Genomic DNA, 144,179 nt, shown 5'->3' on the forward strand with positions numbered 1-144,179 from the left:
TAAGGAAAGATGCAAATATCTCTTCGCCTTTATTTAAAACTTTCCGAAAACACGTCCATAATCTAATTGCAACACTTGACACATAAGTGCATCACCCAAAATAAAATAAGCATTAAATAAACGAGTCGTGAACTCATGATCAATGTCATTCTTGCGGTCACATGGAGCATAGGAATGGCGATGAATAACTCCTTCAACTCCTACTTCAAATTCTACTCCTCCTACTCCAATTTCTACTCATCCTTCTCCTAATTCTACTTCTATTACAATTCCTCCTAATTTTACAACTTCTACTCTTACATTAACTTCTAATCTCATCCTCATACAAACTCTTACTGCAAATTCTATTCCTTCTACTTCAACTTCCATACCTATTACAACTTCTACTCCTCCTCCTATTCCTACTCCTCTTACTTTCACTCCTCATACTCCTACTTCAACTTCGACTCCTCATACTCCTACTTAACTTCCACTCCTCATACTCCTACTTCAACTTCTACTCCTCATGCGCCTACTTAACTCCCACTCCTCCTCCTATTCCTACTCCTCTTACTTCCACTCCTCATACTCCTACTTCAACTTCTACTCCTCACACTCCTACTTAACTTCCACTCCTCCTCCTATTCCTACACCTCTTACTTCCACTCCTCATACTCCTACTTCAACTTCTATTCCTCATACTCCTACTTAACTTCCACTCCTCCTCCTATTCCTACTCCTGTTACTTCCACTCCTCATACTCCTACTTCAACTTCTACTCCTCATACTCCTACTTAACTTCCACTCCTCCTCCTATTCCTACTCCTCTTACTTCCACTCCTCATACTCCTACTTCATCTTCTACTCCTCATACTCCTACTTCAACTTCTACTCCTCACACTCCTACTTAACTTCCACTCCTCCTCCTATTCCTACTCCTCTTACTTCCACTCTTCATACTCCTACTTCAACTTCTACTCCTCATACTCCTACTTAACTTCCACTCCTCCTCCTATTCCTACTCCTCTTACTTCCACTCCTCATACTCCTACTTCATCTTCTACTCCTCATACTCCTTCAACTTCTACTCCTCATACTCCTACTTCAACTTCTACTCCTCATACTCCTACTTCAACTTCTACTCCTCCTCCTATTCCTACTCCTCTTACTTCCACCCCTCATACTCCTACTTCAACTTCTACTCCTCACACTCCTACTTAACTTCCATTCCTCCTCCTATTCCTACTCCTCTTACTTCCACTCCTCATACTCCTACTTCAACTTCTACTCCTCATACTCCTACTTAACTTCCACTCCTCCTATTCCTACTCCTCTTACTTCCACTCCTCATACTCCTACTTCATCTTCTACTCCTCATACTCCTACTTCAACTTCTACTCCTCATACTCCTACTTAACTTCTACTCCTCCTCCTATTCCTACTCCTCTTACTTCCACTCTTCATACTCCTACTTCAACTTCTACTCCTCACACTCCTACTTAACTTTCACTCCTCCTCCTTTTCCTACTCCTCTTACTTCCACTCTTCATAATCCTACTTCAACTTCTACTCCTCATACTCCTACTTAACTTCCACTCCTTCTCCTATTCCTACTCCTCTTACTTCCACTCCTCATACTCCTACTTCATCTTCTACTCCTCATACTCCTACTTCAACGTCTACTCCTCATACTCCTACTTCAACGTCTACTCCTCATACTCCTACTTCAACTTCTACTCCTCCTCCTATTCCTACTCCTCTTACTTCCACTCCTCATACTCCGACTTCAACTTCTACTCCTCATACTCCTACTTAACTTCCACTCCTCCTCCTATTCCTAATCCTCTTACTTCCACTCCTCATACTCCTACTTCATCTTCTACTCCTCATACTCCTACTTCAACTTCTACTCCTCATACTCCTACTTCAACTTCTACTCCTCCACCTTTTCCTACTCCTCTTACTTCCACTCCTCATACTCCTACTTCAACTTCTACTCCTCATACTCCTACTTAACTTCCACTCCTCCTCCTATTCGTACTCCTCTTACTTCCACTCCTCATACGCCTAATTCATCTTCTACTCCTCATACTCCTACTTCAACTTCTACTCCTCATACTCCTACTTCAACTTCTACTCCTCCTCCTATTCCTACTCCTCTTACTTCCACTCTTCATACTCCTACTCTAACTTCTACTCCTCATACTCCTACGTAACTTCCACTCCTCCTCCTATTCCTACTCCTCTTACTTCCACTCCTCATACTCCTACTTCATCTTCTGCTCCTCATACTCCTACTTCATCTTCTGCTCCTCATACTCCTACTTCAACTTCTACTCCTCCTCCTATTCCTACTCCTCTTACTTCTACTCATACTCCTACTTCAACTTCTACTCCTCATACTCCTACTTCAACTTCTACTCCTCATACTCCTACTTCAACTTCTAGCCCTCTTCCTATTTCTTGATGTCAGAAAGGATGTGCTAAATATGTATTACTCTCTTACAGGCAGCATTTAAAAAACTGCGACTGTTATTATTTTCATTATTAATAAAATTTATTCTTAACAGATAAGCCATCTGTTAGTATGGATGCTGAATATTCTGAACACGGGTTCAAATTCCATCCCTAAAGAATTGGTCAACTGTAATATTTAATTTTCTTTATCCATTTGTTATTGTTACAACTTTCATTAATTTAATGGTGTCCCTATAGCTCAATAACGCGGTTATTTTCTAATAATAGTTATTATTTGATCAATATTGTGTGTTTATTCATAATATGACATTGAGTGTAACTTTAATAAATTCCATGGTGTTGACATTAACACATGTGGATCATATGCGGAGACTAAGAGGAAGGCAGAAAATAGAAAAGACTGGTGAATGCTGGGTTTGCAGTGAAAGACCTGCCCATGGGCAGAACACGTATGTATGTATGTATGTATGTATGTATGTATGTATGTATGTATGTATGTATGTATGTATGTTTTATTTTAGTAGGTTATTTTACGACGCTTTATCAACATCTTAGGTTATTTAGCGTCTGAATGAGATGAAGGTGATAATGCCGGTGAAATCAGTCCGGAGTCCAACACCGAAAGTTACCCAGCATTTGCTCATATTGGATTGAGGGAAAACCCCGGAAAAAACCTCAACCAGGTAACTTGCCCCGACCGGGAATCGAACCCGGGCCACCTGGGTTCGCGGCTAGACGTAGGCCTACTAACCGTTACTCCACAGGTGTGGACATGTATGTATGTATGTATGTATGTATGTATGTATGCATGTATGTATGTATGTATGTATGTATGTATGTAATTCGTATTAATATATAGCATTTAAAAATAAATGTCATAATCACTTTGTTCATAATTCAACCTTTTTTTACTGATTTTCTACATTTCATAATATTCTGATTGTATAAAACTGTTTATGCTCGACCATGCCGAAATGTAGTAATTATACACCTGGTAGCAGACCTTTAATGCATGTCATTAAAGTACACCTAATCATTAAAGGTCAGGTCTTTCAGCCAATGACGACTCAGGTTACAACTGTTCAGCCAATGACAGGTCAGCTTTCTACCGTTATAAAACCGCAAGTATCGATTATTCTCGGATATGCAATCGAAAGAGAATTAGCGAAAAGTCACGGAGGCTGGAAATCCAATACTGTCGCAGAAGGTTATGTTCTGTTACTAGCGTTAATTGTAAATAATATTCAAATAAATTCAATTTGTCATCTCGTTTTTCAATGTCGAATTCAATAATCAAGGTTATAATATTATAATATTATCAAGTTTAACGGGATTATATCAAGGTCAATGACATTATTGTTCCTCGGAAAAAATCAATACTTTCGCGTCTGCGCACATCTCACAATTTACGACCTAGAACAAGGTCACTTCCGATCTTGTCAGATACAAATAAAATGTATACATCTGAATACCGGTAATTGCAAGTTAGAAATATGGTCGAGCATAAAAAGTCGTATGAAACTCGCCTATAATGGTAATTAAGAAGCGCGTATGAAAATTATGAAACTCGCTTGCGCTCGTTTCATAAATATCCATACTCGCTTCTTAATTACCTTCATTATAGGCTCGTTGCATAATGTACTATTATTGTCTGTATTCCCCACTAGCATATCTGTGGAGTTAAAAATGTTACAAATTTCTATGATGTGTAATATGACTTTCAATAACATACAACCGTATACTTCGCTTAGTGTACAAAACATATTGATGGAATAACGGTCTATGTTGCCCGTCCGATAGTAAATTTATGAGCGGAATTACGATGTAACATTTTTGTTCCTCCTGCACAGTTAGCAGATTGTAACATAGACCGTTATTCGTCCCAACGCTTCAATTATTATGTCTTCACTGGTTAGGAAATAGAGCTCGACAACATGGAGTTGCAATGACTACCGATAAGCAAAAACATTGCAGAATGTAATTAAAATTACAAAGCAGTCTCTAATTTATGGAGGAGCAGAAAGACTTTCCACTTTTCAAAAGTAGGTGAAAAGTGAAATGTTACGAAGTTGCAAAGTTTAATGGTGAAATAGGTCCCAGGCAATTAGGCCTAACCCAGACCTGCAGAACTGTAGCTCCTGAGAGCGACTGCCTTCTTACCCCCTTCTACCGCTCTCAAATAAGCCCGCCATCAGTCCCTATCCTGAGCAGAGTAATCCAGTCTCTACCATCATATCCCACCTCCCTTAAATCCATTTTTATATTATCCTCCTATCTACATCTCGGCCTCCCCAAAGGTCTTCTTCCCTCCGGTCTCCCAACTAACACTCTATATGCATTTCTGGTTTCGCCCATACGTGCTACATGCCCTCTCCATCTCAAACGTCTGGATTTAATGTTCCCAATTATTATGTCAGATGAAGACTACAATGCGTGCAGTTCGGCGTTGTGTAACTTTCTCCATTCTCCTGTAACTTCATCCCTCTTAACCCCAAATATTTTCCTAAGCACCTTATTCTCAAACACCCTTAACCTTTCTTCCTCTCTCAAAGTCCAAGTTTCACAACCATACAGAACAACCGTAATATAACTGTTTTATAATGTCTAACTTTCAGCTTTTTGAGAGCAGACTGGATGACAGACGCTTTTCAGCCGAATAATAACAGGCATTTCCTATATTTATTCTGCGTTTACTTTCCTCCCGAGTATCGTTTATATTTGTTACAGTTGCTCCAAGATATTTGAATTTTTCCACCTTTTCAAAGGATAAATTTCCAATTTTTATATTTCCGTTTCGTACAATGTTCTGGTTATGAGACATCTTCATATATACTTTATCTTTTCGGCATTTACTTCCAAACCTATCTCTTGTATATTGATTATTTATTTATGTATTGTTAAATTAAGGACATCACTCGTTGTGTTCATTGTGTATTGAAATGAATAGTGACACTTATATTAACTTTCAAGGTTCATTACTTAAGTGCTACAAATTTATGTTTCCGTAGGTGATGAAAGGAGGAAAGTTTTGGAAAATCTAAAGCAGGCTAGGTGCAAAGAAATCTCAAAGAAACTACCGACAGAAAATCTAGCATAATCGTAAACCTTGAAACGACATAACGCATTATAAATACAATGACTTTATTACAATCTTTTTCTTTAATTACAATGCCGCCACTGATAAACTTTCCAACATGCAAAGAATGTCAACAACTACGTATAAGTCAATCATCCTTAATAGAAGTGGAGTGAGGCTGACTTAATAATAATAATAATAATAATAATAATAATAATTTATTTTAGTTGGCAGAGTTAAGGCCGTAAGACCTTCTCTTCCACTCAACCAGCAAAAAGTATATATACATACGCATGAACTTACAAAGAATTCAACAATTTGATTTAGATGAGAGTTACATGTATACAAGAGTTATTTACGAATTAAACAACAAAATACTATGAACTATTAATTAAACACTGAAATAAACTGTGTAGCAGAATTAAGCTAAAATACATAGAATGTTAATATATATTTCAAATAATATTAGATAATAGAAAGAGATTATTATGAGACAATTTTGAAAATACAGCACTATCAGGATGATGTCTAAAGAAAGAAGTAACAATGTAGTCATTTATAGCTTAAATCAGTATGATTGGAGTGAAATGCTAATAAGGTTATCTTTTAAGCTGTTTTTAAAGGTGCTTATTGTCTTGCAGCCCCTAATACTTTGTGACAAGAAATTCCATTGACGCGAGGTGGATATTGTAAAAGATTATGAATAACAAGATGTTCTATGAAGAGGTATACTGAGCGTGCCACAGATAAGTGATCTGGTATTTACGTCGTGGTTAGAGTATAGATAAGAGAAAAGAGACGAAAGGTAATTTGGTGTTGAGGTGTGCAGAATTCGAAAGAGTAAAGACAAAGAGTGTAAAGTTCTGCGTTCTTTAAGTCGGAGCCACGAAAGACTTGCGAAGGACGGTGATATGTGATCATATCGTCGGATGTTGCACACGTATCTGACGCACATATTCTGAGCTCGCTGTAACTTGACTGACAGTTCAGAACTTTGGTCACTTAACAAAACGTTACAATAATCGAAGTGCGGCATTACTAGAGTCTGTACTAGGGTAAGGTTTAGTTGCTGGGGCAAGAAGTTTCTCAAGCGACTCAAACAGTGAATGGAGGAACAGATTTTTTTTTTTTTTTTTTTTTGTTTCTTTAACTTGAAAATTCCAACTTAGATTATTATCAAAAAAGAAGCCAAGATTTTTTACGAATTAGCCCAACTGAGATTCGAACCCACCCCGGACAACAGCCTCGGAACAGGAGACCAGCTCCCTATCAAAACCCAGCTAAGCCGGTGGTATTCTAAACAGATAATAAAGACATCCTAGTCAACAGCGGATAAGCATGTATTAAGAGGCTTGATGTTGACCATAGTGTGTGTAATTTGCTATAAGCGGCAGTTGGAGGGGAAAGCGAAGAGACGGTAGTGGGAGGGACCGTTTCATTTATCTGGCACCACACTAGACAGTAGGCTAAGCAATCCTCCAGTCAATAAGCGTTCGTCGCCTAGGAGCGAGCGGGCGATCTCGGTGGACTCGGAAGGTGCGTGCGATAAGGAAAATCGGTGGCGTGTGAAACTTTACAGTTTTTAGGATTCTAGAATTATAAATGAACACTGACATTTTAAGTTCTTACAGCGGGAAGTCTGAGAAATAATACGAGCTCAGAAAAGTTTCACCAAACTTGAAAGGCGCTCTAATTTGTATTCGTTCCTGAAGAGAAGATTTGACAGTGTTTCTCGGAGACACTAAGGATCAAATGTAACGTTCTTCATATTTCACAAAACATTTCTTATTCTACGCGATTATATTAATATTTCTGATAAATTCATTAATTTTACGTAACTGGAAATAATTAAAATTTATTAGAGACTGTGAAAACTTGGTGACTGTTGCATCAGCTGCATCATTTACTTCGAGTGGCGGCAGTAAAAATACACATAAATACACAAAGAACAGTGGGTTTTGTTGCCAAGACTGTGTGGTGTTTGTGCAGGCTGTAGATTGACATTTGAATGCGGTGTGAGTACTGCAGACAGACCATCCAGCAGCAGGTTGTAAGTATGATTTCCTTTAGCAAATACCGGCAGAAGTCTGTCTTGGAGTTAATCTTGACCTCTAAGCCCATTACGGCGTAACCAAGATATGGGAGTGTTGATTAAAATATTTTGCTATGTTGACACTTAATAGCTTTGCGGAGGACTTTGTAATACATTAGAAATTTATGCTATGTTGTATACAGGTTGTCACAAAATTTGCGTACTAATATAGTATAGTATTCAAAAAACTAAAATTAAGTTGAAACTGGAGAACAAATATGATTCTCTAAAAGTAGATGTTGCCAATCATAATAATCATTAGGTTTGGGCGTTTTTATAGTCTACCTATGCTGAAAAGTGAACTATGAAATTATCTCAGTGTCATTTAAAACTGCCTGTAATTTACAAAACATTATCTAAAATGAGTGAATTTTCAATCCCGTTACACACAATACATGGGAAAAGAAAGTAGTTGAATAATTGAAAATAATCTGTATATTGTAGTAAACTACTCTATAAATTTATTCTAAAGACAAGATGTAATCGCTGCCAAAGCTATAAACTCACCCAACCCGTCCCAAATATCTCCGATTCTTATAAGGAATATCCAACTGATGATTTTCTCAGATATTTTCACACGGAATCATCACGTAATCAAGTAATATCCAGGAGTGCAGTCGTAAATAAAATAGTACCAGAGCGCATCGCGAAAAATTTATTATTATTATTATTATTATTATTATTATTATTATTAGTAGTAGTAGTAGTAGTAGTAGTAGTAGTAGTAGTAGTAGTAGTCCGAATTGCTGTAGGGCGGATCAGCATCTATGATAAATTACGCCCTTGAGTTAAAGTTGGTAAAAACAAAAATAACATGCGTGAAATAGCAATACACATTAAAAATGTATATAGGCCTATGTATTTATTCACACTGCAAATGGATATATACCCGATGGCAATGGTAAATAATTACACTCAATGATGACAATTAATAATAAACACAATTAATAAAAAATACAATTAATAGTAAATTAATAATAATAATAATAATAATAATAATAATAATAATAATAATAATAATAATAATAATAACAGGGAGCATCCTCAATTAAATGGAGCACGATCACTTAAAATAACATTTAAAGTAAATCTAATTTGTATCTTAACCCTAAGTTCGAACTGAAACCCACGAGTATGATATGTTCATACGCGCACAAGTATCTTTCAGCACTACACTCATTTTGCTGACAACTCACTCACTGCACTGGAACTACGACGCATTTGACTGATTCTATCCTGATTTCACTAACACTTTAAAAACATTTCGCTGTTTGAAATACTTTGCACTGCCACTATAAACTATAAAACTTCACTGACAGAAACACACTTCACTTACACAACACACTTCACTGACACAACATACTTCTTCACTGATGCAACACTTCAAATAACAAAACATCAATTACACCCTTTAAATAGTGTGTATAATATACTACCGTCTATTAGTAAAGTCCTTAAGCCTATTTTTAAATACATTTTTGGTTATTGGTATCAGATTAATCAATATACCTCAGTTTTGGCTTCTTTGATAGCATTTCTAACAGAGTTCGTCCTCGATACTTTCGATACCACGATACTTGAGAATATTGAGAACAATCGATACTTTTGAGAAGAGGACTCGATACTCTTTTAGTTTACACGAGTATTCTCCTTTCTTTCTTATTTTTCTCTTTCTTTCTTCTTTTTCGTTTCAACGGTACACTAGATTTCTAGTAATTATATCACAGTTTATAGGATCGTGTGATATATCCATCTCAATTCCGTAGCAATGTGATGTTTTTTTACAACATTCAAGGACAGCAGCTTGTAAACAACCTATTTCTAATAAATAAAAATGTTCAATAGCCCCAATTGTGGGGCTGGGAAACCCTCAGTAACGGTGAGTAGAAGAAATTCATAGGGAAAAAGACATAATAAAAGTTTAGTATCATCTCCTTCCGCTCGTAATAGTTCTGTTAGACATCTGTGTCTAACTACATTTGGCAAGTTCCTATATCATCCAGAAAAATAATGCATTTAAATCTAATGATTCCTTAAATAAGGAGTGATCAATGAGACGAAGATATGTGAGTGAATTGTAAAAATTTGCAGTGCTCTTTCAATTTTTTGTTGCGTTTTGCTTTTAGTTTTCACTTTTAAGATGTCATATCGATTATCAAGTAACGATGTTTTAAAACAAATATCCGCATACAGTATCGAGTATCCCATATTAACATAAAGGCTATAGCAGTGACATCACGCAAGGGAACTAGTCACAGTGCTGTTCTCAAACCAGGAGATAAACCGTGAAAGGAATGTGTTTACTATTGCGTCATCTATTGGAGCGAAGTAGATGGATGATATTAGAGTTATAACGTAAGTTTAAAAACATGCGCTCTCCTGCGTATGTTATTTCCTGTATGGAGGGATTAAAAGACCAGGGGCCGTATTCATAGACATTTTTAGCGCGGGCTTTCGGTGGATTATCAGCGTTTTTCGTATTCCTAAACCAGTGTTAGCGATAGGATATGATTTGAATTCTGTACTAGTAACCAGTGGATAGCCGGGGCTAGCTTAGTACGCTCGTAGCGCGTGCTGCGAAATGTCTATGAATAGCACCCTAGAGATTAACCGTGATCTAATTCTGTAACTAGGGTAGTATAAAAATGTGTATATCAGTGTTATCGTTTGCGCTGTGAGAGGTAGCCAATAGAGATACGAGTACCCACGTGTGTGACCTTATGACATCAACATTCATTCACAGCATAACCCTCTCCCTCTCATTCCCTGGAGACTTTCTCGTGGTTGGAGTACAGTAGGCCTACAATCCCTTTCCGTAGGCTACAATGTCGTCACTTATTGTTCATCGACCACAGGTCCTTCATTTACATTCATCACACATATACATCGGAATCATAGTGCAATATAAATGCCATTAAATTAAGTCTAATTATATCGAAACAAGAAACTCGCAGTCCCATAATAGCATTGTACAGGAGTTCGGAACCCAGTACTTTTGGACTAATGGTAGTCTACAAAAAAATTACGTAAGCTATCTGCGTTATTAAAGATTGGGAGAAGCAGACGACGCTTCATACAACACCGCACAGATTAAAGAAAGACCGAAAGAAGACAGAAAGGTATGTCCTCAACGACTTCAGTTCCAAGCAGTCAATCGGAAATTCGATCAAGATGTCACAAGTTAATGCGTGCTGATACACCCTTTGAAAACAGCAAAATATTTTGTATTACAGCTTTCGTGGAAATTTACAGGAAAGTACTCGAGAAGCAACTTTGCGAAAATAATATTTATTAACTTGCTATGAAAAAGTGCTGAGTAAAACATGAGAAACAGTAGTAGATAAAAAGAAATGGGATATTAATAGAGTAAAGTAAAGATTCTGGTAATAGGTTCAATGTTGTCGGGATAAGAGCACTTCATTCTGCAAACAAAAACTTTGTTAGCTTCAATATAAATGAGTGCATATTGTAAATTATATTCTAATATTATAATTATTTGATAATAAAAAACCGAATTGAACAAAGTAAAAAAAAAATTATAATAAGTTTAAATTCTATATGGTGGGATAAACATCTTTGGAAGGATACCAAAAAATATATCTGTATTAAACTATGGAAGTGAAATATGAGTAACGAATGCATATTATATAAAAACAATTTTGGCCGTAGAAATGGATTATTTGAGACGAAGTGCTAGAGTCTCCCGCTTCGACCACATTAAAAATGAAGAAATAGGCATAGAATGGATGCTGAAGAGACAGTGTTAAATAGAATAGAAAGTAAGAGTTTGAAGTGGTCTGGTCATCTGATGAGAATGGGCGAAGATAGATGGCCTAAACAAATTTACCAGTGGAAACCTCCAGGAAGAAGAGGAAGAGGTAGACCAAAAAGAACTTGGGACAACGAAGTAATGGAGGTCATGCCGTGTCTCAAAGCTACATTTTCAGCTGAAGTGAACTAGATTGTTGACTAAATAGCCGGATGTGACGTCAGAAGTCATGATCCAAAGCTGCATAGTGCATAGCAATAAAGTCAGTAGTAGCTAGTCAACGAAAATGCTTGCTTGATTGATGACTTGTTCACTAAACAAACATGGATACCTCATCTGCAAATGGGGTTATGAAATCTGAAAATGCTTTGGAAGTGAAATAATGCAAATACAGGGACATCATTTTATTTTTACTTCAATTTTTATTGTACCTGAGTTTTTGAATGTACTTCACTCCCACCCCTTCTACTAGTAAACTTCCAACCGTTCACGACACAGAGCCGAGGGCGCGTAAGCAGTACTGAGTTACTGAGTATAGTACGTTTCAGAAATATGTTCGCGATTTCCAGTGACGAAAGAGCTTTCAATATTGAATCATATTTTCGTACGGGTACTGTCGTCCGTTTCCCTATGTCGCATCCCGGTTTCCCCCACCTGCTTCTGTTCGCCCCTTTGTGAAGTCTAGTAGCTGGGCTATCTTAGCTCTTTTCTGAAAACATTAATTTCTGTTAGGAATTGGACGTCTACGTAATATTACCCAAGTGTTTAAAATAACTTAAATAAAAGGGCCTCCTTAAGTAATTAACTGTCACGTGATTCCCCCCCCCCTTTCTACAACCCTGCGACAAAACCACTTGAACGGACAGTAGATAGCATTTCTGAGTGATTTTATCTTTTCGGATCGGGCAGAAGTGAAGATTGAATTTACAGTACGTAAGGTACTCTTTTATAGAGTAGGTACAAAATTATTTCAACATGAGTTACTCGTACGAAGGACGAAACTGGTAATTGGAATTAGGTACAATAGTCTATAGTGCGATAATATGCACAAAAGAACTGAAGCCTATATCGAAATAAACAGCCACCATTTTCTAAAATGTGTTTAAATATCCATATTATAATTATTTTTCAATTTAACTTCATTCTCTATATAGTACGCTAATGTGCTGTAACAGTACAATATACACTGCATAATTAATACTTCCGAATGGATAGCTCAATTCGTGTGTAAAACACTAAGTGTTAATACAGTACTGTATTTTGATTAAACAAAAACCTAATGAAAATTATCAAACTCAAAATTGCGATATTTCCTAGTTTACATAAATGGATGAACCACTTTTCTTCCCTCCTATACTTAGTAAAGTGATTTGTTTCTATTTTACGCCAGTATCATCGAACTCCGTCGTGGAAAGGGTAGCAAACGGTGTTTCCTGTTTCAATCGTTAATAGAAAGGTATAGCCAGGTTAATATTAAAAATGTTAGTAAAAATAAAATGATGTCCCTGTATAATGTAGAATAACACGTTAACTTTCAACACTGACATTGTTAGTACCTTCTGTACAATGTTTTAAACATTACTGTACTATATTAAGCCCTTATCTTTTCCACATAATTAATCATGAAACTGCATTAGGACACTCCCTTCTTAATTCAGTGCTGCACCGTGATGTCATGGTTCTTAGAAAAATAGTCTATGAAGAAGGCCATGTTTCAAGCATACATTTTCAAAGCTTCCTAGTGTATAGTTTACAAGTCACCTAGTTGCTAGTCACTAGTGTGTAGTATGGACTTGAGCTTTGATACACAGCCTAAACCTAAAATCTACTGCGCTTACTTCGTTCTACATCAAAACGAACGTATATTTTCGCGTTGCATTTGTTTGTCTTTGGGCACTTTTATATTTGCGGGTTTCATTTCTTTGTTTTTCAGTGTTGTTAGGTTAAAATCTTACAAAATATAAAATAAAATGTATAAATGATTATATCCCACTGTGAGTTTGAAGTATTGATAGACTTAATTATTAGATTTAAATAAATAATATAAAAAATATGGAATATCAATAAAGGAAAAGGATGAAGATTAGTAAACATGTGTTTACAATCCAGGGCCCCAATTATACCAGGGAACTTGCAATATCCTAAGATCCATCCATAACCATCAAGGGCTGCCGAACATTGAATTCTTTCAAATCCAAGTTAGAAAATTATCTTATGACGAGTTGCCAAACTAACTTACTATTATGACAAGTGTTGTATTGCATGTTTCCACGTATTCACATTTTTTTTATGTTCTAATGATATTCAACTTATTTTATATTTTTGTTTTCATATTTTCCGATAATGTTATATCTCTAATGTGATAAGTTGAGCTATATATAATCTTAATTTTCCTTATTGTGTGTACTTAGAAATATTGTATTCACTGTATACTTTGTACTGCACTATTTTATTACTACTATTAGTATTATTATTATTATTATTATTATTATTATTATTATTATCATAATTATTACTATTATTATTATTATTATTATTATTATTATTATTATTATTATGAATAATTGTCTTTTTTTTGTATGCCTCATTTATTTTGATCTGCTGTTCACATATTATTATGCTTTTTTCTTTCTTTCTGTATGTTATATATTATGTCTGATTTCTTCTTATTTGTTGTTTATTTTTTATTATTATTATTATTATTATTATTATTATCTTATTCAGTTTTGTGTGTAAAATTGTAGTGTAATTTGTAAATTTGTAGTGTTTTTGTAACGCAGTCTTTACTCCTGGTTGAGTGTTAGAGAAGGCCGTATGGCCTTAACTCTGCCAGGTTAAATAAATCATTATTATTATTATTATTATTATTATTATTATTATTATTATTATTAACCTCTCTTCGTTCAGCCTGAGACGAAGGAAAAGAGATACTCGAGTATGCCCTCTTGAAATACTGAAAATATCAGTTGCATAGACTGTAATATAAGCAGCTGATTCATAGAAAAAATAGGATTGTTTCTGGGTTATTCCAAGTTATCCATTTATTGCGGCGGCAAGAACACGTTAGATTTTGATAACGAAATCCCTCCTTAATTTTCTGTCACCTAATTCCTTGAAAGAATTCTCACCTTCCACTAATATATTTCTACAGTAGCCCTATCCAAGCAATTCAAGCACAACAGTAATCGTCTTCGAAATAATCAGCTGTGGAGCTGCCGCCATTTTGTTTTATTAGGTTTACTAATCACTGGTTATCTCCTTTAACCCCTCGAATGTGGCCGATTAGAGATTACCGTGGTTAACCTCCTGTTTAAGTTCTAACCGAGGTCGATGTGCCCTAAAAATGCTTAACCAAGGGTTAGGTGCAAGTTTAACCGGTAGTCATACTAACCGACGTTGATGCACGTGGCCAGTCAACTTGGAACAAGTTTCTTTAGAGAGTTGTAAACATTATAGAACCAATAAGGAAAAGTATTGACTAAGGACTTTGAATTCAGAGTTGCATACTAATGTTTATGTAAGCTCAAATACGTATTTGTATGCACAATATATTGTCTTAAACAAGTTAGCTTTTGCATAGGCAAAGGTGATTGAAGTACTTTTCTGTTGAGAATATAAACATTGATATGGACAATTGGTATTTATTCAGTGTTCCTATTCAAATACAAAGGCTATTCAGGAAAGATGAGATGATGATACGAAAATAATGGAGCAATGGTGAAATGAAGTAGTCTCACATGGTTTTATTTTTCTTAACTGCACAGTTTCTTCATGTGCCTAATTGGGTTAATGAACGGAACAGATGGAGCGTCGAAGTCCAGACTGCTTCCCGCTCATATTTTGTCTCAAATCTGCAGAATATTCCCACAAATGTCTAAGGAAACAATTGCTATGTTTTCTGCAGAAGAAGGATTGATGTGAATCCTTCTAGATGGAGAAGAATATTCGTGCTTCCATAATGATGATAGCTGTCTCGTTTTAAGGTCAAAATGTCTCACCTAATTCTCATCACACGTGAATATGCTATTGAGAAAATCTTAATCAATCCGTAAATTGTGCTTCATGATGACAGATTTCTACTCATTTTCTTTTCTAATCTTCAGTAAGATCATGTGACGCCCAACATGCAAAACACGACTTCTTATTTTAAGACATTTATTTACAATATACAGGGTGTAAACGATATAAACTGCCAAAAAATACTGGTGATAGAGTATAAATTACTGAACAAAAAAGCTTAACAACATTTTTCTCTAACTTTCGTGGTTTCCTACAAAAAAATGTTATCTGTGATTCTAATGTATTTGGAAATTTACCTCCCACATAGCAGAAAGAACGGCAGCAGCAATAAGATCTATGCACGACATAAAAAAGATCCGCCTAATGTCACTCGACACGGCCATGAAACTGTTTAAGGCCTAAGTACTCCCCGTAATAACATACGGGCTAGAACTGATAGCGGAATACCTAACAAAGAAGCAGTGGGCAGACATAGAGAACATCAAAGCGAGGTACCTGAAAAGAATACTTGGGCTCTCGAAATACACCGCCTCGAGATTAGTATACGTCATGACAAAGGAAACCTTTCTACTTGAGGAAATCAGGCTACAACTAGCGATACAAATGACAGCCCAGCTGAAGGCAGCCATCGACGAGAGGAAAGAAAAAGAGAAGGAGATATGGGAAGAATTCTTCACCACAGATGCAATAACCAACGATGACTGGAAGGGACCAAACTTCGAGCTCCGCCATCTAGTGACGAGACTAGCGGTACACGGCTTCCACAACAAGATCTGCAGCAACAATCGATACCACGACCCCAGCGACAACTGTGTGTGTTCGTTATGTGCAAAAATGTGTGAACGATACAATATCCTTCGATGTGAGAAAAGGAAGAAGACAATATAGCAAAGACTAAATAACTAAATACCCATTGGGTGCTCTTTCTCTTTATCATTATTATTATTATTATTATTATTATTATTATTATTATTATTATTATTATTATTATTATTAATGTATTTGGAAATGATAGTTAACAGTCATTATTTACTTCGGTCCGTCACATACATTGCAAATTTGGTGATATCCTTGTTTACAAATCAGGGTACTCTGTTGTCTCTCTATTATGGTGGTGTTAGCGTGTGTTGGACAGAAGGCCATTGGCAATGACGTTCACATTTACTGGAACAGCAAATATTATACTATCAGTCCTAAAAACATGATATTTTAGGAATCAAAAACAAAAATAGAAGAAAAAACAAAATTTCTCTACACATCATGTTTAGTAGACCGAGATGTACAGTATGCATAATTTTGGAAGTTTATATCGTTTTACACCCTGTATGTACTACGTCCTCTCTTCTTATATTACTCTCAAGGATCAGACAAATCCCATAGCGACAATCTTACGTCTTTAATTGATAACTCTTGTCTCCACACATTTCAATGTGTACTGCTAAACTAAGTCCACCGGTACGTCCTTCACAGTTCGTTTGTTTGATATAATGTTTCCACTATATGATAACGGCAGTATTTTTTCACAGAATTTTCACTTAGATCTGATTAGTGAGATGAAGAGTTTAACAACTTCTCTGAAGCAAGATAAGGATTCAATAGGGCAACGTTATCTCTTCACACTAACGAAATATGTAGGTCTAACTGCATCGTCATTTTAGAATGGTTATATTTAAATGGCAATAGTTCAACTTTACCAAAAGAAAGACAATAATATAACATTAACAATGTAAATGTACGTACTACTATATTTCAAAGATAATTAGCTTTTGAATTTTGTTTTTGTTTCCTTTCGTTTTTTTAAGACACCAGACGTACGTATGTAACTTGCTTACATTATCTGAAATCGTTCGGCATCCAGGACGATACGTCTACAACAGTACGTCCTTTAGACAATTTGTCCATTATCTCACGTCCACAGCTATTTTGCCCAAGGAAATTAGTCCAGCAAATATTTTGTTCACCAAAAAATTTATCCATTAATATTTCGGTCAAAAATTATTGTGTCCATAATTTTTTACCAATTTTTCTTTGTCCACTAGTTTCTGTGCCAACTAAATATTTTGTTCATTTTTGGGTAACAAGTACTTCCAATATACTACTTACTAACTGGCTTTTAAAGAACCCGGAGGTTCATTGCCGCCCTCACATAAGCCCGCCATTGGTCCCTATCCTGAGCAAGATTAATCCAGTCTCCACCATCATATCACACCTCCCACAAATCCATTTTAATATTATCTTCCCATCTACGTCTCGGCCTGCCCAAAGGTCTTTTTCCCTCCGGCCTCACAACTAACACTCTATATGCATTTCTGGATTCGCCTATACGTGCTACATGCCCTGCCCATCTCAAACGTCTGGATTTAATGTTCCTAATTATGTCAGGTGAAGAATACAATGCGTGCAGTTCTGTGTTGTGTAACTTTCTCAATTCTCCTGTAACTTCATCCCTCTTAGCCCCAAATATTTTCCTAAGAACCTTATTCTCAAACACCCTTAACCTATGTTCCTCTCTCAAAGTGAGAGTCCAAGTTTCACAACCATAAAGAACAACCGGTAATATAACTGTTTTATAAATTCTAACTTTCAGATTTTTTGACACCAGACTGGATGATATAAGCTTCTCAACCGAATAATAACAGGCATTTCCCATATTTATTCTGTGTTTAATATCCTCCCGAGTATCATTATATTTTTTACTGTTGCTCCCAGGTATTTGAATTTTTCCACCTCTTCAAAGGATAAATTTCCAATTTTTCTACTTCCATTTCGTACAATATTCTCGTCACGAGACATAATCATATACTTTGTCTCTTCGGGATTTATTTCCAAACCTATCTCCTTACTTCCAATATGCAATTTAAAAAAGAAGGGTTGCTATGGAAATTATTTAATTATTTTGTAGCATAATAATGTTCATTTCTATGGAAATATGTAGTTCATTGGTTCAGTATTAAATTTTGAAGTGAAAACATTTAAAATGGCTTATATGATGATAACAGTAAAAGGGCGGGACATGCTAGTCAACAACAATTATACTTACCACTTTCATTCGCATTATTATTATTATTGTTATTACTGATTCGGTTAAATTGGAAAATATTCAAAGAAAATTTATTTCCTTATGTGCTTTTCGATTTATACCCAATTCCTCTGACTTTAACTATGAGATTACCTGTAAATATTTTAACTGTTGTAACCTTTATTCTAGACGTCAAAATCTTGATTATCAATCTTTTGCAAAGTTATCAATGGTGATATTGATTGTGAGTCTATCATAAATAATATCAGCCTTCGTATTCCTACGAAAGATTTAAGATTTCAAAAAAATTTTTATAACAGAAATTCAAAATCATGTTCTCCAGTCTGTAGATTCATAAAATATGCCAATCTGCATGGGCACAATTTAGATCCTTTTAAGGTATAGTTTCGTTTTGATTAGTAGTATTTACTGTTCTTGTTCTCAATTTTATTTATGTATGTTTTTGTTTATTTAAGATATTATTTATTTGTTTTTGCACCTTTTTATCTTCTGTTTGTCTATTGTGCTGAACTATAATTGGCCTCTGGCTGTTGTTCAACACACAAATATTAATAATAAATAAATATTAAATAAATAAACATTATTACAGTAGTGGTAGTGGTATAGTAGTAATAGTGTATTAGTTTTAAACAATTTATGCAAATGGACAATCAGAAATATTGGACACAGTGTACTGGACGAGACAATACAATGGACAACTTATAAAGATAATAAAGGTAAATGTAGGACATAATAAAATGTGGACCAAACTTTCAGAGGACAAAATAGCACAATGGACATTTAAACTGTGGACGAAATAATAGTGGACATAAAACACCAGAGGACGAAAAAATATAGTGGACAGAATATCAAATGGACGTACGAAACAGTGGACGAAATATCCGTGGACATACAGGATGTGTACAGATAAAGAAATAACATTTGGAGCTCCCTTATTGCATGTTTCGCTTACAACACACTGCGCATGTGCAGTAAACAAGAGCCCCCTCTATATATGCTACTTGTGGACAGTCGTGCGAAATGTTTGCCTACATAGCCTACAGGTGGACTCCCAGCAAGACTCGCTCCAAATTTTAATTCGTGTCTGTACAACAATAAATGCTGAGAAGGAAGGCGCGGCCGTTGCGTTGGTTCCAATCCTGCTTAATAATAATAATAATAATAATAATAATAATAATAATAATAATAATAATAATAATAATAATAATAATAATAATCCGTCACTGTATTTTTGGTAAAGAAAATTCAAGTTAAATTTTTATCCGGATTATGAAATTTTAAAATTATGTTTTATTTAAAGACGCTGCCAACTGCTGAGGTTATATCAGCGTCGCCTGTGTACCTGAATTTTGTCCCGCAGGAGTTATTTTACATGCTAGTAAATCTACTGACATGAGCCTGTCGCATTTAAGCACACTTAAATGCCATCGACCTGGGTCAGGCTCGAACTCACAACCACTCTCTCACTTTACTCTTCAATATTCTTCAAACTTCTAACCCTAGCTACCTAGCTTCTCCTTTTCAACATTTGTCCTCATATCACGAAATAGATACTCGCTCACAACACCATATTACTCTCTCCATTCCTAAACACAGAACATCCTTCTACTCATCATCTTTCACCGTCTCTGCAGCTCATCTCTGGAGCTCTCTACCACAACATGTCAGAGACTGTCGGACATTGTCTAGTTTCAAAAATACATTAAAATTGCACTTTTTGAATTAGATTCCTTTCGGTTATAAGCCCTTTTCTCTGCCATAGTTTTGTAAAAATATAGGCTGAATATTTCTTTTTCCTTCCTTTCCCCTTTTTGTTCTATTTATCAGGCGATGAATTTTATTATCATAGCCTTTTTATCGTGAATTTTATTTAATTTTCGTATTTCTTTTCTTTATTATTATTAGTATTATTATTATTAATTATTATTATTATTATTATTATTATTATTATTATTATTATTATTATTGAATAATTTCGAGGGAAAAATTGTTCCGGGGCCGGGTATCGAACCCGGGACCTTTTGTTTAACGTACCAACGCTCTACCAACTGAGCTACCCGGGAACTCTACCCGACACCGATCCAATTTTTCCTTCTATAGCCACAGACCTCAAAGTGGGCTGACAACCGTCAAGCAATCAACTTCGTGCCGTATACATTTTTCCTTCCAACATTCCTTTCCTCGACTCGCGTGTCTTCAAATTGCAGTTAATTCAACAAGTCCTACTCTAGGCTTCCATTCAATTAACAAAACTATTGCTGCAACCAATTTGCTCATCCTTCTACACGTTAAGACAGACGTCAAGCATCTGAGGCAAGCGTCATCATCATGTTAGTGTCTAATGACAATGTGATTGGTTCCTAATATAATACTAGGCCTAATATATTCAACTTCCCTAAAAAAAAAAACTGCTTGTCTGGCGTGTAAAAAATTCCATTTCTAAGGCGGGTAGCCTTCAAGATTGAATTCAATAAATGCGATATCCTCAACGATAAGATAACAGATGAAGATGACTATCAGATCGCTGAACGTGAATCTTCACGGAACCCAAAGTCGTCCAAGTCTGTGTCTTCCTTTTGCAAATTTCGATGTTAAAACAATCATGATGGTAAAAGATATAGAATTATGTTCTACAGCAAGTTCCAGCGAACCTTTCTAGTGTATCTGTAGATCGATTAAAACATACAGACTTATATTATCATTCAACGTGTTAGCTGTCACAGCAGTGTTGCAAACTTAGCTATTTTGGCTAGATCTGTTGTTGTTTTTTTATATCTACTTAGCTACTACAATTTCTATATTTTATTTTACAAACATAGTGCTTAGCTGTATTTTCCGATTAATTTAGCTACTAAAATTAAACTATTTAGCATTGTTTGTATGGAGTTTAGCTATAGGCTACTTCAAATTATGGTGGGCTACTTTTTCACTAATTCACCAGTATTGTTATTTCATTTGTATTGTTGTATTCATCTGTTTTTTATATTTTATGTCAAATATTATTTTATTTTATGTCTATTTTATTTTATGGTATAACCATTCGACGTTGTTATTTCCGGCGTGACTCCTCCTCTTTACTTACGTCTTAGGAAGTCAAGGCTCTATAAAGTCTAGGTAGGTAGTATCGTTCGCAATTTTTGTTCTTTCGTTGCCGAGCTACCAGACGAGGGATCTATTTGCCACACCGTTAAACATTATCATGTAGTAGCTCCTATGATAATAAATCAAACGCACTGTAATTCAGGAAATAATTGAGCGGCAAATAACGTCCTCGTGTGCTTTCTGCGAACGCCAACGAAAGAGCCAAAATGGCGGGCGATTTTATTAAGTATTTATCCAGCCTTAGGAAATGCTTAACATCTTCATCAGCGAATCACAAGACGCACATGCTTAAATGTAGCCGACCTGCAACGCGATTGGCTGCCGGAAATTAGAGCGACGGGACTAATATACATTCCGTGAAGTCACTTTCATTGTAGCGGTTATAGAAATGAATTAAAATATACCTGTAGGTAATTTTTAATAATAAATTAATTAATAATAGATAAATAATCAAATAAAGGCTGAAAAAGCATTTATTTTGTAAATTAGGCATTTATATTAAAAAAGGCAGAAAAAGGCAACATAAAAATGTGACGTTTCAATCTCAAAGGTATAATTCGTACACATTTACTTTCAAAATGAAGATAGATTTAACACATTTAAAAAGGCATTCTGCCAAAGTTCCGGTCTCTGGTTACCACCCTAAAACAGAAATTCATCACTATAATACAAGGTACAATTATTAGTCTTTCAGAACCTAGAGTTAGATTAAGTAAGTCCAAAAAATGGTTCAATTCTATTGATATAACATTGTTTAATGAGTTACCACAAAAGGCGCACGATGCAAGTTATATACAGTTTAAATCTGTTTTGTATAACTGGTTAATCAACCATCCAGTCTATAGTATTAGTGAATTTCTTGACTCCACTGTAAATATATTCTAAACTAGCCGTACCCGTGCGCTCCGCTGCACCCGTTAGAAATAAATATAAAGTAATTACATAATTAAAATAGGACATTTGATCCAGGGAACATTCGTGTTTGATAGAAGGATAAATCGTTTAATATGTTACTTAATTTAAATTGCACCCAAATATTTAAAATGCGATCATTTTGGTCCAGAGACACTCATTTGGTGCAATGACAATTCCTTTAACATGTTTCTTAATTTTTATTACATGCAACCATAGTTTAATGAAGATTGACATCATTTAGATTTATTGTGTATATTTTATTTTACTTGTTATAGGTTTCCATTGAATTATGGTAATAACTTAATTTTAACCCTTGTTTTCTACGTATTCAGTAAATGGCGCTCGGCCCACTATGGTTCTGAACCCTTCAAATAACTTAAATTATATTATATAATATTACATTACATTTTATATTAAATTATATTATATTATATCAGAAGTTACTGTAATAACATTAAAGCATTATGTCCATCTAGAGAAACTACACTTTCCAATGGTGAAATAATTAATTATACAAATCGGTTAATTTAGCTTCCGATATTACTTCATACTTCTTTTTATCCTCTCAGCTTCATACAAACGCAGAAACATTCTCTGTACTAGTAGGCTACCTTTCATAGCTTTCGTTCGATTGTTGCTGTCCAAGGCCCCTTATACAGTAGACGAAGTCATTTGTTTTTTAATTCATTACACGACCTTAGATGGCAGTTATTTTAATTTTAAAACTCATTTATCTCATTAAATATCAGTCCTATCAAAATTTTTCAAGGAATAAATCTTATCGCAAATTATTTTTAAAGAAACTTTTGTTATGTAACATTTTTCACAAAAATCAATAATAAGCGAGATATTTCGATTTATTTAATTCAGGCCCCCTTATAACCCCCCTTTTATATAATTATTTTGAATGTCATATAGCCTAAAATCTAAGTTACAACGAACTTAATTTATATTCCAATTTTCATCGAAATCCGTTCAGCCATTATCGCGCGAAAAGGTAACAAACATACAGACAGACAGACAGACATACAAACAAAAAATTTCAAAAAAGCGATTTTCGGTTTCAGGGTGGTTAATTATATATGTTAGGACCAATTATTTTTGGAAAATCGAAAATTACCAGAAAAATTTCGGCTACAGATTTATTATTAGTATAGATTTATAAGCTGCATTTGCTCTTCATTATTACGATTATTATTAGTATTGGTTATTGTTGTTATTATTATTACTAGTATTGTTATTTCATTTGTATTGTTGCATTCATCTGCATTTTATATTTTTATGTCAAATATTATTTTATTTTATGTCTATTGCAACAAACTGTTGCTCATGACATTAATAAACGATTAATTGATCGATTGATTGATTGATTGATTGATTGATTGATAAGTTCAAATAATCATTCCAGCTCCTCAAATTCGTCGCGAAGCTGAGTAGACACCGGTTTCATATAAAGGTCTGCGCACACCGACGCGGGACGCGGGAGCGAATGCGAAACCGACGCGAATTATTGTGACTACAGCGGGATATGGATCCATTCACACCGCAGCGACACAATCCCGCCTAAGTGGCGGGACTGCAGCGTTCTACTCGCAGTCCGCTGCAAGCAGCGTTTTCCCGCGTCCCGCATTCATTTTGGCAATGGCGACTGAACAGTTAATAGAGTGCGTTAGGAGCGTTATTACACTTTCTGCCGCTAGATTCGCCTTGCAATGATGACTAGTTCCATTGCTAAATACTGTGGAACGTGAAAATTATTTAATTAATTTTGCATTACTCGTCGAGTACGAAGATTATAAACATGCCAAGCATATTTCAGTTTTATTTGAGATTTATTGATGACTTGTTAAAAATAATAGTATGCAGATTTTCAGTGTGATTTAATTAAATTTACAATTTTGTTTCTCGTAAGTCTGGATTTGTTAAACTAAAAATGTTGCTTTCAAACTACATTCTTCATATGGTTCATTTACTTTGGAAAATTTATTGTTTTCAGTTACATGTTTTTCCTTCAGATTTCGTTCTCTCTAATTCGTTTTAATTGTGAAAGTGAACTACCGGTGTCTTCTACTTTCAGATATTATTATTATTATTATTATTATTATTATTATTATTATTATTATTATTATTATTATTATTATTGGCGGCCGGGTAGCTCAGTTGGTAGAGCAGCTGGCTACGGACTGAAAGGTCCGGGGTTCGATCCCAGGTGGTGACAGGATTTTTTCTCGTTGCCAAACTTTCAGAACGGCCCCGAGGTTCACTCAGCCTCCTATAAAATTGAGTACCGGGTCTTTCCCGGGGGTAAAAGGCGGTCAGAGCGTGGTGCCGACCACACCACCGTACGAACTCTAATTTCCTCATCCAGTCCCGAAAATTAAATGAAGAGTTCGAATTCTCCCCTGATTTGAGAGGTCGAGCCGCTAGGAGCGCCACATGCAATATGTCTCCCTATTATATCACTCGAAACACTTAAGATGTCCGTCTTGTTAGTATAAAGTTTTTGGTGAAAGCCACAGAGGGCGCAGTAATGAATGAGAACATTTTGTATTACAAAAAGAATGTCTGTTCTCTTAACCGGAGTTTCGTTTAACAATGGTTCTGCTGTGATAGCAAGAGTGTAGTACTATATGAACGAACCTATGATCATCTTCGGCAACTACAAGAAGCATCCTATTCGCGACTGCATCCCGCTTTGGTGTGAAGACAACGATGAATTTCGCAGCGATCGCGGGATTACAAGTTTCACTGTCGCTCCCGCGTCCCGCGTTGGTGTGCGTAGACCTTAATGGCCGAAATTTCATCAGAAACATTTGTGTTATTGGAGTCTGCGCTTATTCAGCAGCCCTGGTATCAGACATGACGCCTGAAACCACGCAGCTATGGCGCAGAAACACGGAAATATAAATCAGTGGAACAAAACAAAGAATTTACTGAATTTCTAGGTCATGAATAGTGTACCGTAACAAGATAGATCTCCATATCACGCTATACTCTTGACACTAATACTCAAATAGTTGTCAAACGGCAAAACTGCTGTGATAAGCATCGTCGTGAGATAGTGGAGGCGGCGCAGACAAACGATTTGTGCAATATGACGACAAGCACGTCCAGCCGTCAAGGCCTTGTGTGGTCGCCAATCCGATTCCCATGCACTCGTGTTACGTAACAATGGCGTCGCAGGTAGAGACAACTGTTTGTTTTACACTATGCGTGCCACGTCCTAACTAATCGTAATATTTGATCAGCGTTGCCAACTCTACGGAATTTTGTCAGCATCTACGGATAGATGGATTTTTTAACTGGATCTATGGATTTTTTTAGATCTGATTTTATTTCGATTTTTAATTGGGGTGGAGTAGCATCATCTGTACTTAATCCATTAACTTTATTAACACAGAAGATTAATAAAAATTTGTCTGACCAAAAATATGGATTACCCAACAAATTTAATTTATACAGATTTTAATGTATTAACTACTGAAGAAATTTATAAATATAGTTTACTAACTTATTACCACAGAAATCAAATAAAACATAAATATAATCGACATTAATGTCGTACTCGAAGACAAAAGTCTACTTTCCCATTAATTGAACCTAAAATGTCATACAAGGGCAGTTCTTAAACATGGTGCTAGTTTCGGCCCAAGACTTTATAATAAAATTACAAACCATTTTCCAAATTTGAAATATTTTAAAATTGAAGCTTTTATAAAAGAAATTTGTAAAATTATCCATGATGCATAATATTAACAAATGTATTTTTTTTTAGCTTTTATTTCTGTCGACTATATTCATGTTTTTATTGAATATCACTGGCTTCTGTCGGATTGTCAATTTAGGCCTATATTAAATGTGTCTTTTTCTCTCTTTTTCTCTTTCTTCTTTATTCTTGCTCTTGTGTTGTATTTATTGGTTTGTATTTAGTAAACGTTATTGTAATTTTATGTTATATTATTGACTAAGACTACACCGTACACGAGCCTGGCTCTTACGGTAGTGGCTAGAAACATTTTTGTTTTATAAATTTAATTTTTACTCACTAGCTAGCTAGTTAAATAAATAAATAAATTGAGAAATGGATAATGTTCTTTTGTCATTTCACTTTAGTAGTTTTTTTTTTTCAGCGGACTGTACTATAGTTTACTCTAGACAATGATAACGATAATAACAAAACGGTATATGTACGTGAAAGACCACAAGTATTATCAGAAAATGCAGGTTCTAGATTTCTAAAATGTTGTAAGATAATGAATTCACAATCGGACAAAAATTACAAGGTAGGCCTACCACAAGACTTGTTAGAACTTAAATATCTGATAAAAGTATAAAAAAAGGTTACTAATAATATTTTTCAAACCAGTTTCATCAGAGTAGTTTAAAAAAAAAAAGAATTATGCAGTTACGTCATTTGGTAACCATAACGTTGTTATGGTCTCTCTGACATCTTTAATATTTTTATGCTCGACCATGACGAAATGTAGTAATTATACACCTGGTAGCAGTCCTTTAATGCATGTCATTAAAGTACACCTACTCATTAAAGTATAGGTATTTTCAACCAATGACAACTCAGCTTACAGGTGTTCAGCCAATGAAAAGTCAGCTTTGTACCGTTATAAAACCGCAAGTATTGATTATTCTCGGATATGCAATCGAAAGAGAATTAGCGAAAAGTCACGGAGGCTGGAAATCCAATACTGTCGCAGAAGGTTATGTTCTGTTACTATAATAATTAGCGTTAATTGTAAATAATATTCAAATAAATTCAATTTGTCATCTCGTGTTTCAATGTCGAATTCAATAATCAAGGTTATACCAAGTTTAACGGGATTACATCAAGGTCAATGACATTATTGTTCCTCGGAAAAAATCAATACTTTCGCGTCTGCGCACATCTCACAATTCACGACCTAGAATAAGGTCACTTCCGATCTTGTCAGATACAAATGTAAAATGTATACATCTTGCGTTCGTTTCATAAACATCCATACTCGCTTCTTAATTACTATCATTATAGGCTAGTTGCATAGTGTACTATTCCTGCATGTAATAAACACTTATTTCTGAAAAGTAGACTACTCTCAGAAGTGTAGAGTTGTTGATTTTAATACAATTAATTTTTTATTTGTCCTATATAAAATATATTAAAATTCACATAATGTTTTGTGACTTAATTTTTCTGTCTTCAAAGAAATGGGCATTATTGTGGTCTACTTTTTGCATAAATGGATGTTAAATTAGTGTACAAAACTTCATAATACTATCTCTCATGGTTGTGGAGTTATGAAATAATGTGTGAAAATTGTCAACTTTTGTAAAATTTAATTTAAAGTAAAAAGTGAATTTCTTAAAAATATTATTAGTAACCTTTTTATACTTGTATCAGATATTTTAGTTCTAACCAGTATTGTTGTGGTATCTTGTAATTTTTGTCCAATTGTGAGTTCATTTTCATATAAGATTAAAAAAATTTAGAGCCTGCATTTTCTGATACATAAGGTGGAAAATTTAAATGAGGAATCGCCAATCTAGTAGAGATGGGAAAATTTGTTATTTTCTTGTAACAATTACAACTGTTTCAGCTCCTTGCAAATACTAAAGTCCCGTCGCTCTAATTTCCGGCAGCCAATCGCGTTGCAGGTCGGCTACATTTAAACGTGTGCCTCTTGTGATTCGCTGATGAAGACTTTATTCATTTCTTCTTAAGGCTCGATGAATACTTAATATAATCGCCCGCCATTTTGGCTCTTTCGTTGGCGTTCGCAGAAAGCACACGAAGACGTTATTTGCCGCTCAATTATTTGCTGAATTACAGTGCGTTTGATTTATTATCATAGGAGCTACGACATGACAATGTTTAACGGTGTGGCAAATAGATTCCTCGTATGGTAGCTCGGCAACGAAAGAACAAAAATGGCGAACGATACACCTACCTAGACTTTATAGAGCCTTTACTTCCTAAGACGTAAGAAAAGATGAGAAGTCACGCCGGGAATAACAGCGTCGCGACTATAGAATATTTGTGCTGAAGCAGTTTAGGAGTCTGTTTTCTCCCGTTCATGACAAAAAGTATGGACATCCTTCAGTCTTGCTTCTCGATAGCAAGACGTAATGCAATTCCCAGGGTCACGATGCTTCTTATAGAGTAGCAATTGACTTGATTTCTAACCCCCATTCAAACATAAAGGTCATCTTACGACAAGGAAGTGTTTTTCTTGCAACAAATATAATTTCATAGCAGGTCTGTGTGATAAGCTGACCATAAAGCCTTTTTTATTTATACATGTGATGCAACACGTAGTGGGATCTTAACTGTGTCTGGCGCTCTCACGCGGATTCCTCGATGCATCATAATTTAACTATTTGTACGGACCTCACTTCACTGTTGAAAGCAGATACGCTCAAAATCAGGCTTAAGAGAGATTATGATAAAAGGTACTACCAACTATAATGCGATTCAATATTAGGTCCCCTACTTTTTCTAGTGTTTATAAATGATCTTGCCCCCCTTATAAAAGATGTAGGTCATCCCATATTATTTGCAGATGACACAAGTATAGTAATTACAGCCAATAACTCCAACACATTCCAATCTTCAACAGAGGAAATTCTCTTCAAAATATGTAACTGGTTCTCAGTCAATAAATTAGTATTAAATTGTAACAAAACTAACATAATCCTGTCCAAATTCAACGTGCAAATTTCTAGCGCAATAATTAACAATAGATCCCCATTAGAAACAACAACGTTAGCAGACTACCGCCTTCCGAATTGCCGTCGACTCTAGTAGGGCAGAAAAGGTGTCTTATACAGGCGTTGGTAAATAAATCTCCAGGGGATAAAAGTCAGTGAGACAATATCACGGCAATAATGGAGCTATCGTGGAATGAGAAATGTAGAGGAAATCGAAGTACTTGTGAAAACCTGCATCATAACCGTTTTTCCCACCACATATCTTAAAGTATCTGCGTGGGATCGAACTACAGCTTTTCTGATGAAAAACCGTCACCTAACTGAGAGACCTGTGACTGTGGGTGTTTAGAAACGCCGCGTCATCAAATAGTTAGGCTAAGTGATTTATTAGCGACTTACGCTCGTAATTCACGCTTCAAGCTTCTGGCACAGATCATCTGTTGCTGTACACAAGACACTTACTGCGTAAAGGCTAATTCACACGGGGATAGTTTACAGGAGTCAAGTGCTTGGAGCAAGTCGACTTTCCTTCAACTTTCCCCGTGTGATATGGTCGAGACAGTCAAGTTGTGACTTGGCGGTCAAGCAGAATTTGAGTTGACGACCCGTCAACTTTTGTGTCCACTTTCCCGTCACGTGACCAACTTGACTCCACCACTTCCCGCGTATGAATGCGAACTTGTAGCAACTTGGCAAGTACAAAGTTTGTAGTTTTAGGCCTATTGTCGAAGTAAATTAATAATTATTAATAATGAGCGCCCCTAAGTGGAATTCCAACGATATCATAATTTTTTTGGAAGTGTGTGAGAAGTATGAACTTGTATGGAATATACGTGACAAAGAATACCTCAATAAAAACAAGCGGGAATTATTATTCCAGAAACTAGTCAGTGAACTCATGAAACAAGATTCCGAAAACATAGACGTAAAAGTGGTTCGAAAAAAGTTAAAAACCCTTCAAACAGGACTCATTCTGAGATGTTTCCTGTATTCTGCAGGATCTTCTTCAGCTAATTCTTTCAACAAGGTATTAGATGCACCGTGCATAATTCTTCTACGAATCCATTTCTTAACCCATGTTCTCTTTTCCTTTTCTTCAAGAATATTTTGTAATTCATACAATAACAAGGCGCCAATTAGCTGCACACATGCTTGAATATGTGCTGGTGGCATCTTCAGTTTCACAAAAATAAAAAGGCCAGTTCACTATTGATTTTTATTAACTATAACAGAATACAAGAATTCAAACACCACTACGAATACAACATTCAGCGCTCGCTTTTTTTCAAGCATGGTCTCCGTGTGATTACAAATATAGCATCAAGTTTAGAGGCTTCAAGCACTTGACTCCTGTAAACTATCCCCGTGTGACTCGGGTTTAAGTATCCTAACCGCATTGTGACCTCCCAGTCACGAAATGAGTGATATCTGTCTGTCTGCGAAATCACCGATTTCTAGTATCTTGAAGTAGGCCTACTGAATGTTGTTCGATAGTAAAACATTCGCTTCACTGCCAGCGATTTAGCCTTGATCTTGCTCTATGCTCATATGTCCGATTTTAGACTATTTTTTTCGGAGGAAGGAGATTAAACAGCGGAGGGGAGGTCTGGATGATTGATGTATAGGTCATGAGATATTTTCTCCTTTGACATTGTTTTGTACTTCAACATAGATATTATTATTATTATTATTACTATTATTATTATTATTATTATTATTATTATTATTATTATTATTATTATTATTATTAGGACGACATGCTCAACCGGATCACTAACAAGAGACACCTACTTCCCAACAATTCACGACCGACTCAAAAGCCATCACTTCAAACCTACTTTCGTAACAACGCAGTTTCTTTCTGGACATGGGAAATTTGGTACTTACTTCGACAGATTCAACATTCCAGCAGACATCGACTCTCCATGCTCCTGCCGCGAAGACCTTCACAGTGTGAAACACCTTCTATTTGACTGTCCTATTATTGAAGCAAAGAGATTTCAAATAAAGACACATCTTCTGGACTGCGACACCGAATACAGGACTCCACTATGTGAAGTTATCAAAAAACCTTGTTGCTACAGACAATTTATAGACTTGCTAAATTTTATCTTTAAAAGACTATAGATACATATTTCACCATTATCTGTGTAAAAATAAATAGTATACCATATAACAAAAACTAAAACCCTACCATACCGCTTGGTGAATTAGGGTTCTTTTCCGCGGATATTTAATAATAATAATGATAATAATAATAATAATTATTATTATTATTATTATTATTATTATTATTATTATTATTATTATTATTATATCGTCTGATCCGTTTGAAAAGGCATAACATAAAATCGCTATAAAAATTATGTCAGGAGTAATAAAAAAATATATTTCAGTTTTAATATGAAGCGCGGTCCGCTCCATTCAGGGCAGATCCCAGGACGGCAACCTCTGTAGATAATGTCACAGAGAGATCGAAACTCTTGCGCACGTCCTGGGATCCTGTCATATGGAGAGGCTTTGCGTAACAGTCGACATCATGTAATAAGATCTGAAATTGCCAGCGCATTTAAAGACATAGGATTCACAGTACAATGAGGAACTATTTGGTTTGGCAGAAAATGGAAGTAATAGAAGAATTCATATAAAAGAAATTCTGATATTGGCTTAGTGATCGACCTAATTGTTCGCTTTGAAAGTTACAGCAGTCAACCTGATGATGTTGACAAAGAAAATGAAAGTATTTACGAGCCCACCATTCCCTATTATTAAAAAAAAAATAAACTTAGAGAAATCAAATTTATGGTAGGAACCAGACGAACTATTCCTCATTTTGTAAATACAAGGAGAAAAATAAAAATACAACGAGAAAAAGAGGATACAAGGATAACAATGGAAATACAAAGAGAAGAAGGCGAATAGAAAGAGAACGAGGGAAGACAAGGAGAACAATGTGAATACAAGGAGAAAGGGAATACATGGAGAATTAGGGAAAGACAGAGAAACTCAGAGTACAATGAGAACATGGGGAATGCAAGGAGAACAATAAAAATACGACGAGAAAAGAGGGAATACGAGAATAACAAAAGAAATACAAAGAGAAGAAGGAGAACCGAAAGAGGATGAGGGAAGACATAGAGAACAATGGGAATACAAGGAAAAAGGGAACGCATGGAGAATTAGGGGAAGACAAGGAAATTCAGAATATAATTAGAACATGGGGAATATAAGAAGAATAATAAAAATACAACGAGAAAAGGGGAAATACGAGGTTAACAGGAGAAATATAAAGAAAAGGAGGCGAACAGAAAGAGAACGAGGGGAAGACAAGGAGAACAAGAGAATACAAGGAGAAAGGGAACGCATGGAGAATTAGGGGAAGACGAGGAAATTCAGAATATAATTAGAACATGGGGAATATAAGGAGAATAATAAAAATACAACGAGAAAAGGGGAAATACGAGGTTAACAAGAGAAATATAAAGAAAAAGGAGGCGAACAGAAAGAGAACGAGGTGAAGACAAGGAGAACAAGAGAATACAAGGAGAAAGGGAACGCATGGAGAATTAGGGGAAGACAAGGAAATTCAGAATATAATTAGAACATGGGGAATATAAGGAGAATAATAAAAATACAACGAGAAAAGGGGAAATACGAGGTTAAGAAGAGAAATATAAAGAAAAGGAGGCGAACAGAAAGAGAACGAGGGGAAGACAAGGAGAACAAGAGAATACAAGGAGAAAGGGAACGCATGGAGAATTAGGGGAAGACGAGGAAATTCAGAATATAATTAGAACATGGGGAATATAAGGAGAATAATAAAAATACAACGAGAAAAGGAGAAATACGAGGTTAACAAGAGAAATATAAAGAAAAAGGAGGCGAACAGAAAGAGAACGACGTGAAGGCAAGGAGAACAAGAGAATACAAGGAGAAAGGGAACGCATGGAGAATTAGGGGAAGACGAGGAAATTCAGAATATAATTAGAACATGGGGAATATAAGGAGAATAATAAAAATACAACGAGCAAAGGGGGAATACGAGGTTAACAAGAGAAATATAAAGAAAAAGGAGGCGAACAGAAAGAGAACGAGGTGAAGACAAGGAGAACAAGAGAATACAAGGAGAAAGGGAACGCATGGAGAATTAGGGGAAGACGAGGAAATTCAGAATATAATTAGAACATGGGGAATATAAGGAGAATAATAAAAATACAACGAGAAAAGGGGAAATACGAGGTTAAGAAGAGAAATATAAAGAAAAGGAGGCGAACAGAAAGAGAACGAGGGGAAGACAATGAGAACAAGAGAATACAAGGAGAAAGGGAACGCATGGAGAATTAGGGGAAGACGAGGAAATTCAGAATATAATTAGAACATGGGGAATATAAGGAGAATAATAAAAATACAACGAGCAAAGGGGAAATACGAGGTTAACAAGAGAAATATAAAGAAAAAGGAGGCGAACAGAAAGAGAACGAGGTGAAGACAAGGAGAACAAGAGAATACAAGGAGAAAGGGAACGCATGGAGAATTAGGGGAAGACGAGGAAATTCAGAATATAATTAGAACATGGGGAATATAAGGAGAATAATAAAAATACAACGAGAAAAGGGGAAATACGAGGTTAACAAGAGAAATATAAAGAAAAAGGAGGCGAACAGAAAGAGAACGAGGTGAAGACAAGGAGAACAAGAGAATACAAGGAGAAAGGGAACGCATGGAGAATTAGGGGAAGACAAGGAAATTCAGAATATAATTAGAACATGGGGAATATAAGGAGAATAATAAAAATACAACGAGAAAAGGGGAAATACGAGGTTAAGAAGAGAAATATAAAGAAAAGGAGGCGAACAGAAAGAGAACGAGGGGAAGACAAGGAGAACAAGAGAATACAAGGAGAAAGGGAACGCATGGAGAATTAGGGGAAGACGAGGAAATTCAGAATATAATTAGAACATGGGGAATATAAGGAGAATAATAAAAATACAACGAGAAAAGGAGAAATACGAGGTTAACAAGAGAAATATAAAGAAAAAGGAGGCGAACAGAAAGAGAACGACGTGAAGGCAAGGAGAACAAGAGAATACAAGGAGAAAGGGAACGCATGGAGAATTAGGGGAAGACGAGGAAATTCAGAATATAATTAGAACATGGGGAATATAAGGAGAATAATAAAAATACAACGAGCAAAGGGGGAATACGAGGTTAACAAGAGAAATATAAAGAAAAAGGAGGCGAACAGAAAGAGAACGAGGTGAAGACAAGGAGAACAAGAGAATACAAGGAGAAAGGGAACGCATGGAGAATTAGGGGAAGACAAGGAAATTCAGAATATAATTAGAACATGGGGAATATAAGGAGAATAATAAAAATACAACGAGAAAAGGGGAAATACGAGGTTAAGAAGAGAAATATAAAGAAAAGGAGGCGAACAGAAAGAGAACGAGGGGAAGACAATGAGAACAAGAGAATACAAGGAGAAAGGGAACGCATGGAGAATTAGGGGAAGACGAGGAAATTCAGAATATAATTAGAACATGGGGAATATAAGGAGAATAATAAAAATACAACGAGCAAAGGGGAAATACGAGGTTAACAAGAGAAATATAAAGAAAAAGGAGGCGAACAGAAAGAGAACGAGGTGAAGACAAGGAGAACAAGAGAATACAAGGAGAAAGGGAACGCATGGAGAATTAGGGGAAGACGAGGAAATTCAGAATATAATTAGAACATGGGGAATATAAGGAGAATAATAAAAATACAACGAGAAAAGGGGAAATACGAGGTTAACAAGAGAAATATAAAGAAAAAGGAGGCGAACAGAAAGAGAACGAGGTGAAGACAAGGAGAACAAGAGAATACAAGGAGAAAGGGAACGCATGGAGAATTAGGGGAAGACAAGGAAATTCAGAATATAATTAGAACATGGGGAATATAAGGAGAATAATAAAAATACAACGAGAAAAGGGGAAATACGAGGTTAAGAAGAGAAATATAAAGAAAAGGAGGCGAACAGAAAGAGAACGAGGGGAAGACAAGGAGAACAAGGGAATACAAGGAGAAAGAAGAAAATACGTGAAGAACTAGGGGAAGACAGGGAAATTTATAATGCAATGAGAACATGGAGAATACAAGGAGAAAATGAGAATACAAGGATAACAAGAGAAATACTAAGATAAGAAGCGAACAGGAAAAGAACGAAGGAAATAAAGGAGAAAGAAGGGAATACATGAACAACTAGGGGAAGACAGGGAAATTCAGAATACAATGAGAACATGGAGAACAGAAAAAGAATAATGGAAAAAGAAAAGACAAGGATAACAGGGGAAATACAAAGAGAAGCAGGCGAATAGAAACAAAACAAAGGGAAGACAAGGAGAACAAGGGAAGGAAAGGAAAACAAGGGTAATACAATGAGACGATGAAGACAAGAATAACATATGGAAGGGGAAGTAGAACAAGGAGAATAAAAGGGAAAGAAGGGAAATACAAGGAGAATAAGGAGAGGAGGGATTTCATTTTTATGATGGTTACCCCAGATATCTAATGAGGAAAAATACACGCGGCAGATGAATCTCTCTTGTCAGTTCCCTGCGATAGATTTTTTTGTAGAATCTGTATCATGCAGGGCCTCTACTTGAGTTACCCATACAAAAATAACCGATAACTGACATTTCACGTCAGATCGTATCTCGACGGGGAATGAGGGTATGTGGAACACGTAATGGGGTAGGAATGCATATGACGTATTGACTATGCATACACGAAAACAAACATTTTCATGAATATGTATCAGCTTTCCTCTAATATGACATAAAAATAGTCATTGTGTGGCGTGTCAAACATGAGGACGCTATTTATAAACTTATAAAACTTGTATTAGTAAGTGGAAATCGCCTCTTGTTATCGCTGGGCGGAATGGAAATATGAGTCATTCTAGCTTAGTTGAAAGAATAATTGCCAATTTTTATTACGAATTTCTCAATTCTTTAGTTTACGACCATTTCAAACTAAAGAGGCAATTAAAAATGATGCAATTTTTATATCTTTTTACTTTACTCTTATGGGGAAAAAGTTACATGTGAATGTATAGGCCTACAGAATTTCTTAAGAACATAGGGATAAATAATTAAAACTCTTTTAACAATATCATCCTATTAAGTATTGAGTCTCTTACAGTTCCGTTCCCAACTCTTTGTCCCTGGCTCAAATATAAGGTGATCATTGTTTTTTCGAAATTCAAAACCAGGACATTTAAAATAAAAAAAACAAGTGTAGCAATAAAACAACATGGTTTTAATGAAAAAGCTGCAAAAGTACTAGCCCTACAAACTTCAGTTCCAGTTTTGTTTTTTATATCTTATATTTTTTAAGAGTGGATTGATTTTAACAATACTTCGTTTTCCTGCATGTTCTTATAAAATTCTACACAAGATTGGTTCAAATTACATTTAGTACTTATAGTCCCGTCGCTCTAATTTCCGGCAGCCAATCGCGTTGCAGGTCGGCTACATTTAAACGTGTGCGTCTTGTGATTCGCTGAGGAAGACGTTATTCATTTCTTAAGGCTCGATAAATACTTAATATAATCGCCCGCCATTTTGGCTCTTTCGTTGGCGTTCGCAAAAAGCACACGAAGAATTTATTTGCCGCTCAAGTATTTGCTGAATTACAGTGCGTTTGATTTATTATCATAGGAGCTACGACATGATAATGTTTAACGGTGCGGCAAATAGATTTCTCATATGGTAGCTCGGCAACGAAAGAACAAAAATGGCGAACGATACTGCCTACCTAGACTTTATAGAGCCTTCACTTCCTAAGACGTAAGCAAAAAGGAGGAGTCGCGCCGGTAATAACAGCGTCGCGACTATAGCATACACTTCAAAGTTTCAACATGTAAATGAGTTTCATCACTGAACCACATATTATTCATAAAAAAAAAACACACGTTCGGCCGGTGCATTGGTTCCTGGTAAACATAGATAATATTCTACCGATGTACTAATATTTTTGTAGGAAACATTATTTTAACTGAAGGCTTTGAATACTTCAATCCATCTGTTCGATATTGGTACAGAATTTTGTCTCCGGTGAGTAATTTTTTCATCTGTTGTGTAGTGAAGGGCAAAGCAGGTTTCATCAAACAGTTCATCTTCTACTAATTCGATTTCAGAAAAATGCCGAAGAATGTAATCACTGCAAACTTGAATGTTATCACTGATGAATTTGTTTAACAAAGACCAATTTAATTTTTCGGTATGCTTATTAGATCCTTCCCATTCCTCTAGAATATGTAATATATATTGAACCCATATGTCATCAAAATTCTACCACTTGTTCTTTGAAAACTAGACTGCACTGGTTACATCTCACGACTAATGAGAACAATGTCTCAAAAAGCAGTACTGTATTAGTAAAATCAGTACGTATGGTCAGCTTACTTAAATATGACGTCACTAACACCGAATCGGTCTGCCAGTGGAGATATTCACGTCGGGAAGTGTAAAACAGGTTGGCGACTTGATCCGACCAGACGGGATAATGGAAACGATGTGTTAGCCCGCATAGACACAGGTGATATCTTGGGTGCATCATTACCAACCCAAGACAAAGCGGATCAAGTTTCCAGTGTCATGCTCTTGTCGAGGTGCCTCTGTCTTGCAAATGCTGCTTCTTTGTTTCTCTTGTGCGCACATCGATAATACTGCTATCTAGCGGTGTTACTCTCAGGCGTCGCATTAAAAAATGTAAGTCGCTACTTCAATTCCTGCCTCTCGCTCGTAATTAATAGCACGAGCTCCATAATGACACAAGGAACACGACTAGTTGTGCAAGTCATGCCTACCTTACGTCCTTCGAAATTATTTCTACATACACAATGACTGTGCATGATCGCTAGATAAACATAACACGAGATTTACGTAGAATGTTTTCATATGATGTCCGACTTAAGTTTGCAGTTTCTGTACTGATTATTTAGTGATATAGTGTTTGTTGGACGTATTATTGAGTGGGTGTTAAGAATTTAAGAGAATAAGATAATTTTGATAATGCTTAACTTCCAGAAAAGCAATTATATAGAGAAATCATAACGGCATATACTCTGTGTTAGGTTATGACTTCATAAAGTGATTCTTGGTAGTTAAGTGAATATTATAACACCTGTTGGATCCGAAGTGAACGGGTTCAAACCGGGCTGAGGGCGATGGATTTTAAAGACTAATAAAATCCTTAGCGGTAGGGAATAAAGTTGCTGATCCCGTCTAGTGAATTAACGGAAAGAAAAAGAACCTGTTTGTGATAGAGGGAATAGGCAAAATTTAGCGTCCATTTCTCGTCTATGTTAAATTTCAACGCTGAATAATCTTTGCAGTTGGAAAATGTCATTAAATGAATTACTACTACCACTAGAGCATTGCCGGTAACGAATCAGCGGAGAAAGGCTTAAATATTCTGCAGTTCGCTAAAAATAAGGACACTTCATATCCTTCAATCGTAAGATAAGTAAAATCCAAAACTAAAATTATGAATTTATGAATATTACCAAGATCCAAAATCACTCCAAAGTATTGAGTAGAAACTCCTGAAATTCCTGCAATATCTGACTCACCACCGAAAACTGCTGTAACACTAAGTACACTAATGGGTCACGACTAACTTAGGAAACATCTACAGTCCATGAGGATTTACTTGTCTAGTCCCTTTTAGAAAGAGAAAGAATACTCACCATCTCTCTCTACCCTCATTTATGGTGACGGCGGTATGGTCGACACTCCTTCCAGCGACCAGGAGTTAGCAGCGGCGGCACTCTCTTCCTCTTCAAATTCTGACTCCTCTCCGCCAGAAAGTTCCTCGTCCGTGTCCGTGTCGTCCAAATTTATTACGAATCGATCGCTAATTTCGTCTACTAGTCCGTCCTTCTCCCAATAAAATTGTTCGACTTTTTCCACGTGTTCACAGGCCTTTCTCCAATTATCTTCCGTCACTTTTGCAAGAGCGCTCTCAAACAACAATTTCACATCTTTACTTTTGAACGAAATATTACGCTTCGCAACGTCATTTTTAACCTGCCCCCATATTAATTCGATCGCGTTTAAATCACAATGGTATGGTGGCTGTCTCACTACAGTATGGGAGTGCATTGTCGCAATTTGGTCGATTTCGTATGTTTTGAAATTATCTTTTTTAGTTTTTACAAGTTCATATAATACAGGTTTCGTGGATCGTAAATCAAATTCAATGTTATTGTTACGAAGCCAGGACTGCATTTCAGATTTCGGTGTTGATGAAATTGGTGCCTTATTGAGTTCTGTTGAATGATAGGGGGCATTGTCCATTACAATGATGCTATTGAGAGGAATGTTTGGTAATAATTGATTAATGAACCAGTTCTTAAATACAGTGCTGTCCATCTCCTCGTGGTAGTCTTTAGTTGATTTAGATTTGAAAGTTAGAAGCGCGTTTGGAATGAAACCTGTCGAACATCCGGCGTGTAAAATAATAAACCGTTGACCTTTTCCTATTGGGGTTTGAAGTAGGAAGTCAATTTCGTGATCATCGCTTTTCCAAACTTTGCTTTTCGTATGGTTCACATTAACCCAAGTTTCGTCTAGATAAACAACGGCGCGTCCAGTGGCGCGTAATTCTTTCATTTTTCTTAAGAATTTAAATCTCTTTAAAATAACATCTGACCTTTCCATTAAAAATTTTCAGCCTTGAGTATTTTTAACATACCTAAATTTCATTTTTTTAAGAATTTCTCTCAAACTCCATATGCTTCCAGTGAATAAGCTTTCCTTAATTAATGCGTCATTTATATCCTTCAAACTAGGCAAAAAATCAGTCCGATACAAAGAATAAATTACTCGTCTTATAGCGGCGGCAGAAAATGAGTCAATTGCAGTTTTCTGAGGGGTCCTGTTTGGGCGTTTCTTTCCTGGAGTTCGCAGAACACTTCCACTTTCTAGTGCCTCCCTTTGTTTTTTTTAAATCCTGCTAACACTACGAGACGATATACCTGTCGCTGCAGCAGTTCTTTCGATAACACTCGACACAGATATTGTTTGCTTTCCGCGTTTCAGTGCCTCATATTCTTCAGTAAAGAATTTGTGTACATTAATAATCATGTTCATACTGTCCGACTTCAAGGCTTTCCCGCGTTTTCCCATATTGCCTACCATGATTATTAAAAACAAGAGCACAACACACATTACAATGTTTAAGATAACAGGGAAACCATGCAATTCCGAAAACATTTTGTTTAAATTGTGAATTATTGTATATTATATTATATTATATTATATTATATTATATTATATTATATTATATTATATTATATTATATTATATTATATTATATTAAATTGACACAACGAGACACACACTTCCTTCACTATTCACTAAACACTACTGAATAAATGAACTCGAACAACGCCAAGACGCCACTGAGAGACCCACTAATTGAATTTGCAAAAGTGTGTTCCAGAAGGGCCAAGGGAGAAGGAGGGAAGGGAATTCCAAGAATTCTACAAAAGAAAACCTTTCCCCCCTTACATCTGTTGACAGTCGATAGACAAGGACCGCAGACAAGGATAGTAGAAATCACGCCAACTTAACCCTCATGCACTGTAGGCCCTACGTCAGTGATGTCAAAGCAAGCGCATTTTTCTGACCTTGACGTCGTGCGCGGGCATCAAGCGCTAAGTATGGAAAGGGAAAGGGTTGTGTATATGAATAAGCAGCCTGTTGGATTAAGAAAACAGTGGTGCACAAACTTCAGACGGAACGTGAAATTTTATGTCGTTATTTTTATATGGCTTCTTTCTGTTTAATATTATATATATTGTCTCTAAAACAAAAGTACTAATACCAATTCCTTAATATTGCAGTTGTGTTTTAAATGTTAATAACATAATAAAGAGTTAAATGAAATATTCACATAAATTCAATAGTAGTACAACTATACTGTATTAAATGAATGAAACACATCATTCATAAAGAAAGTGATATCCCCCCCCCAAAAAAATTGAGTATGACATGATAAGTTGGAATTGATGTTGATGGTACCTTTAGCCTTATAAAAGTAATCAATAAACTAATCAAAACAATATTCCAGTACAAAGCAAAGTTACCTAGGTACTGTATCTGTTTTAAGTGTAACTAATATTACATAACAAAACTCTTATCGCATTATGCTTTTAAGGTGATATTGGTGAGCTACTTCCTGTCATCAGAATATTAAATTATTTTCTCGAAATGTGCTAAAGCCATAGAGCTGAAATTTTTACAACACACGGGCACGTATTTTTTGCTTATGACGTAACAGTAGTTGCTTTGTTAATTAATTTCCTTACAAACAATTTCCATGCGAATATTTTCAAAATGTTCAATACACTATCATCAGTAATACGTATTTACGGTATATTAGATTTACGAAAACATTCTGTAAGGCTACTAAATAAATAGGACTATATCTGGAAATTTCACTTTTCTATAAAAAAAAAGTTGAACGGTGGGGGGGGGATCATCGTGCTAACCACACGAAACCTCCATTCTGGTTGGATGATCGTCCACCTCTGCTTCGGTATGTGGGCGTGAGGCCAGCAGCCGGCTGGTCGGTCTAGGCCCTTCACGGGCTATAGCGCCACGGATTATTATTATTATTACTACTACTACTACTACTACTACTACTACTACTACTACTACTACTACTACTACTATAAAAGTTGAGAAAATATTTATTTTGAGTAAAAAAGTCAAACTTGTGAAAAATGAGCATTAAAATTAAAATTTACATTCTTGTAATGCACTTATACTTCTCAGGCAAATCTAAAAATTAACGTGGATACAGTTTTAATAAATTCTCTTCCCTTTATCCATTGAACCAATGCTGGTCATGCCTGAATATAGCTCGACCAAGCGGCATATACTACCTCTTTCGTCTGTCTCTTTCCTTTCCGCTGTAAAGCGCTCAGGCTCTCCTGGGTTCTAAAGCGCGCTTGCTCCTATGGGCATCAATTGACATGACTGCCCTACGTATACAGACAACAAATCTCTTTACTCAAGTGTGTCCTGTGTAACAGCGAAGTCCTCATGAATGGAGAACAACTTCAAACCTTATGACGCCTTGAAGAAAATGAAAATATTGTTTCAAAATATTGGAAAATGACTCCCTAGAATAACTTTATTCCAACACTTTAATAACTAAACTAAAGAATTTGAAAGTCATTTTGAGAGTTGATTTCAGATAAGTTGAAATTTATATTAAATTGTAATTGTGTAGGTTAAATCTATATTAAAACAGAATTAATTTTCTGTTTTATTTGCAATGTAATAGAACAGAAAATTAATTCTGTATTAATATAGATTGGTAAGTTGTAGACTCAACCTACACAATTGAAGACATTATTAGAAAAACAACCCTTGTCAAAATTTATATTTTTCAGGAGAACAATAAAAATAAATAGAACAACACATGTCAGCTGTTTCTGTACAACTGGCGTTTATCCTTGTGGCTATCGCACCTGACATGGGTTGTTTTTGGAGTCTATAAATATTTGAAATACTAGCAAATTTGTTCTTAACTCAATTTCATAAAAAATTACTAGAGCTGTTTGTGTAATAATGTCTTCAATTGTAATTTAATATAAACTAAAGAAGCCAAATAAGCAACAAACAAAAGAATAACGTTAACGAGCAAGCAACCAATCGGCAAACCAAATAAGGAAATACTCAATCAACCACCAAGCGAGCAAATAACGAAGTGTGGAACCAATCCAATAAATAAGCAAACAACCAACAAAGCAAATAAAACACTACTCAAACAAGCACCAAAACAAGTAATGTACCAGGTAAGAAAGCAAGCTATTAAGCAACTGACCAAGCAAGAAATTAATCAAATAATCAAGCTAGAAACCAATCATGCAATCAACCTATTAACCAGCCAAGTAACCAGCCAAGCAAGAAAATAACCAAGCAAACAACCAAGTAAGCAAGCAAGTAACCAAGCGAGCAGCTACGTAATCAAGAAAGCAATCAACCAGATAACCAAGCAAAAACCAAGTAACCAAGCAAACAATAAATCAACTAACCAAGCAATTAACAAATTAACCAAACACCAAACAAGTATATAACCAACTAACTAATCGGGTAACTAAGTAACCAAATAATAAAAAAACGAAGTCAGCAAGCAGCCAATTAACCAAGCAATCTATCAGTTAACCAAACAAGTAAGCAAGAAAACGACCAACCAACCAAGCAAGCAATTAGTGTAAACAGCTAACCATTAATCAACCAACGAAAGACAAACAGAATACTTCATCCCTAAGTAATGTGAATGAATAGAAAAATGAAAATATATTTTGTGCGAGATCGTGCGTATTTGCTTGGTTTCCGCACAAAACCAATCCGCGGTAAGTCTAAAATTCCACATTCAGTATTCCCAACCTAACACACATAACAATTTCCCTCTTCTTACCTCTTAAGTGACATATTTATTTTACTGCTTTAGACTTTTAACATATTATTTTTAGAGACGTTCAATATAGTAATAATTATAAATTGGAAACTTACCACTGCAATTTCACCTAAATTACACTGTTAATTATGGTTGTTAAATATTTGCAAAAATTAAGTAAACTCTACAACTCCACTAAAGTTACTGGATTCGTGATGCAAGTAACATTAAGGAAGCCGTGAAAAAATCAACAAATCAACTTGCTGATATTATTACTGCAATATGTTATATAAATAATATTGTTAAAATATTAAAATGAAAAATAAATCATTACATAACCTTACCGTTTGTTTTAAGTTCGCATTTATAGACTGGGGGGGGGGGGGAGACATACGTATATCACGGCCTGCTGGAGTATAGTAAACACAGAAAACATTTTAAAGCAACAATGTTGAAGATAGATATTTTTGTTTTGCAAATTTGCTGTCATTGAACAGAAACCAAGATTTCATTGCAACTAATTAGAAATTCCTCTTTCAGGTATGTAATAAACGATCTTCGCACAAAATAATGTATGATACACGAGCGGTATGTTTTCATTCAATTCTCGGAAATTAAAAAAGCTCACCTACGTTTCGCTTTTTCAAACTTTTCCTCGAACATGAAAACTTCAACATACCGCTCTTGTAACGCATATTACTATTAAAAGAACAATCACTTGACAGCCATTTTCTTGTAAGTGTAGCAACATGGCTGCACTTTGCACAAGAAAGATAAAACAGCAATCACTAGTACTTAAAAAATCGATAAAAGTCGACACACGAGAATAAAGACACTTGCTAATTCCCCGTCCAATCAACAGCACAGTTGTGCTGCATGACGGCCGCAGGTGTCTTTATCTCACACGGTGGTTCACAAATAGCTGCACGCCCTCAATGGAATCTTATTACCACCTGAGCGCAAGGACACTGCCCTGTGCACTATCAGCGCGGAACATGTGCACAGCATTTCAGCTTGGTGCTCAGAAGATGTGGACTTCGAGGCTCCAAGTAACAAGGAGAGACGCACACAATGACAAGACTGCTAGAACGTCGAATTTCTACTGAGAAGTCCAGGTTAATATCTCGGCATATCCAAGTTAAATTTTGGTGGAGAAAAGTTCGGGAATGTTTTCTTGGAATAGGCCCAAAATTTGCCTGATACTATCTGAAAATTCAAATTCAAATTTATTTACAGTTTACATTTGAATTGAATACATATGAATAGATACCCCAAATGAGCATAATGCTCGTGCTCGGGTACAGTCCAGTAGTCTACATAAATTTTACAGGGTTCAAATAATAATGCTGATGATATAAATAACAGTAACAATAATAATAATAATAATAATAATAATAATAATAATAATAATAATAATAATAACAGAATAATCGTGACAGAAATGATACAATGATTGTAATACAAAATAATTCATTAACAATAATAATAATAATAATAACAGTGATAAAACAAAAATATTTACAAAGGCAAGATAATTCGTCACTCGCGGCGATACAGAGAGTTGGTGGAATAATGGCAGGATATATATGCGCAGGGTTTCGAACCAGGGCCTCCGCCGTGGATAGCCGACGCTTCCGAAGCATCTGGCTGAAAACCTCTTCGAAAGCTTTACAAGGTTTTATATTCTAAGTGAATATAAAAGGCGCATATTTATTTACTCAAGGCACAAATCCAGTGTTGTAATTCTGAACAGAAAAGTGCTCTGGCTCTGAGATTTTGGTAGTACCGGCAGTTATTTTCGTCGTCATCATCATCATCATCAACATCGTCGTCCGCATCATCATCATCATAATGATGATGATTTCCGCAGGAATACTTAAGGAATGCCAGACGAAAATACATGGATTCGAATCTAGATAAAGAAGTTGTTTGTTGGATCTATAAAGTAGACCTCACTATGAAATTGTTTGAATATGAATAAAATAAAAATTTGACGATAATTAGAAAATCAGAAAAGTGTTCTGGCGCCGCCTGATCTCGAAAAATAATAGGTACCTTGGCGCCATCAAGACCAGCCAGGCCTAAATACCCCCCTGCATAAATCCCAAATGGACAGACAAGGAGCGTATTCCGAATCTCACAGGTGAGCAATCCGATGGCATCACGGTGTTCCGAATTCCACCGATGACGTCATTGATGCTCCACCGGTGTCGCACCGGTGCCATCAACTTGCAGAGGTGGTGGCAGTCTCCATCAGCCGCCATCAGTGAATCTGATTGGTTCTTGTATAGGGCGGGAATTAGCAGACGAATGACATCGTGCACTGTTGTGTCATGGCGGTGTGTTCTGCTTTAGTCCTGCTGTATTGTTTGTAATGAGCACAACGTAAAAACAATATGTTAATGGCTTATGAGCGAACATGTCAACGGACCCGTTATTACTACCGGTTCAAGAAATAAATTGTTTATGCTATCTTTTCTTTGAACGAGATGGGAGTACGAAAATTTCGCAAAATTTTGCTAGCGTAGCACAGACAACAACTTGTACAGTCGCCATGACAGCCATCGACCCTTCCAGCAGTTTTGTTCCTTATTTCGCTGCAACGTGACGTCATTGATGCCACCGGACCGGTGAGATTCGGAATACGCTGAAGGCCTTCTGTGGTAAGGAAAGCTCGCGAGATACTGCTAGGACAAAATACTGTCGATCAAAAAGACCCCAGACTTATAAAGGTGCTTATTGGACGGGACACGAAATATCCTTGAGCACTTCAGCCAAAAGAGGCTTTTTGGGCTGTACCTATGATGGAATGAGTTGCGTACCGATTGTGCTGAACGCTAAGTGAGTCTCCACCTTTCGAAAGTCGGCCCCACCATTCGCCACAGTACGCATTCATGTCCAGCTTTCAAATCCGTCTACCATACCTTTTGTGATTTTGCGTTCCTGATAGACCTATAGGTCTATATCAGACGTCTCAATAGGGCTTCCTCGGAGCACTTCCTCCTCTCTCTATTTTTTTATGTAAAAGTGGAACAAGTTGCGTGAGCAGTTCGTGTATCTCCGGATGACGTCATTGACCGCAACGTTTGAATAAATATCTGCAACCGCTACGATGTTGTGTCCATCTCCGAGCAAAGGATGTCCTTATTACCGCAAATGTATGAAGAAATAAAAGCTTTCATAGGGAAAGTGAAATTGTGGGAGTCGCAAGTTTCAGTGGGTAACTGTTACCACTTTATTAATCTAAAATTGTTACCTAATTTGAAACAAGAACGACTTGAGAAAAGAATTTGAGACGAGATTTAAGATTTTTTGTGAATTTCTAAGATGTTTTGGTTATTTTCAATTATTGAAAACATCACGAACTATATTATTTAACTATTATTGTAATTAATATATTAATATTGACGTAACATAAAAATACGTAGTTTAACAACCAACAAGTTTAATTGTAATTTTGTTATTATTTCATTGAATTTTATTCCATTAAATATAGTGTAAACTTAAAAAAAGAGCGATACCAAAAACCATTTACTAGAAATGAAGTATTGTTGTTGTTTAGTCAACTGTCCGAAGGCAGGTCTGAACCTCACAAGTGATACCAACAAGGCACCACTTAAAGACAACTAGGCCAGGAGATAATGGGGTAAGGTGGCCAGTTCCTTGTGCTTAAATAATTACGTAACATTCGGATGTCTTATTTTTACTCATTGATATATCATTAGAAAATAAATTTACTATTATTATTATTATTATTATTATTATTATTATTATTGCAAACTACTTAAGAAATTTTATTCCTTACGAAAATAACCGTCTATTGTGACAGTACAACTCAAAAGTGAAACTTTGTGGCATTTCTCTGCGACAGTTACAACTTAGCTCGCTCATGCTTGTAACATGAATCAACGATCGGCTATCTTCGGGTATCGCGCTTATCTCTTCTGCTGACTACGCTATCTACATTTGCTCTCTGTAACAACTTTCATGCGTTGGCCTTGAGACGCCTGGTCTATATTATGAGTCGTAATAATAATAATAATAATAATAATAATAATAATAATAGTAATAATAATAATTTATTTATTCTGGCAAAGTTAAGGCCATTAGGCCTTCTCTTCCACTTAGCCAGAAACAAAAGAAGCTGATACAATTTTACTAATATTCAAAGAACACTAATAAAAAATGTATATAGTCATACAAGCACAAGTTGAGTAAATTAATGCAAACATACTAAATAATAATTACAAAACAATATAAGAATCGAAGTTACATTCAATGAATATACAAACGGTAAATGAACCATTATTACAAATTACAAGAATAACAAATGCAAAGTGAATCATAACTATAGAACACTGAGGAAAATTACATATGGATACCCATGTAAGTGCCAATTCGTCTTTCGCGCAGGTGACACGAGTTTGAGATCGGGCTCTACTACTTAGTGGTAGTAGTAACCTGCGCAAGTCAGTTTGGATGCTGCTTGATGATTCTTAATGAACACTGGGCAAGTCCCGGGATACCCTGGTCGTGTGATTAATACAAATAAAGGCCACCCCTGAACAAAATACAGAACACAGGAAATAAATCCTAAGGAATAAGAAACATTAATTTGCAAATCGAACCTGGGTCCACACAATGTGTAGCCAGGGACATATTCTGGAGATAGATGTGCTCAAATCATGGGCGTGTATGCTCTCCTAAGCGTCTGAATGAGATTATCATATCCTTGACTGATAAATACTGTATATCCGCTATTCAATGACCAGACTGTCTGGCTACAACAGGTGTGTTATTAACATCTTGCAATACAGGATATGAAGGCTCAGTGCAAGACGGTATATACTGTAGGCCTAAATGTCTTACGTGAGATTTATTGTGGTAGCGCAATTTTCCAAGGTTAGTACACAAGTTATGAGTGTGTTTGTGTATGTGTTTACGAAAATGTGTCTTTGTGTTAACTTCGACTGTATGCCATATCTCTCTTATCGACAAGTTTTACCCCACGTACCTTTTATCACTGGAGGCATAAGATAATTAAAGATATCTGACGGTACATAATTCATACATAATATATTATTCATTTCATCCAGTATAACTAATGTTAGTGGAATTTTTACATTTTATTTTAGGTACCGTCAACGCGGGCTACTTTGACCCTTAAGGTGTTACTTGAACCCAGAAGAAAAAAATGTTTTCGTCGATGTGAAGTAACAGTTTGGTGCCGAAAGTTGTGGTCTTTTTTCTCTGCAAACTTTCATCTGTAAAAAATATTTTCACCTAAGTTACTCCAATGGTAAGTAAACATTTTTTTCTTCTGGGTTCAAGTAACACCTTAAGCGTCCAAGTAGCCCGCGTTGACGATACATTTGTAGTCTTGTATACTGTTATTTGCGCCATCTATTCGTACAAATAATAACTAATGAAGTCACACTTACACGGATAAATTAATTACCAATGACTATGGATTAGTATTGACAGAGTACAGATGAAATGAATTGTCAATGAAGCTCATTCCTAAGTTTTAGTACAGTACATAGTCCTGCGCGCTCCGGTTCTTTATTCCGATGGCAGTGATATGAAAGCGCACACAAAGCTGATTGAATTTCACTAATAATGTTTACTTTCAGCTAGTGTGATCTATCGATTTGCTACAAAATTCAGATTCATTTTTTTTTTTTGTTAATACTACTGTATCTTTTGTTAATACTACTGTATCTTCTTTTTATATTGCTTGTATTATTTTATTTCTATTTCTCTTGTTTGTTTTGTAATTATATTCTTTATTCTGTATATTTAATACTACTACTACTACTGTATTAATAAATAGCATTGTACTAGATTACATCCAGTAAAAAAATGCATTCATTCATTCATTTATTCATTCACAATTTTCTGCCCAAAGTTGATCTTTCATGTCAAGCCCAGCATTCTCCATTCTTTTCTATTTTCTGCCTTTCTTTTAGTTTCCGCATATGTCCATTTATCTTAATACGTATTGTCTATCATCTGATATCTTCTTCTGCCCAGAACTTTTTTCCTCGTTCACCATTCCTTCTAGTGCATCCTTCAGTAGGCAGTTTCTTCTCAGCCAGTGACCCAGTCAATTCCTTTTTTTCTTTTTCTTCTGATCAGTTTTATAAACAAAATCCATCCAACAGTTTAAGACAAATCTCTGTACAGAGACGGAAGATCGCCCAGACTGACTGTATTGTTAAAACCAGTTTTTCCATATCAGGAATGTTGAAATAGTACATTACGATACGAGGTTGGGAAGTGCATTTGAGGAAGTCGAGGAAAAGTTAAAAAAAAAAAAAAAAAAAAAAAAAAAAAAAAAAAAAAAAAACGAACAGAGCGAATTTTTCAATTTCCGAAATTTTGTAATGCACTTCACAAACATGTATTGTACAGTATTTTTTGCACGATAGTATATTTTGAAAATAATAGTGTATTTTCAAAAATCTTAATATACAGCACGTACATTAGGCCTACACTATGAACAGCTGACTGAAGGTTAGCAGTCTGGCCAACATACAAACTTCACCGTCAATTTCAATGTGAAGGAGTAGAAATGATTTAGGTACTTGTAATATTTCGTGTTCAATTGGAATAATTTTTATTTCTTTTTTAAAGTGAAGTTTAAATTGTTTAAGTAAAGTTCAGTACATTTCAAATACACTGATTTATTTCGTATAATGTATATTAATTAACAATGCCTTTTAGATTTGAATTTTACATACATTGTAGGATTGTAGCATACATAGAAGGCAGTGGATTTCATTACAACTCTAGAGCAGTTATTTGTAATATTTCAACATACTTTTCTAGGTTGGCAACTCTAAATTCGGTAAAATCAACTTTAAATCTTGGCGGTCGTTTGCTGTAAGTTGACTAGAAAAAAACATTATTCTGCAAAAAAGTTTATTCCTGCTAAAATCTCGAAGTCGATTTTTTCCGCCGTATGACAATTATTTTTTCTCACGAGAAAGTAATAGACGCATTATTTACCACATTTAGTAAAAATCTATATCGAAATTTGTAAATAAGTTAGATTTCTTAAACATTACAGCGACATATGATCTTCTTTGGTATATCCTATACCTCTGTATCATAAAACGCAACAAGAAGAAAATGCTTCAATGGTATAAGATGTATTGTACTCCATAATCGTATTCCAGTTACAAAATAGCAGCTGCTGATGTCCAGTGTGAATAGTTGTCACTATAGTCAACATTTTAGTTCTACGAAATTCGTTGTTAACGAAAACGGATATGACGTAATACAAATATATGGTATTGATAAAACTAATTAATGATGGATCCCACAATATAAATCATGCGTCTCAACCTTATATGTATTAGGCAAAGATAGCCATAAATGTCGTAATGGAAGAAAGACGCGCCTGAAAAGCTCGTTAAGATCAGAAAGGCGTGCGGAAAAACATCTTCCTGCTCAAAAGAACAGTAAAGTACTCGCCATTTGTAAAGAAAAACATTTCTAAGCGATAAAAACATTTGCAATCCATGTTGCTACAGAGTGGGCGTATGTCTTTAAGGATTACAGCAAAGAGATGGAAATAATGTATATTCAGTTCAGAAGATAACAAAATAACGTACTATGTCTATCAAAAGACCAAAGTTCCTAATTATTAATGATTATTACACAATTTTCAGTGGTTTATATTGCACAAGAAAATCTTCGTTTAGAAAATCTTATATTACTGAGTTGTTTTATTTATCTATTCGTTCATTTACTTATTTTTATCTATATTAATTACTTCATTAACACATTCACCATTCATTCATTCATTGTTACATTAACTAAACCATTAACATATGCACCATTTATTTATTCCTATATTAATTGCTTCATTTAACACAACATCGTTCATTATTTTTACATTAATGATGTCATTAGTACATTTACACCATTAAAATACTCGCCATTCATTCATTAGTTCATTCCTACATTAATTGTTTCATTAAAACATTCACCATTCATTTATTCCTACATTAATTACGTTAAATAAAATATTTATCATCATTCATCCATTCCAACATTAATTAAGCCATTAATTATTCACCATTCATTTATCCCTACATTAATTATGCCGTTAAAATATTCACCATTCATTCATTAATTCATTCCTACATTAATTGTTTCATTAAAGCATTCACCATTCATTCATTCCTACATTAATTACGTTAATAAAATATTTATCATCATTCATTCATTCCAACATTAATTAAGCCATTAAATATTCACCATTCATTTATCCCTATATTAATTATGCCGTTAAAATACTCAACATTCATTCATTAATTCACTCCTACATTAATTGTTTCATTAAAACATTCACCATTCATTCATTCCTACATTAATTACGTTAAATAAAATATTTATCATCATTCATCCACTCCAACATTAATTAAGCCATTAAATATTCACCATTCATTTATCCCTATATTAATTATGCCGTTAAATATTCACCATTCATTCATTAATTCACTCCTACATTAATTGTTTCATTAAAGCATTCACCATTCATTCATTCCTACATTAATTACGTTAATAAAATATTTATCATCATTCATCCATTCCAACATTAATTAAGCCATTAAATATTCACCATTCATTTATCCCTATATTAATTATGCCGTTAAATATTCACCATTCATTCATTAATTCACTCCTACATTAATTGTTTCATTAAAACATTCACCATTCATTCATTCCTACATTAATTACGTTAATAAAATATTTATCATCATTCATCCATTCCAACATTAATTAAGCCATTAAATATTCACTATTCATTTATCCCTATATTAATTATGCCGTTAAAATACTCAACATTCATTTATTAATTCACTCCTACATTAATTGTTTCATTAAAACATTCACCATTCATTCATTCCTACATTAATTACTTAATAAAATATTTATCATCATTCATCCATTCCAACATTAATTAAGCCATTAAATATTAATCATTCATTTATCCCTATATTAATTATGCCGTTAAAATATTCACCATTCATTCATTAATTCATTCCTACATTAATTGTTTCATTAAAACATTCACCATTCATTCACTCCTACATTAATTACGTTAAATAAAATATTTATCATCATTCATTCATTCCAACATTAATTAAGCCATTAAATATTCACCATTCATTTATCCCTATATTAATTATGCCGTTAAAATACTCAACATTCATTCATTAATTCATTCCTACATTAATTGTTTCATTAAAACATTCACCATTCATTCACTCCTACATTAATTACGTTAAATAAAATATTTATCATCATTCATTCATTCCAACATTAATTAAGCCATTAAATATTCATCATTCATTTATCCCTACATTAATTATGCCGTTAAATATTCACTATTCATTCATTAATTCATTCCTACATTAATTGTTTCATTAAAACATTCACCATTCATTCACTCCCACATTAATTACGTTAAATAAAATATTTACCATCATTCATTCATTCTAACATTAATTAAGCCATTAAATATTCACCATTCATTTATCCCTACATTAATTACGCCGTTAAAATATTCATCATTCATTAATTCCTACACTAATCAATCCAATAAAATATTCATCATTCATTCCTACATTAATTACACCATTGCAATATAGGGTGGAAGTGAAATAACCTTGCAGCTTGAAAGGGACGATTGGATACACGTAAATTAATAGAAAACCTATATTACGTTTTGTGATTAAATTCACGGTTAGTTAGAAAATTAAGTTTCAAGTTTCAGTCAGTCTGGTAACATCGCCGCTAACACATTCTACTCGTGATACAGATGTAAGAAGTCAACGAACTCGGTGAGTCTCCGTACGTCAGCTGCATTCTGCCGAGACACTGCCACTCGTTTCGCTCAATGGCTCGAATTTAGGTTTTTCTTTTTTAAATTAAATTAACACGAAAACCGTTCACGCTATTAAAATACGCCAGAGGAATAAATTATTTTTTATTATATTTCTTACCGATATAGACAAAAATCACTATCCTACTCGCAATAGTTACCCAATAAGAGACTGTTAAACATTTGGAAAAGAAAAATTTTTTTTTCTGAAAAGTCTATGAACGTTCCACCAATATGATATTATAGTTTTTGTTACATATAACATGAGCTACTCGCTCTGGAAATCTGCAAGGCTATTTCATTCCACTCTGTATACACGTAATTCGTTACTACATTAATTACTCCATTAAAATATGTGTAATTCATTCCTAAATTAATTACGTCATTCATTATTACAGTAATCACTCCATTAAAATATTCACTTCATTCCCACATTAATTACGCTATTTAAATATACACGTCATTTATTACTACATTAATTACTCCATTTAAATATTCACCATTCGTTCCTACATTAATTACGCTATTGAAATATTCATGTTATTCACTGCTACATTAATTAGCGCCACAAATGGTCAGTTCTCATTCATTCCTACATTAATTACTCGTACGCCATTGAAATATTCACCATTCAGTCCTATATTAATTGCGCCAATAAATCATCCTCCATTCATTCATTTCTACATTAATTACTTCATTAATAAATACATCATCCACTATTCGTTCAGTCCTATGTTAATTCCTATATTCATTCTCCTCGTTCTTATGCATTTGGCCTAATTAATTTGTGATCGTTCAATTATTATTATTATTATTACCATTATTATTATTATTATTATTATTATTATTATTATTATTATTATTTTACTGTTACAAATATTTGAACGCACTTGCATTTATTCAATTTATTTACTCAATCTTGTGTTATTTACGTCACCAGTTATTATTATAATTATCACTATCATCATCATCATCATCATCATCATCATCATCATTTCAGGCTTCTTCTGGTACGATTTAACTGACTATCGCTAACATTCGTAATTTTGATTTGTAACTCTCTTCAGTATTCTGTAATGTCATTTTTTTTAATATTATCATTTTATTTATTTTTCATAAAACCTACACTTTTTAATGTAAAATTTAAATTTATTGCACATGTAAATATGTGCATATTTAGTATGTACTCCTCACACTCAAAAAGTATCACTGGTAAAGCTATTTAGCTACGTAACTTTAAGGTGGCAGCCCCACAATCAGACAGCATGTCGAACGAACGAACTATGGGAGAAGCCTGAGTGAAATGTGATGGCCGACAGAGTATTGTCTCTATGCCTCACATTAATTTGGAATCAGTGCACTCATCCAACAGACTAGTAATTTTATAGAGAGTACGTAAGCGTTAGGCCTAACTTAAGAATATAAACGTTGCGGTAAAATCAAGAAGTCATACCATCATTCACGATGGGAACATAACAGCAAACATACTTAGTAACCATGGAAACATAACAACGACGCCATTTCCTCATATTCTGTCGTATACTTCAGCGCTCCACGATTGTGTTCTGTTTGCAAATCAAGTAAGCATAAGCATTAAAGTTTGGAGTTTGCAAACTTTAATGTTAACGTCTTACGGTAATGTTTTTATGTCAATGCTTATGTGAATCATTGTGAATGATCCCATTTGGTAGCCTGGGCGCAAACGTCTGTGTTTATGTTACGGTTATGTTTAATTTTCATTGTAAATGGGCCTTAAATCTTCGCCGGAGTTTGGAGTTTGCAAATCCGGATCATGTTTGTCAATGCTTATGTGTCAACCCTAACGTTTACTGAAAAACTTCAGCGAACAAACTGTTGATGGAAGAAAAAAATTGTCTACATTTGCTTCCTCTCTGTCTGAAATCAGCTCTAACAATTTATTATAATGTTACCATATTCTTCAAACCAAAACTTATATATTGGTTATTAGTTTCATTATGATCATCACATAACGTCATTATGAATATAATAGTACTTATGTTTTATATAAAATGTTACAACCCTGATCATTTGCCTCATTTATCATTGTAAGTATGTTTTCACACAAGGATACACAATGTTATCTTGATTAACTCAAGTTAACTGGCCTCATGTGATGCTATAAATCAGTACTGCATCTGCATTTCATTATTCGTAGAAACCGCAGCACAAATATGCCTATCTCTCTTCGATTATACCAGATAACCCTTAATCTTTTCACGTTCATTTGCAAAACAGGAAAATAAATTAAGTCAAAACTATTCAATACATGTATGAACGATACGATTGCGACTTTAAAATTTTAATCACGGTGATTATTATGTTAAACTTACATCCTTATTGTCACTACATCAATATTATAAATCAATTGATTGGTTTATATTGCCCAATGTTTCCACTTGCTGGATGATTTCCAATTATTGCGCTGAAACCTTCTACAATGCGAAATCTGACACCATAACTAAAATTTATCAGATCCTGCCAGAGAAATACTGCTACTGAAGATAAACTTCAAGTTCTCTATACAAACAAACAATTTAAAAAATAAACTGTTGAATTTACAGCGCAGGGAAATACACGATCTCACAAAATTGTAATTTTCATTTCCATTAGAGCGGCGAAACCAGAGTCAAAGGAACGATGAAGTTCATTATTACAGTAGGCCTATATATCGATATTAAGAGTAACTAAGAATAAGATTTAATGCTAAATAGCACTGGCGAAGCTCTGAAGAGGCTTTTGAGGCTAAGTCTGCCCCTCCGACCCTTCCATATATTAAGTTCATTGTTGGCAGTCATTCCAGAATGGAGATTTCAGTACGAGGCTTGTAACAGAAGCCTCTAAAGGAATGGTTACGATCTTGACTTGCAATCGTGAGAGAGAACCGGGGAGGGGGTATCGATTCGCTACAGCTCAGTGCGAAACGCGGATAGCCTCTCCGTCACAATAATATCGTCGCGCTATATTGGTGTACTGTGAATGCGCTTCATTGTTGAGTGTTAGTTTAATGAAAAGTGCATATGTGTGTGTTGTGTTACACATGAATTTTGCGTAAAATGGCTCAGACTGAGAGAACAATGAGGTCATTACTTACTTACTTACTTACTTACTTACTTACTTACTTACTTACTGGCTTTTAAGGAACCCGGAGGTTCATTGCCGCCCTCACATAAGCCCGCCATTGGTCCCTATCCTGAGCAAGATTAATCCATTCTCTATCATCATATCCCACCTCGCTCAAATCCATTTTAATATTATCTTCCCATCTACATCTCAGCCTCCCTAAAGGTCTTTTCCCCTCCGGCCTCCCAACTAACACTCTATATGCATTTCTGGATTCGCCCATACGTGCTACATGCCCTGCCCATCTCAAACGTCTGGATTTAATGTTCCTAATTATGTCAGGTGAAGAATACAATGCGTGCAGCTCTGCGTTGTGTAACTTTCTCCATTCTCCTGTAACTTCATCCCTCTTAGCCCAAAATATTTTCCTAAGCACCTTATTCTCAAACACCCTCAACCTATGTTCCTCTCTCAATTACTGCTGACTTTATTCTTTTATGAATAAAGAATCCTTTTCCTAATTGGTGATTACCGTTTCCTTCCCCATAATACAACAAATAATCTCCAATTTGTGTTATGCAGTTCCCATCTAACCTAGCCTCCTGTACTCCCACAAAGTCTATTCTATATCTAGCTAGTTCTTTTGCTACTAATGTTACCCCTCCTGTTCTATATAGACTTGTAACATTCGAAGTACCAAATCTCAAAACCTTATTCCTTTGCTGTGGTCGTACCAGAAAATCAGTCCCATTCCGAGGCTTATTTGAAGGATTTGTAACAAGCTGTTTTTTACGGTGATGGGTTGTTAGCCCTTCGTCCAACCCCAAGCTGGAGGACCACCCCTCATCGGCTGTCCACGACTGCTTATTCAATATATTCCCAGCTACCCTCCATATCTGGAGGCCGTATCCTCGATCCGCAACCTGAGGACGCGCCATGCCGTGGTGATAGGGACCCACAATACATGGATTGAGGTCATTATTTGTACAATTAAAAGAGAAACCGTTTTCAAGTTGGACGTATGAAAGAAAATGTGCTTACAAAGATAGGAGCTCGACTCCACATTTAAATATTAAAATAGCGGACGGAGGAAGACAAAATGTAAATTTTCAAATTTCATGGTATAGCTAACAGGGCTGAGAAAAGTAAGTTATATTGTTCTACCTGTATTCTCTTTGGGAGTGAAAATGAGTCGTCATCGTCTTCTGGGGTCTGTGTCACAAAAAAAATTAATTAAACTGAATACTAAATTGTATTACAAAATTACACTTACATGGTAGTCATCAGCGCGGCGTAGCGCTCCGTCTCGTGCTCCGAGGTTGCGCTGGGTCGTGAGTTCCAAGTTCGGTTGGGCTGATTACCTGGAAGGATGTCTTCAGACGTTTCCCCAGACTGTAAGGCAAATGTCATATAAGAGAGTATGCTATACCATGCATTCTCTTAACCCGTTCAGAAACGTCCTCCCGCCAAAATTAAAACAGACTTTAGTGCAAACCCTCGTATTACCACTGTTTGACTATTGCGACATAATACTTAACAGATTTGACAACTGAACTTTCGAACAAGCTACAGCGTGTGCACAATATGTGTGTCAGATTCATCAGCAATGCTCGCAAATTTGACCATATCACACCATCGTTCAAATATTTATCCTGGCTGCGACTCAATAACCGTAGAACACTTCATTCGCTTTCTCTTTTGTTTCGAGTTCTCCACACTTCTACTCCAAATTATCTTCGTTCCCGGTTTAACTACTTATCCTCCAATCACAATCTAAACACCAGGTCACAAGAGAGCCAAATCCTAGCAATTCCTCCCCATAGAACATCCCACTATTCATCCTCTTTCACTGTCTCCGTCCCTCGTGAATGGAATTCTCTACCTCAGAAGATTAGGGGCTGCCAGACAATAACTACTTTCAAGACAAAGCTAAACAATTTCTTACTGACGCAGACAAATTGAAGTTGTAATTATAATCATAATCGAGTTTAATGATTTAATTATATTTAGGTATGATTGTTATTATTAATGTTATTATTAGTACATAATTATTTCATTGGAGTGTTGGGAAGGTAAAGGAATTGTTATGTATTGTATTGTATTGTATTGTATTAATAATGTTTTGCTCCTTAGCAATATAGTAATTTTGTATTTTTGTATCGCACTGGTTGAGTGGAAGAGAAGGCCGAATGGCCCTAACTCTGCCAGTTAAAATAAACCATTATTATTATTATTATTATTATTATTATTATTATTATTATTATATAGTCTCATTGATAATCCTCCGACTAATTTCACTATCACCAATTCTACTAACGCTAAATATCCTAGTAGTTGAGACAGAGTCGTTAAATAACCGATTTGAAAAATTTAAATGTTTGACCCTTTAATGGAGGAGGTACACCTTCCAAATTACTGACCTTTGTGATGTTTTGGTGCAGATTGTGCCCCACGCCGGGCGCCATGGCGGACACATGTGGCCTGGGATCTTGCTTCCGACCAGGATGGCTGCGCAAGTACGCGACTCCCCGCTACTTTCTCATCGTGTATGGGCTGCTGGGCACCATCCAGGCGATGGCGTACATCTACTTCGTGGCCACACTCACCACCCTGGAGAAGAGGTTCAAGATTCCCAGTAAGACGACAGGTATGTACTACGAGTTCGCCATCCTCATACCAAATAGGATTGCCACTATCATCATCACCATCATTATTATTATTATTATTATTATTATTATTATTATTATTATTTATTTTTTTTATTCAATGCAGTGGCACTTGACTAGAGTCATTGGCCGTACAATGGCGATAAAAACTAAAAGGAAAGAAAACGAAATAAAGTGAACAATGTGCAAGTGAAACTATGAAGGAGTAGATGTCAGCACTGCTGCATTCTTTCTCTGGCCTCCCAGTACCTATCCACAAAGCTGACAGATGAAAGTGCTGGACAAGTCTTGATATGGTTTGAGTCCATGATTTCGGAACATCCACAGAGCATGCAGTGGGGGCTGGATAATACACCCAGGCGGTGGAGGTGATTAGCCAGACAGTCATGACCTACTGCGGTGCGGAACGTAACAACAGCTTCTCTTCTGGGGCATTCGGGGAGAATGGAGTTTAGTGCGTCCTTCCAGTGTTTATCTTTAATTTGGTCCTCCAAACTCTTATGGAAGCATTGTCTCACTCGACTGCTTATATTTGTAGATGCTCTATGGAATGGCAGCATGTTAGAATATGAAAGGGGGATAGTTGTTCCTTTCTTTGCTAGAAAGTCTGCTGGTTCATTCCCGGCAATACCGCAGTGAGAAGGTATCCATTGCAGATGTACAATTTCATTTAGTTTCTTGATGTCTTCTCTCCATTGTTGAATGTCATCATTAGCTGGTTGTAGTAAGTAGTTTCCAATTGCAGATATCGCTGCTTTTGAGTCACTGAGGAGGACAATGTTTTGATAATGGGAAGGACCTGCACAACAGTTGTTTCACAGCAGTACATATGGCTCTTACTTCTCCATTAAAAGGTGTATGGTTGTTGCCTAGAGTTAGATAGGTAAAGAACAGTTGGCAATGAATTCCGGCTCCGGTGGGCCCGTGTTTTTCTGTTATTATTATTATTATTATTATTATTATTATTATTATTATTATTATTATTATTGTTATTATTATTATTATTATTATTATTATTATTATTATTATTATTATTATTATTATTAGACATCAATTAGATGAGATTAAAAATATGGATCAGATCCTTTACGTTTTTAAATTGATGCAGTAATAATAGGCATAATATTCATAGTGGAAAGTGTTCAGCGACAGTAACGTCACAGAGTAAATCCTTAAGATAAAACGAACAGAGTTTTCCTTTGTCATTATTTATTTTTATTTAGTGGGAAATCGACTTTGCTTCTAGAAAAAATTGCAAGAATGCAGTAACTACACAACTTTTCCGCAGAAAGGAAGGGAAAAATGTAAGCAAGCACTGCCTGCTGCACGCTCTGCTCTGCTAAACGCTCTATGACCTCTCCCCTGCGGTATTCAGGACTTAAGGTGAAGCACGCGTCAACATTTCGGTAACAGCGTTGAAGTAATTGTATTAAAATAGTCTTAAACCGTAAACGTGACAGAAACATTATAAAAATATTTATTAGAACTGGTAACTGTTTATAAAATATGTAGGTATATTTTTAAATGTATTTAAAAGATGAGACCTAAAAACGATCATGTAAAATAATTTCTGTAAATCATAAAAAAGAGCGTATTTTAGTGTACATAGTGTAAAAGGGCTATCAGAATGATATTAACTACTTTAAAATGCCGATTGTAAAAAAACTGCTTTTCGTCTCTAGAATATAATCTTACTTCATATATTACTTTTGTAGAATATGATTTTCATTTTTAATATATAAATTTTCCTTCGTTATATTAATTATTCTTTTAGTCCAAATTATCCATTTAACACTAAATAATTTTAGTTATTTAATTCTTAGAATTACACATATCTGAACACATCTACATTTTGCTCTTACTATTATTACGTTCGTTATTATTATTATTATTATTATTATTATTATTATTATTATTATTATTATTATTATTATTATTATTATGTCATTATTATTATACCTATTATTATTATGCCTATTACTATTATTATCATTATTATTATTATTATTATTATTATTATTATTATTATTATTATTATTATTATTATATCATTGTTTTCTGTTTGCATTTATTTATAATAAAGCCTATGTGTTTTTATACTGGCTGCGTGGAATAGAAGGCCTAAGACTTTAACTGTACCATTAAAAATAAATCAGTTAAATAAATGAATAAATAATTTCTGCAGTGCCTGGGAAAAGTGACACAAGTCAGTTTCCACAAACCTTTTTTGATAATTTATTGACAACTTACGGAACATCTGCTCGCTTGGAAAAAAAATACATAAGTATTCCTCCCATTGCAATAATTCATACAGAAAAAATCAAATCGACATAAACCAGTGTAAGTTGTCAATAAATTATCAAAAATGGTTTGTGGAAACTGACTTATGTCACTTTTCCCTAGTACTGCAGATTTAAACTGTAGGAAAGGTCATCGTAGTATTATACTTTATGACTAGAATGCATTGCGAACAGTCTGGGAGTCTAGCTTTGAATCATGAATATTATGTCAACTACATCATAAACAAGACCCAAATGTTCCTTAATACAGTAGTACCACAGTCACGAAGCTTGAGTTGTGAGGGACTAGGAACAATAGACTGTGCCGGTACTGTTTCGCATTGTCTGTAATGAGGCGATATTAGCGATTCTAGTGATTAGCAACTATCTATGGATGCATATTTACTACGTATTGAGCTTCGTGACTGTATATATTAGACTGTGGTAGTACCTGTGTCGCGCGCGAAATATGACGCCACGTCAATGTAGTCTATGAACAACAAACCTTATCTCCGTACGCCCTGGGACAGAATACGGTTCTTAGTTCTTAGGTCTGCAGAGTAGACCTCCCTATGAAATTGTCTAAATATGAATGAAATATGACTTTTTATAAATACAAAATTGGACGAGAATACGAAAATCATAAAAGTGCCCTTGCGCTGCCCGGACTCGAAAAATAGCAGTACCCTGGCGTCGCCAGAGCCCGTCAGCCCTGAAATACACCCCTGCTACCGTACCTTTTACAGTTCGAAGTTGTTGACCGTGCTTCTGAACGCCTTCTCTAGTGTGTCACTAATTCAATATAGCCTACGGTTTTTCGTCATCGCAATGATTTATCGCAATTTGTACAGAGGCTTCTGTGACATAAGGGCGTTACGTCACAGTACAAACTTCGTCACAAGAATAGTAATCTTTCGTTCAGATATACCTCAGAATACCGCGTAAGTACTTGCAGTATAAACCAAGATTGCTTCACTTAAGGGGAGGCAGAGGTGAATATTTCAAAATCCACAAAATTTGTTTGAAATTGATCATGGATACTAAGTATACTTCTTTTTTTTTTCATGGAGTGCAGTTTCATAGAAAGGACTTTGCCGACAGACCTTCTACTGCCCCCTACTAATTGGTTGTCATAAATAAATGTCTTCCTTACTGTGACGGAAATCTTGTCTTCTCTTGTTAGTAACCAATCTCAACCCTCGTTCAGAAGAATAATTGACAGGTGCCCGTCAAATCCACATGGAGGCAGAGTTGCCGCATCTTTTTCGAATTCCAAGAATCCAGTCAGTTTCACTGCATAATTTCGAAGGTCACCAGGATTGTGGCAACTGTGCTATGTTGGGACGAGGGGACAAGATGGAATTGTCAGAGTTGTTTGTGTAGGAAGTCATAAATCTGTAAGTGGGTGTTCAAAGGAGCCACCGAACTGCACTCCTTGAAATAAAATAAGGTTATGTTATTAGTAATGGCCATACCAAGTTTCAACTTTCTAAGTACAATAGTTCTGTAAATATTAATAATTTTATAAAACTTTATATTGTTTGATATAAAATGCTCCATGCACCATATTGTAAGAAATTTTCAATATTTCTTTTTATTTATATGTTCAGAGAAGGTATATAAATAATGATAAGTATTAGTTTATTATGGGAATAATATAATAATACAGTTATCTTGGTTTTAATTTCATACTTTTAAAGGGCACAAAATAAAAAAAACTAACATCGGAATATGAAAATGTCCACACCTGTGGAGTAACGGTCAGCGCGTCTGGCCGCGAAACCAGGTGGCCCGGGTTCGATTCCCGGTCGGGGCAAGTTACCTGGTTGAGGTTTTTTCCGGGGTTTTCCCTCAACCCAAGATGAGCAAATGCTGGGTAACTTTCGGTGCTGGACCCTGGACTCATTTCACCGGCATTATCACCTTCATCTCATTCAGACGCTAAATAACCTAAGCTGTTGATAAAGCATCGTAAAATAACCTACTAAAATAAAAAATAAAAAAATATGAAAATAAAGATAATAAAAATGGAAAAAAAAAAAACAAATTTTCATTTTTTCTTCAGTTTTGTTCGAAAATTTCACCTCTGCCTCCCCTTAAAATTAATTTAAAAAACATGTTTTATTGAAGTTACAAGGATAAATATAGAAATACGTACATAAAAACGATGTTCAATGAACCAAAAAATAAACAATAAATAATGCATTAACAACATAAGTACTTACGCGGTATTCTGAAGTCGTTTCCAGGAGGTATTAATACATTTTGTAGTCTAATTCTGCTGTAGAGTCCTTTGAACAAATTACCTTGTAGGAAGTTTTATCGCTGCTTCTCTAGAGATCCTCGAGACGTTGAGAGACTTTGCTGAATAAACATGTAATGTAGATTGCCGATGTGCTACTCGCCGTCTCATTGGTTGTAAGCATTCTGCTTCCTCTATTCTTCCCCAATCAAGAGCACGATCCGACACTCACTAGACTATGCTTTTTTACCACGTGAAGTAACCAGCTCAGGTTTATAATCGTCACATAGATCAGAAGACCACGCAATACTATTTCCTTGCACCCGATGTTTCGTGAACAAGTATTCTTTGTAAATAACTTTTTCTTAATCAGATTTAGTCTTCCGTAATTCGTACAATTCAGGCAAAAATATGTCTTGTGATGCTGGTAAATACAAACCATGGAAATGTTTTGCTATAATAGACAACTAAAAACCATGGAAACGATACGAAAATGTACTAAATAATATAAAATCCAGTGACAAGTATGTACGTACGAAATATAAAGTACAATCTCTGATGAAACGAATGATCTTGACCCCTTATAAAATATGTAGGCCTATATACAGGAACATCATTTTATTTTTACTTCAATTTTTATTGTACCTGAGTTTTTTAATGTACTTCACTCCCACCCCTTCTACTAATGAAGTTCAACCGTCCTCCACACAGATCCAAGACCGCATAAATAGTCATAGTAACCTTACGGTTATAGTAAACAGTACGTTCCAAATATATGTTCGCGTTTTCCAGCAACGAAAGAGCTTTCAATATTGAATCATTTTTGCACAAATGCTGCCGTCCATTTGCCTACGTCGCATCCCGGTTCCCCCTACCTGCTTCTATTCGCTTCTCTATAAAGGCCAGCGGCTGGGCTGTCTTAGCTCTTTTCTGAGAACATTAATTTCTGTTAGGAATTGGACGTCTACGTAATATTATACCCATACAACTGTTTAAAATAACTTAAATAAAAGGGCCTCGTTAAGTAATTAACTATCACGTGATTTCCTCCCTTTCTACGACATAACCACTTGGACGGACAGTAGATAGCATGTCTGAGTAATTTTATCTTTTCGGATCGGGCAGAAGTGAAGATTGAATTTACAGTACGTAAGGTACTCTTTTATAGAGTAGGTACAGAATTATTTCAACATGAGTTACTAGTACGAAGGACGAAACTCGTAATTGGAATTACGTATAATATGCACATAGAACTGAAGCCTGTATCGAAATGAACGGCGACCATTTTCAAAAATGTGTTTAAATATCTACATTATGATTATTTTTCAATTTAACTTCATTCTCTATGGTGTACGCTAATGTGTTGTAGACAGTATAATATACATTGCATAATGAATACGTCCGCATGAACAGCTCAGTTCGTGAGTAAAAACACTCATTGTTAATACTGTACTGTATTTTCATTAAATAAAAACGTAATGAAAATTATCAAACCCAAAAGCGTGATATTTCCTAGTTTACGTAAATGGATGAACCACTTTTTTTCCCTCCTATACCTAGTAAAGTGATTTGTTTGTATTTTACGCCAGTATCATCGAACTCCAGTCGTGGAAGGGGGTAGAAAACGGTGTTTCCGATTCTCAAACGTTGATCCAAAGGTATAGCCAAGTTAATATTAGAAATGTTAGTAAAAATAAAATGATGTCCCTGTATAAAAAACATTCTTAGTAGTATTTCTGTGGCTATTGTTATTGGTTATTAAGTTATTATAAACTAATCCTAAAGTACGAACACTAATAAATTGTAGAAACACTTCGAATTATGTGCATTTAAATATGTTTATTCATTCCACCTATTATCGCAAAATGTTAATTTGTTTGTTCGGTTATTTAATGATCCTGTATCAATTACAAGATTACCTACTATCGATGGAATTTGCGGTAGAGAAATGGTAATTGGTGGCATAAGTCCGAGGATTCGCAATGGAACTACCTGATATTCGTCTTACGCTGGGGTAAACCTGAGAAAGAAATCCAACCAGGGAATCAGTCCAAGCGGGAATCGAACCCTTGTCCGACCGATTACAACCTCGGAACGTGAGTCCAGCTCTCTACCACCTATGGCTAAAAGATTTTCTTAATTTATTTTTATGAAAAAACATAACACAAACTTCGTGATTTAAGACGGCGCTTATTCCGTCGGATCCCGGCCAACTAGTCACTCATATCGAGTGCACCTCAGCACATGTGTGGACTTCGGTCCTGCGTTCATAGACATCTATGACGTAGTGCAGAGGGCGGCCACTAGAGGGAACCCAAGAGTTGGAGCTTAATCTGAGACGATTCTAACCGGCGTCGGAGTTGTATCCGGTGTGGCTTAGTGGATAAAGCATCAGCACGTAGAGCTGAAAACCCGGGTTCAAATCCCGGCGCCGGAGAGAATTTTTCTCCGTTCCATTACTCTTTCATCACAAACTAGTTCATTTGGCGTAGTGAAATGGAATGAACATATTACACATAGGCCTATCAACCCCGCTTTTCTCACATCAAGTAAAAAGGTAGCTTCTGAAAGCGGACACATCTGATGCAGATGAGAGTTGGCTAGTTAGCCAGCAGGCCAGTGTTGCCAGATGCGAGAAAAAAATAATTCAAAATTGAATGAGAAGTATGATTATAAAAAAGTCACTACTTTAATAGTACATTATGCAACGAGCCTATAATGATAGTAATTAAGAAGCGAGTATGGATGTTTATGAAACGAGCGCAAGCGAGTTTCATAATTTTCATACGAGCTTCTTTTTTTTTAAATGGGTTATTTTACGACGCTGTATTAACATCTAGGTTATTTAGCGTCTGAATGATATGAAGGTGATAATGCCGGTGAAATGAGTCCGGGGTCCAGCACCGAAAGTTACCCAGTATTTGCTCGTATTGGGTTGAGGGAAAACCCCGGAAAAAACCTCAACCAGGTAACTTGCCCCGACCGGGATTCGAACCCGGACCACCTGGTTTCGCAGCCAGACGCGCTGACCGTTACTCCACGGGTGTGGACACGAGCTTCTTAATTACCATTATAGGCGAGTTTCATACGACTTTTTATGCTCGACCATATTTCTAACTTGAAATTATTCATTTTATTTGTATCTAACTGACCTTGAGCAATACCTCGTAAATTGTGAGATGTGCGCAGACGCGAAAGTATTGATTTTTTCCGAGGAACAGATGTCCACCTTGACCCTGATAGCCTATAAGAACCTACAGAGTAAACTAAATATTAGCTTTGATATAACATTGAAATTAAATTAGACATTGAAAAACGAGATGACAAATTGAATTTATTTGAATATTATTTACAATTAACACTAATTATTATAGTAACAGAACATAACCTTCTGCGACAGTGTTGGATTTCCAGCCTCCGTGACTTTTCTCTAATTGTCTGTCGATTGCATATCCGAGAATAATCGATATAACGGTACAAAGCTGACTTGTCATTGGCTGAAGACCTGTACTTTAATGATTAGGTGTACTTTAATTACATGCATTAAAGGACTGCTACCAGGTGTATAATTACTACATTTCGGCATGGTCGAGCATAAAATGATTTATGAAATAGATATATGTGTTTAAAGCTGCATACCCAATCCAGTAGTCCCAATTTTGAATTGTGCGGACTGAAATTTCTTATTTTAGAGTTAACAACTCAATTTATGATTCTAGTTGTTCATTAAACTGTAAATAGAGGGTAAGTCTATTGAAGACACAGGCGCAAAAAGTTGACAGCTCTGTTTTTCAAAACGAAAAGAGATAAATTGAGAGAGAATGTAAAAATCAGAGAAAACCCTTGTATCCGACATTTTTTTCACTTCATTATGCTTTCCGGCGCTAAAATCCTTACAGCTTATGTTTAAATGAACAGTAATTCTCAGAACAAAGCCCAGAGAATGACTCCTATCCCGTATTCCACATAAATTATAATGTAGGCATCGTGTTGAAAGATTTTAAAACATGATTCCTACATATGAACATTTTGCTAAAATATTTAACATTTAGAAGAAAAAATGTAAAAGAATGAGCAGTTCAATACTAACTTTTTCATTAGAAATTTGCAAAATTGATTATGAATGTGTGCTAGCATTCTGGTAGAGATGCTAAAAGGAGAAGTTAGGTCCAGGTCAAGATTGAAGATTTCAGGAGAAGGAAGAAGGAGTAAACTGAAGAACAAATTAATGGGAAAGTTTTTAATGTGTTCTTTTATTGATTGAACCTGAAATGTAGTTGTAACTGATTGTTTCTTACGTACTAAGGGCCGATTGTATAAACCATTTAATCTTAGATCAGAGGTTAAACTGATCCTCGTAGCTGAACTTGGAATTTTGTGTTGTATAAAGTCTAATCTGAGATTAATTTGTCTCAAACTAAAGTCAACTTTGAAGAAATTTCTCCGATTAAGTTCGATGATCCAAGTTCAGTTATTTCTTTTCTGTTTGAAATATACGAGTGACAGATTGTGAAAATAAAATATCCATTATTATTATTATTATTATTATTATTATTATTATTATTATTAATAGATATGGTAGGTACATTTATATATTTTTTTTTTCAATTTTTTTGCCTTAATACACAAACAATCTTATATTTTATAAGGCTCTATCGTGTTCAGCAGTATCAAATAACTTAACCTATAATTATATTATGTTTATAACGATCATTAATTATTAATGTAAATTTTCAATTAACTGTATTACTAAACGAAAATTGTCGTTTTATAAAGCTTTATTATGTTTAGCAGTATCAAACACCATAACATGATAACAATTTGGAGAACAGTCAAACTTCTTCTTATTGTCCGCCATTATTTACATTGCACAAAACAAACCAGTGTCTCCAACAGAGTGTACAGAAAGTCGCCAAAAAATAGTTGTAAAGTCGCTAGATTTCTCATTATCAACAAAGAAAGATTAAATTTTGTCACTATGGGGTGCTAAAAAGGTCGCTAAATCCCTATTTAAGCAATATAAAAGTTAAAATAAATTGTTGTTGAAAAAGAGTTAAAGTCGCTAGATTGGCAACACTGAACAAACCTGTGCAACATGGTCCGCGCATCACATATTTCACCTGTTTATGCGATATTGCCAAATCCTTTTCACGTGAACTTAGATTGCATTTGAACCAAGGTAATTTGATCGCAGAAAAGTTTTATACAATAGAAGAAGTGTCTGAACTCGGTTCACTTTCCGATCTTCGATCAAAGTTGATCTTTAGTCAGGGAGTTTTATACAATTGAGCCTAAGTGTATTAACAGCTGATCGTAAAAATGTGTTTTGAAAAAATTGCAATTTATTTAGATGGCAATGTGTTGCACCACCCCAAATTGGGTATCCATATGAGATCATAGGCCTGGTCCTGAGCAGCAGAATACCGACTATTCTTGAAAAACTGGAAGAGCTTCTGACAAATCAGAAGATGTGGCAACACTGCAGCTGACAAGCAATGAGTATTTTGCCGACACAGTCTTCGTGATACGGACTGCATGAAACCTGTGCCCAGCTGCGCATTTGACGCGGATCATTAACCTTCTAATCAAATCTCACGGACAGATTGATAGCTCTAGAATGGCGAGCACTTAAAACGAACATAAACACGTTGTGTTATCTATTAAAGCCACAGGCCAGTCGATTGTAAGAAAGCTTTTGGTCCCTACCATCTGCTATTTTCAGGACGGCACTTTCCTTCAATTAAAAAAAAAAATATATGAGAGATAAAAGAATGGAGTAACATGGAAATACTGAGTGTATCTTCAAAATGCTTCAACCCTTTTACTGTAGTTTTCGCTTACACTGAAAAAACTTTTCCTGATATATTACAAGTATAGCCTACTTATACAGGGACATCATTTTATTCTTACTAACATTTTTAATACTAACCTGGCTATACCTTTGGATTAAAGGTTCAGAACCGTAAACACAGTTTGCTACCCCTTTCACGACTGGAGTTCGATGATACTGGCGTAATATACAAACAAATCACTTTACTAGGTGTAGGAGGGAAGGAAAGTAGTTCATCCATTTACGTAAACTAGAAAATATCGCGATTTTGAGTTTGATCATTTTCATTAGGTTTTTGTTTAATCAAAATAGATTACTATATTAATAATAAGTGTTTTACTCACGAATTGAGCTACAAATTCGGACTTATTTTTTTAGTAGGTTCTTTTACGACGCTTTATCAACATCTCAGGTTATTTAGCGTCTGAATGAGATTAAGATGATAATGCCGGTGAAATGAATCCGGGATCCAGCACCGAAAGTTACCCAGCATTTGCTCATATTGGGTTGAGGGAAACCCCCGGAAAAAACCTCAATCAGGTAACTTGCCCCGATCGGGAATCGAACCCGGGCCACCTGGTTTCGCGGCCAGACTCGGACGTATTCATTATGCAGTGCATATTATTATACTGTCTATAGCAAATTAGCGTACAATATCGATAATGAAGTTAAGTTGAAAAATAATCATAATATGGATATTTAAACACATTTTTGAAAATGGAGGCCGTTCATTTCGATACAGGCTTCAGTTCTTTTGTGCATATTATCGCACTATAGACTATTGTACGTAATTCCAATTACCAGTTTCGGCCTTCGTACTAGTAATTCATGTTGAAATAATTCTGTACCTACTCTATAAAAGAGTACCTTACGTACTGTAAATTCAGTCTTCACTTCTGCCCGATCCGAAAAGATAAAATTACTCAGACATACTATCTACTGTCCGTCCACGTGGTTATATATCAGGGTCGTAGAAAGGGGCGAAATCACATGACAGTTAATTACTTAACGAGGCCGTTTTATTTAAGTTATTTTAAACAGCTGTATAATATTACGTAAACGTCCAATTCCTAACAGAAATTAATGTTTCCATAAAAGAGCTAAGAGAGCCTAGCCACTAGCCTCTACAGAGAAGCGAGCAGAAGCGGGTGGGGGAAACCGGGATGCGACGTAAGCAAACGGATGACAGTACCTGTGCGAAAATATGATTCAATATTGAAAGCTCTTTCGTCACTGGAAAATGCGAATATATTTCTGGAACGTACTATATTCACTAACTCAGTACTGCTTACTGTGACCGCATACGTGGCCTTGGTTCTGTGTGGAGAACGGTTGGAAGTTTACTAGTAGAAGGGGTTGGAGTGAAGTACATTAAAAAACTCAGGTACAATTAAAATTGAGGTAAAAATAGAACGATGTCCCTGTATTTTAGCAATGACATTCTATACACGTTACCAATTATGTTGTCACGACAAAGCCTATTCCATGCGTTCTATCGACCTTAACGCGATGCCAAGGTGACGCGCCGTAGCTTGAAAACGACATATACTCGTAAATAGAAAAACAAAATCATCATAATCGTCATCTTCATTACTACCACGATCATAGATTAATTATTTAGTTTTGTTCCGATGTCATGATGTAAGTGTATTTTGAATCTGTTCCAACCATCTTTTCCTTGGCCTTCTTGGATAACTGTTTCCACAGACTTAAAATCAACTATCAGTTTATTACGTTCTTCAGTCTGTCCCGCCTTCATTCATTCCTGTATGTTATTTTGTCTATCAGTTTAAACATTTTAATTTCTTCCTAGTAGGCTATCTTTGCCCTTATTTCTTTTTCGTGATATGTACCGCACAAGTCCACATCTGTGGAGTAACGGTCAGCGCGTCTGGCCGTGAAACCAGGTGGCCCGGGTTCGAATCCCGGTCGGGGCAAGGTACCTGGTTGAGGTTTTTTCCGGGGTTTTCCCTCAACCCAATACGAGCAAATGCTGGGTAACTTTCGGTGCTGGACCCCGGACTCATTTCACTGGCATTATCACCTTCATATCATTCAGACGCTAAATAACCTCAGAAGTTGATACAGCGTCGTAAAATAACCAAAAAAAAATGTACCGCACAATACGCTCAACAACAAGGATGGGGTTGTTCGTCCAACATGACGGAGTCCCTACACATTTTAGCCGTCAGGTGACACATTATCTAAATCTCATATTCCTCGAACGATGGATCGGTCGCTGTGGTTACATGCATTGATCATCAATAGGCTTCGAGACTTCGGACCCGATAGAGCAGTTCAGTGGGAAATCCGCATAACGGCGTGCTGAGTATAGTGGTAAAGCGTACAGTGGGTGGGGGTACTGTAGAATGAATGCCATCAAATACGCAAAGGAAAACGCTATTGATTTGAAGGTTCTGACGAATAATTTGGTTTTCATACAAATACTATTTTCAAACTGTGTCTGAAACTATTACACGGTTAGAAAAGTCAGAGCAAGAGATGCCAGAAGCCCTAAAATTAGTTGAGGAAATGACACAGAGAATTAATGAGACACCAAGTACATCAGTTACTGAACGTGTAAAACAGAAGTGGAAATCAATTTTATGTAAAGATAACGGATATGGATCACTGTGTAATATAAACAGCAAATTAGTGGACATAGAGTCACCCGAGAATGAAGGACTGTCTCTTAGAGACTGCAATGATGTTAGGTTTTTTCGTCATGCGACGTAGAGCGCAGCTTTTCACAGTACCGTACAAATTGTGTTTGGCAGATAACCGAAAAAGATTTACGTTTGAGACACTGAAAACGTATCTTGTAGTACATTGCAATTCGGTACTGCAACTGCACTTCCTAAAGACGACCAATAGAATAAATGAAGAAATTAAAATTGCTACATGTTTATTTCCACCATTAACACTGTGTGTAATTAAACACAAATGCTTATAAAAGACAGGAGAATAAAAGCTTTTCAAATTCTTTTGACATTGTCATTGTGTAATGTATATTTACTTTCAGAATGTACATATGTGTGCGTTTCCCCATACTACCGTACTCTACTCTAAATAGCAACGTTGTTATCTCAATACATCTCCATCTTTCACTACCTGCAGCGAGTCAACAACCTATAGTACATGCACAGTAAACTTATTTTATCGGGTCCCAAGTCTCGAAGCCTGGTCATCAAGGTCCCCAGACCTTACTTTTGTCGATTTTTGTCTGTGGGGGTGTATTAAAGGCGAAATGTACAAAAAAAAAAAAAAAAAAGAGAGAGACAAGATGACCTCAGAAGGGCAACACTTACTGTCGTGAACAGAACGGAAAAGTGCACTGAACTGTTGAAATGTATTGATGCCATGTAAATAAGTAACAAATGTAATCATTGAGTCATTTGTCTTTCCTTTTTGCTATTTGTAACGCATAACATTCAAACAGCTGTATCTCCACACTCAATGAGAATTGGACACATGTTTATATGAACTGTTTTATCCAGAATAGTCCATATACCACTATTTACTATCCCTCCTGAATCATCCTGTATGATATGTGACTCATGTCAGTCCCTTAAGATGTAACTAGTGAGGAGTTTCCAAACATTGTGTTGCAGGCATTGTGATGAGTGGGAACGAGATCAGCCAGATCCTGCTATCGCTGACGCTGTCGTACTATGGAGGGCAAGGGAACAGGCCACTGTGGATCGCTTGGGGCGTCGCCTTCTCCGGACTATCCTGCTACATACTGGCCCTGCCCCACTTGGTGTACGGGCCCGGCAAGGACGCCCTGGCCCTCACCAGGGAGTACCTCGACATGACCGCCTACAACATGACGCCTGCTAGTAGAGGTCCGTGTTCAAATGCATTTATTACTATTACACATAATATGAATATAAGCTTTGTAAAAGGTATGGCAGAAACAATGATATGATGTAAACTTGATAACACACTTATAATTTACATGTAGCCAGCTCGTAACCTTCGAAAGTCGTACTGTAGCCAATACCTTACTATTTATTATACCGGACAGCTGTATACTAGCAGCATTGGCTGAGTGCGAAAAATCGCGGACCTGACATCAAGCGCAGAGGGATGGAATTACATTCACATATACAAATTTAATATTAGCATAGCGAGATTCGGACTATTGTTTAAAACGTGAGTTACTAATGCGGAATTATATATGAAACATTTAAGAAATGTTCAATAATATTTATTGTAAAATTATCATCTTATATCAAAGCTGCATATTATGAGAAATATTGCATACTTCATATTACTTTCCGTAATTAATTGTTAGGCCTACATATTTTTTCTTTGGTTTACCGAGACAAAATCAATCTGATATTAGGAATGAATTTACAGTAATGTTTTATATACGCATTGCTGACAACTGCAAAGATAAAATTGATAGTAATGTGATGCTTGTAATAATTAGTAAAGGCATGTGAACAACAATAAAACTTAATTTGATAAAACCTTAAAATCCAATACATTTTAACTTCTATTCATTTATTAGGTCTACATAAAAAAAACTAATTTGTATTTTTCTATCAACACAAAGACGAAGGAATTAGGCCTACTAAAGAATGTTGTTGACTTAAGTTTTATGAACTGTCGGAAATCCAAAGTACGATTTGGAACAATTTGTAATGCTGTAATTGTCACAATTATAAACAGCACATATACACCCTGACATTTTAACACTAGTACTAATTCATAAAACTATTAACAAATTAACTAGCCCAGCAACAATATACATTGCAGTTGATTACAGCTTGTTTCGCGAGTATCTCCATCCCGGCAGGTAGGTAGCAGCACCATCGTCGTTCGCACGTAAAACTGCTAGCTGTCCGGTATTATTATTGTAAGGTATTTGCTGTAGGTACTGTGAAAATAACTTAATGACAAAAAAAAAATAGCCTTCATTACAAAAACAAATACAGCCTTCAAAATTAGCTTAAACCTGCATTTGAATACTCTAAATGTCAGACTGTATTTCTATCGGAATACAAATTTAAGATAAATTTTCCCCTGCCATTATGCCTCTATTTCGACTGAATTCGCTGACTAATCATGAGCCTTCATTTTCCTTTTAACTTTTATGGTTTTCATTTAAGACCTTTGCTATACTAGTTATTTCACATTTCCATTGTTTCTTTTTTATTTCGATTTCTTCCTCATCCGCTTTCATTTCCTGGAGTATTTTAACGTTTATTAGCTCATTATCAGTTGCAAGCTATTGGCTTAGCACGCTAGCCCACATAGTTTCTATTTTATTTCCCGTTTTATCCTTTATTGGTACCTTAAGTTCTACAGAGCGGAATATGTCCGCGAAAAGAGAATTTCGTGGTATAGAAATACCAGGACCGATGAAATTTACTTGGGCAGGGCATATTGCGCCACACGGTCAGATAAAATGCAGCATATAAAAAAGGGTCCCTGTTTTGTGGGCATAGTTGCGCCCCATTCCCATCAGGTAGAGAAAAAGGCATGGCATAGTTGCGCCCCGTTCCCTTCAGGTAGAGAAAAAGGCATGGCATAGTTGCGCCCCGTTCCCTTCAGGTAGAGAAAAGGTCATGGCATAGTTGCGCCCCGATGAAACAGGTAGAGAAAAAGACACTACGGAAACTCGAGCCTCGTAATCAACCAACCTTATTGATTTCTTATTCGATTTATATTCATTATCGATACCGTTAAATGAACGCCATGAAGTTGGCAGTATTTTATTAACTGCTTTTCTACTGTTTAAGCAGTGATTATCGATAGCCTACCATTAAAATGAACACCATGAAGTTGACAGTACATTATTAACTGTTTTTCTACTGTTTATGCAATGATTATCAATAGCCTACCGTTAAAATGAACACCATGAAGTTGGCAGTACTTTATTAACTGACATATTCAAATGAGTGAGCCGTTGGAATATGGGGCCTTAGCAGTCTTGACATTTTATTAGTGATTTTCACACCGTCTGTGGCGTATAGTGAGGTTAATTTAAAATGAATGTTAAGTTTAGTGAAAAGGGTGAAGAGTTAATAAGTGATAATGGTTCTAAGTTTCAATTTTCGAAACCCTGTACCGTAGGGTTAAGATATCGATGTAGAAACAAAAAATGCAGTTCATTTATTGTGTGTGATCAATAAAAAAGTGTTATTTTAAATAGTAAAATTGATCATACGCTAGGCCTACCTGATTTCAATGCAGCTATCACTGTAAACATTTTTAAGTAATTTATTTATTTATTTTATGACAATCACTTTCGTGTGTACTATGCTCATCGGGGCGCAACTATGTCACGTCCATCCTGCTACCTGATTTCTTCGGGGCGCAACTATCCCATGTCCCATCTGCTACCTGATTTCTTCGGGGCGCAACTATGCCATGTCCCATCTGCTACCTGATTTCTTCGGGGCGCAATTATGCCATGCCTAGGCCTCCCAATTGACCGCGGGGTGCAACTATGCCATACCGATTCACTTGAAGTCCTATCTTCCAAGAACAGGTTTCTTCTACTTGCCGTATAACTACTCACGTGGCTCCCAGACTTACTTTCCTTGTTAAAGAAGTCATGCGAAGTATTTTAATTGTCCGGAAGAATGTAATTACAAAAACTTGCATATTATGTAGCAAAATATTAAATATTAACTAAGCATTACATCGTCGATCAGGAAATTTATGGTTTTGCGTTTCATGTAGTTGGTTTCAGACCACAGCCTATAATAACTACATTTGATAAGATTTCGCAACAAACAAAGAAACATAAACCTATAAATAAAGCAGGAAATGTTTACTGCAGCACAAATACAGTGATAAATCTTCCAGTAAATCTGTCATTCGTAGGTCAAGAACCATTAAATATGTATAAACAGCTCCCTGAGAAAATGCGTAAACACTTATTATAGTGAATAACGTCATTATCATCATCATGATCATCATCATCATCATCATCATTCAAATCATGGATTACAGGTGGTCTGTTGACCTGATAATCTTAAAGTAATTTATGTTCTTTGCGAGTAGAATACTGTTTTAAAATTGCAGAAGATGTCTCAAAAGTGACATACATTTTCAAATTTTCATTATCCGAAGAGGCCACAGAAACCGCAGGATCTGCATAATTGCAACAGACGATCGTGAAAATTGATTAAAATCGTGAGTTATGTTCTGCCATCTGTAAATCAGTGTTTAAACGTTGTGAATTGTGTATCGAGAAACAGGGCCTCCATTTTGAACAAAATCTGTAAAGGAATGTGTAGTCAAATGTAAATTGAATGTAATTAAATGTAAGGAAGTGTTTGGGGAAAGCGACTTTTAACCACCTTGTATTTCAACATTGGGCTATGAGCGGTTATAATTGAATCGCACTTTTTAGAAAGGAACTAAGTCAAAATTTGCCATTTTTATTTCTTCTGATGAAATGATTAATACTTCCAAGACGCAAAGATAAACAAAGGAAGGAACTTAAACAAACCTTTCCCTGTATCTCTGACATCGAGTTGATGTTTATATTACGGCACTGGTACACTGGTATTTATTCATGAAAGTAAGTTCTTTTGCTCTCCTGAAAAATAGAACATTTTGACTTAGTTCCTTTCTAAAAAGTGCGATTCAATTCTACAACACACACTCTTATCACGGTACGAAAAGCGTCTTACAATTCACTTTGTTTGAAAAGATAATTTTTTCTAAACTGTCTCCGAGATCATGTTGCCAATTTATCGCTAGCAGACAACATTTTACACGATGAATCCCAGTGTTTTGTTTCATTCTCTCTGTTTATATGTCAATCAGGTGCTCTATAACCCGCACTCTCACCCATATAACGACTTCCTAATTCGTCAGCTCAAAAACTAGAACCAGTACAATGACGGTATGATTTTTGCAGATGATACCCTGGCGGTGTGCTCCAGCGAGGACTACGAAAAGGAGTGTGGCGGCGAGGAGCTGTCCACCATGCCGCTTGTCCTCATCTTCCTGTCCCAGTTCGTTGTGGGAATAGGCTCCACTCTGTACTACGCTCTGGGACAGCCGTATCTGGATGACAACGTCAAGAAGACCAAGACACCCATGCTGCTAGGTACCGTTATCATCATTAGTACTGCTTGCTTGTACACAGACAAATACTGTTACACTACCGTCACGATCTCGTGTCGCAATGCATTAATAGTCAACAAACATGATTAGCTTTATTATATTTTAATTTGCACTTTCGTCATCCAATAATGGCCGTATTCTAATCTACTTCATAATAATCTTCATCATTATAATCTTGATTAACATCCTCAGGAGTGACGCCTATGATTGGCTAGTTCTATAAAATACTTGCAGACCTTGCAGAGGTTCTTCCCCGTATGCATCATCTCCAGATCTGATGATATTCTATGGCCTTCACCCGATCTGACAGCTCCAGATTTTTCTTATGGAGGTATTTGAAACAGGAGGTATTCTCACGTAGTACTGTGGCGGCTCGTGATAAAATATTGCGTGTGCTTACAATTTTGCGTTCCAAAACCCAAGAGAGCTTGAAATCATTGCTAAAATTAATAGGTTTAATATAAATGTCATTCTAACGTCTCACTATCGGAAAAAGACCACGTATAAATTCAGAATAATAATAATAATAATAATAATAATAATAATAATAATAATAATAATAATAATAATAATAATAATAATAATAATAATAATAATTTTCCCTTACAGTAATCTTTCTTTAAACCAGCAATGACCAAAGCGGGTGTCGTGATTACATAGTCACAGACATTCAAACGGGTACGAGGAGTTTCCTGTACATTGCTGTGTTTTTCATTCACGTACTGAAGGCAAGCAGTGGCGGTATCATCTCGCTCTACAAACTCTGTCTCTAAAAGCAGTAAGAGATGGTTTCGTAAAGAATGAGGAGAACTTTTTGTTGTTCTGTCGGACAAAATGTAATATATTTACTTTGCTCAACGGTTCAATTAGGAGTATATAGAAACATTAATTGCCACGTTTAATAATGTATTATTTATTATTATTATTATTATTATTATTATTATTATTATTATTACTGACCACTAAGTATGTGTTTCTATAATTCTTCTGTACGTTCCTTAATATTGATATTTTTAGATCCTTTCCCTAGAAGGATAAAATTATTAGGTTTTATCTCAATTTTAATCTTCTTAATCTTTAGATGAGAGTAACTATTTATTAGTTATTAATTTAATAATAATAATATTGTAGAAAAACTGATTCAATATTATGTGCCAACGAACTGTTAAACGCCAGGAATTGACATGGCTTCAATCATAGCCAGGAAGAGAAAGATGAGATAAATAAATGTAAGGAAGTCAGCTGCCTAATGCAGGGTTTGAAACATCTCGTGCTCTAAAGTCTTTTAATAGAACAGAATTTCTCAAAAGAGTAATGATTAAAATAGCTTAAATAACTTTTCCATAAGAAGTTTTTGATTTTGAAAAACTTCGAATTTCTCGACCAAGTATCGAGAGAAGAATTTAGAAAATTCCTGATTATATTGAAGAGGAAGGTTAAAAAAGAAGCAAGAAAAATCGTATATTATTCACTGGCTCTTGATGACAGCAGTGACATTACTGATACAGCAAAGCCTGAGATTTTTATCCGTGGGATTGATCAAGATGTTAGTACAGGAACCACCACTGGTTGTAGTTTTGCGCCAAATACCTTTCTTCCGTCTTCATACTTCATAGGCTGTCTGTCGCATATGATCACTGCAGCTTGAGTTTTGGTCACCGCTGCTTTAAACCTTGAGATATACAAAAAAAAAAAAAAAATGTCTTCACTAAGACTTACGAACGTGATCTTTTGCATAAAAAATTTCTTTGGGTAGACACGTTGGTTCTGAATAATGTGTTACGCAGATAAAGGGAACCGAAGCGCATTCACAACAATTTTAGATAACTCAGAGTGATGGACACATTTATGGACGTTGTGAAGGATGGCTCAAAGTCGACTTGTTTTTAATCTTCTCACCGCCTCATCTACAATCAACATCCCATATCGTCCGAAGTTACATAATGTAATGAGTGATTTGACTTTTTAAATGACCCAAGAGTAACGGGTGGCATGCATGCAGAGTCGTATGGAACAATGGCACGAGATACAATCTGCACGAGGCACTGACCTATGCACCTAAACATTATTATGCGTGGAGATTACCAGTTGTTGGTAGATAGCCAACATCGGCTCGCTGGATTCCAATTAATCAATTACGGGGTCGAAAACCCTTGTAAGGAGAGGGCAAACGCGGTCCAACTGAAAGCACGCGAATCGAGAAGCATTTCGGAGCGGAAGAAACTGACTGAAATGCGAACTGTGATACGTCATCTTCACATAATATGGTCAACCAAGATCTTCCTGGGCTCTACTAGCATGACAGGGTGAAGAACTTCACAGCAACATGCAAGATAGAATCCATTAGACAAGGATGTTGTTTACCACAGTTGAGTCACAGTCTACTATGTACAGTCGCGAAGCTTGAGGTGATTTTTTGCAAATCTCGCGACAAAGCGCTCCAAGCGGTTAGCAACTAGAAACAATAGAATGTCCACGGTCGACTTTGGATTTAGAGTGGACTGAGTCGTATTTCCATCGAGTGCTAGATCGTTGCGTATTTCGCATTGATGCTCGTGAAGAAAAATCCTAACATCTATTTCTTATTTTACTTCTACAGTAGATGCAAAAAGTGGTTAATAAACAGCAGGAAGGAAGATCTAATGACAAAGAATGAAGCATATCTTTATAATAATATAAAGGTTTGCTCTCTTCATTTCGAAAACACACAATTTATGAATGAAAATAAAAATTAATTAATCTGGAATGCAGTTCCAACTTTATTTGATGTTTCAAATAAACCTGTTCTGTTATTACCTGCAGCTGAGAAACAAAAGCTTTGCACTAATTCTACGTCTGTATCAGCTGATTCCTTGAATAATTGTACATTTTCAGACAACTTAGGCCTACTTTTTTTTTTTCAAAGGATATGTTTTTAATTATAGCTGTTAATTTTGTTGTTATTTTTATTTTTTACTTTACTAGAGACTAGAAAAAGTAAGTCTGTTACAATAAAATTTATTGATCACGTTTTATTTCCAATTCTGGTGTGATTATTATTGCTTAACCTCATCCCACTTTGTTAACTACGTAACCCTACACTACAAGTACCGGTACACGTTAGTTACTCCCATTAATTCATATTTCCATTATTATTATTGTTGTAAAGGGAAATGCAAATTAATATTTATTGGTTTCATAGTTCATTATCGCTATAATCTTGAATGAGTGAAGCGATTATAGTACATTACAGTTCGTTTTGCACAAACAAAAATAATATTAACCCATTTCTTGCAGGCATCTTCGAGTTTATGGTGGAATTTAATATACTTCATTAAAATAATAAATGAACTTTAACCATTTAATATTTCAATAATGGAAGGAAGGTGTTAATTTTTCCAAAAGAACACGACAACGAAAGTGTAACATATTTTGTGCGAGATTGTCTGTATTTGCTTGCTTTCCGCACAAAACCAATACGCGGTAAGTGTGAAATACCACATTCAGTATTCCCAACGTAACACACACAACAATTTCCCTCTTCTTACCGCTTAAGCGCCACATTCATTTTACTGCTTTAGGCTTTTAACATATTATTTTCAGAGACGTTTAACATAGTAATAATTATAAATTGGAAACTTACCACTGCAATTTCACCTAAATTGCACTGTTAATTATTGTTTTTAAATATTTGCAAAAATTAAGTAAACTCTACTACTCCACAAAAGTTATTGCATTCCTGATGCAAGTAACATTAAGGAAGCCGTGAAAAAATCAACACGATTCCAGATGCCGATGTTATTACTGCAATATGTTATATAAATAATATTGTTAAAATATTAAAATGAAAAATAAATCATTACATAACCTTACCGTTTGTTTTAAGTTCGCATTTATAGACTAGGGGGGGGGGGGAAAGACAGACGTATATCACGGCCTGCTGGAGTATAGTAAACACAGAAAACATTTTATAGCAACAATGTTGAAGATAGATATTTTGGTATTCCAAAGTTGCCGTCATTAAACAGAAACCAAGATGGAGACTTCATTGTAACTAATTAGAAATTCCTCTTTCAGGTATGTAATAAACGATCTTCGCACAAAATAATGTACGATACACGAGCGGTATGTTTGTTTTCATGTTCTCGGAAATTAAAAAAGCTCAACCACGTTTCGCTTTTTCAATCTTTTCCTCGAACATGAAAACGTCAACATACCGCTCTCGTAACGCATATTACTATTGTCATCTGCTAGGAGAGATCTGTGATGATGAGGCGATAGTAGCGATCCTAGTGGTGGGCAACTATCCTTGTTTGCATTTTTACTACATATTGAGCTTCGCGACTGTATATAGTAGACTGTGGTTGAGTTTTAATTTGAACTCTTTCATTCTGAGGCAACGATCTCTCTAAATGCCGTGTATGGACGGATTTTCCGGCCTTTCTTCATTTTCAAAGGAAGGAGTGTCGAGTCGTGAACAAAATAACATATGCGGTACTGTCTATATATTCAATCCGCATTTTGAACAGTTTCAGAGATCTTTTAGAAACCTATTTTATCTTATCCTAGTGACATAGTGCACTGTTATCAAACTGCTAGCAACTGTCAGAAATAGCTCATTACTTCATACGCGAAAAAATTTGCTGATTAGAAATAAACATTTTATTTATATTCGACCACAACTTAGCAACGAAGGAAGTTTTACATCCTGCTAGTGTTTTAAACAATTAATTATGGCTAACTAATTTATATATAAGCAGGACAATAATTAACATAATCACTAGGATGAGATAAAACGATGTATATTACAAGCGGGTGAAAGACGATTTTGTGTTCGTGAGAAATTATGACGCGTTCGTGTCATAAACATATCACTCACAAATAATGGTCAATTCTAGCCATTTATAAGATAAATAACTATTATTTCACGTGTTCCTTTACTGCTTTGCCCTCAGTGACAAAATCCACAAATTAAAAAAAAAAAAAAAAAAAAAAGAACTTGATTCCACAGGTTTCTCCCCAAAGTGACTTCAGACGCGTCATAAAATCAATATTATTCTAGAAGGCACATTATTATTATTATTATTATTATTATTATTATTATTATTATTATTATTTACTTACTTACTGGCTTTTAAGGAACCCGGCGGTTCATTGCCGCCCTCACCTAAGCCCACCATTGGTCCCTATCCTGAGCAAGATTAATCCATTCTCTATCATCATATCCCACCTCCCTCAAATCCATTTTAATATTATCTTCCCATCTACATCTCGGCCTTCCTTACTTACTTACTTACAAATGGCTTTTAAGGAACCCGAAGGTTCATTGCCGCCCTCACCTAAGCCCGCCATCGGTCCCTATCCTGTGCAAGATTAAGCCAGTCTCTATCATCATACCCCACCTCCCTCAAATCCATTTTAATATTATCCTCCCATCTACGTCTCGGCCTCCCTAAAGGTCTTTTTCCCTCCGGTCTCCCAACTAACACTCTATATGCATTTCTGGATTCGCCCATACGTGCTACATGCCCTGCCCATCTCAAACGTCTGGATTTCAAGTTCCTAATAATGTCAGGTGAAGAATACAATGCGTGGAGTTCTGTGTTGTGTAACTTTCTCCATTCTCCTGTAACTTCATCCCGCTTAGCCCCAAATATTTTCCTAAGCACCTTATTCTCAAACACCCTTAACCTATGTGCCTCCCTAAAAGTATTTTTTCCCTCTGGCCTCCCAACTAACACTCTATATGAATTTCTGGATTCGCCCATACATGCTACATGCCCTGCCCATCTCAAACGTCTGGATTTAATGTTCCTAATTATGTCAGGTGAAGAATACAATGCGTGCAGTTCTGTGTTGTGTAACTTTCTCCATTCTCCTGTAACGTCATCCCTCTTAGCCCCAAATATTTTCCTGAGCACCTTATTCTCAAACACCCTTAAGCTATGTTCCTCTCTCAAAGTGAAAGTCCAAGTTTCACAACCATATAGAACAACCAGTAATAGAACTGTTTTATAAATTCTAACTTTCAGATTTGTTGGCAGCAGACTAGATGATAAAAGCTTCTCAACCGAATAATAACAGGCATTTCCCATATTTATTCTGTGTTTAATTTCCTCCCGAGTATCATTTATATTTGTTACTGCTGCTCCAAGATATTTGAACTTCTCCACCTCTTCGAAAGATAAATTTCCCATTTTTATATTTCCATTTCGTACAATATTCTCGTCACGAGACATAATCATATTATTATTATTATTATTATTATTATTATTATTATTATTATTATTATTATTCGCTTATTTTTGTTTCACTTTTTCACCATGACAATATTATAATGTTGTCACTACCGAGAGCTTTAAGACTTAAAATACTGGATGAGCGAATTGAAGGCAGCAACTTTAGCTATTGGCGTTTGCTATCTAACTGTTTAAGAAGACAGCGCAGTATTGGTGATTCGACAAACCACAATTTATTCGTATATAAATATAAGCGTTAAAACGTTGTCTATTTATCTAGGTTAAGAAATGAGATCCTGAAATTGTCTGCCTTCTTGTTGCAATTTATCAGCGATCCTCTCGACCTCACCCTGTAACTTTTATCTTTGGGCAACTTCAAAATATAAAATGCATAAAGATCTTCCACATACCCTGGTAATGCTTAAGGCTTATGTAGCAACGGAAGAACAGCACCATTTCTCAATGACTGATGCATCATTTCTTAAGCTGGTACTTACCGAAAATATTTGAAACAAAAAAACAGTCAATTTCAGAATCTCCCTTCTCAGTTTGGGCTATTAATGACATATTATCTATAAATATTTAACAATGTTTTGTATTAATAGTTTATGACTTGTTGAAACACCAATACGAGCGTGTGGAAGCGTGCCCGTCGATAGCCAAAGTTGTCACTTTCCGGACGGGAGATAAATTGTTCACTCTGTATTAATGAGATGTTGCTTATGTAACTGTATTTACTAACTCTTCCCTGTGTCTCTGCCTCTACTATGTCCCTACAGCGGACATAAACACAATTCTAGCGCTTCTGACACCAGAGGCTTCTCAGTGATAGGTGACATAGTATTCCATTATTTTCGCTATTGCCTTTTTAAGTTGTGTATTTAATTAATTTACATTTTTCTTTCTATTTCTTTACTAAAGAAATTAGATTTAATAGTAAAAAGACAGATAAAGTTATAATAAATAATAATAACATTGATACTGTTCAAGAATTTAAATATTTGGCTAGTATTATTGACAAGGATGGTGGAGCCTTTGAGGATGTAAAGAACCGAATAAAAAATGCAAATAGTGCATTAGTGCAGTTGTACCCAATATGGAAATCTTATATTATATCTAGATCTACAAAAATTAAAATCTTTAACAGTAACGTGAAATCAGTCTTATTATATGGCTGTGACACGTGGAAAACAAGTAAAATCATACAAAATAAACTGCAAACATTTGTTAATAGATGTTTACGAAGAATTTTAAAACTTAGATGGCCAGATATAATCACAAACTCAGAACTATGGAAGATAACAAATCAGAAAGAAATCACAACAGAAATCAAAAGACGAAAGTGGAATTGGATAGGGCACACAATCAGGAAAGAAGATGGAGCAGTAGAAAGAATGGCTTTGGAATGGAACCCCCAGGGTAGTAGAAGAAGAGGAAGGCCAAAGAATACATGGAAGAGAACAGTTTTGGAGGAAATTGCTAGGGAGGGGAAAACATGGAGCGAAGTGAAGAAGTTGGCTACAAATAGGGTCCGATGGAGGCACTTTGTGAATGCCCTATGCTCCTCATGAGGAGATACAGGAGTTTGATTGATTGATTGATTGGTTGATTGATTGATTGATTGATTTATTGATTGATTACTATTTCTTTAAACACTTTTATTATACAATGCGCTTATATTCCATTTAATTCAGTTTTACTTATGTTTAAATGATTATCCATTTTCTTCATGTATTTATACTTCACTAAAACTTTATAGTTGTATTTACCTATGTACCGTACGGTTTCAGGTTGCGTGCTAGCGTTCCGGACCCTGGGACCTGCCGTCGGCTTTGCCCTGGGCTCCGCCTGCCTCAGCCTGTACATCGACCCCACAGTTACTCCCGTCATCACCAAGAAGGACCCACGCTGGCTCGGAGCCTGGTGGCTGGGTACGATTCCTATATCCTGTATTTTGAGAACTTTATACTTGCTTTCTCCTGGTTCTCTAAGTTATTCAACATAAATTCTGAGCTAATAGAACTGAATATGTTTCCATGGAAATATGTACAATTAAATTCGTACATAATTATTGTTGATCAATTATTGTCAAAAAAATAGGTAGTCTTTCATTTTCACATAGGTACCATCACTTATAGAACATACTTCTGCATTAAAATCCGGGCTCTTTTATTAAGATGTAGTTCTTGAACGTTCCTAACTCTATACACTCTCTCTGGATGCATAGAGTTATTTAAGAAGGTATATCTGGTCACTTTAAGTTAAAAGAAAATATATGGACATGAAGTCGAATAAGAGAGTAATTTGGAAGTGTAATTAAGTGAATTAGATATTTCATTTGATTCAATGTTGGGAGTAGTATCAGGGGTACTATAACTGTAGAAGTACGAGTATTATACTGGGTGTTCATTTCAAAGTGTGTCATAACGTCACTGTTGATGAGTCAGCGATTTGAAGCGAGTTTCAGCTTTGGTCTCAGAGAAGTTGCCTATTAATCAAGGTATTCAATCTGAACTTGAGAACGTGCACGGTATAACTTGAACGTCGTAGCAACAGATGGCGGTCTGTACGGTCTGTGTGCTACCATAACTTCTTTCGAACTGTGTTTTGCGCGGCCAAGTCGTACGCAGGTTATTATCATCGGTTGCGTACGGCAACATTCCACAAATCATATGCTCCGTGTCCATGTTGACCGTCGAAGTTAATGTCAACAAATACGTAAGTAATCGTCTTAACCCTCTCCCCATATCCCGACAGTAAGAAAAAACTCACCTCAGTACGTGTTTCCAAACAGTTCATATTCCTGCCACTACCGGCGCTACGGTATGTATCGGTAAGTATGTACTCTTCAGAATGAACGCCGTACTTGCTAGGCAACTTCTCTGGCAGATAAGTAATACACCTCTGCGGATGTGTAGGAAGATTGAATTCTCTAGGCTCATCGACTAGCCACGTGACGGCATACAGCGAGCAATGACACACTTTGAACTGAACACCCAGTAGATATAAATTTAGGGAAAGAGGCAATAAAAGAGAAATTCAGGAGTGAAGCGAAGAGAAAGAGATAAGTACGTAAATAAGTATAGGGTAGAATAGTAGGGAAATAAGTGATGTAAATGTTGTGAAATAGAGAAAACGGAAAGGAGACAAATAATTTATAAGAAGATAAATGGAAAATAATTATTAAGAGTAGGTAGATTTGAGAATAGAGAATAAAAAATATATAAAGTAATAAATGCTGCAAATTATTAAGGAAAGGAATATATAATACAGTATTAAATAGAAAAGCGAAAAATGAAAGGAAGTCTGTCCAACTAAGTATGAGAGAGAATAGAAGAGGATAGATAGCAATTCAGTTAAAACAGAAGAATAGGAAGTAATCAGGAAATGATTGGCAAAGGAATATATTAACATAAAAGAGTGGTATGTATATTAATAGGACGGTGGATCGAAAAGCAGAAATGTAAAAGTCTACTATAACTACGAATACCGGTAATTGTAAAGTTGGCTGACAAATAAATATCAATATTAATATCGATAATATGGACACGAGTCCGATTTAGAGTAGTCTTACGGGTAGTTATAAAGTAAACACCCGATATAGCACGCAAATTCGGATATAATGCGATCGAAAGTATATCCCCCGAAAAAAAAAAACCGTTATTTACCGCTGAATATCAAATTTCTTAAGTTATTTCACTTCCACATTGAGAATTTTTCGAATCCGAGTCTTTACACGGAAATGGAGACGTTATAACTTATATCTCGCAAGTGTTGTGAACAGGCGTTTTTGACGTTGGGCGCGCGCGATGCTTAATTCAACTTAGAAAATTCTAGTAGGGCAATCCTTATATTCAGCAAAATTACAATCTGTTCAACAATGTTAACAATAAGTAACAAATGAGGGGGTTAGAAGCAAAGGAGTATCAGTGCAGTTAAGTTATTTGTGAGAAAATGTGGTTGAAAATACTTAAGATTTCATAAATTCCGTGAAATTTCTTATTTCAATTTCAGTGTGTGGTGTAGTTAACAAATGTATCCATTTGCCCCTGATATGTTAGATCAATTATGAAAGAATTAACAGTTTTACAATATATATCCCAATGGCATATAAATAACTTCTAAAACAGTGAATTATATTGCAGTCATCTTCTGACATACCACGGGTAAAATGAAATATGTTCCCTTCGGTATGATAGGCTTTTACTACAGCCAGTGCCAGCGTTTTTGGCGCGTGTCCTTGAGTAAAAAGCCAGTCAGTCAGCACTTGTTGCCAGTTCAGCTGAGAACGGTGCCACCCAATACATTACGTAAGCAATCTGCCAATCACAGTTGTCAGTCTTAGTGCCCAATGACTGCGTGAAAGGCAAGACACTTGCTCTTTGCGTTTCTGGGGTGTGCCCTTGAGTACACTGTCCAGTTAGTGGCATCTGTTGCCACTTCGACTGAGAGTGGTACCTAAACAGATGTGACGTCAGCAATCTGTCAATCACAGTTGTCAGCCTTCTCGCCCACAGACTGTGACAAATATAAGAAACTCGCTGTTAACGTTCCCATTACTTATTTCACGCGCCAGAAACGGTGGCTTTGGTTATATTTCCGGTAAACCAAAAATTCGTAATATGCTGGGTGTGACGACAGACCTGTATTTTCCGCAGGCTGGATCATCCTGGGCACTACGATGCTCATGTTCTCCATCATCGCCATATTGGCGCGTGTCCTTGAGTAAAAAGCCAGTCCGTCAGCACTTGACGCCATTGCAGCTGAGAACGGTGCCACTCAACACATTACGTGAGCAATCCGCCAATCACAGTTGTCAGTCTTAGTGCCAAATGGCTACGTCAAAGGCAAGGCACTCGCTCTTTGCGTTTCTGGGGTGTGTCCTTGAGTAATCTGTCCAGATAGTGGCATCTGTTGCCACTTCGACTGAGAGTAGTACCATCTCCTAAACAGATGTGACGTCAACAATCTGTCAATCACAGTTGTCAACCTTCTCGCCCACACACTGTGACAAAGATAAGAAACTCGCTCTCAACATTCCCATTACTTATTTCACGCGCCAGAAACGGTGGCTTTGGTTATATTTCTGGTAAACCAAAAACTCGTAATATGCTAGGTGTGACGACAAACCTGTGTTTTCCGCAGGCTGGATCATCCTGGGCACCACGATGCTTATGTTTCCCTTCATCATCGCCATGTTGGCGCGAGTCCTTGAGTAAAAAGCCAGTCAGTCAGCACTTGTTGCCAGTGCAGCTGAGAACGGTGACAGCCAACACGTTACGTGAGCAATCTGCCAATCACAGTTGTCAGTCTTAGTGCTCAATGACTGCGTCAAAGGCAAGACACTCGCCCTTTGCGTTTCTGGGGTGTGCCCTTGAGTAATCTGCCCAGTTAGTGGCATCTGTTGCCACTTCGCCTGAGAGTGGTACCTAAACAGATGTGACGTCAGCAATCTGTCAATCACAATTGTCCCCCTTTGGTCTCATTGAATGGTTTCTTCCGAGGTTTTCCCCAGCCGTGGGACCGAAGCCGGATGGTCTATGGCGAATCCTCGGCATCACTTCATTCCCCCCTTTGATTTGATTACCTGGTTGGGTTTTTCCGAGGTTTTCCCGAACCAGAAGGCAAATGCCGGGTAATCTTTTGGCGAATCCTCGGACCTCACCTCATCATTGTAGAAAATTACTACATTGTAAAACTGTAAAAATTGTAAAATATAGTAACAATTTGTAAAAACTGTAATTGTAATATTGTAAAATTTTTACTTTTTCCACATCTTAAAGCTTCATTGCTCATGTAAGATATATGGTAGATAATAAATAAATGAATGAATGAATGAATGAATGAATGAATGAATGAATGAATGAATGAAATCAACCTTCTCGCCCATAGACTGTGACAAATATAAGAATCTCGCTCTCAACGTTCCCCTTACTTATTTCACGCGCCAGAAACGGTGACTTTGGTTAAACAGTGTATTTCCGGTATACCAAAAACTTGTATTTGACGACAAACCTATGTTTTCCGCAGGCTGGATCATCCTGGGCACCACGATGCTCATGTTCTCCTTCATCATCGCCATGTTCCCGAAGCAGCTGCCTCGCAAAGGGCAGAGGGGGGAGATCGGCGTGCCCAACCTGGACACGTCGGTGCCCGACTCGAAGCAGCTCAAGCACGAGGAGCAGCCGCTCACCAAGGCCATGCTGTCCGACTTCATGCCCACGGACCCTGTGGCCAGCAAGAACAAGCAGAAGCTCAACATCCAGGAGAACTCCGCCGTCAGACCCGAGGGTCAGACCCTACTGTAATAATTAGGTGTAAACAAAGCACTTTTATTTCCGGCCATGGTGGAAGACCACGCCAATATTTGGTTCAAAGTTGCCCGTTATGACTGTGACATTCTGTGCATCCTTAGTGTCGTATTCATAAACGAGACTTTGGAAAGTAAAAAGTCGCCATTTTCCTATTCACAGTTGACACTTTGACGAAAGTATAATTCAATTGTGACTTTACTTCGAAGCATTGGCGTAGCATGAAATTTTGAGCAGGGGAAGCTAACTCAAGTTGTGTGGAAAAGCTTCAGGGCTTCTACCGCATTATCTTGGTGTTGGTGGCTGACGTTTGATGCGGGTCGCCGTCGTTGTTGTTGGTCGTCGTCGCCCTCGGCTGCCAGCTCCGAAATATGGAGAATATCTCGAGGATGCACGTCGATGTCAATAATTAACTATGCACACTGATTAATTTGGGCGCCAGCCTCCTCGAGATTACTCCGGTAGAGGATGAGGTTCCCAGGTCAGCTGCAAAACGGTCGGGACATGGGGTTTGGGAGACGTGCTCGTAGGTTGAAATGATGTAGGCGCACACCAGAAGTTGTTGGTAAGAACTATGAAAGCGTTTATTATTACTATGTGTTCGTTTCAGATTAGCAGAAATGCGCGTCCAAGTGTATAATATCTCGCTCTCACTTCCCGCAAGTTGGTATACTAATTTCTGAGTTCACGTAATTATATATTTTGTACTATAAAACACCAGTAATATAACGGACAGTTGATAACGTGATGAGAGGAAAGAATTCAGACTTATAATAATAATGCAACACACGACTTCTTACTACACCCACTAAAAATTTCTAAGTCCGTAAATTGTTATACTTCCGAGTTAGGTTTGCCGAGAATATGTGGAGTTCGACCTCTCCGAACACTGTCTATCTGCCTTCTGTCCATCTGCCAAAACTATCCCCTACTTTCAACCACCAAACATAGAATTTCGCCCTCCTATCTATATATCACGTGTCTCTATTAAGAATCCTGATTGGCCATGATTACACTTACGTCACTTAAGACGCGTTCTTCAAAAATTGTTCGTTAACTAGAACATCTCCTACTTCCGGCGTCCTGACAATTCTCTGACATATACCAGATCATCTCTTGTGGAACCTGGCTTGGCGTCATCTTACTGACCACCCGCAGGCAAAGTCCATACATTCCCTCATCAGTCAACTCCACGCCTGGACACATGTTTCCTGTCAGCCTGGCTTCCTTTCGGCCTTCCTGTCCACCTGTTACTTCCGTCTCAGATTTTGAAACTAACTTACACGTCCGCGCATCCTATCCATATAAGAATATTAACACGGAATACTAATCTAATGAAAATCTCCTTATCCTATACGAGGAACCGTCTCACGTTTCGACCGCTGTGTTGTGGCCATCTTCAGAGCAGTTGTTGGATAAGGAAATAGTCTGCCAGTTCTTATATATATATAGTAGTCTCGAAGGGGGAGTACTTGCTGTGATAGGTCGTAGGTTCTCTTTCTGGCATCTGATTGGTCCTACGTGGTCCAATCCCAGATGCCAGAAGGAGAACCTACGACCTATCACAGCAAGTACTTCCCCCATCGAGACTACTATATATATAAGAACTGGCAGACTATTTCCTTATCCAACAACTGCTCTGAAGATGGCCACAACACAGCGGTCGAAACGTCAGCCAATAACACCAAGACAACGCGGTAGAAGCCCTGAAGCTTTTCCACACAGCATGTACACCAGCCGCGGAAGCCTACGCGAACACTTAACTTAAGTTGTCTTTCATGCAATATGAGAAAACGTATTACAAAAATACAGTCTTAAATAAATAGCAGTCAATTTCAAGTTAGCAGTCGAAGATTGGTTGGAACATCGTAAGTAACACCAATAAGGGATTACCTCCACGGCTTATGGGTACATATATCTCTAACAAATAGACACGTATACGTATAACATTCGCCCACTCCCTGTCATACTTAGAGAAATCACAATATTAACAATCAATAAATACAGTATTACTATCATTACGTAAATATGCGTCTGTATTTTGAGTATGTCCTTCATTGACAGCAAGGGAGTCGGTCATTTGTTTTTTAAATCACACTTTTGTTCGTAAGTCAGTCTTGATAATACAATTGTCCAAAAAAAATTCAAGTAAATTAGTGTCAGGAACTGTTATTTTGCTCATTATTTATTATATCAGCCACAATTCACACTAACACTTCAACTGAACACAACTGACGAAAAGGGATAACTCGGAAACTACTTATTTTAAATGTTAAAGCTAGCTTCTTGCGAGCCTTGCGACTAGGGTAGTTTAGTTAGAAAGGGATGGAAAATCTGCGGGGTGGATTACACAGAAGAAACCAGTCTGCTTCGAAGCTGGTGTGTGCAGGCTTCTTGTTTACTGCTGCATCACAAATCATCCTGAGCTGCTGCATCACAATATTTAACGGGTAAATATAAATTCTATTAAAATTAATAAATAATTTTCTCCATAAACTGCAGGTTTATTATGAAATTATTATTAACTGGGGAAGCTAAGCTTTTTATCTTACATTGGCGCTACGCCACTGCTTCGAAGTCGCCGAAAATCTAGACTTTGACTTTGACTTTCGTACCTGGACATATTTGAGAAATTGTTGAATTTACAAGAATATTGAGTACATTCAAGAAATTATTGAGGCTCCTCATGTTCCTCGGCGTATTATTAGAGACGCGCACAACCCTGTTGAATTTTATAGGGATTTAATTCATTTAGTGTTCTACCCAAAGGCAGGTCTTTTACTGCAAACCCAGCTTTCTCCAATCTTTCCCATTTTCTGCCTTCCTTTTCGTTTCCTCGTATGAGCCGTTCAGAGCAGAAGTGGTGTAAGTCAAAAATGGGTAATGAGGGTTAAAGTAAACATTCTGTAATATACAGCGCAAAGTAGAAATTAATGTTCAATTCACGAAGGATATATTAATTGCTACTTTTCGCCGTATTTCACAGAATTTTTAGTTTAAACCTCATTACTCAATTTTGACTTATACCACTTTTGCTCTGAACGGCTCATATGATCCAAATATCTTAATGTCATCTATTATCTGATATCTTCTTCTACCCCGAACTCTTCTCCCGTTCACCATTCCTTCCAGTGCATCCTTCAGTAGGCAGTTTCTTCTCAGCCAGCGACCCAACCAATTCCTTTTCCTCTTCCTGATCAATTTCAGTATCATTTCTTCTTCACCCACTCTTTCCAACACAGCTTCATTTATTATTCTGTCTGTCCACTTCACACGTTCCATATCCACATTTCAAATGCTTCTATTTGCTTCTCTTCACTTCGTCGTAATGTCCCGTTTCTGCCCCATACAATGCCACACTCCATACAAAGCACTTCACTAGTCTCTTCCTTAGTTCTTTTTCCAGAGGTCCGCAGAAAATGCTCTTTTTTCTATTAAAAGCTTCCTTGGCCATTGCTATCCTCCTTTTGACTTCCTGGCAGCAATGAATTCAAAACAAGATACAGGTTTTATAAGCCATATTAGATATACTCGTCATGTTTCAACATACACTGATGAATAATAAAATAATCGAAAAAGATTACCTGCTCCACCAGCAATACTTCTTATTTCATTTAAATAATGCTTTACAGATAAAGATTAATGACCTACTATTGATTTTGTATATTTAGTTTTATTATGTCTTCATCAATTCTAGTACTAGGTCTGTTTCATTAGTATATCACTCTTATCTTCCATGTCTTCAGAATTATTTTATTACGAAATAACATACATAACGCTGCAAGAATAGCTAACAATCACTTAACATCTACGCATTCTTTCATTAATTTTTAACCACTGCCTGTTCGATCGCATCCAGTAGCTGCGTAAACTGTCTGCTCAATCAAAGTTATTTTGTCGCTAGGTGGCAGGCAGTGCCCACCGCTATTACAGTGACTCTAACCGCTATTAACATTATCAGTATATGTAAAGTCACTATACCTGTTTTTTTGAAATGTGGAACATGACAGGAGCGTTGCGATCGGAAAAACAACTGAATGTCACATAGCGTGGTAGACCTGTTGCTATGGTAATAGCGGTTGAGTTGCCAAACTTACCGTTCCCACGTGACAAGTGCTTATTAGCTCTCTTGGCGATATTTATTGTGCACACAATGTTAGCATTGGTACGTTTCGTCTTTGATTCTCTGTCGATTTTTGTATTGTTTTCTTACCTTCGCGTCAATTGTCAATGAATGTTTTAACGTCAGCCATCTTAACTTCAATTGCTAGCTTCCATCAGCTGGCTGCATGATAGTCCATATTGGCAACATAGCACTGTAGTTCCAAGCTCGGCCACTTAACTGCCATGGCCCATCTTTAAAAAAAAAACAAGTATACCTGCCACCTAGCATTTACTCTCTCTTAAGCGTTGATTGGATGGACAGTGTAAGCAGCCATAGAATGTGATGGCTTTGATTGTGGCAATGTCTACTCTATTTCAACTACTCATTAATTTAATTCGTTTAGAATGTAGTGATTATGATTGTCAACATTAGAACCAGATCGTCAAATCTCGACTTACTAAAGTCAAATTATAAAGTGGTGTAAGTCTCAGAAGAATAAACTTGTCTATGAATAGGACTTTCAAGAAAGATAAACTACGAAAGTCGACTTTGAAAAGTCTCATCCACATTTTCGTTTATGAATACGGCCCAATGTTGATCCTACTTTACAAGTATACGGCCACAAATTCGACAACAAACTCCAACTCGGACTACAAGCTTAGTTATACAGACATATTACAACTATTTAACGAGATAGCACTGTTGAAAAATAGTACTGCTGAAAATACTGGAGTCATTTTAATTTTTTTATCTTGATAACAGAACTCTCAACTGAATAGACCTAGAAATATTTCAGGCTCAAAAGACAGCTCAATTATTTTTGACTGACTGTACATAAAAAAAGTCGCGAGGATTCAGATATCATAAGAGTGGAAAATAATGGACTGTCAACGAAGCATTTCAAAATGTACTAATAGATTACATTTTTCCACTGCAGGTTTCTCCCTGGCCCTCAAAAGACTTCTCAAGAACAGATTGCTCATGGCGAACATTGTGGCCGGCGTCTTCTACATCTTGGGGGCGTCTGGCTACATGACTTACATGATAAAGTACTTGGAGACGCAGTTCCAGACCTCAGCTTCTAGTGCTAACGTTATTGCAGGTAGAGTTTACGAAACTAAACATTTTCACATTTGAATTCTTCTACCGTTACATGAAGCAAGACGCTTACTTTACTTTAGTAGGTTACTTTACGACGCTTTATCAACATCTTAGGCTATTTAGCGTCTGAATGAGATGAAGGTGATAATGCCGGTGAAGTGAGTCCAAGGTCCAACACCGATAGTTACCCAGCATTTGCTCATATTGGGTTGAAGGATAACCCCGGAAAAAACCTCAACCAGGTAACTTGCCGCGACCGGGAATCGAACCCGGGCCACCTGGAGCAAGATGCAGTTCTTCTTACAACGGTACCTGCCAGGCGAAGAGTGCAAGCCCGTGCAGATTAGTCTAAAGACACGCGTTCACTACAACGTATCGCACACCTCGTACGAATCGCACGCAACGGATATTTTAAGTGCAGTGCGTTCACTGTAACGGCTCTACCTCATCGTCGTCTCATCGGATTCTCTATCAGCTGTTTAAAACATATGACGTACGATATTGACATTGCTGAAAACAGAGGAGTGTTGAGGTTAGGTCTATTAATCATGAGTGTTAGCGAATAAGAATTTGTAATTGTTTCATGCTTCTTAATTGAAGAGGAAGAAATGACTTGGTTACTGTAATGGGAACGCCTCAAATTATATAATTCTTCGCAATTTTCTACAAGCGAAATAAGTTTTCCGTCTGCCATTTTAGCGCGACACTGAACATGGCACAACATAATAGCAACAGTTGACCAATTAAAATTGATTTATTACAGAAGGCCATGATCGCACGCATCGGAAAAGTTACTCATCCGAGAAACGTAGACGGATTTACCGAGAGCCGATGCGTGCGATACGATGCAGTGAACGTGGTTACATAACAATTACAGTAAAATTGTCATTTTCCGATCAGTGGGAGTCGATGTAGTAACACTTACCTTAAAGGCAATGTTACATACTGTCTTCGCGCTACGAGTTGGCGCGGGGAGTAGATAGGCGGGACGGGGGAACTTTACGCTACGCTCTGACCTGAAAACTTCGGTCCACTTACTTGGCTACAAGGGAACGGAGTCAGACATAAAAGATTCTGCATCTTCGGTGTTGTCGCTATGACTCTCATTATCACATTTTTCAAAATTGCTGGAGTGTATTCTGTCCATGATAATCGTCTGTTTATGTTCCAGCCGTGTATATTAACTCGAATCTCTCAACAAAGCCATTAGCCCCACCGCCCCCATCCTGATGGACAACAATGAGTGTTCTGGACACATTTATGGTAGTCAAAACTCCCGTAACATTTTTATCATGCCAGCACTTGGGAAACGTTAAATTGGTAGGCCTATCTATCCGCATCTCGTCCAGATACAAAATCGGTTTTTCCACTTTCCTAAGCTTTCTTATTTGCTGTAGATATCTTCACGTATTCTAATTTACAGGGGTTTCCTAATTTTTTTTTTTTTTTTTTTTTTTTTTTTTTTGCTGCACACTTCTTCCACCTGAAATCCTTTTCCTTCAGTATTCCTCTATTAATGTTGTCTTTCATTTCAAATCAATTTTCTCTTGTAAAAGGGTAGAAGTTTGTTGCAGCTTGGTACTATTTTTTACTTGTTATTTAACGACACTGTAATAACTACTAGCTTCTTCAGTGTCGATTGAATTGATGATGGCGAGATGGTATTTGGCGAAATGAAACCAAGGATTCGCCATAGATTACCTGACATTCGCCTTCCGCTTGGGAAATCCTCGGAAAAAACCCAACCAGGTAGTCAGCGCAAGCGGGAATCGAACTCACTCCCGAGCGCAATTGCAGATCAGCAGGCAAACGCGCTACCTTCTGAGCTACGCCGGTGGCTCTTTTTCTTTTTCGAATACAAATTCTCAATCATATCTTTTTTGTCAATCTCCGGTCAAAGTCATCTACATTTGCGTTTCGAAAGTTTGGACGTTTCCGTTTTTTTTTTCTCCCTCGGGTGTCCACAACGCACTTTCTTCTGTGCAGTCTTTCATTTCATTCCTTATACGCTGTATTGTTCTTGTGGATAGATTAGAGTACTTTTCTACCTTTGCTGTAGGTTTCGTAAGAGGAATGCAAAGGCATTGTTCTTTTTCTATCACAGAATTATTTTGCACTTTAATAATATTCCTTTCTTCGCTATAGATTGTCAATCCTTGTTTCCTCTTTGTCGACATATTTACAATAAACCTAAGTAACAGTATACAGTATACAATAACATAAATTCGATTAACTATATTATTATCAACACTATTAACACGAAAAGCAAAGGATAACTAAAGCAATACAAGATTTGCGGTATACTGAACACAATTGTCTTGTTGAAACTAATAAAACACTACAGTAAAAACCCCACTATTATTTTCACAAAGTCGCAAAGTCTCATAGACACGTGTAGTAGATGTTTGTGAAACAGGAATATTGCAGTGAACAGCGTGGTGCGCATGCGCGACTGTTTCCCCTCCGCCCCGTCTAAGTACTTCAGCCGCCTTTTCCTCGCGTGACAACAGTACATGTTGTCAAGATCGGAGTCTGTGTCACTACACTGTATTCCGACTGTCACTAGAATTTCCATTTCGAGTGATAATGGGACTGACCACAATGTCATTTATGAGTTCTTCGGTTTGACGGTACTTATTTTAAATTTTAATTACATGGTCACATTTTTCCCATTACCTGTGTGTTTTTTTTATCGACGTATACATTATGACGGAATACGCAATCAAATCCACCAATTTCAAATTTTCTTTGAGATGCTTGTAGGTTTCTTTTCCGGAATTTTAATTTTATTATCATGAATATTTGCTAATTTTGACTGTTTCAGTATTTCACAAACCGTGGATTCAGACTTTACAGCAACAGCAGCACATTATGGAGCATGGGATAGGCCTGCTTTAATTTCCCGTTTCACTTCGTCCAGAAACGTCATTAAATTTCCGATTACATCACGACTGTCACTATGGATAGTAGGTATTTGTCGATACCATGCTCTGTTTCTAAGTTCTCACAGCATTAACACTCGTAAATCACATTCTAGAAGAAAGAATATCTATACAGACTGTACAACATTGTTAGGTGCGGGCAAGAGATAAGCTGCATAACAGCTGACTCTTAATCTCACCCACCAGAGCCATCTTCAGTTACAAGCCGGAGCATGGGTAGGTTTGGCAACGCTGAGTGGAGGCGGGCGGAGGCGAAATAAAGGCATGACGTTTGACGTTTTAGTGCTTTGATTTCGTTGTCACATGTACATTTTCGATATTAATTGATACAAAACTAAGTGCATATGATCAAGATTCAGCGTATTGATATACGTAATTTATTACGGAATCCGAAATGGTATTTTATTTGAGTTTCAGAATACCGCGTAAGTACTTGCATACAGCCACTTATAACTTTAAAAAATTAAAAGCATACGTGTTTTTTATTGATGGTACAAGGGAAAATAAATAAATACTTTTAAAAAAATGTTACTTGTACCAACAATAAATAAAATAACGACGTACTTTCGCAATACCCTATTCCAATCAATTAACCATTATGTGGCTAGTAAATTGACAATGTTTTGCCGCATTATGTTGTTTCACCTCTGACGTAAAAGGTCTAGGATATCATAATAATTATGATTATAATTATTATACATTTTAATTTCATGTGATTATCTGTCGTGCTTTTGTATTATATATTTTCAGTTGCCCAGGAAGCCAGATTTAGTTCGAACCTCGCCAGTCACCATAACAATAGGCCTACTGTTATCCTAAATTATTTGTTATAAACTTTCTAAAATATAATTTTAAATAGGCCAAGGCCAAGTATAAATATCTATGAAAAAATGAATAAACATACTTTCAACATAATACGTAACAAAACACATCATTATCTATTAAGTATATGCCAATTAGCGTAAACTCAGTGAACTTTAAACCCTATAAATACGAAGTGAAAAGAAACATATTTATAACTAATTTATTACAAAAGAAATAATATTAATAAACAAACCTTGAAAACCAACAAAATGAGTGTATGCATCTAAAAATATAGACAGTTCTGACGTATAGCAGGCATTCCAAATCTTCAACAGAACTGCAACATTTATTGGATCACAAAACAGCTGTTTACAATGAACTTGAAAATCAACGGCGTAACTTTATTGATACAGCAGGCGAGACCCAACAATTTAGCTAGAATTCTGATACACCATAAACTACAAGTAAGGCTATAAAAATGTAGTTCATACAATATTTAATATTTAGAAGAATTGTCAATCATTTTGTCATTAATAATAACAGTAAAAATTGCCAAAGACTGCAGCCATATTTTCATTTATTGTCTTGTTTTTATCGCCAACACGCACTTAGTTTATAATACATCAACAATTAACGTTTGATACGACCGCGAACATAATTCCATCGACACACACTTATATTGTAACATTAATTTACATTGATAATCTGCATTAGCACCAACACATGTTCTGGATAGTAGGCCTCCGTTTGACAGTTAATTACAGTGTTACCGACGTATGGCTTCGGCTTGTAACTGAAGAAGGCTCTACACCCACGCATACTGTTTGCTACGGCCAGTTCGCATATTCGATTAACATGGTCATGAAGATATTAATTTTAGGACCAATGTTTATTAGACGTTGTTTTTTTGTTTGATGAACCCTCTCACACTACTGCTTTTTTAACACCCTGTATCAAGTCGCGGTGCATGGGATGCTCCCCTCCCGTCCTCATAGAGAGAGAGAGAGAGAGAGAGAGAGAGAAAACATTCTGTATGTCGAATAATTTCAATAATTTCAAGGGAAAAATTGTTCCGGGACCTCTGGTTGAACGTACCAGCGCTCTTACCAACTGAGCTACCCGGGAACTCAACCCGACACCGTCTCAACTTTTCCCTTTATATCCACACAACTCGCGTGGGCTGACGAAACGCCAGAGACCCACATCGAGTGCACACAATCTCTGTGTGACTTGGAATTGTGGTTTTGTGTTAACGTACACAGTGACGTATATATTATGCAAATCTAGTCTTTCAGGTAAAGCTCCCTGTAAAGCAGATTTGAATAATTTCAAGGGAAAAATTGTTCCGGGGCCGGGCAAATTTTTCCCTTGAAATTATTCAAATCTGCTTTACAGGGAGCTTTACCTGAAAGACTAGATTTGCATTCTGTATATCCTTTAAACTCACATTTTCAGCTGTGCCCGGCATCCTGGCGATGGTGGCCGGGTTCCTTCTGTCCGGCTACGTCATATCAAGATTCAAGCCCAGAGCGAATTATGTTCTCGGCTGGAACGTGTTCGTTGGGTTCGTGTACATCACTGGAGAGATTCTCTTTATTTTCCTTGGATGCTCTGATAACGGACTGCAAGGGATTCAGCAATCAACAGGAGAGTAAGTTAATTGTAATTACACTTTTTTTTTTATAGATGTCGCAGTAGTTCCTATCTACACTCTCTCCTACTCCAAGTATTTTATCCTCCATTATACAGAGTGTAACAAAATTATCTGTACAAAATTTTTGGGAGATGTACGGAGTTAAAACAAGCATATGTTAGCATATGTTATTAGGTATCCATATATCGGAAGTGTTGCCGTACCTTATGACTATGTAGATTGTTACATTGCTCGTGCCTTAGGGTGTAGTTTTTTTAATTGGTGACTGGGTCACTGGCTGAGAAGAAACTGCCTACTGAAGGATGCACTGGAAGGAATGGTGAACGGGGGAAGAGTTCGGTGTAGAAAAGGATATCAGATCATAGACGACATTAAGATATGTGGATCATATGCGGAGACTAAGAGGAAGGCGGAAAATAGGAAAGATTGGAGAATGCTGTGTTTGCAGTGAAAGACCTGTCCTTGGGCAGAACATGTATATACAGGGACATCATTTTATTTTTACTAACATTTATAATATTAACCTGCTGTATCTTTGGATTAACGGTTGAGAACCGGAAACGCCGTTTGCTACCCTCTTCCACGACTGGAGTTCGATGATACTGGCGTAAAATACAAACAAATCACTTTACTAGGTATAGGAGGGAAGAAAAGTAGTTCATCCATTTACGTAAACTAGGAAATATCGCGATTTTGAGTTTGATAATTTTCATTAGGTTTTTGTTTAATCAAAATACAATACAGTATTAACAATGAGTGTTTTTACTCACGAACTGAGCTATCCATTCCGACGTATTCATTATGCAGTGTATATTATACTTTCTACAGCCCATTAGCGTACAATATAGAGAATGAAGTTAAATTGAAAAAAAAAATAAATAATAATAATAATAATAATAATAATAATAATAATAATAATAATAATAATAATATGGTACATTTTTTAAAATTGTGGCCGTTCATTTCGATACAGGCTTCAGTTCTTTTGTACATATTACCGCACTATAGACTATTGTACCTAATTCCAATTATCAGTTTCGTCCTTCGTACTAGTAACGCATGTTGAAATAATTCTGTAGGCCTACTTACTCTATAAAAGAGTACCTTACGTACTGTAAATTCAGTCTTCACTTCTGCCCGATCCGAAAAGATAAAATTACTCAGAAATGCTACCTACTGTCTGTCCAAGTGATTTTGTCGCAGGGGGGGGGTCACGTGACAGTTAATTACATAACGAAGCCCTTTCATTTAAGTTATTTTAAATAGTTGTATAATATTACGTAGACGTCCAATATCTAACAGAAATTAATGTTTTCAGAAAAGAGCTATTTCAGCCCAGCCACTAACCTTTACAGAGGGGCGAGCAGGAGCGGGTGGGGGAAACCTGGATGCGACGTAAGCAAACGGACGACAGTATATGTGTGAAAATATGATTCAATATTGAAAGCTCTTTCGTCACTGGAAAACGCGAACATATTTCTGGAACGTACTATACTCTTTAACTCAGTAGGTACTGTTTACTTTGACTGCATACGCGGCCTTGGTTCTGTGTGGGAGACGGTTGGAAGCGAGGGAGAGAGTGAAGTACATTAAGAAAACTCAGGAACAATAAAAATTGAAGTAAAAATAAAATGATGTCCCTGTATATGTAGGCGCAGCAACGTTTACTCGGAATAGTTCATACTATTATTCCCCAAAATATTTGCTATTTATTTTGGAACATCCTATATATTAAACAAAGTAAATTAAATGTTTTTATGTTTCATTAGTTTCTGTTGCAGTAAATGACAGTATGCACTTTTAAGGTGTGAAATGAAAATCTCCTCCAACTTTCAATCTGACATACTTTATATTTTCTATGTCACAGTGAGTGACCGATGCACTTGTTACTTTACCAGTATGTGATCCACGGTTCTTTGTAGAACAGACTTAAGCTTCTCTTTTGCTCTTTCAGCAGTGGTTCAGATGGCCAACTGCTAACACTTATCCCATGATTTGACAATAGTCAGTTCAGCTGAAGGAGCTTCATATTTCACCATCTATGTGACGAATTTCAAACATTACGAACACTGATGAAATGAAAACAAACTCTTTATCAATCCTTAAATATTTGACTGATAAACTTCTCTTTATCATGATTGGTGTAACCGGTTGTTAATGTTATTTGTAAAGCCTTACTCATTGTGATTGTTTAATGACGCTATCCACAATGCTGCGTCACAATGTCTTAATTCCTTAAGCATAATGCCACACTAAGCCTTCATTCACAATGAAAATTAAACATAACGTAAACATTAACATAAGCACATAAACATATGCCACAAACTTAAGTAGCCAAGGCCCATTCACAATGAAAATTGAACATAACGTAAACATAACACGTGTGTGGAAACAAACATACCGAATCAACAAAACTACAGAATCTATTACATAAAAATGGAGAATTGCACAATGACTGACGATGTAGCTATTCAATTTATGTTTCTAATAACTACAATGGCATCAGTATATGGCTTTCAATACTTGAAATCAAAGAAACGGAGATGTAAAATAATCAACTTTTCGTCATATGATTCCATGTTGCGCGCCTAGCTACCATCACGGCCAATAGATCAAAATATTGCCTGTAGGCAAAGCCCATGAGATGTTAAACAAAAAGTGAAAACACGCTTTCCGCTTGTGTACTGTTTCCAAATCGCATAAACATAAGCATGAAAGTTTGGAGTTTGCAAACTTTCATGTTAACGTCTTATGATTAAGATTAAGTTTATGCTTATGTAATTCATTGTGAATGCTCTCATTAAATAACATGGACACAAGGTTTTATGCTTACGTTATGTTTATGTTTAATTTTCATTGTGAATGGGCCTTAAAGGCCCATTCACAATGAAAATTAAACTTAACGTAAGCGGTAACTTAATAATATAAACGTTACGGTAAAATCACATCATTCATGATGAGGACATAAACATAACCGCAAAGATACTTGGTAACCATGGAAACATAACAACGACGCCATTTCCTCATATTCTGTCGTATACTTCAGCGCTCCACGATTCTGTACTGTTTGCAAATCACGTAAGCATAAGCATGAAATTTTGGAGTTTGCAAACTTTCATGTTAACGTTTAACGGCAATGTTAATGTCAGTTTTTATGTGAATCATTGTGAATGATCCCATTTGATAATCTGGCTGCAAACTTCTGTGTTTATGTTACCGTTATGTTTAATTTTCATTGTGAATGGAACTGTTTTTACAGGCTCCAACTCATAAACGACTGCAATTCGGAGTGCCATTGCAACAACCTCAAGTACACGCCAGTCTGTTCCAGCATCCATGGCGTGACGTATTACTCTGCGTGTCATGCGGGTTGTCAGTATGTGTTCAATGGTAAAAAGGTGAGTAGTTGCACTTCGTTTCCAAAATCTGTAGAGTAAGTCGACGCATTTGGGTGGAGCCGATGACAAGCGAATGGGCGGAACCAGGGTTTAAGCTAGAAAATAAATAAATAACTGTCGCAAAAATGCACAAATGAAAAATTATATTTGTGCGAACTGCGAAATTCTTGTGCAATTTTACAAATAATTGTGCAGAAAGATAAAATTAATAAAGTATGCAGAAACAAAAAGTTATGCAATTTCTTCCTTGGAGTCTTATTACTTTCATCCATCTTATCACACTCTAGATATACTTATGTAAGTAAATCATTAGACGTAGGTATGTTTAGAATCAATTACTGCTGAATTTACATTACATTAAAATGCGTTATTTTATGGGCACTTTAAACTTTGAAATTTTTTACGCTTAGATCCTTCAATATTTATTGTTAGCAGAGTGCTAACTCTTTTTTAATGAAAGGCGGTTTCTAATTCCAGTTTTTACAAGATTCATGCAACTAAATCCTCGCCCACAATTTACAGAATGCGATGGAATTATATAAATCAATTAGAAGAAATTGTTCACTTGACTTACATGAATTGCACCAACTCTTTGAAATCAATTCCTGAACATCTATTGCTCAATACCTTTTTGAACATTGTCCATGCCATTAGCATCTCATTTAAATTCAGATTAGTTCAAACACATCTCTGATATCATTTTCTCCATTAGGCCTACCATCTTCATTTCTGAAGTCCAATGTGGTTGTCGCATTTTTGCACATTTACATTCAAAATTTGTTGCATTTTTAGAAGTCGAGTAGCAAAATGCGACAAATGCGACTGTGGCTTAAACTCTGGGCGGAGCCTATGTGTGGGAGTGTGTTGTGGGCTGCATCGGCTCACGGACGCTAGAGGATAAGATGCGCGTACCAGAAGGTGATGGGTACTGTGCTCCAACCACGAGAAAGTCTCCGCCGGATGAGACGAAAGGGTGTAATGCTGTGAATGAATGTTGATGTCATAAGGTGTCGTAAGGTCACACACGTGGGTACTCATATCTCTATTGGCTCGCTGTCACAGCACAAACAATAACATTGATACACACATGTTTATACTACCCTAGTTACAAAATTAGATCACTGTTAATCTCCTGGTCTTTTAATCTCTCCATACAGGAAATAACAAATGCAGGAGAGCGAATGGTTTTTAAACAGACGTTATAACGATAATATTATATATCTACTTCGCTCCAATAGATGACGCAATAGTAAGCACATTCCTTTCACGGTTGATCTCCTGGTTGGAGAACAGTAGGGTGGCGTTTTAGACGCTCGTCTTCAAGCAATGCTTTTCCTCAGAGCGGTCATTGGACTGGCCCCATCCACTCACCACTTGCGCAAAGGACTTGTTTCGTCTCCTATACTCCACATATTCCAGAAACGGAGTATACCAGTTCTAGGATGAAGATGGATTCCACAGCTCCCAACACAAATCATTGTAGATTACATCAGTAGAGGTCTACAGTCCACGTCATCGCACCCAATCTCCTTTACATCTATTACCATATTACACTGTCATCTCTTCCACGTGCTCTTTAAAGCAAGGGTGTACAAAAGATAAAGCCACCGGCGTAGCTCAGTCGACAGAGGCGCTTGTCTGCCGATGCGGAGTTGCGCTCGGCCGTGGGTTCGAATCCCGCTTGGGCTGGTTACCTGATTGAGTTTTCTCTGAGGTCTTCCCCAACTGTAAGGCGAATGTTAAGTAATCTATAGTGAATCCTCAGCCTCATCTGGCTAAACAATTGAGTAGTTTATACAGAGTCGTTAAGTAATCAACTACGAAAACAAGAGATAAACATAGCGAAGTTCTATTGTGGTAGCAGCCATATGTTGCAAATAGACGACGGGAAATATTTCTTTTTATGATCGTTTCGGTGCACAATAAATTATGTTTTTGAATAACAGTCAAAGAAAATAAAATGTAAACAGTGTTTTGTCAAAATATAGGCCTATCTAATTTGTAGTTTTTAAGCGATTTAAACAGTAACGGTTAAAAACGGTAACATGTAGAAGAGAACAACCACCAGGATCGCCACGGTCGATTGAGAATGACCACTAGATGGAAGTACAGTTGCTCCATGCAATTCAAATGAGAGTTATAATGTCACTTCTTATGCAGTAACTAGATGGCAACATAGTAACACTGCTAAAAGTGGTTGCCGTCAAACCTATAAGGCTGAGCAATCTGTTATACATGTGAGTCATAAGTATGTTTCGAAAACGCGTGAGCGTGCTCCTGGAACAAAAATAAGAACAATTCCCTATATGAAAATTTGACGGAAAATGCTTAATTATTGGAAAAAAAATAGTGACTTTTGTTTCCAAAAGTATCTGAACATATTATTGTGTTGTTTTTGTTTTGATTTTGTACCAGTGTTTGTTTACAAACAACATAGTGGTAAACCATTGTTTTTGTTTTGATTGGACGCGGTGGTCCAGTGCCTTGGCCACCGAGATCACCCGACCTCACCCTATTAGATTTTTACCTTTGGGATCACTTGAAGGCCAGTGAATGATTCAGAGGAGCTATTGCAACGTGTTGAAAATGCATGCCAATTGATCCGTGATGAGAACATGGTGTTTGAGCGAACTCGCCAGTCGTGTGTACGTCGTGCTCAAGCATTTGTAAACAATGGAGGACACACTGAGCACCTTTTGTAAACGTTAAATGGCAAGTTTCCAAACATGTACTTGTGACACAATGAAAAAAGAACAAAAAGTATGACCATGTCTCCAATAAATAAGCATTACCAGTCAAATTTTCATATAAGAAACTGTTCTTATTTTTGATCGAAGAGCACGCTCACGCGTTTTCCAAACATACTTACGACTCACCCTGTATATGTGATCTATGCTTGTAGCCTAGATTCGCTAATCTCGGTCATTATACGACATCTCGTTGCCGCCTGAGTAGTCCCATGGAAGATTAACTCTTCACGCATGCATAGCAGCATCCATTTTGACTGACTACAAAGTTACATCAATGTCGCGCGACCGGTTCTCGAGATATTCAAAATGGCTGGATACTTTCCGGACACACGTCTTAAAATACAAGGCTTACGTCGAGGAGAACTTTCCTAACTCTTATCTTATTTCTTTTTTATCTGTTTTGTTACAATTTTCAACATAAATTATGTTTCTTTTGAACAGGAATTTGGAAACTGCACCTGTTTATCAGCACCCCCTGACCTGCTAGATGCAGGTAGTGGCGTCAGTGATGATAGCAGCACATTTCTGAACTCGGTGATTGCTGGGCCCTGTCCGGTGACCTGTGGCTCTAGCTTTATCATCTTCATAATCTGCACATGTATCATGCACAGCCTTGGAAGTTCTGGCAAGATTGGGAACATATTAGTCAATTACAGGTGAGGAAGGAGTACAAGCTAACATATAGATCCATAACACAAACCACCCTACTATAATTCAATCTGAAGTGTGTCCATGATATGTAGTGATCCGTCGTTTTTTTCATTAGATCAAAGAATAGGAGATTCAAATCCGAAGGATTAATGTTATTAATACATATAGTGAGATTTTACGTATGAGTTGATATGTCTGACGAGGCCAGAATACTTTAAATACTTTTGCCCTTGTTGTTTAGTTAACTGTCCAAAGACAGGTTGGAATCTCGTGACACCAATAAGGCATCACTCATGAGCGGGAAACGCACATGAGTAAAGTACGCGTATCTAAAATTTAACGAGATTGAATGAATGGATGGATGGGGTGAATGAGTGGATTAATTAATTAATTAATTAATACATTTTGCGTTCACAACTTCTTTATAGGCGGCCACTGAGTTTAGGTCTCAAAGCTTGCCCATTGTATCTTCCTACGCCCAGATACCTATTTACTAAGAAAATATAATTTCATGAAGGTATAATTTACAGCTGATTGAGGTTCTGGCTGATATGTAGGCCTACATTTTTTTAAGAAAGTATTAATTTGGGCTAATATGGTGTTAGAATTTTTTGTTGTACTCTATGCAAGGAATAAGCTGTTAAAATCTGCACAGTCATAGGCCTATTACTACTTCCACCCTATACTTTCATAATAATTTTGAGGAATATTGTCTCCTATACACTCAGAATATATATATATATCTCACGTTTCAGATGCGTTGCGCCAGAAGACAAGTCATTCGCTCAGGGATTAAGTGTAGTACTCGTCAGTCTTCTTGCCTTCATTCCAGGGCCCATTTTGTATGGAGCAATCATTGGTAAGTAAAAACCGATATCGTACATTGAAGCAAAAATATCAGATAAGAGTTAGATATAGAGAGTGATTCACGAGGAGTTACCGCCACTTACGAAGCTTATTTCTGAAGACATTCTGAGCAAAAATATCAGATAAGAGTTAGATATACAGGGTGATTCACGAGAAGTTACCGCCACTTACGAAGCTTATTTCTGAAGACATTCTGAGCAAAAATACCAGATAAGAGTTAGATATACAGAGTGATTCACGAGAAGTTACCGCCACTTACGAAGCTTATTTCTGAAGACATTCTGAGCAAAAATATCAGATAAAAGTTAGATATACAGGGTGATTCACGAAAGTTACCGCCACTTACGAAGCTTATTTCTGAAGACATTCTGAGCAAAAATATCAGATAAGAGTTAGATATACAGGGTGATTCACGAGAAGTTATCGCCACTTACGAAGCTTATTTCTGAAGACATTCTGAGCAAAAATATCAGATAAGAGTTAGATATACAGAGTGATTCACGAGAAGTTACCGCCACTTACGAAGCTTATTTCTGAAGACATTCTGAGCAAAAATATCAGATAAGAATTAGATATACAGGGTGATTCACGAGAAGTTACCGCCACTTACGAAGCTTATTTCTGAAGACATTCTGAGCAAAAATATCAGATAAGAGTTAGATATACAGGGTGATTCACGAGAATTTACCGCCACTTACGAAGCTTATTTGTGAAGACATTCTGAGCAAAAATATCAGATAAGAGTTAGATATACAGGGTGATTCACGAGAAGTTACCGCCACTTACGAAGCTTATTTCTGAAGACATTCTGAGCAAAAATATCAGATAAGAGTTAGATATACAGGGTGATTCACGAGAAGTTACCGCCACTTACGAAGCTTATTTCTGAAGACATTCTGAGCAAAAATATCAGATAAGAGTTAGATATACAGGGTGATTCACGAGAAGTTACCGCCACTTACGAAGCTTATTTCTGAAGACATTCTGAGCAAAAATATCAGATAAGAGTTAGATATACAGAGTGATTCACGAGAAGTTACCGCCACTTACGAAGCTTATTTCTGAAGATATTCTGAGCAAAAACTGTCACATAAACAAGGGTCCTATTCTCAATATTTTTAGAGTTACAGTAATTTCAAATTGTTAAAATAATACCTTTTGTCCTTAGTTTTAAGGGTAAAAGAATGTTACAAATGGAAAATGAACTATTCAGAAGTATACTCTCTTTAATTTACTGTATGCTGAAGCTAAAAACGTGTTGTTAATTCCTTAGTTGCTTTGTACATTTCTTTTTCAATTTTTGACTAGAAAATTACATTATTCTTACACACTTATCACAACAATATAATAATAATAACTGCCCCCCATTGGAGGTAGCCCAGGACTCAGTATACTCTCCTACATGAATTTTACAATATTAAATGTTTACATAAATTTTGTAGAAAGAAAATTAAAATAAACATATATGAATTATAAAGTGAAGAAAAGAAAAAAAATTAAACAGAGTGAATATGATGACTCAGAATTTGGCAAAGCATTTCAAAACTGAAGTTATGATGTCAGCAGTGTGTCTGTGGTAGTTCAAAAGTCTTCCTGAAGCTTTTAAAGAACTTGGGAATCACACCACGAGCTCCAATAAGAAGACCAATCACCTCAAAATCTTCAAGCTGGTATTTTGCTTTCAAGTAATCAACTGTTGGCAGATAAATGTTGATCTTTTCTTTATTGACATCCTCCGGCTGGCTACTTTCCGTTGCAATCCTTATGGTAGGATCAATTATATATCCTTTCTTGGTAGTCTGGGAATACGCTATGATGTCGATACGTCTAGAGGGGCCATTAGTAGCAAGGTAAAAGACTCCCTCTTCTACTGTCCAATACTTTTTTTTCAAAGCAGTTGCAATTAAAGATCGAACATGATGATGTCTGGCATTTCGGAGGAGTAAACCTCTGTTACACTGACCTTGGACGTGGGCAAGGGTTTCAGTCTCCGGGCAGCCATGTCTGCACCGGGATCCGTCCAAAGAGCGACCAGGTACTCCTCTAACTGCTGCTAAATTGGCATTCATTTTGAGGCAGGTTACTCATTCAGATGTAGATAGTCCAGACTTATTAAAAATCCAGGTGTTGGCTTTAGGTACTTGGCTGTACAATTCTACACCTCTGCCTCTTCCAGGCATTACTTTCCAAGATTCGAATTCTGCATTTCTTAATTCCTCTCTTAATTTCCTAGTCACAGATTTACGAAGTTCAACTGGACAAGGGAGACTTAGATGTTGACAGGAAGACCACAGGCCACACGACTTTTACAACTTAGTTCTTTACAGTTCATTTTTGCATCCTAATGTACAGTTTTAAAGAGTTTACAAAAATGATGTGATTTGTAACAATTATGATAAATGCGTAAGAAACATGGAATTTTGTAATTAAATTTTTTTTAGAGTCTGTACGAAGCAACTATGGAATTCACAACACATTTTTAGCTTCATAATACTAGCCAGTTAAGGAAATGAATAATCATTCTCTAGTTGTAATGTTCTTTCACCCTTAAAACTAAAGAAAAAATGTATTTTTTAATAACTTCAAATTAGTATAACTCTGAAAATATTGAGAATAGGACTCATGTTTATATGACATTTTTTGCTTCAAATATCTTTGAGAATATGCTCCGTAAGTGACGGTTACTCTTCGTATTTATATTGTAAAAACTGAGAAACCAATAGAAATGCATCAACTTCGGTTGTACAATCTTACAATAGATCGAGGTCCAAGTTTAAAACTGGCAAAGTACGATCATAAACTTCGACATGACTTACATCGAAAGGGAAAAAACTATCCCTGAATGAGTAATCCAGGCAAAATTTACCCACCTAATGCACAATTCGTGCTGTGAAATTGAGTGCCGACAAATCCTTAGCATGCAATTTCCACCCCACCTTCTCTTGCTGCAACAGGGTTGTCAGATTCTCTCGTCAGGAATCCTACACAGGTGATGATACTGCATACCTTAACGTTGAATTAATTCAGTTTGTAATACAACTGATTTTATTCGTTTTATGTATTTAATATAATTATATACAGACTAAACTTTCAATTTTGTTACATTTTTCTTAGACTGTAAAATTTCCTTGGAATTATTGATAAAGTTTGGAAAAATAAATAATAAATCAATCCCTAAAGAGAGTAAAGAATGAAGATATTACATAATATCTAATACATACTACATTATTATCGTTTTTATTTCAATACAACTCAGTAGGAGGCATTGACAGGATCTTGATGAAATTAATAAGGAATTAAAAAAAATTGTACATAAATTGTATTTTTCCAATCTTTTATACATTCCGGGATAAATATAACTCAATCCAGGACACACCATTAAAATCCAGACCAATCTTGTGAACCCTGAAAATCCTGAGTCATGATTAACAGCAGCATCTTACTCCGGGTGGACTCAACCTGAATTTATAATTACAATTTGTGTTGGACAAGTCCGTGGTCCAGGTGACACAGGAGGTTTCTCCGGGTACTCTAGTTGCCTTGTGACAACCTAACAATGCTTCCTGGTGCAAACGCAGTTGTAATGAAAACTATTTTACGAATAATTGGATTTAGGCCTACTCTGTTATTCTCAACTTCACATTCTGAATTTCATATTGCCTTACAGTCTTACTAATAAACCGTGTATAGTTTTTATACGAGACTTCTGCAGAGTTGGGACAGAAAACATTACTAATAAATCATGCATATGCGATGTATCTATAAGCAGTGTGTAACTATACATGAAAATTGCTTTGCAGTATGTTATAAACACGAAACCCCTCGTTTAACCGTTGTATATAGAGAAGAAAATGGCCGCCCCTCTAACAGCTGTTCGTATCGATCGTCATTTTATGATGATGGATGTCTTGTAACCACAGACAAACAAACCAAAGAGCACAGAATAATTAGACTTACAAACGAGTTATTCATTGTTTAAGTATAAGGCAGTTAAACGTCTGTATAAGAATTTTTATTAGTAAGATCGTTAGTGAATTACTATATTTGAGAAGATCTTATAATAGCACAGTCTAGTATATACAGTCGCGAAGCTCAATACGTAGTAAATATGCAAACATTAGGTAGTTGCTCACCACTAGGATCGCTAACATCGCCTCATTACAGGCAATGCAAAATAGTACCGTCACAGTCTATTGTTTCTAGCACCCTCAAAACTCAAGCTTCGTGACTATATATAGTAGACTGTGATAATGGGGTGACCAGATGTCCCGTTTTTAACGGGATTGTCTTTTTTTTTTCAGCCACTTGTCCCCTGTCCCAAGAAAAGTATGCTCGGGATGCCAAATGTCCCGTTTTTTTATTGCATTCTGTTTCCCTAAATTATTCTTAAAATAATTCGTTTTCTTTGATTTTATTTAATAATCACGTAAAACATTGATTAATTCTACACTGTTTCCATCAGATGTCACTGTAATGAATTCAATAAAGGCCATGTTAATTACAAAATGTCATTTCAAAAATGTCTCTTGTAAGGACTTTTATAGTCTCTTGAAAGAAATTCACTCATCAAAGAAATATGATGCTAATTGTACAGTTGATCTTCATGGATAATGTTAAAATAGTTCAACTTTAATATGAGGCAAATAATTTTGTTATGAAACAAGTTCAAAATACAGTAACATGGATATAACATAACATCCAAATAATCTGACGTAATTTTAAATAGATAAGTTACCGGTAACCTAATTAATCCAGACTAGTAATATAAACAATTGAGGGGCTTAGAACAAAAAGCAGGTAAGTGACATGATTAAAAAAAAATGAGGTATGTGCGTGTTGTGATAGCCCAAAAGGATGTTTCTTTGGGATAAAATCAGGTAAGTGATCACACTGTGCAGTGCTGGTATATGGGCATCATTTCACCAAACTAGTGTATAATATTCAATTGCATGTAGAACTTTAACTGTAATTTTCTCAAAACTAGGTTTCCGTCACTTACCTGCTTTTTGTTCTAAGCCCCTCAATTGTTATAATGACTTAATTCAAGTATCCATGCTACTCTATTATGTACTTGCATTATAATTATAGCCTAGTTATTGTAAACAATGTACTATTTATTACTATTTACTTTAAAATAAATAAAACTGGGCCTTATTGCTCACTGACATTATATAAACATAAGTAATAATGAATGTTTAGATAAAATATTGATTCATGTCAACTTTAATAAGTGTCCCGTTTTTTTTATTTTGGAAATCTGGTCACCTTAGCTTATAACATATCTTACTGATATTTCAGATTCTGCATGTTTAGTCTGGGACGAGACCTGTGGGAATAAAGGAAACTGCTGGCTCTACCACAAGGACAACTTTAGATTATACTTAAATGTAACTGCTGTAGGTAAGTAATTAAAAGGACATTCAAAAATAACTTAAGCACAAAGAAAACCTAGAAATACTTCTTAACGACACAGAATCATCTGCTTGACTGAGTAATTATTTACTTTTGCATGTACAGCCGGCATTGTCCTGGCTTATAACTTTCAATGTCAGTGCTGTGTGGCGACCAATATTGTTGATTAGATCACTCAATATTATTTAAATGTAACTCCATGGTCTTGAGAAGATTAACTCCATATCTAGATGAAATTATTGAAGATCATCAATGTGGTTTTAGGCATAATAGATCAACTATTGACCAGATATTTTGTATTCAACAGATAATGGAGAAAAAATGGGAGTATAAGGGTGCAGTGCATCAGTTATTCATAGATTTCAAAAAGGCATATGACTCGGTTAAGAGAGAAGTTTTATATGATATTATTGAATTTGGTATTCCCAAGAAACTAGTTTGATTAATTAAAATGTGTCTCAGTGAAACATACAGCAGAGTCCGTATAGGTCAGTTTCTGTCAGAAGCGTTTCCAATTCACTGTGGGCTAAAGCAAGGAGATGCACTATCACCTTTACTTTTTAACTTTGCTCTAGAGTATGCCATTAGGAAAGTCCAGGATAACAGAGAGGGTTTGGAATTGAACGGGTTACATCAGCTGCTTGTCTATGCGGATGACGTTAATATGTTAGGAGAAAATCCACAAACGATTAGGGAAAACACGGGAATTTTACTGGAAGGAAGTAAAGAGATAGGTTTGGAAGTAAATCCCGAAAAGACAAAGTATATGATTATGTCTCATGACCAGAATATTGTACGAAATGGAAATATAAAAATTGGAAAGTTATCTTTTGAAGAGGTGGAGAAGTTTAAATATCTTGGAGCAACAGTAACAAATATAAATGATACTCGGGAGGAAATTAAACTCAGAATAAATATGGGAAATGCCTGTTATTATTCGGTTGAGAAGCTTCTATCATCCAGTCTGCTGTCAAAAAATCTGAAAGTTAGAATTTATAAAACAGTTATATTCCCTGTTGTTCTTTATGGTTGTGAAACTTGGACTCTCACATTGAGAGAGGAGCAAAGGTTAAAGGTGTTTGAGAATAAGGTGCTTAGGAAAATATTTGGGGCTAAGAGGGATGAAGTTACAGGAGAATGGAGGAAGTTACAAAACACAGAACTGCAGGCATTGTATTCTTCACCTGACATAATTAGGAACATTAAATCCAGACGTTTGAGATGGGCAGGGCATGTAGCATGTATGGGCGAATCCAGAAATGTATATAGAGTGTTAGTTGGGAGGCCGGAGGGGAAAAAGACCTTTAGGGAGGCCGAGACGTAGATGGGAAGATAATATTAAAATGGATTTGAGGGAGGTGAGCTTTGAGGATAGAGAATGGATTAATCTTGCACAGGATAGGGACCAATGGCGGCTTATGTGAGGGCGGCAATGAACCTCCGGGTTCCTTAAAAGCCAGTAGGTAAGTAAGTAAGTAACTCCATGGTCTAAATATCGCTACCAATTGTTTTTTCTGAGAATAATTAATATGATATGAGAACACATTGACATTCCAAGAAGCAATGACCACTGCCGTTCTGTAGGATTCCAAAACTTAGCAGAAAATGAGAAGAAAATCCACAAGTAATGCAAATATAAATATCTGTACTAGAAAAATATTATTAATATACTGCTCAGAATATTAGATTTTCTCCATTTGTTTTCTAATACGCCAGTAAATGTCTGTGATATTATTAACACTCGTCTGAAATTTCGATAGCTTCGTAGTTTAGTATGTTCTGCAAGTGCATATAATATGAATCTTATTCTTTGCAGAGAACATATTTTAATTATGTATTAATTCCAATTCTGAAGAGATGCACTGCCAAACAGTCATGTCTTGGAGAGTCAAGAATAAAATTTTTATTATATAAAATTTAGCACCAAGATTTATTTTCAATACTTTTTTTTATTGCTATTTAATATTATCTGTTTGTAATTTTTCTTTATTAATAATTTTGCTTAAATATATGGTAATCACTAAAACACAAAAGATTCCCAATAGCTTCAAAATAAAAAATTATACTTTTGAAACAGTCAATCAGTTCAAATATCTTGCTTTTTTGATAGACACTTCTAATGAAATACTTAACAGACTACATAATGCAAACAGAACTTTTTATGCTGTTCACAAATTATTATCTTCCCGTTTTTTAACCAGAAATTAAAAAATCACTTTGTACAAAACACTAATCTAACCTGTACTAGTATATGGATTGGAAACATGGAGCTTAACTCAAAGGAAAAACACAAATTAATGGTTTTTGAAAACAAAGTGTTGAGGAAAATTTTTGGTCCAATTTTTTACTCACTTGAAAACAAGTGGAAAATTCAACATAATAAGGATATTCACAAACTTTATAATCAACCGTCAATTTTAGACGTAATACGGACCAGAAAATTAAATTGGGCAGGACATGTTATATGTATGGATGACTGCAGGAGTGCGAAACAAATATATATCAACATCTTTAACAACAGAAGGCCACTGGGAAGACCTCTAAGTAGATGGAAAGAAGAAATTCAGAAGGAATGCATGGAAATGGGAATTACCAACTGGGAGGAACTAGCAAAGGACAGAACAGAGTGGAAGCGTTTTGTGAAATCGACATGGAGTCGACATGCTCCATAATGCCCTTTGATTGATTGATTGAATAATTTTGCTTAATAATACGAAATCTCAGAAATAAATCTTTGTCGGATTGTGGTCCCTTCCTTTGCAAAAAGCCTTCATTTTCATTTACTCCCAATCCACAATGAGAAGGTATTCATTATAAAGCAACTATTTTTGTCTGTTTTTGTAGTAAAAAATTTTGATATAGATTTCTTTCATTCTCTTGTCTTCTGAAGTTAATGAAACAATGATCTTAATTGCAGATTTTTAATCACTAGAAAAATATACAAATTGCAATTACAATGTAGGCTATAATAAAAGATTCAAGAAATACTTTCCACAACACAGTAATGTCCAGTGGCGGCCGGTGAGGCATTCTGGTGGTGGTGCCAAAAATGAAAAAAAGGTTGTACGCAAATTACCCTAGTGAAATTGATAATCGCAGTTCACGTTTGCATATGTTAAATAAAACACATTAATTAAACCAGCTATTTTACCAGGTGTACAGCTAATAATGCATCTAGTAACAGTTACAGTAACATTTTCGAAACTAATAACGAAATTTACAGATACAGATAACAAAACTTTCACAGTATTGTTAGTCAAATACAAATAACTTTTATAACTAGTAAAATTACTGGCAAAAGCACACGAGAGAAACAGAGATATAGATAATAAACAAACACGTTTGCACTTTATTTAACAGGCCGATAAATCCAAGGCAGCGGCCTGAATAACACATGTTCATGTCCTGCACAGATCTCATGTATCGTTAACAGAAGCATCAATACTATAGCAACAGTGTAGCGATATTTAGTTGCCGCAAAATAAAACAAATAATACACAACATTAACAAACAGTTTTACATAATATGAAAAAATATTTATCTTTCTAAAAAGAACCATGACTATCTCTGCGTTCAGTATAGTTAAATGGACAATAATTTACACATTCAAATCCAAGTTATGTGCATTAGTTTTGAATTGGCAACATTACAAGATTTGGCGTGGAACTTTAACTTGTGTTTTCGTGCAAGTCTGCGGTTGATGGTTCCCTTCCTGACGTCTCCAAAAACCCTGCCATCTAGCGAAATTTCTGCATTAATATGCTCTAGCAGGTGGAATATTAACTACTGAGTCAAATTGAATTCGGCTCAAAGTCTGCCATAAGAAACGCATATAAACTAGAATCAGTAGCCTTATGTACAGTGTTATATGGATGCAGGCAGTGCCACACAGAAGTGGCTCCAACGTTCGGAAAAACGCTGCAAGAGTGCGTCCCGATCTGTGCACCTGCTCATTCAAATGAAATATGAATAAAATGTGTAGAAATAAACTATTATAACTGCTTTCTAGGATATTATTTTTTGTTTCTTTCATTGGTGGTGCCATGGCACACTGGCACTAACCCAAAAGCCGCCCCTGGTAATGTCATTGTCTCACTATGTCTCACTACTCATACCATTATCACTGCCTATGTTCCAGGTTTTACTACAGTTGGAGTGCTATTGGATATGGTGGTATGGCGCCTTGGGAGGAATTTGGATCTGTACAAAGAGACAGACATAAGTACACCAAATGAAAAAACCAGGAGGAACAGCTTTCAGCAGCTGAAGTGATAGAATTTACTGTGATAAAGTGCATTTTCATACCCATAAGTCACTGCGTAGGGTTAGTATGTAATTATTTTTTTTATTACTATGATGCAAGAGAATAACTTTTGTACAGAAAATAGAAATATCATACAGTGGTAAACCATGTAAAATCATAAAATGATACTGCCAAGTTATGTTGGTATCTTACCTTGCCATGTCACTAATGTATTAACAACTTACATTGTACAAAGATTTGCTCATACTATTCCACAGCTTGTCTCAAGGATAGATGAGATTTAAAATGGCACCTAGACTTAATATATGACAAAGTATTCTATATGTATTTTCCAAATTGTTTGAAATATACACATTATTATTATTATTATTATTATTATTATTATTATTATTATTACTAGGTTAAGAGAGAAGTTTTATATGATATTTTTATTGAATTTGGTATTCCCAAGAAACTAGTTTGATTAATTAAAATGTGTCTCAGTGAAACGTACAGCGGAGTCCGTGTAGGTCAGTTTCTGTCAGATGCGTTTCCAATTTACTGTGGGCTAAAGCAAGGAGATGCATTATCACCTTTACTTTTTAACTTTTCTCTAAAGTATGCCATTAGGAGAGTCCAGGATAACAGAGAGGGTTTGGAATTCAACGGGTTACATCAGCTGCTTGTCTATGCGGATGACGTGAATATGTTAGGAGAAAATCGACAAATGATTAGGGAAAATACGGGAATTTTACTTGAAGCAAGTAAGGAAATAGGTTAGAAAGTAAATCCCGAAAAGACAAAGTAGGCCTATATGATTATTTCTCATGACGACAATATTGTACGAAATGGAAATATAAAAATTGGAAATTTATCCTTTGAAGAGGTGGAAAAATTCAAGTACCTGGGAGCAACAGTAACAAATATAAATGATACTCGGGAGGAAATTAAACACAGAATAAATATGGGAAATGCATGTTATTATTTATTCAGTTGAGAAGCTTTTATCATCCAGTCTGTTGTCAAAAAATCTGAAAGTTAGAATTTATAAAACAGTTATATTACCAGTTGTTCTGTATGGTTGTGGAACTTCAACTCTCACTTTGAGAGAGGAACAGACATTAAGAGTGTTTGAGAATAAGGTTCTTAGGAAAATATTTTTGGTGCTAAGAGGGATGAAGTTACAGGAGAATGGAGAAAGTTACATAACGCAGAACTCCACGCATTGTATTCTTTACCTGACATAATTAGGAACATTAAATCCAGACGTTTCAGATGGGTATGGCATGTAGCACGTATGGGCGAATCCAGAAATGCATATAAAGTGTTAGTTGGGAGGCCGGCAGGAAAAAGACCTTTGGGGAGGCCGAGACGTAGATGGGAAGATAATATTAAAATGGATTTGAGGGAGGTAGGATATGATGGTAGAGACTGGATTAATCTTGCTCAGGATAGGGATCAATGGCGAGCTTATGTGAGGGCGGCAATGAACCTCCGGGTTCCTTAAAATCCAGTAAGTAATTAAGTATTATCCATGTATTGTGGGTCCCTATCACCTTGGCATGGCGCATCCTCAGGTTGCAGATAGAGGAGACAGTCTCCAGATATAGAATATATTGAATAAGGAGTGGTGGACAGTCGATAAGAGGTGGTCCTCCAGCTTGGGGATTGAGCTTGTTACGAAATCCCAACATAAGCCTCAGAATGGGTCTGATTCTTTTTAGAACTGCCTTAGTAATTATAAGATATTAAAATTTTGTGGCTTAACGGGACATGTACATGTACACTAGATGAAATTATTATAAATTTAAACTGAACTGAATTATACGTTTCATTAAAACTAGTCACTAAATTTAATATTGTTTTCCTACACTGAACTGAGAAACCAGGAAATTTACGTGTAAAGCTTTTCTCGTGGGTTTGCTGCAGGCTGGCAGGATGATCGCTCCATGTGTTAGCTCTACCAGTCTGTCCTTAACGGCCAGCAGTGACTCAGTTTATTATGTTGTGTTGTGTTTTGCAATGGTTATTTATTCATTGTGTGAACATGTACACATTTCGAAAACATAAACATAGGAAAATAAATCGTATGGCAGAACAAGGGAAAACTTTAAATGTAAATTTCGTGGCTTCCCAATTTCATGTAAAAAAAAAAATAATAAATTTAGTAAATAGATTTACTGAAAAAGACTCTGTGAATGATGTGAATTATGTATCATACAAGATGCACAACACTTCCAGCAGCTACTGTAAGGAGGGTGAGTACCGAATGTTATATTAATAACATAGTACAGTAGAACCCCGATTATCCGTCACCCTATTAACCGGTTGGCGGATTATCCGACTGTCTATTTCTCACTCATTTTTCTTTTCTTCAGAAATAAATAACTTATATAAAGTACTGTTTTGTATATCATATTAGTAGCAGTCTAGTATATACAGTCACGAAGCTCAATACGTAGGGAATATGCATCCATAGGTAGTTGCTAACCACTAGGATCACTACTATCACCTCATTACAGACAATACGAAATAGTACCGGCACAGTCTATTGTTCCTAGTACCCTCACAACTCAAGCTTCGTGACTGTATATACTAGACTGTGTTAGTAGGTTCTACATATGTTTTTGCTATAGTGTTTTATTACAAGTCTTTATCGTTACACAGCATTGTTTACTGTTCGAATTGCTGTTCTATAATATAACATATATAAAATTTCTTCCACGGATGTTAACAGAAAACGTGTTGTGCTAAGTATGGAAAAAAAAATGGAAATAATTGAATGGTTTGAGAAAGAAAAACTATGGCTTATCTCGCATCAGAATACAAGATTGGAGTTACAACTGCGCGATTCAATAAAAAACAACAAGGATAGAGTGTAAAAAAGTATGTAAATCTACAACATCAGACCTCCTTTATTCCTTTCCTGAGACAGTCATTACTAGACTTCGTGGAATTGCCACGAGAATCGTAAGGTTTACTATGCACGCGGTATAGACTGTATGAGAAGGGAGCGTGCAATGGATGGAGTATGCCTCTGATGTAAACACTGAGCAGTATACTGCGGTTACAATAAAATCTGTATCCTGCATTCAAGAAATATAATGAATGATCATTGAAGTAGGAAATGTCTAAACATGTAAATACACAATTATTTTGTAGTGAGATATATTAACTCTTAAAATTTAATCTAATATTCTCACATCATCCTTGAATATGTGCATTGCAGTAAAGAGTTACGTACATTTTGAGCGACTGCAAAGTGAACCTCCTCCGATGGTCACTCAAACAGTTTTTGTATTGGAAAAATGTACATTCAACATCACACGATGTAATAGGTGCATACTTGAAGAACAGGAAGTCACTACTTTTTAGTACACCAACTTCAGACATCTTGTCGTGACCTGATAGTACATAATTTATAATACGAAGTTGTGAATAGGCAGAATTTTTAGCAATAATGTTTCTCAACTTACATTTCACTTTTTCTGAAATTACTGAATAGTTATTTTGGATAACGGTTTGTGATACTTTATACACTATATTAAGGGCTTCTGAGAGTTGTAGTTCAGACGATTCTAACAGAGTGATGCTTTTGGACACGATTTTAAAATTAGAATCAATGAACAGAATATCTTCCAATACCTGTTCAGAAGACAATGATTTTACAGCTGCAACAGCGGAACTGTCTGTGCTATCCAATGCATAAATTACCTCCATTATTTTGCTGTAATATTCTGCATAATAATTAACAGCATCCAACCACATTTCCAAATGGGTCAAGACTAGCTGTGGGGGTAACGGTATTCCAGAGGGAATTTTTTGGAACAGCAACACTCTCATTGTAGTATGTTTGATTGAATTCTTGTCTGCACTGAACAAATGTTAAGTTTTGACTATTCCAACCACAGTAATGCAAAAACAAGTGCTTACATAGGTATACATTAGCTGTAGCTGCTCTATCTATTTGGACCGGTCACAACTTTTAACATGAACTGCTTATACTATGAGACCGGGCGGCCGCTCACCTCCTCTATACTACCGAACATCGGCAACCTGATTGCATGCTGCGTGTGGCAATTCACCGAAGTCTAGTCATTACAAAGGGCTTCTTTGTCCTTTAGGGACCTGTCGTTTATAACCAGATTTAAATTAGTAAACTTCTGATCCACTACATAGCGAGTTAAATACAAGACCATGGAGGAAATTACAAAATCTTTCATGGTACGGATTATCCGAATTTTTCGATTAACCGTTCAGGCCATCCCCTTCATTACCACGGATAATAGAGGTTCTACTGTATGTGAGTTTTAATCTAACACAGTGCCATAAGTTTGCAAATGCAAGCAGTGGCAGCAATGGGGGAGGGGGTGGCATCTGCCACTGGTCGGTCAACAAAAACACTGGGAACATTCACTAGGACTTACTGTATATCCGATGAAATTAAAAGGCGAATCACAACCACCAATGGAAGCTTTCATAGTCTGAGTAAGATTTTTAAATCAAAATCCATAACATGGAAAACAAAGATAAACCTGTATCAGACATTAGTAAGACTTGTCTTAACCTACAGCTGCGAGACCTGGATAATGAGAAAACAGATGAAAATTCAGTCAATATAGTAGAGAGGAAAATCCTGAGATGTATCTTCAGAAGTGTAAAAGAAGACGATCAGTGGAAATGGTGAACAAATGAAGTGTTTACAGACTATGCTGATCAAGACAATGTCTCATTCCTTAAATTAGGATACAGATGGGGAGGACATGTGATTCAATGGCAGGTTCAGATACGACCAAGTGGTAAGTGTTTAAACAAGAAATGTATGGAACACGGAAAATAAGCTGACCAAGGTTAAGATGGATAGATGGTGTTGAACAGGATCTAAGAAGATTACATATCAGCATGACATAAACACAAGATAGGAGAATGTGAAAGAGACATTGCAAAAGACAAGGATTGCAGTACAACTGATGATGAAATTTCTGCTATAACTGTGATGACAAGTTTAAGTTTCTAGCAACTATTGAATATTTTTTACAACTAAGATTAAATTATCGATAATGTTCGTCTAACATGAATTTGAGAAATTTTATATACAATATACTGATTAGTGTCAGGTAGTGGTGTATTTCAGGCCTGGTGGCACCAGGGTACTACTTTTCGAGACCGGATGGTGTCAGAGTACTACTTTTCGAGACCAGGCAGCTCCAGGGCACATTTATGATTTTCATAATCAGTCAATACAATTGCTGGAAATTTATTATTAATAGGGCCAGGATTTTGATGTGTACGAAATGGAAATATAAAAATTGGAGATTTATCCTTCGAAGAGGTGGAAAAATTCAAATATCTTGGAGCAACAGTAACAAATATAAATGACACTCGGGAGGAAATTAAACGCAGAATAAATATGGGAAATGCCTGTTATTATTCGGTTGAGAAGCTTTTGTCATCTAGTCTTCTGTCAAAAAATCTGAAAGTTAGAATTTATAAAACAGTTATATTACCGGTTGTTCTGTATGGTTGTGAAATTTGGACTCTCACTTTGAGAGAGGAACAGAGATTAAGGGTGTGAGAGGAACAGAGATTAAGTGTGTTTGAGAATAAGATTCTTAGGAAAATATTTGCAGCTAAGGGGATGAAGTTACAGGAGAATGGAGAAAGTTACACAACGCAGAGCTGCATGCATTGTATACTTCACCTGACATAATTAGGAACATAAAATCCAGACGTTTGAGATGGGCAGGACATGTAGCATGTATGGGCGAATCCAGAAATGCATATAGAGTGTTAGTTGGGAGACCGGAGGGAAAAAGACCTTTGGGGAGGCCGAGACGTAGATGGGAAGATAATATTAAAATGGATTTGAGGGAGGTGGGATATGATGGTACAGACTTGATTAATCTTGCTCAGGATAGGGACCAATGGCGGGCTTATGTGAGGGCGGCAATGAACCTACGGGTTCCTTAAAAGCCAGTAAGTAAGTAAGTAAGTAAGTAAGGATTTTGATGAAATTGCATCTTTTTTCTAGTAATCCAGAAACATTGCTGCTTTAGTATTTATATGTAATGTGATAAACTGAGTGTTTTAAAACATATTTGTTAGGGCATTTTTTTGCATTTTTTACCTCTTACAACTCATAAGAGCATTTTTTTGTTTTATTCGGTCATTTTTGGGGTATTTTCATTTAATTTTGGCCATAAATCCCCATTATTAATGTAAAAAAAGTATTTATTTCCTTTGATATTTTCTCTACATATTTTATCAATTAATACTCATTATTATATATATTATTTTAATCGTTTTCTACACAAATATTATCATTTTAACGTAGTATACCCCATGCAATGGATCAGTCCAACCACCCCTTCAATATAGACTCCTCTTTACCTGTTAGTTTCGGATAAGAGTGGCCTTGTGGTGGAATACATAGAAACTACATCAGGTAAAATAATTAATTAAAGTGTACTACTTAGAAAAATTATGTAAAATGAAATAAACTTGAATGTTGGTACTACAATTTAATTTAATTACTAATCTAAATATTAACATTCCTAGTAAACCAATTATGTAAGATCAATTTTAGGGCATTTTTAAGGGCATTTCTGAAAGATTTTTAGATCATAAATGCATTGTTTTTAGGACATTTTTTTTTTATGATTTATAGGTCATCAAAATCCTACCCCTAATTATTAACATTATTGGGTGAATGAAACGCATTTAATTGGGTATGTCTTCTTTTTCAAAAAAAAAAAAAAAATGAGAACACATGCAGCAATTGAAAACTACCCATCACCAGTGGATATCTTGTGCATTATTCCATTCAACCGTAGCATGTAGCGAGCAGCTGAGTGATCTAGGTGGACGTGAATAAACTGAAAATTGCTGAAAATGGCAGTAAGTGCGATTAATTTGATTGAAGATTGTCGTAAAAACGAGTGCCTATAAAGCGTTCAACCACAATTTTGAGATCAAGTAGGCCTAAGTACTGGATTAATATTTAATATTAATTCATTATTATATTGACGCAGAGAAGATGACGCCCAACACAGAGCATCATGTAGACACAAAATCTGCATGCATCTTAATTAATTGAACGTGCGTTTTCAACTTGATTCCTTCAATATTCTACCCAGATTGCATGCACACATGCATAAAAAATTAAACCGTTAGGTTTAGTGTAAAAGTGGTCTATATGCAACGACGTCTCCTAGCAAATTACCAAAACTTTGATTTTTCCATAAGACATTATCATTCCGTTATCTTGGAACTTTTTTTTTTTACTTTAGATTAATATTTGTTTTGTCAAAATATAGTCTAATTTCTAGTTTTTGAGAGATTTTTAGGATAGATTTGTTGGATATCAGAGCAAGCAACTTTTTCCGGACATTTATTGAAAAACATACAGAATTGGAGTAAAATTATTAACTGTGGTACAATTTGTAAAAATACAGGCTACAGAACTGTCAACTGAGAAATACTCCAATGTTCCTTCAAATACCGTCAGCTGTAATGAAATGACAGTCCTTAATAAAGATATCTATGCAGTGGCATTAAGAAAAAAACATTTGTCACATTCTTCTGGCTAGACATCTACAAAAATACCACTGTTAGTTTTGATTTTAATTCCTAAAGGCACGACACAATTTCCTCCATACTCCATCATGAGGCAGATTTCCAACCAGTCATGCTAGAAGACATACCATCTATTCAGCATACAATGACAACCAAATCATAATTCTTTACAGCATGAATCAAGGATTTATTTTTCATTCACTAATTATTTTAAATAGGCTATGTTAGTAGATAAATTGTAATATTATTACTTAATTCTTGAATGTGAAACCTCCACGTTTGGACGTCAGAGTTATTTAGCACTTCTCTGAAAGATTCCTCACTACGCCCTGAAAGTGTCAACGTATCTTAATTTAATGTGAATAGTTGAGTTTATGTATTGTACATACAAATCCTTATTGTATGTACTTATATCCCATGATGCAATAATTTAAAGCTAAAAGAACAGAAGAGGCTTAAATACACTTCACGAATTTCTATATAGTAAGTAGCCTACAGTATGTCCGATCCAAATGTTCGAATGCTTTTTACTTTACTGTACTTAAAAATTTAAATTACTTAATGTAGTTCAGCAATTTCATGTGTTCAAGTCACTTATATTTGGAAAGTGCACTTTAATTATATCGCTTGTTCGTAAAACCGCTTCTGGTAAAATTCCTAATGGTGTCTTCAACTGTTTCACATAGAAATGCATTACATCCACGTCAGAGCCACGGAACTCAGCTGTCACATTTGTGTTGCCAAACATTCGAACTTCACATCCTTTACCTAAAATAAAAAGGAATTTAAATCAAACTACATATTTCCGTCTTCAAGTAACCTCATTAATGTGAAAATTACATTAAATACAACAGCTTAATTGGTTCGAAATGTAGAGAAAAAGAAATTCTAACCTATCACTCCATTGCAATCAACACAATTCGTAACATTTCTTGAAAACCTACATACCTACAATTCCTGTAACTACTCTCAGAAACCGTTCTCTCAGAAAGGCTCGAGCTTCTTGATTTTCTACGGTGGAAAAGTTTTCTGGAAGACAAATATCATCTTCCATGGTTTCACTACCTTCGTCCAACATTTTGTGCAAGTAAACGTTTCAGTTGCACCAGTAAAATAAAAATATTGCTATAAAATATTACAAAAATGGTATTTCATCATATATACGATTGTAATAAAAGTAACTTTTTAACTAAAACACAAATTTGAATCTAGTTTTCTTCCAGATAAACACAACCATAACCTAAATCCACTACAACATATTACTTCTTTAATGGTTGGCTACCCTGCACGGCTAACGCATTAGTGTCGCCACCTGTAATGATTGAAGCACGTTCCAATATTATCCGAGAGATGTCAGTGTCATACATGTTTGATGTAATAAATACAATACATTACTACTGTATTTTATTACGGTGTTTAATGCAATAATTATTCCATCACAGACGAAAATGTAAATGACAGGAACAATAGAGACGTATTGTGAAATCCTCAAGCATATTTACCATTTATAAAAATCATACTGACGATTGTATAGAGAGAATTTTTTTTATACTCGTACTAGGTTGTCGAAACAAGAATTTATCATTCAAGCTGCAATTTTAAAGACAGAGTACGGCTAAATACGGATTACGGACTACCACTCAAGTCATTGTATTACAAGCTTCCAAACACACTAAAATACCAAAATCAATTAAATTATAATTTATCACAATGCGTAGATAAGCTACTTACTGCAATAGTATGTAACACATAACAGCCTATCTGAAAAACTGAAAGATTATCCTTCCGGAACTAATTATTATATGGGTACCTACTAAAAAGTGCTGATGACATAAAATGTTTCAAATAGAAATCGTTGGTAACATACAGCAAATGCTGAACACAGCAGATTGGATAAAATGCGGGTCTGGGGATGTGATAACGTACGTATATATGTTATATAAGTCCCTTAAACCAGTAGAGCGATGTTGGCAGACTTTTTTTTTTTTTGTGGTAAAACCGTCATAAAGTTTATAAATTGCCCTTTCATTGACAATTTTCCTTATTTGTCTAGCAGAATTAAATTCATATCGATGTATGAAAATATCTAGAAAGAAAGAAAGAAAGAAAGAAAGAAAGAAAGAAAGAAAGAAAGGCAAGAACTAAGAAATTAAAGTGACTGTGCTTTTCTTTATGCTCAATAAATTGAATATTTCCCATTATAGAGTATGACTAGTGTTTTATTTCTCGTGGAATTCTATACTATGATAAGTTTGCCGGCTCTTCAGTGCTTAGTGCATAGGTCTATATAAGTGCATATTTGGGGATTTTTAAGTGCATATTTGGATGCATACTTTAGAATTTTTAGTGCATATAATTTTCAAAACTAATTATTATATTATCTATATATGAGCCTAATGGGTAGACTATGAGCATTACTAATGGTAGACAATTTTGCTATTAGTCATAAAGTTAGAATAACTGAGTACAATAACAACTTTAATGTGTACAGTGGATAATTTATGCCAACAACTATTTTTAAACTATCCTTATCAGTAGGATAGTACTAATATTGTTTAGGCTTATCTACACAAGACTGAAAACAAAGCATTTGTTGTAAAATTCCTTTGCAAAACGAAAACTTACATTTCTTCAGCTCAAATTTCTGCATATTTAAATGACAAAACTAAAATTATTTCAATAATTTATAATCATTTCGCCAAAATATTGTAAAAAAATTGTAAAATTGTAAAATATTGTAAAAATTGCAAAAAATTTGTAAAAATTGAATTGTAATCCTGTAAAATTTTGACATGTTCCACATCTTAAAGCTTCATTGCTAATGTAAGATCTATGGAATATAATAAATGAAATGAAAAATGAAAATGAAATGCACTGTTCTCTTAAATTGACTGAGTATATTGGAAATTAATTCAATGGCTTTTCCAAAATACACTATGAAATACTCAAAATAATCAATTTTTATTATTTACAGTTTATCCTGTATAGTGAAAAAAATGAAATCAATTTCCTAAAAATTATAAACTTATTTCATTTGTAATAATTTTGTCATTAGTTTACAAATGAAGAGTCCACTGAAAGAATGATGGATGTCATTTGGAATACATTTTGCAGGAGTCGCAATTGAAAGTTTGAAATGCTTAGCGCTCAAAGCTTAACTGTGATTTTCCGATCATTACTGGACAATGACTATCAGTGTTAATGCCATATAACTCTGTATGTACATTCTATATGTCTTAAGCTATGCCTTGACAGTCTTGGTTCATTTTCGACAAGAAAGTGACATCCATCATTCTTGCAGTGGACTCTTCAAATTAGTTTCAACTTTATGTAGGTACATTAATCGTTCGTTCGTTTAATCAGTTCGACAAAAACAACGCTAAACAAATCGCTTTCTTTGCAACCGTCGAGGTACTGTGTTCGAAGATCAGTCCTCCGCACTATCACCAGTTAACAAGCGGACCTTCTCACGGGGACAGATAAAAAGATTTTTTTTCTTTCACCATGTTTGCAGTGTCAAAACAAGTGCTTATGCAAAATATTGGCCACTCGAGCACAATTTCGAGGTCCGTAAAAAAAAATAAATTTTCTTGGGGTCGTTTACAAAAATAAAACACAATTTCATTGAAAAAATTTATTGAAACAGACACAGCAATTGCTGAGCTATTTTTCAACATATTCCCCACCGAAATAGAGAAATTTGTCATACTACGGGATCGACAGAGAAGTATAGACGGCTGTCACACACTAGTTCTGATCCCAGATGGCAGATTTCTACGAAACAGGGATATGAAAGTTAATCTCACAGTATGACAAATGTCTCAATTCCTGTGGGGAATATGTTGAAAAATAGCTCAACGATTGCTGCTGTTCCAATAAATCTTTCCATTAAATTGTGTTTTCTTTCTGTAAACGGCCCCAGGGAAACTTATTTTTACGGTTCTCGTAATTGCGCTCGAGTGGCCACAATTTGTGTAAGCACTTGGTTTTAACATTATTAACATGATGGAAGAAAGAATATAAACTTTTTAATTTGCCCCATGAGAATGTTTGCTTGTCATGCTACAAAACAGGCAACAAATTCTTACACGAAGTTCTCATCACGGAATCCATAGAATATATTTTATAGAAGAAACGCTATCAACAGTTTACAGAACCACACAAATTCATTAAGACATTAAGAAGGAAATCTTTCCAACTTTATGATCACATTAAACCAGTCTCTTCTTTGACATCAACGCTGAAGAAGCCAGTCTTTAGTAAACTACAATATATAAAAAAAAAAACTCAAGATTCGTAATTTTATTCAGCTAGTCAAAAGTGAAAGCAAGGTTCCTGCATTATAAACAGTCACCGTCTTAGCTCAATCGGCTGAGGCGCTTGCCTTCCGACTTGGAGTTGCTTTCGGGCGCGGATTTGATTCCCGCTTTAGCTGATTATCTGGTTGAGTTTTTTCCGAGGTTTTCCCCAACCGTAAGGCGAATGTCGGCTTCAACTCGCCAAATACATCTCGCTATCACCAATCCCATCGACGCAAAATAATCCAATAGTTGATATAGCGTCGTTAAATAACCAACTTAAAAATAAAAAAAAAAAAAAAAAAATGCTAGCTGGCTGGGATAAAAGAAAAGTCTGACGTCATATTATACCGATAATACGTGGCTAACGAGAAAGACAGGGTGCAGCACGAATCGGAGTCACGTGGTTATCATTGTCTAGTCACTGTCTAGTATATATGTACAGTCACGAAGCTTGAGTTGTGAGGGTGCTAGGAACAATAGACTGTTCCGGTACTATTTCGCATTGTCTGTAATGAGGCGATAATAGCGATCCTAGTGGTTTAGAAACTATCTATGGATGCATATTTACTACGTATTGAGCTTCAGGACTGTATATACTAGACTGTGGTCTAGTCATGGCCATCTTGACAATCACCTAATTAATATAAATACTTACTTACTTACTGACTTTTAAGGAACCCGTAGGTTCATTGCCGCCCTCACATAAGCCCGCCATTGGTCCCTATTCTGAGCAAGATTAATCCAGTCTCTACCATCATATCCTATCTCCCTCAAATCCATTTTAATATTATCTTCCCATCTACGTCTCGGCCTCCCCAAAGGTCTTTTTCCCTCCGGCCTCCCAACTAACAGTCTATATGCATTTCTGGATTCGCCCATACGTGCTACTATGTCCTGCCCATCTCAAACGTCTGGATTTTATGTTCCTAATTATATCAGGTGAAGTATACAATGCGTGCAGCTCTGCGTTGTGTAACTTTCTCCATTCTCCTGTAACTTCATCCCTCTTAGCCCCAAATATTTTCCTAAGAACCTTATTCTCAAACACCCTTAATCTCTGTTCCTCTCTCAAAGTGAGAGTCCAAGTTTCACAACCATACAGAACAACCGGTAATATAACTGTTTTATAAATTCTAACTTTCAGACTTTTTGACAGAAGACTAGATGACAAAAGCTTCTCAACCGAATAATAACTGGCATTTCCAATATTTATTCTGCGTTTAATTTCCTCCCGAGTGTCATTTAGATTTGTTACTGTTGCTCCAAGATATTTGAATTTTTCCACCTCTTCGAAGGATAAATCTCCATTTTTTATAGTTCCATTTCGTACAATATTCTGGTCACGAGACATAATCAGAATCATATACTTAGTCTATACTAATATAAATACATGTTCAAAGTTATAAAAAAACAAAGGAATTGCTATATTAAATTCATGTTAAACGTGCATTCATAGCCTACACAAATTTGTTCATTGTTGGCCATGTTATATAACCAAGAATGTGACGTCGCGCCATAGCCTGTCTTTCTCGTTAGCCACGTTGATAAGATAGTCGGCCGTGCAAGTGCATGCTATTTAGACGAATCTACTTATACAAGGGAGAGTGGGTGCCTAAAACTAAAAGCAAAATGGAAGAATCCATTACAGGATTTCTGAAATAGTCAGTCCAAACATATTTCAAGTAAATTTGATTTAAACAACACGTCGATTTAGATATCGATCGATCGATCAATCAATCAATCAATCAATCAATCAATCAATCAATCAATTTAGGGCATTTCAAAACCTAAGAGGTTTTTAGCCTCATTCACGATATATCGCCATTCGTCTCTGTTCTCTGCATCTTCTTGTCGTCCTCCCACTGTAGAAAGATTATCATATACTTGGTCCTGCCATCGGAGACGAGGTCTACCAAGAGGTCTCTTACATCTTGGAGAATAGTCGAAAGCTTTTCGTAGAAGAGAGTCTTCATCACGCCGTAGAACGTGTCCAAGCCAACGTAGTCTTCGACTTTTCATTAAGGCTATTATGCCCGGATGTATATAAATATCCCTTAGTTCCCTGTTGTTCAAAATTCTCCCTGTGTTACTTTCTTGAATGGGACCAAAAATCTTCAAGATTTTGTTCTCAAAAGTAAAAAGGGTATATTTTTTTTTAATATCCAAGTTTCACAGCAATATAGGAGAGTTGGTAGGATTATTGTTTTATAGCATCTTAATTTTGATAATCTAGAAAGGAGTTTGGAACTAAGCAATTTATGAAGGGAGTAGTAACACTTATTTGCCGTAACGAGTATATGTTCAATTTCTGTCCCAAATAAGCCTGTTTCATTAATTATACTTCCTAATTATTTAAATTCAGTAACTTTTTGAAACTCCCAATCATCTATTAAAAGTGACCCATCTATTATTTGAGGTACGTGATATATTCATGTATTTAGTTTTATCAGAATTAATTTTCAATCCTGTTATTCTTGTTTCTTCTACTAAGAGTCTAAAAAGTTTCTTGATATCTTCTTCTGTTTGTCCTAGAAGGACAATATCATCAGCATATGCTAATAAATTAATTTTACCATTGCTCAGTGAAATTCAAATATTTTCATTCCTAACTTTCTGTAATGCCTTTTCTTAGAAATGGAGAAGGGAAAGCTTAAAACCAATATTGATTACGATTACGTATTATTTTTTAATCTTCATCCCAAGCTATTTCATATTAAAAGTGGGATAAATCCTTACCTACTCACGTTAGTAACAATGTTTTCCGTTCATCCGTTTATGAGCTGAAAAGAAAATGCTCAAGAGAGGAAATGTGTCAAAACAAAACACATTTTATCTTCTTTTATGGTATGGCTCTAATTGTGAACCACAGGTGGTGCAGAACACGTTCCTCAGAGTCGGCGTCACGTTGTTCGAGTACATTTGTTCAGCTGTAACTCACATGTTACAATGTTGTGCAAATACGAAGCAGCTTGTGCTGTTTCTCTATGGTGTGGGAAACTTATACTGTATCCTTACTTTCATCGGTCAAAGGCCTATAAGCAGAATAAAGCTGTCTGAAAATTGTATTTAAATCTATGTAATCCATTGCGGTGGCAAGCCTGTCTTGCATAGCTAAAGTTCACCTTACTATGTAACAACGATGTAAATACAATCAATAATAATAATAATAATAATAATAATAATAATAATAATAATAATAATAATTTATTTTATTTTATTTTACCTGACAGAGTTAAGTCTATCTTCAAAAAATAAATAAAATGAAATCATTCTTAATATGAACTTACTTACTTACAATTGTCTTTAAGGAACCCGCAGGTTCATTGCCGCCATCACATAAGCCCTCCATCGGTCCCTATCCTGTGCAAGATCAATCCACTCTCTACCATCATATTCCACCTCCCTCAAATCCATTTTAATATTATCCTCCCATCTACGTTCTCGGCCTCCCCAAAGGTCTTTTTCTCTCCGGCCTCCAAAATAACACTCTATATGCATTTCTGGATTCGCCTAGACGTGCTACATGCCCTGCCCATCTCAAACGTCTGGATTTTATGTTCATAATTATGTCAGGTGAAGAATACAATGCGTGCAGTTCTGCGTTGTGTAACTTTCTCCATTCTCCTGTAACTTCATCCCTCTTAGCCCCAAATATTTTTCTAAGAACTTATTCTCAAACACACTTAATCTCTGTTCCTCTCAAAGTGAGAGTCCAAGTTTCACAACCATACACAACAACCGGTAATATAACTGTTTTATAAATTCTAACTTTAAGATTTTTTGACAGAAGACTAGATGACAAAAGCTTCTCAACCGAATAATAACAGGCATTTACCATATTTATTCAGAGTTTAATTTCCTCCCGAGTGCCATTTATATTTGTTACTGTTACTTACTTACTTACTTACTTACTTACTTACTTACTTACTTACTTACTTACTTACTGGCTTTTAAGGAACCCGGAGATTCATTGCCGCCCTCGCATAAGCCCGCCATCGGTCCCTATCCTGAGCAAGATTAATCCAGTCTCTATCATCATATCCCACCTCACTCAAATCCATTTTAATATTATCCTCCCATCTACGTTCTCGGCCTCCCCAAAGGTCTTTTTCCCTCCGGCCTCCCAACTAACACTCTATATGCATTTCTGAATTCCCCCAGACGTGCTACATGCCCTGCTCATCTCAAACATCTGGATTTAATGTTTCCTAATTATGTCAGGTGAAGAGTACAATGTGTGCAGTTCTGTATTGTGTAATTTTCTCCATTCTCCTGTAACTTCATCCCTCTTAGACCCAAATATTATTCTAAGAACCTTATTCTCAAACACCCTTAATCTCTGTTCCACTCCCAAAGTGAGAGTCCAAGTCTCACAACCGGTAATATAACTGTTTTATAAATTCTAACTTCAAGATTTTTTGACAGAAGACTAGATGACAAAAGCTTCTCAACCGAATAATGACAGGCATTTCCCATATTTATTCTACGTTTAATTTCCTCCCGAGTGTCATTTATATTTGAAGAGTCCACTGCAAGAATGATGGATGTCATTTGGAATACATTTTGCAGGAGAAGCGATTGAAAGTTTGAAATGCTTAGCGTTCAAAGCTTAACTGTGATTTTCCGATCATTACTGGACAATGACTATCAGTGTTAATGCCATGTAACTCTATGTACATTCTATATGTCTTAAGCTATGCATTGACAGTCTTGGTTCATTTTCGACAAAAAAGTGACATCCATCATTCTTGCAGTGGACTTTTCATTTGTTACTGTTGCTCTAAAATATTTGAAATTTTCCTCCTCTTCGAAGGATAAATCTCCAATTTTTATATTTCCATTTCGTAGAATATTCTCGTCACGAGACATAATCATATACTTTGTCTTTTTCGGGGTTTACTTCCAAACCTATCGCTTTACTTGCTTCAAGTAAAATTTCCGTGTTTTTCCTAATCGTTTGTGGATTTTCTCCTAACACATTCGCATAGACAAGAAGCTGATGTAACCCGTTCAATTCCAAATCCTCTCTGTTATCCTGAACTTTCCCAATGGCAGTTTTTTTTTTTAACCGAGTTCCCGATTTCTAGCACCTCGCAGTTTTCCGTTGTAGTAACTTGCCCATCTTAATAGTCATTTTGGCTGTCATTTTTCACGTAATTTCCATTTCGCAGGCGTTCAGAAGTAATCTTGTTTTCTATTTACCTTTACGGAAGTCGTCCTATGGGCGAAGGGTTTCGTAATTGCGGAAACAGATCAGTACCAGCATGAAGCAGACTAGCATATGTTGAGGCGCACTTTCACTGGGAAGTCAAAACCCGGCGATCCATCACAGAGCGCGGAGCACCATGCTGCTATGCGGCCTTCTGTCTGTCGTCTGCATCGTGGCCTCGAGTCCTCTAAGGGACAGCGACCAGGGTCATGGTGAGTGTCTCCACTCTGTCTCAAAACTATTTTTTTTTTTTTGCGTAAACCAGTGATGTCAAAGCAAGTGCATTTTTATGACCTTGACTTCGTACGCGGGCATCAACCGCTAAGTATGGAAAGAGGAAGGGTTGTTTATTAGTGGCGTATACTGGTTAAAGGGTTTGGGCTACCGCTGACCCTATTATTACACAAAATATATCTAACATTTACTTTAATTTTAATTACTATGGTAAAACTAATAATACAAAATTATTATATTTTGTTATATTATAAACTTTTTCTTTTGTAATTTCCTTGGGCTACCGCCGGTAGCCCCGGTAGCCCGCAAAATATGAATAAGCAGCCTGTTGGATTAAGAAAAACAGTACTGCACAAACTTCAAACGGAACGTGAAATTTTATGTCGTTATTTTTATATGGCTTCTTTCTGTTTGATATTATCTATATTGTCTGTAAAACAAAAGTACTATGTATGTATGTATGTATGTATGTATGTATGTATGTATGTATGTATGTATGTATGTATGTATGTATGTATGTATGTATGTATGTATGTATGTATGTATGTATGTATGTATGTATGTATGTATGTATGTATGTATGTATGTGTGTGTGTGTATGTATGTATGTATGTAAGTATGTAAGTATGTAAGTATGTATGGATGGATGTATGTATGTATGTTTGTTTGTTTGTATGTATGTATGTATGTATGTATGTATGTATGTATGTATGTATGTATGTATGTATGTATGTATGTATGTATGTATTCACACTGCAGTGGGTATATACCCGGTGGCAGTGGTAACTAATTACACTCAATAATGACAATAATAAACGTATTAATTAAAAATACAATTAATAATAATACTAATAATTAATATTAATACTAATAATAATAATAATAATAATAATAATAATAATAATAACAACAACAACAGGGAATATACTAAATTAAATGAAACGATCACTTAAAATAACATTTGAAATATTCTAATTTGTATCTTAAAACTAAGATCGAACTAAAACCCACGAGTATATGTTCATATCTGCACAAGTACCTTTCAACGCTACACTCATTTCGCTGTCAACTCACTCACTGCACTGGAACTACGACACATTTCACTGATTCTATCCTGATTTCACTAACACTTCAAAAACATTTCACTGTTCAAATTCTTTGCACTGCCACTATAAACTATAAAGCTTCACTGACAGGAACACGTTTCACTTACACAGCACACTTCACTGACACGACATACTTATTCACTGATACAACACACTTCACTAACACAACATAATTGTTCACTGATACAACACTTCAATAACAACATATCATTTACACCCTTTAAATGCTGTGTGTAATTACCGTCTATTAGTAAGGTCCTTAAGCCTATTTTTAAATACATTTTTGGTTGTTGGTAAAGCCTTTAGTAAGTCTGCAGGTAAAGCATTCCAGTCCCTGATAGTACGACTGAGAAAAGAAAACTTTCCAGTGTCCGTCCTCTGCCTTCTTTCCCTCAGTTTATATGAGTGGTTGTTCCTTCAAGAGTAATTTGGCGGCTGCAACCTATTTTTTATTTCTCTCCAGGCAGGCTCACCTCTGTATGTTTTGAACAGTCGTGTAGCTGTTATTTCCGGTGTGACTCCTCCCCTTTGCTTACGTCTTAGGAAGTGAAGGCTCTATAAAGTCTAGGTAGGTAGTATCGTTCGCCATTTTTGTTCTTTCGGTCCCGAGCTACCAGATGAGGAATCTATTTGCTTCACCGTTAAACATTATCATGTCGTAGCTCTTATGATAATAAATCAAACGCACTGTAATTGAGCAAATAATTGAGCGGCAAATAACGTCCTCGTGTGCTTTCTGAGAACGCCAACGAAAGAGCCAAAATGGCGGGCGATTATATTAAGTATTTATCGAGCCACAGGAAATTCATTCCATCATCAATAGCGAATGACAAGACGCACACGTTTAAATGTAGCCGACCTGCAACGTGATTGGCTGCCGGAAATAAGAACGACGGGACTATAATACCAATTTCTTAATATTGTACTTGTATTTTAAATGTTAATAACATAATAAAGAGATAAGAAGGAATATTCACATAAATTCCGTAGTAATACAACTATACTGTACTAAATGGATGAAACACATCATTCATAAAGAAAGTGATATCCCAAAAAAAGAGAGTTAGTATGACATGACAAGTTGAAATTGATATTGATGATACCTTTAGCCCTATAAAATAATCAATAAACTAATCAAAACAATATTACAGTACAAAGCAAAGTTACCTAGGTGCTGTATGTGTTTTAAGTGTAACTAATATTACATAACAAAACTCTTATCGCATTATGCTTTAAGGTGATATTGGCGAGCAACTTCCTATCAGCAGAATATTAAATTATTTTCTCGAAATGTGCTGAAACTATAGAGCTGACATTTTTACAACACGTGGGCACGTATCTTTTGCTTATGATGTAACAGTAGTTGCTTTGTTAATTCATTTCCTTACAAACAATTTCCATGCGAATATTTTCAAAATTTTCAATACACTATCTTCAGTAATACGTATTTACGGTATATTAGATTTACGAAAACGTTCTGTAAGGCTACTAAATAAATAGGCCTATACCTGAAAATTTCACTTTTCTATACGAAAAGTTGAGAAAATATTTCTTTTGAATAAAAAATCAAACTTGTGAAAGATGAGCATTAAAATTTAAACTTTCATTCTTATAATGCACTTATACTTCTCAGGCAAATCTAAAAATTAACATGGATACAGTTTTAATAAGTTCTCTTCCCCTTATGTATTGAATCAGTGCTGGCCATCCCTGAATATAGCTCGTCCAAGCGTCATATACTACCTCTTTCGTCTGTCTCTTTCCTTTCCTCTGTAAAGCGCTCAGGCTCTCCTGAGCTCTAAAGCGCGCGCTTGCATCAATTGACATCACTGGCGTAAACGATAAACGTGACAAAAATATATTAAAGAGATTTGAAGGTATCTTTACAAATCACGTGATTGTGGGTAATAAAATATCAACATTATTCTCGCGAATCATAGGGAAAACTTCAATATGAAGCGAAATTCTAGCGAGAAGTTATCCAAAAGTTAGTTTCAAATTTTGTTCCAAGTTTACGTGTATGAAGTAAAAATACTATATACACTTTAAGAGAGGAACAGAGGTTAAGGCTGTTTGAGAATAAGGTGCTTAGGAAAATATTTGAGACTAAGAGAGATGAAGTTACAGGAGAATGGAGAAAGTCACACAACATAGAACTGCACGCATTGTATTCTTCACCTGACATAATTAGGAACATTAAATCCATACGTTTGAGATGGGCAGAGCATGTAGCACGTATGGGCGAATCCACAAATGCATATAGAGTGTTCGTTGGGAGACCGGAGAGAAAAGATCTTTGGGAAGGCCGAGACGTAGATGGGAGTAGAATAGTGAAATGGATTTGATGGAGGTGAGATATGATTGCAGGGACTGGATTAATATTGCTCAGGATAGGGACCTATGGCGGGCTTATGTGAGGGAGGTAATGAACCTCCAGGTTCCTTAAAAGCCAAGTAAGTAAGCAAGTAAGTACATATATATATATATATATATATATATATATATATATATATATAGCTTTTTTCCCGGCTTGACAAAAATATAAATAATTATGGCAGAATAATATGACGTCCTTAGTTCCAGGAAATACCACTGAGTGACGATCGGCTTTTACCTGTATTAAGGTATTCATCTACCCTTAATTTTTTATTTTCCTTAAGAAAATTGATTTTTTAATTTTATTTGTTTATTGTCATCTGAAAGTTTGAATTTTATAGTTTTTGAAAAATATATCAGTTTTGTCTCTATGATGTTTGGTTAATTATATTATTTAATTAATTAGTTGAGTTTTTATTGACCGGAAGCACTCTTTCTTTAAACCGGAAGTGCAGTTCTGCAAGTGTCAATCTGTGACATTTCACAATTTTATACATTTTTCGAGTAATAACAAATCGAAATTTGGTGGTAGAGTTTGACTGTATTATTTTTCATACAGTCAGGAAGCTGCTTCGTGTTTGGTTTTAGGCCTACAATTTTTCAGACCCTCAGGATGTAAATAATTTTTCTCCGTGTTCCGTTTTACAGAATTTTAATTACAACACTAATGTTAGCACAAAGTGCACTTAGAATTAAGGTATTTTCATCATTCTTGCATAAAATGAAGCTGACTAACTTTGCTAAGTGCCAAACTACAAACAGTGTTCTACTGCTAATAAAGTTAATTTAAAACTCCAAGATCTTAAATTTTTATTTTTATGTTTGAAATTTTCAAAAAATTAAATTACATTTTTCCTTAATGGGATAAATAGGGGAAAACTGTATTCACAGCTTATTCTGCGTTCTTTTAGGATAAGACAGTGAAACAAATTTTGTTCTAACATACAAATTTGTTTAAAATTGAATGGCTGTGAAAAAATTACGTTTCAAAGATTTTGTAAGGATATTCATGATTATGTTCTATTAGAACATAGTATAATATTGTGACAGCGACGTGAGATTCAAACTCACGACCAGCGTCCCGCATGAAAGCAGATCGCACAGGCTGCACGGAACATTGAGTGACGTCGCGCGGTGGAGAGAAGAGGGAGGGTGTATTACGTCACGCGACGAGTTTGCGCGCGCATCTGGTGCTGGTAGAGAGGAGAGGGCTCTGGATTTCTCTGGAATGCCATCTCTAGAGACGGGTGGAACCTTCGAGGTTACGTCGCTGTGGTTATAAATTACGGTCGCGAAGGAACGACAGCAGTTTCAGAGTTTTCAGTTATTCAGTCAGTGAGAAAGCCAGAGCAAGCAAGCCAGCCGGAGTTCGACTCGAGTGTGCGTCCGCATCTGCGTCAGCATCCGAAGGCCTGAGTTCGAGTGCAGTGGACCGCAGTTGGAGGGACCTGAGTTCGAGTGCAGTGGACCGCAGTTGGAGGGACCCGAGTTCGAGTACAGTGAACTGTCTCTGAAGGTCTGTGGTTCGAGATACTGTGGACTCGAGTGACTGAGATAGAAGAACTGTGAACTGAGAACTGATAGTTCTGATTTGTAAATAGTGCTTTGTAAATATTAGTTAAGATTAACAGTTCATTGTTGTTCATACTAGTCCAAGTAAATTGTCATTGTCGTCGGTGGAGTGCTATAACGAATATTGTGTTGAGTGAAAATCCAATTGTTGACGAGAGCGTTTAAGGCGAATTGTAGAAAGGAATTATTGTTGTGACGAATAAATTACATTGTTGTAACTAATAAAATTCACAATATTAATAAATATACCGTAGCATAATAATAATAATAATAATAATAATAATAATAATAGTAATAATAATAATAATAATAATAATAATAATAATAATAATAATGCATCAAATTTAAAATACCGATAATGTAATTGTAAACAATTACAATAATAACTCCCGCTTGACAAAATTCTGCGTACGCTAGTACGCTACTGACGATGATGGTGAGTGTATAAGACGCTAGGGGCCGATTGTATAAACGTTAAAAGCATACTAATACGTTGTCTGTTAAGAATACCTGTGGAATATTACGATGATCTCTTTGGCTATTATTATTCGTTGTCGAAAATGAACCGCTAAAATGATGGTGTGAAATAAAGTGTCCACAACTTCTAATCACTAAATTGTGCACCAGTATGCCTGGGTTAAATCCCAAATCTCTCCGCAGTGCATATGAAGAGAAGGCATATGTCACTGTTAATAGTGATTCGTCCGTCGGATGGGGACGTTATGCCTGGTGGCCCCCTTGGTGCTATTCAATAGGAGTAGGCTACGTGCCGACACCAGGTTTCCCCTTCTCCCTTCCTCACCTTCATCATCATCCTCACCCACTCCCTACACTACACTTACACGGACACTTAAACATACACTCACCCTAGTACACGATATTACCATATCATACATATCTTGATTTAGTTCATATCTTGATTTAGTTGTATTGAAGTAGAACAAATTAAAATAATTGTTATAGTCAGGACCAAAAGGGATTTAACTTATATAATGCAAAGTGCATCTTCATGGACAATTATGACAATGCCGCATAAATGAAGGAAGCAATAATAGGCCTAACCTCGAAACCCGCCATTACGGAAAAGTTTTGGCGAATCCCCTGGGAGTTCGCGAACCGCGAAACGATGGATTAGATTATATACTATTTCCAAAAATGCGAATATTTTTTAGAAAGTAATTTGCTGGTATAATTAACTTGGCAGACATTTTATAAAATCAATATTAGCTTAAATAAACCTACGAGAAATATATAATATTCAAGGCTTGAAAGAACTTTCTGTTTATTTAATAATATTACCACAATCTAGTATATACAGTCACGAAGTTTGAGTTGTGAGGGTGCTAGGAATAGACTGTACCGGTACTATTTCGCATTGTCTGTAATGAGGCGATATTAGCGATCCTAGTGGTTAGAAACTATCTATGGATGCATATTTACTACGTATTGAGCTTCGTGACTGTATATACTAGACTGTGATATTACTGCTTTTTGATAAATTATGTGAATAATTTTCCAAGTTGTAAGAAACTTGCACAGTAAGTTTTGCCAACATTTGCATCCACCTTCTATGTTCATGTATGAATCAAATGTCTCTGACACAAGTAATATTAAAATTGTTAAATAAATAGATTTTCAAACAATTAACCTTCAAGATACTTTGAGATAATCTACCTTCTCCTAGAACGTCAACTAAGATCAAATCTTGAGTGAACATTGTACTCATTTCTCACATTTAAATTTAATGTTGAGTCAATTCCCTACTATATAGTCCGTATTTGGAAACTATCATCTTGTATTATTTGAAAATAAAAAATTGAATTCTAGTTGTTAAATACAATGAAACATATAACTTCACTCATATGTAAAACGATATGTAAAAGAAAAGCTACTTTTATATTTTGTTATGTACTATGAACGCGGATGAATACCAACAGCAATACCGAGGTAGTCTGTTCTTGTAACAAGCTGACGTCACTTGAGCTCGTAGTTGTTCATGTTAGCACGTGGTACTGAAGTATGGCTTCTGCATCCTCGGTGTGTGTGGTTATTAAACATAAGAGTAGAAACCCTCTCAAAAGCGGAGAAAAAGAAATAGTCTTAAATATATATATATATATATATATATATATATATATATATATATATATAACTTAAGTGAAATTTAATTACAATAATTATAAAGTAAATGTTTCCTAAGCAAACGAATGCGGGAAATGTTTAACATGAAACAGAATGTACAACAGTAGGCGGGAACACGTATTGAGAATCTATGGCGCCAAACAGCGGCCAATGAAGCCTCACTTCAGTCACGTGCTATTGTTTATATTAGGATTTTTCTTACAGCGAAAAGATTATATAGTCCTAAGACACATCATTCGAGGTAGCATTATCTATGAAAATGTGTGTATTATTTAAAAATTATTACCGATTATGAGGCAACTAGACCAGGAGATAATGGGATAGGGTAGCCAGTTCCTTTCCCCCTCCATTGCATATATCGCCGATTAGCTAATATTACATTACTCAGGCTTCAGAGTGAAACACATTAAGTATTATAAATTAAAATAAAAAGACATTACTTACCATTGCGTTCCTTGCTTTCCAGAGTCCCAAGGAGTACTCGAAGCAGACGACCTTCCTGTGTCACCAAAGCCGGCAATCTTCCTGGTGCAGAAGTATCAGAAGTATTACGTAGTATATCCACTCTCGCCTAAAGATATCACCAGTTCCACGTACGAGAGACGCCACATCGGACGATCAACAAGAGACGTATCTGCAACAACGAGAGAAGGCCGTTTCTTATTCAGTTCTCCTATTAAACAGTTAAAACAATTGAAGGATTTGTTACTACTGACCAATTTATTGTCGAATTCTGTGGGGGCCGGGACGCTCTCCACAACAAATTCCTTCAACTTATTTGGAAAAACAATAAACTCAGCTCTTTCGGTTGCTTATGGAGACAGGTTCTTCGTGCCTCCCCTGTTACCACCAGTTCCTCCAATACCGGTAGTTCCTCCAATACCGCCAGTACCTCCAATACCGGTACTTCCTCCAGTACCAATATTTCCACCAGCCATACCGCCACAAATTTTCCCTATTAGACCGGCCATTCCTCCTGTAACAACAGTTGTGACAGGAACTTTTCCCGCTACTTCAACAGGAGTACTTCCAGTCTCGTCATTAGGAAATTTTCAAATTTCTTCAACAGGAACCCTTCCAGTCTCAACAGGAAATGTTCAAGTTTCTTCTACAGGAACCCTTCCAGTCTCAACAGGAAATGTTCAAGTTTCTTCAACAGGAACTCTTCCCGTTTCAACAGGGATACTTCCCGTTACTTCAACAGGAGTGCCATCAAGAGCAAGAATCACCCAAAATAATGACTCGAAGACAATGCAAGGACAGAGGGACACTAACAACCAAAGACAATTAATGGAGCAGTACTTGGAGGCGGAAAGAATTCAGCAGAAGCTCATCAACGACTACAACAATTTGATCAGACAGCAGCAGCAGGCACTGTCAAATAACCGGAATGATCAATGGGGTGATTTCTTGAAGCAACATAGTGTCATGGTTGGGAAATTCAACGAAAGAACATACTACAGTGCTTCGAATGATAATGAAGTATGA

At 36.0% G+C, this 144,179-nt stretch overlaps 2 protein-coding genes and 1 long non-coding RNA gene across 3 annotated transcripts in view; all 3 read left to right on the forward strand.

Annotated features, from left to right (window-relative positions):
* Positions 1 to 6,992: 6,992 nt before the first annotated feature.
* On the forward strand, positions 6,993 to 118,563 carry Oatp33Ea (Organic anion transporting polypeptide 33Ea). The gene is made up of 13 exons (XM_069819182.1): positions 6,993 to 7,583; positions 59,051 to 59,256; positions 73,238 to 73,471; positions 77,512 to 77,703; positions 85,729 to 85,869; positions 89,969 to 90,229; positions 95,292 to 95,456; positions 100,657 to 100,852; positions 104,115 to 104,253; positions 107,445 to 107,659; positions 108,410 to 108,513; positions 113,820 to 113,921; positions 118,072 to 118,563. The coding sequence occupies exons 2-13, from the start codon at positions 59,073 to 59,075 to the stop codon at positions 118,203 to 118,205; spliced, it is 2,067 nt and encodes a 688-aa protein (XP_069675283.1). The 5' UTR covers positions 6,993 to 7,583; positions 59,051 to 59,072; the 3' UTR covers positions 118,206 to 118,563.
* On the forward strand, positions 31,501 to 37,146 carry LOC138694958 (uncharacterized). Its single transcript, XR_011331031.1, has 3 exons — positions 31,501 to 32,828; positions 33,216 to 33,990; positions 34,378 to 37,146. It is a non-coding gene; the product is annotated as an uncharacterized lncRNA (long non-coding RNA).
* A 16,804-nt stretch (positions 118,564 to 135,367) lies between the features above and the next one.
* LOC138694959 (uncharacterized) overlaps positions 135,368 to 144,179 on the forward strand; it is a 12,502-nt gene continuing 3,690 nt past the window's right edge. The window contains exons 1-2 of the mRNA XM_069819181.1: positions 135,368 to 135,473; positions 143,158 to 144,179. The exon at positions 143,158 to 144,179 is cut by the window's right edge and continues 3,690 nt beyond it. Of these exons, the coding sequence (XP_069675282.1) occupies positions 135,398 to 135,473; positions 143,158 to 144,179 (1,098 nt within the window). The 5' untranslated portion in view covers positions 135,368 to 135,397. The remainder of the gene's footprint in view (positions 135,474 to 143,157) is intronic.

This window comes from Periplaneta americana, chromosome 2, assembly GCF_040183065.1.
Source record: "Periplaneta americana isolate PAMFEO1 chromosome 2, P.americana_PAMFEO1_priV1, whole genome shotgun sequence".
In the NCBI taxonomy this organism is placed as follows: domain Eukaryota; kingdom Metazoa; phylum Arthropoda; class Insecta; order Blattodea; family Blattidae; genus Periplaneta; species Periplaneta americana.

Bases quoted from the DNA above. Each gene is read 5' to 3' on its own strand.
- Oatp33Ea (XM_069819182.1), top strand. From the start codon at position 59,073: ATGGCGGACACATGTGGCCTGGGATCTTGCTTCCGACCAGGATGGCTG. The intron at 73,472-77,511 runs GTCCGTGTTCAA...TGATTTTTGCAG, and splicing joins CATGACGCCTGCTAGTAGAG to ATGATACCCTGGCGGTGTGC. The intron at 95,457-100,656 runs GTAGAGTTTACG...TCACATTTTCAG, and splicing joins TAGTGCTAACGTTATTGCAG to CTGTGCCCGGCATCCTGGCG.